This window comes from Rhinoderma darwinii, chromosome 3, assembly GCF_050947455.1.
Source record: "Rhinoderma darwinii isolate aRhiDar2 chromosome 3, aRhiDar2.hap1, whole genome shotgun sequence".
Taxonomy (NCBI): Eukaryota; Metazoa; Chordata; class Amphibia; order Anura; family Rhinodermatidae; genus Rhinoderma; species Rhinoderma darwinii.
The window spans coordinates 44,073,023-44,217,201 of record NC_134689.1 but is presented as its reverse complement, the minus strand read 5'-3'; the positions used below and the strand labels follow the sequence as shown (position 1 = coordinate 44,217,201).

The 144,179-nt window shown below is 40.9% G+C and overlaps 1 protein-coding gene across 4 annotated transcripts; it reads right to left on the bottom strand.

Annotated features, from left to right (window-relative positions):
* Positions 1 to 40,585: 40,585 nt before the first annotated feature.
* On the bottom strand, positions 40,586 to 107,143 carry MACROH2A1 (macroH2A.1 histone). 4 transcript variants are annotated; one of them, XM_075856314.1, is made up of 10 exons: positions 106,923 to 107,143; positions 99,806 to 99,849; positions 98,346 to 98,533; positions 96,981 to 97,087; positions 93,401 to 93,598; positions 91,950 to 92,060; positions 83,968 to 84,058; positions 64,863 to 64,952; positions 55,715 to 55,889; positions 40,586 to 44,007 (listed from the first exon to the last, which is right to left on the bottom strand). In XM_075856314.1, exons 2-10 carry the CDS (start codon positions 99,844 to 99,846, stop codon positions 43,842 to 43,844), a joined length of 1,167 nt encoding a protein of 388 aa, XP_075712429.1. In that variant the 5' UTR covers positions 99,847 to 99,849; positions 106,923 to 107,143; the 3' UTR covers positions 40,586 to 43,841. The 4 variants fall into 4 exon arrangements, with proteins under 4 accessions (XP_075712429.1, XP_075712428.1, XP_075712430.1 ...); XM_075856313.1 differs by lacking the exon at positions 83,968 to 84,058 and adding an exon at positions 89,444 to 89,543 and having other exon boundaries at positions 106,923 to 107,140; XM_075856315.1 differs by lacking the exons at positions 83,968 to 84,058; positions 99,806 to 99,849 and adding an exon at positions 89,444 to 89,543 and having other exon boundaries at positions 106,923 to 107,139.
* Between the last annotated feature and the right edge of the window lie 37,036 nt (positions 107,144 to 144,179).

Below are 144,179 nucleotides of genomic sequence, written 5' to 3'. Positions count from 1 at the left end.
TGCATGAATCACGGACAGCACACGGATACATCCGTGTGCTGTCCGTAATTTTCGCGCACCCATTGACTTCAATGGGTGCGTGATGCGCAAAAACGCACACGTATAGGACATGCAGTGAGTTTCATGCAGCGGACACACGCTGCGTGAAAAACACTGAATGTCTGAATGGCCCCATTGAATTGCATTGGTCCGTGTGACGTAGACATAAAAGACAGGAGTGCATTTTTTTTGTATTTATTTATACTTTTCCCTCCTTTTGAATCCTCCGGCTCTAACTAAAAAAAACACAAAAAATATAAAAAAGTGGGGCAACAAGGTTGAAGCCCAGATATACAATAGTCATATACTCAATACTCAAACTGACATCTCTTCAATATTGAACGTCCAGCTCTACTATAACCTCTGTGCTCAGAACACAGTTACTACCAAAAAGCCATTTATCTATTTAGTGGACACAAAGACAGGAGACCCACCTACACAAGAACACACAAGCACTGGAGTACTGAACAATGGATCAAACACAAGAGTGCTAATCTGTAGAATAGCTGAATTCATAATTTATTCAGATTCTAAAGTTACTTACTATGAAGGCTGAATTGTATAGAATTCACACTTATTATAATAATTGCATTGCATGTCGCTAGAAATGTCCTATTGACAAGTCTGTAAATAATATTTGTATAAACATCACATTCTAATGTCAGAACCACATAATTATAAAGAGATAGGTGGCGCTACATGGTTACTAGGAGGAGGACGTTTCATATCCTTCCATGGTGGAAAGGAATCTGCTCCTTACTCTTCAAAAAAAGGTTCTGCAGAAGCTTATGTGTGCATTATAGGGGACAAGTACCCTCAGAGTTCTATAAATGAACTGCTTGGTGACTACTAATATTCTTCTATTATAATGTATAGTAATATTTATGTATCCTTTTTACTTCTTACTTGCTTCTAGCCCTAACCCTTATTTCTAAACTCTGCTGCAATTTGTTGCAGGACTCTGTTTATATATATAAAATAGCCACTAATTAATTTAACTGTCTACCATATGTCAGTGTTGCAGGGCTATAAACTTACCAATTGTAACTTTTTAGGACACATTTACATCAGTTTTACAGCTGTGAAACATTGATATATCTGCTCCAACTAGTACTCCTGTAAAATATGGAACTACAGAATAACATCCCTTAAATGATTAGTAATAATGGGCTAAAAAGTTTTACACTTAATCCTGATGAATATGTTTCTTAGCTTTACATTGTCATACGTTAAGATTTCATGTTACAATGTTTTTTAGTGACATCATTTTCATTTCCCTTATTCTCAAATATATCATCAAAAAAATGAACCTAATTGCTGAATTTTTAAAAAGTTATACATTAGCTCCCTCTTCTGTAGAAAGACATGCAACTGAATTGACACAAGCACTCCTTATTATCCTGAGTAAAGAATACATAGTATATTAGGTATTTAGGATTTCCATATAGATAAAATAATGTACACAAGTATCGTCTAAAATGACTATAAATATTTTATAATTTCATGTGTAAATGCCTAATTCTGTATTAAGTAGTTTCATTCAGCAGACATATAAAAATATTATTCTAGATAAAAAAATTAGATTTTTCAGAAAACACACATCTTCTTAAAGGTACAGTATAGTGTATGCAATTGTCACATAGGGTTCGTGGACCCACTGGGCCAAACCGCCTTGGCGGTATGGCAGCTGGCCAAGAGGGCACAGGTCTGAGTCTATAGTTCATATAGGGTACTTGTGGCAGCTCGGACAGTAGCAAGGCAGGCTTGGCAGGAACTAGGCAGCAGGTAGATGTCAGGTGTGGAGAAGCAGGAGAGGTGTGGTATACAGTACAGCACGGCAACAGCTCAGCACGGCACTAGAACAGGATACAGGTTACAGGATACAGGAACAGGGAACACTGGGAGCAGGAAACACTAGGGGACCATTTGCAAGACAGACTTGGAATACGACAACAATGCGCAGGCATGGGAGGATGGGGCTGGGAACTACTTATAGCCCAGGGTGCTCTGGAAGCAATTAGCTCAATCTCCAACATGCGTGCACTCTGGTTTCTTAGTCTGGACTGAGCTCGTGAGCGCACCCTGGTGGTCACTGTGGAGCAGGATGGCCGTATGTGCAGACATCGCATGAGAGAAGGGCGTCGACTGGATGGAAGGAGTTCGTGGTCAGCGACCACGGACGTTACAGCAATATATTGTTTACAGATGCACACTTTGTTGCTTTTGGACACACCTCCCTTTAACAACATATTAATTAAGTATAGTATTGAAAGTAACATTTATTAATTTTTCTTATGTTAGAAGAGATCCTTTAAGAGTTATTATGATGCATGAAAGGCACAAAATGTCACCCTTGTAGGAAATCGTACCACCTGCACTACTGACTATAACAAGTTGTGGGCAAAATGATTCACTTGTTAGCAATGCCACGTTTGGATGTATATGTATTCAAGGAAAGATGTTATTTCCTCAGCAGCTTATCTTGCTTTTGGGAAGAGCTCTACCCTAGGTGCTCATGTGACTCTTCCATTTTCCTAGTACTGCAGTCAGTACTGACTATGGTGTGCATCAAGGGGTTGGATACCCCTTTGACGTCACTGAGGAAACTCCCTGTGACAACATCATCATGAGGGATATTCCTGAATATCATATACATTTTAATATATTGTAATATGTAATATATTTATCTTATTAATTCTGTGCTGTTCCTGTAAAGTCGATACCTGCATGTCTCTAGTCCCTCCTCCTTCTGGGCCTCAACATGCTGACAAAATCACGTGACTTGACATCTCATGGATGTCACATTATTGCATATAGATGAAAAATAGAAAGCACTGGAGACATGCAGATACAGAGGACACGTGAATACCACAGAATTACTAGTGTACGTTTACTACAATTTGCTTTATTTTTCAGTTTTAGCCATTTTGTAATTTTTGTGCTCTTAGTGTAAATAATAAATTAGTGCTTAATAGAACACTAAATGGGAAAAATATCCAAAAAGCTAAAAAATAATCTCAGCAATTGCTACCTTAAAGGGGTTTTCCAACAGCCCCTTTTTAACTTTCATGACCTGTCAATCAGATGGGTTATAAAAGTAAGTTAGATGCGAGTTAAAACTTCTGCGACCACTACCATTGCCTACAATAATGAGGGATTCATAATGCCTGTTCTTGGCCGGAGAGTAGGACAATAATGCACTTTCCATTTCCATAAAGATGAATGGGGGAGTTGTAGGCAGCCGAGTGAGTGCTGCCACAAAAGGGCCTAATTTAAACATTCTTTTGGTATGTATCCTTTTCTTTTGGAAAACTCCAAAACTTACTGAACTTTCAGTTACATACATGCCTCAAAGGGGCGAAGTACCTACATAGGGGTGGAATAGAGGAATGGGTTAGAACAGTTAATAGGAATAAGAAAAGTGATACAGATGAACATATAAAGTTCAAAGGAAAAAGGTTTTTGACAATAATTAAAGATATTTATCTTTCACAACTGATGCAGGACCCAACAAGAGGGGGGACCCTTCTAGAGCAATTTTAACCAATAGGCAGGACAGGATATCAAACGTACAGGTTGGGGGTCACCTAGGCAATAGTGACCACAACATAATAAGTTTTGATTTAGCCTTCAATAAGATGTTTAGTAGAGGAACTACAAAAACACTAAACCTCAGAAAAGCCAATTTTCATCAGCAAACGGATGACATTAATGGCAATGTCCTAAAAAATAAAAGTACACAAACTAAATGATACATTTTTAAAAGCCTCTTAAATATGTCCTGTGAAATATATACCTTACGGGAATAAACAAGCTAGAAATAGAATGAAACAGATGTGATTACATAAAACAGTATGGGGGCAATAAATGATAAAAAGAAAGCGTTTAAACTAATAAAGCAAGACAGTAATGACGAGGCAATAAATAATTATAAAGAAAAAATTAGTTGTGTAAAAGACAAATAAAGGGAGCAAAGATTGAAACAGAGAGACTCGTTGCCAAAAAAAGATCTAATAACCCAAAAATATTTTTTAAATACATTAATAATAAGAAACTGAAAACTGAAAGTGTTGCCCCTCTCAGAGATAATCTGGGTATAATGGTGGAGGAGGATGAGCAAAAGTCCAATCTATTAATCGCCTTTTTCTCTACTGTATTTACACAGGAAAATCCAACGTCAGACGACATAATTAGGGATAAAGTAAATTCTCCATTAAATGTCACCTACTTAACCCCTTCGCGCTCAGCGGCGTAATATTCCGTCGCGCTAACCAATACGTTCGCGCTCAGTGACGGAATATTACGTCGCAGGGAAAATGCATCGCCATTTTCCACCTGCGCGTGCACGAACTGTGACAGCTGCTGTTTCCGATAGCAGGCTATCACAGCTCAATACGGCGGGACCTGTCGCGATGGTCCCGCCTCCACGATCGCCACTATTGGTCAGTTAGTGAGTAACTGTCCAATAGTGGCGATCGCTCTCTTCACTTCTTCTCCCTGACCTCACATCCTGCCGCACACGCCCTGAACGCCTCTGTTGGAGATAGCGAGGCGTTCAGAGCGGTTGTGAGAAGAGGAAGAGAAGAAAAAGAGTGAAAAAAAGTGAAGAAAAAGTTAAAAAACAACTTTTTTCTGCTTCCCACCTCCCCAATCCACTACCCAGTCCTGTACCCTTCCTCTTTGTGTTCCCCCCACATTTTTGGTCAGTGATCTCCTATTACTGACCTCCTATCACTGACCACTTCTTAGTCTTCAGGACCAATTTCTTGGTCCCTGGGTATTATTTTTTTCTTTTTTTTTCTTTATAAAACATATAAAACAAAAAAATATATAAATTAAAAAAAAAAAAAAAATTTGGACAATTTAACTGGTTAGTTTAGTATTAGGGTTAATTAGTGTCAGGGAACCGTCAAAAAGCGTAGTTAGGTATAGCTTCAGGGAATTTAAGGTCAGGAATCCGTCACCGTAGTTAGATCTAGCGTTAGGGGTCCATCACCGTAGTTAGGTTTAGCGTCAGGGAAGCTCGGAATAATCTAGATAGGTTTAGTGTCAGGCACCCGTCACCGTAGTTAGGTTTAGTGTTAGGGAAGCTCGGTATAATCTAGTTAGGTTTAGTGTCAGGGAATAGTCGCCGTAGTTAGATTTAGACTCAGGGAAGTTCAAATAAAATCTAGTTAGGTTTAGTGTTATGAACCCTCGCCCTAGTTAGGTTTAGTCTCAAGGAAGCCCACTCATTCTATAAAAACATCAATATTTTTGGCTGGTTTGGGTAGCAGCCTATTGCTCCTAGTTAGGGAAGCAATCAAACATTTCCCAACGGACATTTAGTGCCGAAGAGGCATATTCATTTCTTGCCTCCGACACAGAGTCGTCGGATGGTGAGACTCTGTTTTACTTATCCACCTCCTCATCCAGTGATGAAGAAGAGGAACCCCCTAGGAGACGCCCCAGGACCACCACTGCAGTTGAAGCCCCCGAGCAAAATTACCCCGCCGCAGTTCAAGCCCTCGAGCGAAGTGACCACATTTGGACCCCCACACCAGACATTTATGAGCCCCAAATCCCTGGCAGCTCAGGGATAAAATGTAATATGGCAGGGCTCAGTGAAATGGACTTTTTCAAGTTCTTCTTCACTGATGACTTTATAGATATTATGGTCTCCCAGACGAATTTATATGCCCAACAGTATATTACTAAGAACCCCACATCATTTTATGCCCAATCCCACAGGTGGACCCCTGTAGATGCAGCAGAGTTGGGCAAGTTCTGGGGACTTCACTTGAACATGGGGCTTCTGAAAAAGCCATCCATTAGGACCTACTGGAGCACGGACATCTTAAACCACACCCCGATGTACCGTATGGCCATGTCCAGGATGCGTTATGAGGCAATACTTCGCTTCTTACATTATACGGATAATGAGCAGTGCCCACCCCGAGATGACCCCAGTTTTGACCGTTTGTACAAACTGAGACCCCTATTAGACCATTTCAGTGCCCGATTTTCCCAAGCATACACCCCCGAGAAGTGTATTTCTATTGATGAATCCATGGTACATTTTAAAGGGAGGCTTCAAATCCGCCAGTACGTGCCGAGTAAGAGGGCAAGGTATGGCGTGAAACTGTATAAGCTGTGCGAGAGTGCATCAGGGTATACCTACAAATTTAGGATATATGAAGGGAAGGACAGCAGTATTCGGCCCCCAGAATGCCCCCACCCCCCTTACTGGGAATTAATGCAAAAATTGTGTGGGATTTGGTGCACCCACTGCTGGACCAGGGTTACCACCTCTACCTGGATCATTTTTATACCAGCGTCCCACTCTTCAAGTGCCTCGCTTCCAGAAGTACTGTGGCATGCGGCACTGCTAGAAAAAATCTGAGAGGCCTCCCTAAGACTCTGCTTGGGCAAACACTCAGAAGGGGTGAGAGCAGGGCACATTCTAGCAGCAACATATTGTGTGTCAAGTACAAGGACAAGAGAGATGTCGTTGTATTGACAACAATACATGGCCACACCAGTACCCATGTACCTGTACGAGGTACCAGTACAGAGACCCCCAAACCAGGCTGCATCCTGGACTACAATAGGTACATGGGAGGGGTGGACTTGTCAGATCAAGTCCTGAAGCCCTATAGCGCCATGCGGAAATCGAGGGTGTGGTATAAGAAGCTGGCCGTGCACATCATACAGATGGCATTGTACAATGCGTACGTGCTACATCGATGTGCTGGCCAGAGAGGAACTTTCCTGGAATTTCAAGAGGTAGTTATCAAGAACCTACTCTTTAGGGACCAAGAAGAGGGAGCACCCAGTACTTCTGGAAGCGAGGCCACACGCATCGTACCAGGGCAACACTTTCCAGGAGAAGTTCCCCAAACTGGCAAGAAGGGAAAAAGTCAAAAGAGGTGCAAAGTCTGCTCAAAGAGGGGGATAAGGAGGGAAACAATATACCAATGTGACACGTGTCCCGAAAAACCAGGGCTCTGTATGAAAGATTGTTTTCGAATTTATCATACATCCCTTAATTTTTAATTTACCCTGATACACTCTGCACAGCATATCCCCCTCATCTTTCCCTTCTGAGCCCTGCCGTGTGCCCAGGCAGCTGATAACAGCCACATGTAGGGTATTGCCGTACCCGGGAGAACCCACATTACAGCTTATGGGGTGTATATCTCCGATGGCGCATGCTGGGCACACTATATCGGACACTAACATGCCATATATATATATATATATATATATATATATATATATATATATAATATTGCAAATCTCACTCTGCACCATCTGCTGCGCATTATCTTTTACACAGTACCTGTGGAGTCAAAATGCTCACTACACCTCTAGATGAATGTCTTAAGGGGTGTAGTTTTTAAAATGGGGTCACTTCTCAGGGGTTTCAACTCTACTGGTACCTCAGGGGCTTCTGCATACATGACTTAGTACCAGCAAAGCTCCAGTAGACCAAATGGTGGTCCTTTCCTTCTGAGCCCTGCCGTGTGCCCAGGCAGCTAATAACAGCCACATGTAGGGTATTGCCGTACCCGGGAAAACCCACATTACAGCTTATGGGGTGTATATCTCCGGTGGCGCATGCTGGGCACACTATATCGGACACTGACATGCCATATATATATAGAAAATTGCAAATCTCACTCTGCACCATCTGTTGCGCATTATCTTTTACACAGTGCCTGTGGGGTCAAAATGCTTACTACACCTCTAGATGAATGTCTTAAGGGGTGTAGTTTTTAAAATGGGGTCACTTCTCAGGGGTTTCAACTCTACTGGTACCTCAGGGGCTTCTGCATACATGACTTAGCACCAGAAAAGCTCCAGTAGGCCAAATGGTGGTCCTTTCCTTCTGAGCCCTCCCATGGGCCCAAACTGCAGTTTATCACCACAAATGGGGTATTGCTGCACTGAAGAGAAATTGGGCAACAAAATGGGGTATTTTGTTCCCTGTGAAAATAAGAAATTTTTATCAAAAATGACATCTTATTGGAAAAAAATGTCATTTTTTTAATTTCACAGCCCAATTCAAATAGGTGCTGTGAAAAAACTGTGTGGTCAAAATGATAGCAAAAACCATAAATGAATTCCTTGAGGGGTGTAGTTTCCAAAATATGGTCACTTCTGGTGGGTTTCCATTGCTTTGATACCTCTGGGGCTCTGCAAATGCGACATGGCACCCGAAAACCAATCCAGCAAAATCTGGACTCCAACAAACACATAGCGCTCCTTTCCTTCTGAGCCCTCCCATGGGCCCAAACGGCAGTTTATCACCACAAATGGGGTATTGCCGCACTAAGGACAAATTGGGCAACAAAATGGGGTATTTTGTTCCCTGTGTAAATAAGAAATTTTGATCAAAAATGACATCTTATTGGAAAAAATTTCATTTTTTTTAATTTCACAGCCCAATTCAAATAGGTGCTGTGAAAAAACTGTGCCGTGAAAATGATAACAACAACCATAAATTAATTACTTGAGGGGTGTAGTTTCCAAAATGGGGTCACTTCTGGTGGGTTTCCATTGCTTTGATACCTCAACACCTCTTCAAACCTGGCATGCTGCCTAAAATATATTCTAATAAAAAAGAGGCCTCAAAATGCACTAGGTGCTTCTTTGCTTCTAGGGCTTGTGTTTTAGTCCACGAGAACACCAGAGCCACATGTGGGACATTTCTAAAAACTGCAGAATCTGGACAATACATATTTAGTAGTATTTCTCTGGTAAAACCTTCTGTGTTACAGAAAAAAATGGAATAAAATTGAAATTCAGCGAGAAAAATGAAATGTGCAAATTTCACCTCCACTTTGCTTTAATTCCTGTGAAACGCCTGAAGGGTTAAAAAAACGTTCTAAATGCTGTTTTGAATACTTTGAGGGGACTAGTTTTTAAAATGGGGGGTTTTATGGGGGTTTCTAATACATAGGCCCCTCAAAGCCACTTCAGAACTGAACAGGTAACTTAAAAAAAAGGCTTTTGAAATTTTCTTAAAAATATGAGAAATTGCTGTTTATGGTCTAAGCCTTGTAACGTCCAAGAAAAATAAAAGAATGTTCAAAAATTGATGCCAATCTAAAGTAGACATATGGGAAATGTGAACTGGTAACTATTTTGGGTGGTATAACCGTCTGTTTTACAAGCAGATGCATTTAAATTCTGAAAAATGCAATTTTTTCAAAATTTTCTCTAAATTTTGCAATTTTTCACTAATAAACACTGAATATATCGACCAAATTTTACCACGAACATGAAGCCCAATGTGTCACGAGAAAATAATCTCAGAATCGCTTGGATAGGTTTAAGCATTCCGACGTTATTACCACATAAAGTGAAATATGTCAGATTTGAAAAATGGGCTCTGAGCTTTAAGGCTAAAACTAGGCTGCGTCCTTAAGGGGTTAACCCAGCAAGAAGTGCAGCACCGACTTAAAACCACTATTGTGGAGAAATCATTAGGACCGGATGAGGTTACGCAGGACTTAAGTACTGTGATAAAGACCCTTATTTCTAATATTTAAGGATTCTATCATGACTGGGTCTATTCCACAGGATTGGCACATAGCAAATGTGGTGTCAATATTCAAAAGGGGTCAAAAAGTGAGACCAGAAACTATAGACCTGTAAGCTTAATCTCCATTGTGGGGAAAATATTTGAGAGTGAAGTTGCATATGACCGAGAGCCACTCAGGCCGTTTTCACGGCATCCTAGTGGCACCCGTTAGTTTTCACGGACCCATTCACTTTAGCGGGTGAATCAGGTCTGTGAAAACGAACCCGACTTTCCGATCTGTGGAGAGATAGGACATACTGCCTTCATAATCGGCACATGCGCAGTAAATCCTTGACGTTTCACCGGTCTAATCGCCAGTACTGCGCATGCACCGATGACGTCAATGCCGAGGTCCATCTCTTCTGGGTGTAATCTGATGTCATTGGTGCATGTGCAGTACACCCTTAATGTTTCACCAGTCTAATGCGCCGATTGTGAAGCGCATTAGATTGTCTAGAACTTACTTCCTCATTGAAGCTGATCAGATTACTTTGACAGGACCAATGCCTCATAAACCCATGCTGATATGGCGCTATATGGAGCTATAGGTTTATTTTCATCAAGAAACTCCAAGATAGCATGTCTTAGAAAACCTTCAAATATTTTATCCACAATGGAGGTTAAACTTACAGGCCATTTTCGGACTCACTTTTTGACTAATTTTTTAATATTGGCACCACATTTGCTATGCACCAGCTGTCATGTCCATGGCTGCGTGCGTCAGGCTCACTCACCTCCTGATGACCGCAGCCATGCGAGCGCTGGCCCAAGTCTCTTGCTCAGGAGATGCCAGCGCTCACTTCCGCTTACCTCGGCGGGTCCCGTAGGGTGCGCGCGCTTGTGCCCGCTAATAAAGGGGCAGCGCGCGCACCTGACAATGTCAAAATTAGCCCATGAGTACCCTGGGCTATAAGAAGGGCTCAGCTCCTACCTCCCATGCCTGAGCGTTTTTGTCGTACCCAAAGTTTGTCTAAGCAAATGGTCTCCTAGTGTTCCCCAGTTCCCAGTGTTCCCCGTTCCTGTACCTGTATCCTGTATCCCGTGCTATCCTGGTTAAATGCCGTGCTGAACTGAAGTCGTGCTGTGCTGTATACCACGCCTGTCCTGCTACACCACGCCTGATGTCTGCCTGCTGCCTAGTCACAGCCGAGCCTGTCTCGCTACTGTCCGAGCTGCCACAGGTACACTATATGAACTATAGACTGTGACTTGCGTCCTGTAGGCCAGCTGCCATACCGTCAAGGCGGTACGGCCCAGTGGGTCCACGTACCCAACGGGACACCAGTCCTGTGGAACCAGGCCCGGCCTTAGGATAGATGTATCCCTGTGTAAAATTTTCTTTCGGCGCCCCACCCCATAATAAAAAAATACCCCGACAAAGTATATTGCCCCACACACCGTATAATGCCCTTTTAATGCCCCCAACAAAGTATAATGTCCGTACAAAGTATGAATAATGCCCATAAATGTTATGTGTCGGGCTAGGGAGCGCCATCATGCTGCGCGCCCTGTAGCAGTCTCTACAGGGCCCATGGCGTTGCTGGATGCTTCAGAAACACAAGCGGAGGGGAGCCAGTTCCCTCTACCTCTTGCTGGGATGATGCGCCCTGTGCGATCGTACAGGTCGCATACCCCAAAGGCCGGCCCTGCGTGGTACAGACACAATCCTCAAATATGAGAAATAATGGTCTACCACTGTACTTATTTCCCTTGGAACAAAGGGATGTATGTCATTTGCACCCAGTGATTTGTCTATTTTAATGTTATTAAGGCGGCGCTGCACTTCTTCCTCTGTTAGATAGGTGACATTTAGTGAAGAATTTACTTTTTTACCTTGCATTTCATTTTCCTACAGTGGGGAAGAAAATCTTCAATAAGGTTTCTTAATCCTCATCACCCTCCACAAATTCTCACTATTTACTTTTTAAAGGGACAACACTTTAAGTTTTAACCTTTTTACTGGTTATATAATTGAAGAACATTTTAGAGTTAGCTTTACTTTTTATGTGTCTCTTTCTCTCCATCTTTGCTGTCCTTATCTGTTTTTTTACATAATCAGTTTGTTTTTTTATAAATCCTCAACAAATCTTCTAACATTCTGCATCTAGTATTTGTAACCCGGTTCACATGCAGCAATAAAAAAATCAACAGGAAAAAAAAGGTGCAAGAATATGTAGCATGCTACTTATACTCATGAATTAAACAAAGAAAAATCAGCAGATTAGCGCCAAAGAATCCTCTAGTAAATACGTGTTGGATGACACCTGACCATAACCCAAGACTCCAAGGCCTCAATGGGATACCTTGTAAATTCTATATCTATTATGTATAGGAACATAGCACCCGTGTTTCTTCTTCTTGTCCTATGACGGATCTCATTACTGTACAGTAATCGGATTAATTTAAATAAATGACTGTCCTCTTTCTGTAGATTTTTTCCTAAATTCTTGAATGCATTTAAATTTTTACGTGATTTGTTTTTGTCAAGTGAATGGGGCTGTGTTACAGTTCCATGAATAGTGAGTGGCTGAGAACGTCAGTGTGCAGGAAAACAATGTGAAGGAGCAACAACTGAGACACCTTCATTCTGAGGATCAGTGGAGGTCTTGGTCGTCGAACCCCATCAATTAGAAAGTTATGGCGTATCCTAGCTATATGCCATCACTTACTATGATGGGAAAACCCCTTTAAGGGCTGGTATGACAGTGCTACCTTTTGATGGGTTGCCCTTGCAGATTTTCTAGTTGTTTGATCATTCAGAGATTCAATTACAATGTAATGAATTGAACTTCATGTGGCAAAACACTTTAAAATGTATGGTCATTTTGTGAATGAGGGTTTTCCGGGACTATGATATTGCATAGCCCTTGAATATCAGATCAGTGGGGTCAAACTCCCGTCACACCCACTGGTCATCTGATTGACAGGACTGCAGCACTCCAGTTAGCACTGCATTTCTTTTATTATTTAGTTGATACAGCGGCGTGCACTTTGTAGTGGCTGTGCCTGGTACTGCAGTTCCCTACAGCTTAGTCCCATTGAAGTGAATGGGACTGAGCTTTAATACCAGGCATAGTTACCACCGACACTGTGGCAGGTGAATAATTAAGGGACACCCTCAATCAGCTGATGGGTGGGGGTGCTGGAAGTCGGACTCCCACCGATCTGATATTGAAGACCTATCCTAAGGATAGGCTATTAATAGAAAAGTTCTGAAAAGACCCTTTAAGCTCGATTCACAATGGCAGTAAGGATTTCTTGTCTCGATGATCTGATTTACATGTAACCCACCAGATTTCCATTAATTTTTCTAAGTAAGATAGTATAACAGATGACACTATCTACCCATCCAAAGCAACATAAAGGAAGGAAACCTAACCAATACCAACTGATGCCAAAAATCACATTGAATTGAACGGGGATGCCAAATTTCTCTACATTTTGGCTGAACACCATGCCTCCACCATCCACAGGTTATATTGGATTGGAAAAACGAAAATAATTTCCTTATGTTCTAAATAAGAATTTTGTTATCCATTTATTTGTTTAAATATACCCTCATATTTCAATATGAGCTAGTTTTGTAAGTGGGTTTGAGTCCTCTTTTTATGTAATACATGCATATTCCTTGCAGTGAGAGTAGTAATACAAGTGCATTTGTTTTAAATATTATGCAGTTGTAACTTTCTATCTATCTATCTATCTATCTATCTATCTATCTATCTATCTATCTATCTATCTATCTATCTATCTATCTATCTATCTATCTATCATCTATCTATCTATCTATCTATCTATCTATCTATCTATCTATCTATCTATCTATCTATCTATCTATCTATCTATCTATCTCATATGTATTTATCTATCTTTCTTTTTTTTAGCATGTAAATAAATAAAAATATAATTCCATAAAACATCTCAACACAGTAAATGTCTGCCTTACACAGTTTCTTTTACAATCCTGCTGTGCCCTATAAGGGAGCAAGGGAGAGAGATACAGAAATGAAAGTGTAACTACTACAACACCTAATGAGAAGCTGCAGGCCATTCAATTATCCTAAGCAGTCGGTCTTTTTGCTATTTGATTGACAGCTAATTATTGTGGTGCCATTTTTTTGGCTGTGGGATTTAATCTCCCAGATGGAAAGTAAATCAGTTGGTCCTTGCATCACAGCTGAGGTATAGTTTGGCTCAGATTTAATTTATTCTTTTAAGCCAAAAGCGTCTTGTAATTTTAAGGTACAAAAAATACCATTTTCTGACTTTAAGCGCAGAAGTGAAAAAAATCACTAGTCAGACTTACAGGTTTTATGATTTTCTGGGGAATATTGACACAATTTGATATGCAACTCTCTCAAGTAATGTCATATGTGGATGATTCCCATTTTGAGATGTAATGGTGGCATTTTGACATGGTAGCTTTTTGTAATGCTTAAACATGAGGTTGGAAAAGCATTAAGTTGGATTGTAGAGAGGAACGAGACAAATCTCTGAACAACACAGCGCAGGGAGGAATAAGTCACAATTTTAAATTTTGAAGGATTTTCACAACATGTCAGTTCCCAAGTAGGTTTTACACCAGGGATATAACAACAATCCTTTTACTTACCTGTACCACTGAGATCTATCAATTATCCTCGTATCTAAGTTCCTTGGCCAATTTAGGTATTATCCAACCATGTACAAAATGTTACATGCATAACCAAGTGATATCCCATTCTAACTATATTCTCTGTAGCAGAAAGTCTTATAACAAGAGAAGAATGAAAGTGTTTAGTGGCTAAAACTTTGTAATACCCATCATGTAAGTTGTCGGAGAAGACAACACATTTATGAAAACAGTACATATCTTTTTAGATAGTGTATAATGCTTTTCACACATGAGTGCATCCAAAATATTAAACTTTTATCATTCATGATAAGCTCGTTGAAAGGGCATAATATTGTAAAAAGTCTACTATATTTAGCTGAGTTATGTAAAATTGGTTTATAAAAACATTGTAATAAAGTACCGATACAGGTTATTAAATAATGGAAAGTAAGATATTAGAACACATTTACAGTAGATTGGTCTATCTATATAGTGCCAATATAGAGGTGAACTACAAGATACAACTGTGCCCATTAAGCTGCCACCCCCACAATGGCAATTTAGAAGCAGTAAAACAGATTGCCATATATGCCTCTTACCTATTAAAACCCTATAAACAAATCAGGATATCTGAATATAAGAAACTATTCCCTACAATCCTGACTCCAGCAACCAACAGCAACGTAAAGGTACAAAACTGGTAGCTAACCGGTATCTCTGACAGAGTAACATAGTCAATAAAGTTGAAAAAAGACACAGGTCCATCAAATTCAACCTATAATCCTACAGTGTTGGTCCATAGGAATACAGTGTCCTCTGCATGCCATATGTGCACAGGGTTCCAAAAAAAGAAAAAATATCTCCAGAAAAGATCTATCTACTGACACAGCACAATGGGTACAGTGCCACCCCCCATAATGTATGAATAATTACTATCGAAAACCAGGGATAAGGCCCCATGAACACGGCCGTGCCCGTAATCACAGACCACGATTGCCGCTGATGGCCACCCGGAAATGTATGGGAGCACGGCCCGTAAAATGCAAAAGAGCGGACATGTTCCATAATTTTCTGAACATTTCTACGTCACGGACACCCATCCGTAGCAATACGGAAAGGCGTCGGCGGCAAATAGAACTTAATGGGTGGGTAATTGCGGACCGTATTACAGTCCGCGATTACGGACAATTTTTATGGTCGTGTGCATGGGGCCTTGAGTAAAGGAGGGAAAATAGCAGATAGGCACTTGGCAGAAATATGATAAAAAGTAATTAATATTTTATTTAACAAAATAGTTAATAATAATTTTACCTGGTGAGTCTGCACATAGAAACACGAATACAAAAATAAAGTATACTAGAAAGTCATCCTATATATTTTTCATAATTGTCAGGTCATATGAATAGTGTGAATAAATAAAAAACAATCAATTCATATTAATAAATATCTACGGCTTAAACAGTGCTATAGTCCATGGATAAGAAAATCACCGACAAGCCGGTTGCCGCTAAAAGTTCATGTAGGTGGTGAGCGTAGAAAACATTTCATATATTTTAGAAGGCAAAACGCCAATATTGCACAGTACCGAACAGTAGAGAGTGATGCTCACGTGATGCTCAAGAGTATAGTCAAAAGGCAATAAAATGGGATTGAGTATAGAGTATTGGCTTTACTTATAACGCGTGGGTACTATACCAGTACAGGCAAGGCAATGGTACATGCAGCGGCCCACCAATGCAGGAATACCTGGTAGAGATCCAATTAAAGTATGTGGCATAGAAATGTCCTGACTTTGCCTTTTTTTCATACCTTTTTATAATTTTACTGACCGTGCGTCTATCTGCTATTTTCTCTCCTTACCTATCCCTGGTTTTCCCTAGTTATGATTCGTACACAAGGTTCCCCAGAATAAAGAGATTTAGGGTGTCCTCTCATTTAATTGGAGAAACCTGGTGAGCGGTTCTCTTTAAAGAGGCTCTGTCACCAGATTTTGCAACCCCTATCTGCTATTGCATCAGATAGGAGCTGCAATGTAGATTACAGTAACGGTTTTATTTTTAAATAATGAGCATTTTTGGCCAAGTTATGACCATTTTTGTATTTATGCAAATGAGGCTTGCAAAAGTCCAAGTGGGCGTGTTTACAGTAAAAGTCCAACTGGGCGTGTATTATGTGTGTTACATCGGGGCGTTTTTACTACTTTTACTAGCTGGGCGTTCTGACGAGAAGTATCATCCACTTCTCTTCAGAACGCCCAGCTTCTGGCAGTGCAGACACACAGCGTGTTCTCGAGAGATCACGCTGTGACATCACTCACTTCCTGCCCCAGGTCCTGCATCGTGTCGGACGAGCGAGGACACATGTGTGTCTGCACTGCCAGAAGCTGGGCGTTCTGAAGAGAAGTGGATGATACTTCTCGTCAGAACGCCCAGCTAGTAAAAGTAGTAAAAACGCCCCGATGTACGCACATAATACACGCCCAGTTGGACTTTTACTTTAAACACGCCCACTTGGACTTTTGCAAGCCTCATTTGCATAAATACAAAAATGGTCATAACTTGGCCAAAAATGCTCGTTTTTTAAAAATAAAAACGTTACTGTAATCTACATTGCAGCGCCTATCTGCTGCAATAGCAGATAGGGGTTGCAAAATCTGGTGACAGAGCCTCTTTAACACCTTCCCACCCTATGCAGTAAAGTTACGGTGCTGGCGGCTAGTACTTAATGCGAAGACCCGTAAATATATGAAGGTGCAGGCTCAGCTCCTGACAACATGCTGCAACAGTCAGGATCGGAGCTCCATGGCAAATTATCTCATGCATTATGTCATTGTGATGCAATCTTGCATGATATTGCACTGCAAGATTGATTGTGACAAGCAGACTGAGATGTTATGCCATACTGCATCGCAGAAAATCACATGCACTTTTCCATGCAATTTTCTGAGATTTATGGGTGGAGTCTTCTTTAAGAAGGTGATAAACATAAAAATTGCATTGTGGTATTATGTAAAACTACAATATAACAAACTCTATGGGCCAAAAATTTCATGTTGGATATTTAGAGTTGGACATATCGCGGTCATATGACATTGCATGTACACATGTGATCTCATGTATCCCCATAGGGATACATTAGACACAATATAACACTCTGATCCAATGCTATTGCATTTGTGCGATAATCATATGCATCCAGATACTATGTTCTTATAATTATTTTTTCATCCAAATTTTTTTCAACTTCTTACGTTTTTAAGTTTACTACTTATTTGCCACCAGATGGAGTTCACTGCAAATAGATTTATACAGTTTTCATTTAACCCAATTTAAAAATCAATTAATAACCAATCACAACAAAGTGGATGGGATTATGTGGTTAAAAGCTGTATAATACCTTAATATATAATTTAAACAACAATAATTTTACAATATTTCTTACTATATGCAATGTCAATAATGCAGTAATAAATAATGTCTTTGATTCATGCATTTAGGAACTCGAGTGTCAAATAAAGCAATTCAAAATGCTTTATGTTTTAGAAGCTTACAGGATGGTCACCCCGTTAAACATCCTATACCATGTATAAAGAAACATCACCATTGTTAATTTGAGATGATACAGCAAAGACATTTTTAAATTAGAAAGGATTAGAAACAGGTATCTGTTATTTCTAAGACATTACAACTTGTACATTCCACCTATTGTAGTTTGCAAGCAGTGCATGTCATTAAATATACATGTATATATGTGTTGCAGTTAATATATTGTTGTACATAATGGCCTGTTTTATTAGACAATGATTCAAAATTTTGAGAGAAAACTTGTATGTCCACATTTAAAGGTATCATTATGTTATAGCCAAGCGGTCTACCTTGGCAAAGTGTCTCTAAAAAAGCAAGGGGACTAGGGTGGTCCTGCTCTGGGAGCCCTTTGAGAGACACATTTGTAACCTATTTCGATTATGTTGGAAAACTGAGGATCTTGGTGCAAAATGGAACTACTGTATATTCATGCATAATATTACAAATTTATTTATATTCTTTATTAAATGGAGCTAAGAATACTACAAAAAAATATTTTTGTTTTGGTAGATTTTATTTTCACTAATTAATCTGGGGTTTTTTCCGCAAGCGATAGCTGCTGCTTTATTTAAAATTCACAAGGGATAACCACATGGTACAGTAATACCGTATTGTTTGGCCTATAAGACGCAGTTTTAATCTTAGAATCTGAGATGAAATGTTCTGCTGCATCTTATCTTCTGAAGGCAAACAGATGCCAGTGAGTGAAGAAGCCGACTGAGCTCCGAGATTCAAAGGTCCTTGCAGTGCAGTGTAATGGAAGCTGCATGTCCTGTGCTGTGTATAAAAAAATCTGTGTTATCTGCTAATTAACAGTCACATATTACACACAGACTAATATCAAATCTGACTGTTCAGTGAGCAGATAACACAGACATTAGTACACACAGCACATTCAATCTGTACAGGTCCTGATCTTCAAGGACCTTCTAGCCGCTCTATGTACAGAGCGGCAAGAAGAGCAGATTCAACACCATTAACCCCTGCCTCTCCACATCTCTGATGTCAGGTGATTTCAGTGGAGGGTGAGAGCACTATAGCTGCCAATATATTTTATTTCTGTGTCTGATATTGTTATGGGGCACTGACTGGCATTCTTATGGGGCACTGACTGGCATTGTTATGGGGCACTGGCTGGCATTGTTATGGGGCACTGTGGTTGGCATTGTCATGGGGCACTGTGGCTGGCATTGTTATGGGGCACTGTGGCTGGCATTGTATTGGGGCACTGTGGTACCCTATTGTCTCAATATTACCAAGGAAATGCACAGTTAAAGGCAAAGCCTCTTTTTTTCCTCCTCTTTTATGCTACAATTCATGGGTGTGTCTTATGGTCCCTTATGGTCCACTGCGTCCTATAGTTCGAAAAATACTGTATTTTCATGTGCATGATCTTCTGAAGTAAAACAATTCCTCCTAGATCTGACCATTTCACCAAGTGGAATACTCTTGAGTGTATGAGCAGAATGGTATGAAGTATCATGTAATATTGTGTTGCTCACAGTGATTTTACAATGGCTAATAGTATCTATCATATCGTTAGTCCTATCTCCTCTGTTTTCCTAGATATAACTTTTTACTCTCAGTAGGATAAAAAGACATTGTAAGGCATCTGCATCAGGGTCCCATTCCGACGTTCCAGCTGAGGTTTCCGTTTCCATTACCATTGATTTCAATGGTGACAGATCCGATGCCAATGGTTTCCGTTTGTTTCTGTTGTGCAAGAGTTCCGTTGTTTTGGCGGAATCAATAGCGTAATCGACTGAGGTGAGAGAGAGAGAGCCCCCTCCCTCTAAAAAATTCTGAAGTGCCGACGTGAAAGAAGAACTACCCCGAACAGCCGACGTAGAAAGACTATACAGCGGTCATTAAGGGGTTAAAGGGGTTTTCCAGGTATTTAACATTTTTGTACTTATACTCTATGTCTAAATTAAATAAACATCCTAATATAAATTGTGTGAAAAATCGGTACACATTTTTTCCTATTTCCCCTACCTCTGGCTGGCCGGATGTTCTGCTTTTCATTCATGTGTTTTTTTACTTCAACACATGCTCCTGCACAAGCGTTATTATGCAGACAGACCTGTGTCAATACCTCAATGAGTATAGACACAGGTCTGTCATTGAAGCATAAGAAAAGTATAAACGGCACAGGCATTGAGGAGGCTGTGGACAAATAGGAGGCCTCAAACCTGGGTCTATGTCAGAAGTCCCGGGTTTGAGACATCCTATTGGTCCACAGCCTCCTCAATGCCCGCCCCATTCATTCTCTGCTTATGTTTCAATGTCGGCACCATTTAGTCCGCCTTCATGCTTATTCCTCCGTGCTCATGCGCTGCTAGGATAGAGGGAGGAATAGGCAGTTTTTCTTATTCTGTTTACAGGTTTAAACAGAACTGGTTTTGTAGTCTTGAAAGTCTTTCAAATATTTGGTTTGTTTTGTATCCGTAATAATGGTTTACAATTTGACTACATTTTCCTTTAACTTTGCGTCATGTTTAATAAACGGTTGCAAGTTAACAAATGTTGATAATCTTGCACTTGCTTAATATGTGGACGTATGTCTGCTATAGCTTTTTCCGCAAAGGATACTCTAAAGGCACTGTACACTTTTGAAGCCAAACTTATTATTTTTTTAATAAATCAATATGTTAGCTGCACTGACAACAGAGTACTAGAGAGACTCTGGTAGTAGGCCGGCACATGAACAATACTAAACACTGTTTGCCAGAGGCAAGGAAAACCCTAGTTGCCAACTACCTAAACAGAAAAGTTGCCATTTAAAATATAACTTTTATTAATTCAGTTTAGAACAAAGTCGAAAAACCACACATTGCAAATTAAAATGATCAATGCTGTCTGATAGTGTGTGATCTATAAGGCAGAATGCCTAGATGTGCTGTATTAATGATAGGTAAGTATTACCTGGTGTATAAGCCAGCGGATGCACTACGCTGTGTTTACAATGTCTAGTATTATAAGAGCTGTCAGCGGTGCATTGTACTAAAAACTGTCAGCCCTCTGACATGTTTTCGCTACAATTGCAGCGTCTTTAGGGGTTTATTGGGGCTTATGACGGCGTGCTCAAAACGCACTTCTTTTATAACCTCTGAGTGACGTATCGATAGGTGCGTCCCCGTATGGAGCCAATAGGAATGTGTACAGGGGATTGAGCCCCTGTGTAGTAAGATGGACATGTAAATTGACCAATCAAGAGACTCCAAGTCCGTATAATCAAAAGGCTCCAGGTGCGCATGTGCACAAAAACAGAGACGTGCACGGCGTCTAAGTGCAAAGATCTATGTAGGACACTTAGAAAAAACTGTAACTGGTGCACTGCGCATGCTCTTTGATTCAGTCTCCACAGACTCACGGCTCAATAATCGTACAGGTTATGCAAGATAGGTAGAGATCAAAGTGTCAAAATTTATCAAATGCGCATGCCAGGATACTTAGAAACCCCTGTAAGTAGAGTCGTTGGATCCAACGGGCTTCCTCCTATAAGAGTTTTTTGTCCAAATTACCAGCTCTTGGGTCCCATTTCAATTGGGTAATACACCAGAATTGAAGAGTGCTGATGTTACCATCATGTACAGATCTAATATGCCTTGACAAAGGTGAATCTTCTTTTTTGTTTATAGTGCTCAAGTGCTTCAAAATTCTCCTTCTCTATTGTTAAACAGTCTTGCCCACATAAAATTTATGGCATGGGCATCTTGCTATATATATATATATATGACTCCACTACTCTGACAATTAATAGACTGACTAATATCATAGGATTTTCCATCTAGAGGGTTGCAAAAATCCTTGGTGGTAGGCATAAAGGGACAAACATCTAATGTATGGGTGAGACCATTGTACTTAGATTGAAGCCAAGGACTTTGTGAAACGGATTGAGTAAAATAGTGACTACGTACTAGAAATTCGTGAAGGTTTTTACCCCTACGATACGTGATGCTTGGAGTGGTAGAATTAGCAACACTAAGATCTGGGTCAGCCTGAAGAATGGGCCAATATTTCCATAAAATATTAGTGATCTGAGAGGAACAAACGTCAAAAGTCCCTATACATCTGATGTTAGAAGAAGACTTAATGGATTTTTTACTTTGACTATAGAGAAGATCTTTTCTATCTCTCGCCCTGGCTCTATGTAGACTTTTTAGCGTAGCCACGTGCTAGAAAATTGTGATATAGGCTGTCACATTCTCATCGGAGCAATTCTATCTAGCCCTTAGGTATTGCCCTATCAGGATACCCTTTTTCAAAGGAAGTGGATGGAAGCTCTCCCAATGTAAAAAAAACTATTTGTAGATGTAGCTTTACGAAATATGTTGGTATAGACACTGCCACCAGGGTCCAGAAAGTTCCGGAGGTCAAGAAAACTGATTTGCTTCTCGTGTATCTCGTGGGTAAATTTCATTTCAATAGCGTTATTGTTTAGTATAGTAATAAATTCAGAGAAGAGTGTTTTGTCCCCATCCCAAAAAATAAGAATGTCATCGATGTACCTACCCCAAAAAAAAAATGTGGCAAGTGTAAAAAAGTAAATCCTCACTGAAAACAAAAGTGTCCTCCCACCAATCTAAAAATAAATTAGCATAAGTGGGTGCACATACAGTACCCATGTTTTAATTGTTGATAGAATTTCCATCAGAAATAAAATAATTGTGTGTTAACAGAAATTGCAAAAGTGATAACACAGGTTGTGTTATGAAACTGAATACCCTTAGTGCGCAAAAAATGTTGAGGCCGAGATCAGGCTGAATATTTGTGTATAGTGATTCAACATCGATACTTCCTATCATTGTGGTGAAAGTGACAGTAGTCTCCTGGTGACAGTGTCCTTGGTGTCCCGTAGGAAAGATGGCAGAGCTGTAACGAAAGACGAAAGTATTTCATCAACATACATGCTACTGCCCTCTGTAAAGTTGTTATTACCAGAAATTATAGGCCTGCCAGGTAGAGGGCGAGAGACCTTATGGATTTTGGGCAATGCATAAAAAGTCGCCAAAGTAGGACTAGGATTGAACATCCGTTTAAACTCATCCTGCTGCACTGACGTCTCTGGTTAAAGCTTTTCTATTGCATCTCTAACACAGGATTCAGCTAATAACGATCACATTTAAGATTCTAAAATATTAAATTTTCATGATTTATTTTAGAAAAATTGTACATAGCTTTTAAGTCGCACTCTAAGTTTCCTAAGAAAGATGTTTTTCCTATTGTGACAGATGTATTTTTAGGTTCATGATGTCTTGTGTGTCCGTAACTGAAGTATTGAAAATCATGGCCAATTTATGTAGATATTCTCGACAGTCTTGAACAGGTTTAAGGGTGCTGGCACACACTAAAGATTTTGTTGCACAAAAGTTGTGTAGGTAATAGGGTTGTCACGATACCAGAATTTGGACTCCGATACTGATACTTTGTGTAGTATTGCGTTTTTTTATACCAAAACCATACTTTACCAACAGTAATAAAAAAAAAAAAATACGTTCTTCCATTTTCTGATGTGAGGCACGTGGTGTGATTTTTGAATGTGCCTCACATTAATAGTAATTAACCCCATCATGTTTCTCAGTCAAGGTGTAAGGTACATGATGGGGTTAATTACTATTGATGTGAGGCATATGGAGGTTAAATTCATCACACCTGATGCCTCACATTAGTAAGTGAAAGAAAGTAGTTTTTATTGTATTTTTTTTACAGCGTACACATTATAAATGACAATATAAAATTGTTGTGCAGGTTATTACGGCCGCGCCAATACCAAATGTGTATATTTTATGTATTGAGACTTTTTTTTTATGTTTATTGTAAAAAATGTGTATGTGTATTTTTTTTAATTTAACATTACTAAGTTTTTACTTTTTTATTTTTTTTACTTTAATGTACTGGCATATATCTATATTCCACTACATTAGCCTGTGTACGGATAGGAGACAGGCAGTTGTTAGGACATACCTAAGTATGCCCTAACAGGAAATATGGTAAGACAGCCCTGGGGTCCTTCAATGGACCCTGGGCTATCTGCTCGTATATGGTATGTCTCTCAATCGGGATTCCCTGTGACGCGATCCAAGGGGCATCCCCCCTTCTCATTAATCCCTTGAATTATGTGGTCAGCTTTGATCGCAGCATTCAGGGGAATAGCGGCGGAGATGAGAGCAGGGCTGCAGCTGTTACCCTGTTCCTGACAACAAGTGCGCGTGCGGTCAGCATGAGGTGATGCGGCCGGCGTTGCAATAATGAGTGGCAGGCACTGAAGACGGTGCGCCCGCCTTGTTCTGTCTTCTGTGCCGCCGCTCATTAGTGAACGCTGGTCGCATCACCTCATGCTGACCGCGTGCACTTGTCAGGACTCAGGAGCTGGGCAATGACTGTATTGCACATGTATCACATAGCCACAGCCCCGCTCTCATACATTCATTTGTTACAATGCTAAGATGTGCGGCCGCACATAACGGTATCGAACCGTGTGAGGGTTCACAGTATCGAAACAGTATTGAAGTTTCGATGCATCATGCATCCCTAGTAGGTAACTCTAATAAATTTCTCCTGTGCAACACAGATAACTTCATATGCCTTTCCTATGGTGATCCCCATAAACGCCCATCTAATCTTAGCGCTTAATAGTTTTTGCCACTAAACTAGAAGACCATTTTAATTATTTGGACTCATGCACGATAAACTAGGGGCGTCATATGGTTGTCAAGGCAACAGTACCATACAGCGTGCAGGATCGTCTCTCCACGGGTGAGTATAACTGAACTGGCACTTAAACAACAAACAGCATGTTGAATACACAAACTAAAATACATACCCCTATCTACTGAACAAATCAGTATTTCTGTGTTAGTAGTTTTGTTATGTGGTCATTGAACAATAAGCACTATATGCGGACACTGTTTTTACACATTGCGGGTAAATTATTAACTTTTCTGATAATGAGAAGTCACAAATTGCACAAAAGTCAACATTTTTGGGACGATTTAGATTTTTGTGCCATTTCCACGGCTCATGGTACTTTTCTAAAAATTGGTCGGAGCTTAGCAGAGCGGGTGGGACGACCCACGGTCTCACACATTTACTAAAAGCTAAAGCTAAGCGGAAACTAAGAGCTGGTGTAGTTTTCACTCTGTGGTGCAGACAGAAGCGTGTGCCTTTTAACAAATTTGTTTCATCTTACTCCTGCGGGCTTTAAAGGCTATATACACCTTTAAAGAGAAATATATATTTTTTAATTATTTAATGTTTGACTTTTATGAAAAATTATTTTTACTTTTTTCGATACAGCTTTTATGTATCCTTTATACAAAGAAGCTGTATCGTTCTGTCAAAGCCATGGTCCACACAGCTCCAGCGACAGAAAAATAGAATTATGGGTCTCAGAATATGGCAACAGAGAATATATATATATATATATATATATATATATATATATTTTATTAACAAAGTGTTTTTATTTTGTAAAAGTAGTAAAACATAAAAAAACTATATAAATTTGGTATCACCATATTCGTATTGAGCTGTAGAAAAAGTTAACATGTTATTTTTACAGCAGGGGGAATTCTTTAAACCTTTAACGCCCAGTGACGTACTATTCCATCAAGGTAACCATCCCGTTCGCGCTCCATGACAGAATAGTGCGTCACGGGAGGAACGGCCATTTCGTCCGTCTTCCCGACACATACGGGAGCTGTGACAGCTGCTGTCTTGTACAGCGGTTGCTGCAGCTCCCATAGCGGGGACCGATCGCTGTGTCCCCACTGATTAATTCCTTAAAAGCCGCGTTCAATAGTGAACACGGCTTTTTAGGGGTTAAACCACCATCGACGGCCCACTACATGATAGCGGGCAGCGATAGTTGCGATCACCACCGGACGCCTAACAATGGCGTCCGGCTATGCCATCTACGGAAGCCTAGTGGGTCCTGACAAATTCAGGACCCACTATGCTTGCTGTCAGTGAGTAGCTGACAGCTCTAATACACTGCACTACGCATGTAGTGCAGTGTATTAGAATAGCGATCAGGGCCTCCTGCCCTCAAGTCTCCTAGTAGGACAAAGTAATAAAGTAAAAAAAAAGTTGTGTAAAAATAAGAAAATAAAAGTTTTGAAAAGTAATAAAAGTAAAAACTTTTTCCCTTATCAGTCCTTTATTATTAATAAAAATAAATAAACAAATAAACTATACATAATTGGTATTGCCGCGTCCGTAACGGCCTGAACTACAAAATTATTTTATTATTTATACCGCGCGGTGAATGATATAAAAGAAAATAATAATAAACCGTCCCAGAATCACAATTGTTTGGTCACTTCACCTCCCAAAAAATGGAATAAAAAGAGATCAAAAAGTCGCATGTATCTAAAAATGGTACTGATCGAAACTACAGTTCGTTATGCAAAAAATAAGTCCTCGCACGGCTTTCTTGATGAAAAAAAAAAAGTTATGGCTCTTAGAATAAGATAACACAAAAAGTAAATGATTTTTTACAAAAAGTATTTTATTGTGCAAGCGCCATAAGACATACAAAAAACCTATAAACATCTGGTATCGCCGTAATCGTATCGCCAGGCAGAATAAAGTGAATATGTCATTTATAGCGGACGGTGAACGCTGTAAAAAAATAGAATAAAAAAACAATAGTAGAATTGCTGTTTTTTAGTTACCACGCCTCGTAAAAATAGAATAAAAACTGATCAAAAAGTTGCATGCACCCCATGAAAACTACAATGGATTCCTCAGGGGGTTTAGTTTCCAAAATAGTGTCACTTTTAAGGGGTTTCCACTGTATTGGCACCACAAGACCTCTTCAAACCGGACATGGTGCTTAATAAAAAGGAGGCTCCTTTGCTTCGGAGGCTGGTGCTTCAGTCCATTACTGCACTAGGGCCACATGTGGGATATTTCTCAAAATGGCAGAATCTGGGCAATAAATATTGAGTTGCGTTTCTCTAGTAAAACCTTCTGTTTTACAGAAAAAAATTGAATAAAAAGGATTTTGTGACAAAAAAAAACAAATATGTAAATTTCACCTCTACTTTGCTCTAAATTCCTGTGAAACACCTAAAGGGTTAATAAACTTTCTGAATGCTGTTGTGCATACTTTGAGGAGTCTAATTTCTAAAATGGGGTGCTTGATAGGGACTAAACTGAAACCTAAAAAAAAAAAAAAAAAAAAAAAAAAAAAGAGGCAATACTTCGCTTCTTACATTATACGGATAATGAGCAGTGCCCACCCCCCGAGATTACCCCAGTTTTGACCGTTTGTATAAACGGAGACCCCTATTAGACAGTTTCAGTGCCCGGTTTTCCAAAGCATACACCCCCGAGAATTGAATTTGTATTGATGAGTCCTTGGTACATTTTAAAGGGAGGCTTCAATTCCGCCAGTACCTGCCGAGTAAGAGGGCAAGGTATGGCGTGTATAAGCTGTGCGAGAGTGCATCAGGGTATACTTACAAATTTAGGATATATGAAGGGAAGGACACCAGTATTCAGCCCCCAGAATGCCCCCCTCAAACTGGGAGTTATGCAAAAATTGTGTGGGATTTGGGCAATGGCGGATCATCATATGGGCGTTTCGGGCGGTCGCCCGGGGCCCGAGGCACTCAGGGGGCCCATTGCTTCCCGAACTGCACATAATCGTAAAAACTATGCAGCGCTAACTGTCACTGCAGAGAGAAGGTGCAGGCAGAACAATTCGGGGCGGGCTTAGCCTGGATAGTGAACGTTACCTCTACATAAATGTGCTCCGAATTGAAGGCTAAAGGACCTTTGATGACGTCGTGCCCATGTGACCCCCGCCCACCAATCAGGTCCGTCTATCACAGTGAAGGAGCAGAATATCTGCAGGGAAGAAGGCCCGCCCACCAGTCAAGTTTTTACACAGCGCTCCAGGCTGGTGAGTGCTTTTCCAAACCATCCCTTCATCACTCACTCACTCACTCACTCACTCACTCACTCACTCACTCACTCACTCACTCACTCACTCCCTCCCTCACTCCCTCCCTCCATCTGTTCTTCCCTCCCTTCATTCTTCCATAACTCACTCCCTCCCTTCATCACTGCTGTGTGTGATGCTATCTACAGGGGCTGTGTGTGTGTGATGCTATATACAGGGGCTGTGTGTGTGATGCTATATACAGGGGCTGTGTGTGTGATGCTATATACAGGGGCTGTGTGTGTGTGATGCTATATACAGGGGCTGTGTGTGTGATGCTATATACAGGGGCTATGTGTGTGATGCTATATACAGGGGCTGTGTGTGTGATGCTATATACAGGGGCTGTGTGTGTGATGCTATATACAGGGGCTGTGTGTGTGTGATGCTATATACAGGGGCTGTGTGTGTGATGCTATATACAGGGGCTGTGTGTGTGTGATGCTATCTACAGGGGCTGTGTGTGTGTGATGTTATATACAGGGGCTGTGTGTGTGATGCTATATACAGGGGCTGTGTGTGTGATGCTATATACAGGGGCTGTGTGTGTGATGCTATATACAGGGGCTGTGTGTGTGATGCTATATACAGGGGCTGTGTGTGTGTGTGATGTTATATACAGGGGTTGTGTGTGTGTGTGATGCTATATACAGGGGCTGTGTGTGTGTGTGATGCTATATACAGGGGCTGTGTGTGTGTGATGCTATATACAGGGGCTGTGTGTGTGATGCTATATACAGGGGCTGTGTGTGTGATGCTATATACAGGGGCTGTGTGTGTGATGCTATATACAGGGGCTGTGTGTGTGATGCTATATACAGGGGCTGTGTGTGTGTGATGCTATATACAGGGGCTGTGTGTGTGTGATGCTATATACAGGGGCTGTGTGTGTGATGCTATATACAGGGGCTGTGTGTGTGATGCTATATACAGGGGCTGTGTGTGTGATGCTATATACAGGGGCTGTGTGTGTGATGCTATATACAGGGGCTGTGTGTGTGATGCTATATACAGGGGCTGTGTGTGTGTGATGCTATCTACAGGGGCTGTGTGTGTGTGATGCTATATACAGGGGCTGTGTGTGTGATGCTATATACAGGGGCTGTGTGTGTGATGCTATATACAGGGGCTGTGTGTGTGTGATGCTATATACAGGGGCTGTGTGTGTGTGATGCTATATACAGGGGCTGTGTGTGTGATGCTATATACAGGGGTTGTGTGTGTGATGCTATATACAGGGGCTGTGTGTGTGATGCTATATACAGGGGCTGTGTGTGTGATGCTATATACAGGGGCTGTGTGTGTGTGATGCTATATACAGGGGCTGTGTGTGTGATGCTATATACAGGGGTTGTGTGTGTGATGCTATATACAGGGGCTGTGTGTGTGATGCTATATACAGGGGCTGTGTGTGTGATGCTATATACAGGGGCTGTGTGTGTGTGTGACGCTATATACAGGGGGATGTGTGTGACGCTATATACAGGGGGATGTGTGTGACGCTATATACAGGGGGATGTGTGTGTGACGCTATATACAGGGGGATGTGTGTGTGACGCTATTTACAGGGGCCTTTGTGCACGTGGTGCTTTACTATACAGTGTTTGACACAATTATATTCAGGGGCGCAGTGTTTGGTGCTATTATAGTTAGAGACACAGTCTGTGGCACCATGATCATTTTGTTTTCGTTTATAGGTGTAGAAATGTTGGAAAAGTGAGCAACAGAAGACATCTAAGTGGCAAATTCTGCAGAAATGGGTCATGGCCGGGAGAAGTCGTCATGAAGTCTGGACCGGATGGAGAAGAAAAGAGGAAAAAAGTTACCAGAATCTGAGGAGTCGTCACATGTGAGTCACTAGATTTATAGAGAATCTGTCACCTCTCCTGACATGTTTATTATAGGAAATCCTTGTGTTTCACTAAAAGTCTTTGTGCAGTCCAGGAATGATAGACAAATGCGTGTTACCATTCCCCTTGTTAGGAGGATGTGTCCCTGCACAGTGTGATACTGTCAGCGATGGTTGGAGACTGTCAGTATGTAGGGACACAGCCCTTTGACAAGGCGAATCGTAACACCCATTTGTTAATGCTTGCACAAAAAGTAGTGTTACGGCTCAGCGGGGGAGAAGGGGAGCCCAAGTTTGGGTAACAGCCCAGGGCCCATAGTCTACTTAATCCGCCACTGGATTTGGGGCACCCACTGCTGGACCAGGGTTACCACCTCTACCTGGATAATTTTTATACCAGCGTCCCACTCTTCAAGCGCCTCACTTCCAGAAGTACTGCAGCATGCGGTACTGCTAGAAGAAATGTCAGAGGCCTCCCTAAGACTCTGCTTGGGCAAACACTGAGAAGGGGTGAGCGCAAGGCACATTCTAGCAGCAGCATATTGTGTGTCAAGTACACGGACAAGAGAGATGTCCTTGTATTGACAATACATGGCCACACCAGTACCCATGTACCTGTACGAGGAACAAGTACAGAGACCCCCAAACCAGACTGCATCCTGGACTACAATAGGTACATGGGAGGGGTGGACTTGTCAGTTCAAGTCCTGAAGCTCTACAGCGCCATGCGGTGTGGTATAAGAAGCTGGATGGATAGAGATACATACAGATGGATTTGTACAATGTGTACGCGCTACGTCGATGTACAGGCCAGACGGGAACTTTCCTGGAATTTCAAGAGGTGGTTATCCAGAACCTAATCTTTAGGGACCAATAAGGGGGGCACACAGTACTTTTGGAAGCGAGGCCACACGCATCGTACCAGGGCAACACTTTCCAGTTGAAGTTCCCCAAACTGGCAAGAAGGGAAAAAGTCAAAAGAGGTGCAAAGTCTGCTATAAGAGGGCGATAATGGATGACACAATATATCAATGTGACACGTGTCCCGAATAACCAGAGCTCTATATGAAAGTGTTTTAAAATTTATCATACATCCCTTGATTTTTAATTTACCCCAGTTTTACTTACCCTGATGCACTCCGCACAGCTTATCCCCCTCATCTTTCCCTTCTGAGCCCTGCTGTGTGCCCAGGCAGCTGTTAACATGTTAATAGCCACATTCAGGGTATTGCCATACCCGGGGGAACCCACATTACAGTTTATGGGGTGTATGTCTCCAGTCAAAATGCTCACTACACCTCTAGATGAATGCCTTAAGGGGTGTCGTTTTTAAAATGGGGTCACTTCTCGGGGGTTTGAACTGTACTGGTACCTCAGGGGCTTCTGCATACATGACTTTGCACCAGAAAATCCCCAGTAGGCCAAATGGTAGTCCTTTCCTTCTGAGCCCTCCCATGGGCCCAAACGGCAGTTCATCACCACAAACGGGATATTGCCGCACTCAGGACAAATTGGGCAAGAAAATGGGGTATTTTATTCCTTGTGAAAATAAGAAATTTTGAGCCAAAACGACATCTTATTGGAAAAAATTACATTTTATTTAATTCTCAGCCCAATTCAAATAGATTCTGTGAAAAAACTGTGGGGTCTAAATGGTCACAACACCCATAAATGAATTCCTTGAGGGGTGCAGTTTCCAAAATGGGGTTACTTCTGGTGGGTTTCCATTGCTTTGATACCTCTGGGGCTCTGCAAATGCGACATGGCACCCGAAAACCAATCCAGCAAAATCTGGACTCCAAAGAACACATAGCTCTCCTTTCCTTCTGAGGCCTCCCATGGGCCCAAACGGCAGTTTGTAGCCACAAATGGGGTATTGCCGCACTCAGGACAAATTGGGCAACAAAATGGGGGATTTTATTCCTTGTGAAAATAAGAAATTTTGATGAAAAATTTAATTTTATTGGAAAAAAATTAAATTTTTTTAATTTCACAGCCCAATTCAAATAGGTGCTGTGTAAAAACTGTGGGGTCAAAATGGTAACAACAACCACAAATGAATTCCTTGAGGGGTGTAGTTTCCAAAATGTGGTCACTTTTGGGGGATTCCTACTGTTTTGGTACCTCAACACCTCTTCAAACCTGGCATGCTGCCTAAAATATATTCTAATAAAAAAAGAGTCCCCAAAATGCACTAGGTGCTTCTTTGCTTCTGGGGCTTGTGTTTTATTCCACGAGCGCACTAGAGCCACATGTGGGACATTTCTAAAAATGGCAGAATCTGGACAATACATATATAGTAGTGTTTATCTGGAAAAACCTTCTAAAAAAATTTAATAAAATTGAAATTCAGCAAGAAAAATGAAATTGGCAAATTTCACCTCCACTTTGCTTTAATTCCTGTGAAATGCATAAAGGGTTAAAAAAACTTTCTAAATGCTGTTTTGAATACTTTGAGGGGTCTAGTTTTTAAAATGGGGTGTTTTATGGGGGTTTCTAATACAGTATTCTTATTCATGGCAAAAATACTATTTTGCCATGAATAAGAACACTGCTTGTGTTCGAAACCCGTAGGCTCGGGCAACAGCCCGCATCATAACCACCCTGACACTGCGTCTCTTGTCAATTTTTATATTACACTTGTATCAATAAAAGTGGGAATGGAGTATCCCTTTTATCCTCACACAGCGCTGGATCATTTCTCTCTTTTTTCATGTAGTTTTAGCTTAACATTTTTCATTTTTACAAGGAATACAGATTTGTAAAAATGACATTTTGGCCACCCCGAAATTTGTTACGCAATTTCTCACGAGTAAGGCAATACCCCATATGTGGTCGTAAACTGCTATTTGGACACACAGCAAGGCTCTAAAGGCAAAAGGCACCATTTGGTTTTTGGACTGGAGATTTTACAAGGTTAGTTTTTGGACACAATTTTGCATTGAGCTAAGGTACCAGTACAGTGGAAACCCCCCCCCCCAAAAAAAAAAGTACCCCATATGTGGTCATAAACTGCTGTTTAGGCACACTGCCAGGCTCAGAAGGACCACCATTTGGCTTCTGGAGCACAGATTTTGCTTGGTGGTAGTTTTGTTCGGGGTTTTAATGGTGTTTCAATTTATATTGTGGGGGCATATGTAAGCTGGGCGGAGTGCATCAGGGCATAGTAGGGAGATTGGTGTGGTATGCTTTGAAACAATCCTTTATGCACAGGCCAGGTTTTTGGGGGCAGGTGTCGCATTGATAAATGCTGTCCTTTCTTATACTGTATACATTTTGGAACAAACTCTGCAGTTTTTTTTGGGGTCCTTCCCTTGTTTGCAGTTTGGAGATCTTCGCTAAACAAAGTGTTGCCCTGCTATAATAACGCAGCCCTGCTTCCAGCATAGCATATATGATGACGTTTTGGGGCAGACGAGCTTAGGCCCTCCCTGGTTCCTTAATATTAGGGCCTTGATAATTATCTCTTAAAACTGAAGGAATGTTCCCAACTGACCTGCACATTGGGAGAGCAAGTAAGCCTTATACAATGCCATCTGTGTGAAGTGCCTCTGTAATTAATTCATTCCGTAGCTTCCAGCAGTCATTCTCTCATCTTTGGAGTGAGGTCCTTTTTTCCCCCGGTTACGTTTTACCTGCGTATGATCTGCCTCTTTTCCTTTTCACTATATTAAGTAGCCCTGTGCACAATTTGCCGCAACTCAGGTGTCCGTATCACCGGTTATTCAATAGCTACACACACATTAATTATCTGTTCTTCATGTTATTGTGACTTTGATCGCTATCTTCATCCTGCATTTCCTGTATTTATTTATTGATTTGCATTTATTATGACTGCTTTTATTTTCAAGTGCTATTTTGACGTTAGTTCGTTTGCATCACACTGACCCCACATGATGTCAGAGGTGAGCTTTGACCTGTGTTTGGTGTTTTTTTTTTAAGGGTTTTACAAAACGTTACACTCTATTATAGGTGGTCTTCTTATTGTTGGTCTCCTGGCCTGATGAAGATGCTAGTTCAGCGTTGAAACGCGTAGCCTCAATAAATTAATGACTATTATATGCAACACTTCTACCTCGATTTTATTCCAACTATATCAGCAGCGCCTCTCCAAGGTCCAATTTTTCAACCCAAATATTGCATTATATTCCCGTTCGTTGCTGTTCTCCCAACTTACAGGACACACAAAGTTAAACAGTGCTGACATCTCGGCGTAGGAATGTAGCGATCTCCTGGGATGATAATTCCAGGTCTCTCAGTTCAAGGATTCTGTCCCTCTCAGTTTGCGACTCAGTGGCGGTAACTAGTACGTTGACGAACAGAAGGCATTGCACAATCATCCCACATCACTTGATCCGATTTTTGAGGTTTCATGTGGCTAAAAAACTTTGCATTTAATCTGGCTTTTATGCCCCACCCACATGCCACAGATTGGAGCTCGGTGCTTGAAAACTTGATCATTTGCAGATCTTAGTGGCCTGCTAATTCCTTGATTTGCATAACCTTATGGCTGACCTTCTTGGTATTGCAATTTCAATGTTGAGGAGTGTATAACATGTAGTAAACGGAAACGTAATAATCAAATAACTAAAACAAGCTTATCTGTAGTCTTGAGGAAGGACATGCATTGAATTCAACTAGTGAGAATAAAATTAAATAGAATTCTGCTGAGGAAAAAAAACGGAGATTAATGTACTATGAAAAAGCTAAGATAGCCATTCAGTTAAAAGGACACAGCTCCACAAGATTGCAAGCAAGTTTAATATCTTTCCAGTTAAAAAAAAAAAAAAAGAGCGAATGGGGCAATTCTAATTAAAAGCGGAATGGTTAGTGATAGGAGTAAAATCAGAAGTGAATTTGTCACATTACCAGGAACTGTACACATCTGGAATTAACCCCTAGGCGAACCAGGACGCAATTGTACGTCCATGTGGCCAGTGTCTTAAGGCGCAGGGACGTACAGTTACTGCGTGGTTCCCGGTGCACACTGTCGGCGACAGTGTGCACCGGGAACCGGGAGGCCAGCTGTCCCTGACAGCTGGCACTCCACTGTATGCCGATCAGCGGCTTATTTCCGCTGATTCCGGCAATTAACCCCTTGATTGCGGTGATCGATTGCAATCACCACATTCAGGGGTTTCTAGCTCATCGGCAGACATCACGATGAAATCGCGAGGTATGCAGATGGCTAGCATGGCGATCGGAGGCCAAGTAATGGCCTCCGTGTCTGCCATGTACGGAAGCCTATCAGGACCAGTCTCCTGATAGACTTCCTGTCAGAGTGACAGGACGTCACTGCCGTTCGCGATGCACACTGTCGATGACAGTGTCTGTGACAGTGTCGGCGACAGTGTGCATCGGGAACCGGGAAGTCAGCTGTTCCTGACATCTGACACTCCACTAGTTGCCGATCAGCGGCTCATTGCCGCTAATTTCGGCAATTAACCCGTTACATGCGGGGCTCGATTGCTATCTCCGCATGTACAGGGTTTGTAGCAGATCAGCAGCCACCATGCAATTGTGGGGGCTGCTGATGCTTGTGATGGCACCCGGGGGCCAGACAACGGCCCCCGGGTCTGCCATGTATGCAAGCCTATGAGGACCAGCCTCTGGCTGGTCCTCGTAGACTAACTGTCAGAGTGACTGTGACGTCACACTGACAGTTGGAATACGTTACACTACCAAGGTAGTGTAATGTATTCTAGCAGCGATCAGAGCTGCAGGTAAAAAAAGAAAGTGTAAAAAGTAAATAAAAAATAAAAAAAAGTTAATAAAAATGTTTTACAAAAGTGTAAAAATAAAAGATTTTTTTTCCTATAATACGTCTCTTATTATAGGAAAAAAATGAAATAGTTAAAAAACAGTACACATATTTGGTATCACCGCGTTCGTTACGACCCAATCTATAAAACTACAATGTTATTTTTACCGCACGGTGAACACCGCAAAAAAAACAAACTAAATACAATGCCAGAATCACTATTTTTTGGTCACCACCCCATTCAAAATATAGAATAAAAAGTGATCAAAAAGTCGCATGTACCCGAAAATAGTACCAATAAAAACTACAACCCGTCCCGCAAGAAACAAGTCCTTACACATGCTTTTTTGACGGAAAAATAAAAAAGTTACGCCTCAGAATATGGTGACACAGAAAATAAATTATTTTATAAAGAAGTGTTTTTATTGTGCAAACGCTGCAAAACATAAAAAAAACTATATACATATGGTATCGCTGTAATCGTACTGACCCGCAGAATAAAGTAAAATAGTCAATTATAGCGCATTATGAACGCCTTAAGAAATAAAGAATTTAAAAACGCCAAAATCACTGTTTTTGGCCACCAAAGCTCTAAATAAAATGTAATAAAAAGTGATCAAAAATTTGCATCTACCAAAAAATGGTACCAATAAAAACTACAGCTCGTCCTGCCAAAAATAAGCTCTCACACCGCTCAATTCATGGAAAAATAAAAAAGTTATGGCGTTTGGAAGGCGGGGATTGAAAAACTAAAATGGAATAGCAAAAAAGGATCAGTCCTGCAAAGGTTAATTAATTTCTATTAAAAAAATAAATTATTACCACATGTGGGGTATTGTCATACTCGGGAGAGATTGCGTTACAAATTTGGGGCGACTTTTTCTCCTTTATCCCTTGTGAAAATGAAAAAATTCTACATTTTAGTGGACAAAAATGTTTATATTCATTTTCACGGCCTAATTCGAATAAATTCTGCAAAAGACCTGTGTGGTATAAATGCTTACTAAACCCCTAGAAAAATTCCTTGAGGGGTCTAGTTTCCAAAATGGGGTCACTTTTGGGGGGTTTCCACTATTTTGTTCCCTCCAGGGCGCTGCAATCGCGACATGGCACTAAAAACCAATACAGCAAAATCTGCGCTCCAAAATCCAAATGGCGCTCCCTCCCTTCTGAGCTCTGCTGTGGGTCCAAACAGCAGTTTATTACCACATATGGGGTATTTCCGTAATCGGGAGAAGATGCTTTACAAATTTTGGGGTGAATTTTCTTCTTTATTCCTTGTAAATATTAAAAATGTCTATGTTATTTCAGAAAAAAGCAGATTTTCATTTTCACAGACTAACTCCAATTAATATAGCAAAATACCTGTGGGCTCAAAGTGCTAACTATACCTCTATATAAATTCCTTGAGTGGGTCTAGTTTCCAAAATGGGGTCACTTTTGGGGAGTTTCCACTGTTTTGGCACCACAAGACCTCTTCAAACTCGACATGGTGCCTAAAATATAATCTAAAAATAAGCAGGCCCCAAACTCCACCAGGTGCTCCTTTGCTTCTGAGACAGGTGTTTCGGTCCATTAGGGCACTAAGGCCACATGTGGAATATTCCTAAAAACTGCAGGACCTGGGCAATAAATATTGAGTTGCGTTTCTCTGGTAAAACCTTCTGTGTTGCACAATTTTTTTTATCACAAATGAATTTCGGCAAAAAAAAAAAGAGAAATTTGTACATTTTCCCTCTACTTTGCTTTATTTCCTGTGAAACGCCTAAAGGGTTAAAATACTTTCTGAATGCTGTTTTGAATACTTTGAGGGGTGCAGTTTTTAAAATGGGGTAATTTATTGGGGTATTCTAATATATAAGACCCTCAAAACCACTTCAGAACTGAACTGGCCCCTGTAAAAATAGCCTTTTGAAATTTTCTTGAAAATGTGAGAAATTGCTGCTAAAGTTCTAAGCCTTGTAATATTCTAGAAAAATAAAAGGATGTTCAAAAAACGATGCAAATATAAAGTACACATATGGGAAATGGTAACTAGTGACTATTTTGTGTGGTATTACGATCGGTTTTACAAGCAGATACATTTAAATTTAGAAAAATGCACATTTTTGCAAATTTTCTCTAAATTTTGGTGTTTTTCACAAATAAATATTGAATTTATCAACCAAATTTTTCCACTATCATAAAGTACAATATGTCACGAGAAAACAATCTCAGAATCGCTTGGATAGGTAAAAGCATTCCGGAGTTATTACCACATAAAGTAACACGTCAGATTTGAAAATATCGTCTGTGCCACAAGGCCAAAACAGGCTGCGTCCTAAAGGGGTTAAGGTATGTCAATTGGAAAATACCTGGAAGGGATAGCTCTTCCACATTTACCCAATAGTCAAGACTTTTACTTTGGACAAACTTATGATAGCAGTGAGTAAACTACCTAGAGACAAGGCCACATGCTGTGATGGTCTGCCAGGTGAAATCTATTGAATGTTGTTGAGAGTCTTTATCTTTGAAATGAGCATAGCTTTTTGCCCGCAACAATTTGGTCGTTTAGATCAAGGGCACTACTTAATTCAAACTATTCTGAAGATTCTGGCAAAACTGTTGACATTACAATTGGATAATGTGCTTGATACATTGATCCAGTCTCATCAGACTTGGTTCATAAGGGGGAAAACAACCTCAATAAACATATGTTGACTCTTCCTAAATCTGCCGGGGTTGATGGGCGGTAGAATTAATATGGCAGTAGTCTAGCTTGAAAGGGTCAAAGCTGCTCCTCATCGGTCCCCCAGCGATGAGGAGCATGGGGAACCGAAAGTTGCATGTTCGATCAGCGCTCCATTAATTTCTATGAAGCTGCCGGAGACAGCGGGCACAGAAGTCCCATAGAAATTAATGGAGCACTGGCCGAGCATGCGCTCAATTCTCAAGGAGTACTACGAGGGACTTTCGGTCCCCCGTTCTCATTATCCCCAGCGATTACATATTTATCCCCGATCCTGTGGATAGGGGATACATGTATTTTGTGGGAAAACCCCTTTAAGACACTATGCACTCAGAAGGGAACTCTTGTGGAAGTGGAAAAAACTGGCATAAATCTAGAAAAATTAACAAATGAAAACAAAACAAAAACAAAGAGGGAATGGGTATACCTAACAAAGTTTTATTTTTTTATGCTGCACAATTATCACACTTGGTGAGTGAAAGTGGTTGTATAAAAAGGTATTTAAGGGAAAAAGGAGACCCACTAGTTTAAAATATGATAATAAATGTTATTAGAACAGGAATGTTTGGTACTGCATCTCCTCCTACATGTGCACTATTATGAGAAGTGTGGAATAGATTTAAAAAGATTTTGGGGGTAAGAGGTTATACAAAGTGCACACCAATATGGAAGAATATTAAATATAGATGGGGTGAATTACAAGGATATAAAACATGGGTAGAATATGGGATTACGTACATAAACCAATTAGTTAAGAATGCGAAAATTCAAACATTTGCTGAATTACAGTTGGAACATGGTTTGTCAAATAAGGACTTTATATGTTATGCACAAGTATTTTATGCAATAAAACTACAAATGGGGAGGGAATAGTTTGTGAAGGAGGAAAATGGTATAATAAATTTATTATACTTAAGGTTTAATATCTATACTTTATGGTGCACTTCTCTCAGCATGTGGCAACAAGTCAATAAATTCTAGTTCTGGTTAATCACTGAGGGCCCTGGGGTGATGCATTGAAGATGGTGGTTAAAACCACAAGTAACCAGTCTTATCAGAATCTGTTATTTATTCTACATTTTGCTTACTATACACCGAATATGCTATATAAATTTGGGCTAAGTTCTGATTCAAACTGCCCTAGATGTTAAAACCCAAATGCAGAACTAATCTCCACATGATGTGGCATGTCCTAAGCTACACCGTTATTGGGCTAGATTTATGGAAATGAATAAAATATTTCAGGTTGATATTCCTTTTGATCCAACCAATGTCATATTGGTGTGTAGGATTGATATAAATGGACAAAATATAATAGTTTCATTAAAGGGTTTACAACTGGACAGAAGACCAATAGCTATCAATTGGAAAGCAAATGATCCTCCGTGGGTAGCATCTCTAAAAAAAAAAGAATGAATACACTAGAGAAGGCTGAGAAATCCATGAGACACTAAACTATGGTCAATATGGTACTGTAATTATGGAATAGCTTGATAAGGGAAAGAAACCAAAAAGGGTGGGTATAAAACAAATGTAATTTGTACCCTGCCTTTCCATACATTGAGTGGCTATTGCGGTTTTTATCTTTTATGTGGAATTTGAAATAAAACATTTGTCAGATATTTTAAAGGAGAAGATGTGGGGACTCATTATGCACCTATGTCAATGAGGGAGCCTGGGCCCACTCAGAAGTGATGAGAGCATATGTGACAGCTCCTTCCAGGTGATCTAAAATGACAAACACATTTCCCCCCTAATTAATATAAACAAACAGACTGTCAATCACAACCAATGAAATTATTTAAGCAACAATTTATTTGCCATAAAATAACAAAACATTTCGGAACTGAATCCACTTTTGAAATGGCATAATTTTACACATCAGTGTCACTACATTACAATATCCGGAAAAATGTACAGTTTGCTTTGCATTATAAGTCAATCAAAGCTACATCACTATCAGTATTGCATGTCATTTTCAGATTTTTTTTTATGGGCAAGAAATTGAATTTATTGGTTAGGCAACAGTTGAATATTTATAGAGAATCACTATTACCTTTGTGACAGATTTTGTGGATAACTTTTTGGAAAATGAGGACACAACAAACAAGTACAATAAGACAAACTAAAACACAACCGATAGGGAAGACATCTTTGTTTAGACATCTTCTAACCCCATTAAAGGAGTTATCTCACTAACACAGTCCCTTTCCATTTGCCCTATTAGGGAATAAAGACATCATAGAGGAGGTTGATTATTCCATCTGCCCCTCTACGAGCCAGAGCAAAGAGCTGTTAACAAAGAGTTACCAGGCCTAGACAGCTGATCCTCGGGGGTTTCTGAAGCTGAACCGGCAATGACTAGCTGATCACCAGGCTGTTTTTATTTTTTACAAAAGGGGTTGTCTTCTTGAGTTATTCCCTTAAGAGAATAATTCAGTCATACGTGGCGTACTTGCCTTGTATTTCTACAGCGTATACAATCAATGTCCAATGGGGAAAAATTTCCGCAAATCAGAAAAATCTCTTAATTTCTTGTGCTGTAGAATATTTGTCCCATAGGCTTACATTGTACATTTTTTTTCAGCGTATTTTAAGCTGTGGAATACAAGGCAAATACGAAACATGACTGAACCCTTAATTACCAGGAGAGTAACCTCTTTATGCAACATTGTTGCATTGGGCTAAAAAATAAATAAATAAGAGGGTCCTAAATAATGACATTGGAGTGATTGTAAATATTACTTAAAGCGTAGTTGACATTTTAGGTGACTTTTCAGAATCAGCCGTCGTGTGTGTGTACATGAGGGATAACACTATTATCACCCATTAAGTGACTTGTATTCTGCATTTTTCCCCTCTGCAGGCCCCATCTCTAATTGTCTATTGGTGCTAGGATGTCTCCCATAAACAGTACACACAGAAAATAGAAGATCTGCTGTTCCCTCTTCCCCCTCTCCACAGACTTCTATGGGCAGGAGCTGTAAGCTGATCCCTCAGTGTAGGTGAAAAATCCATCTAATGTCTGCTTCTCTCAAGACTTATTTTAGCAGTGAATTGAGAGTGAGTGGTTAGTGCAGGAGACAGGGGAATGAGAAGTGACTGATAAGTGGAGAAAAAGGCATTTTTTTTCTGTAATGATATTTCCAAAGTATCTTCGCTTGTACTATTGATTTATGCAAAATTTGTTGAAACAGGGACTATAATGTCAAGTTAAAATGTAGCAAATGAACTGCAGGTTTACTTTATTTGACAAATCTGTTTGCTTAGGTAGAAGCTAGCTTTAAAGTGAACAAATGTAGCATTTCCCCATACAATTGTATTGGTTATTTTTTTTTAACCATGTGCTTATTTATACAACTGATCACAAACCATGACAGCCAAGATGAAATGTTCTGTGCTTACGCTTTTTACTGCTTTCAGAGACTGACTAACTTGAATGAGGCAGAGGTGCAATACCAGATGCAGCCCATGGACAAGAGTGGCGCAGATTTATTTTTTCTAATATCAAACAATCTCTTTAAATAATATGTAGTAATTATGCGGGTGTTTCAGTGGATTTAACTTATTTATTCCATAATGAAGTTTTCTAATATACTTTATTTTTCAAGAACTCATGATCGCCAAGAGCTGTTTGTAGTAAATGAATGGGATCCTCCATTGTTTCTTTACTTCTAGAGCATGAAAATTTGTCCTAGTCATGTGATTATCACACAGGTGCATGTCTCGTTACAAGGGTGAGCTCTGATAACTGTACTGTAACAAGCAATGCACCTGTGTGTTCAGGACATGGCCTGAACAGATTGCTATCCTCTAGAAGTAAACAATGAGAGGGCCTCATTCAATGACTACAAGCAAGGATCTTGAAAACCATCAAGAATTGATACAAAGTATATTAGACAACTCTACATATTCAACAAGTTTATAACTATTAATTATACAAAAAATAGGCTTTATTCGCTCAAACCAGAATACCCCTTGTAAGGACAAACTATTGGTAATGTCACTGCAACAAACTGCAAGCAAAACCAGCTGGCAAAATGAGGGTCATTTTCTGTACCCCCTACTGTAATATATTTGGCCATCAATTTCATATTATAAGGGTACTTGTGGACTAGTGTTCTCTTTTTAATAAGATCAAATTTGACTACATGTTCCAACAGTTCGGCTGCAAAAGCTATTTGTGTACCTTTTTATACAGAAACTGTTACCTCTATGCTGCGCAGTCTGAAAAAGTTAAAAAGGTCTCTATCCAATAGGGTTTAATTTACAGCATGCTGGATTTTACTAACAGTATAGCAAGTTCTGTTCCAAACACTATAATTTGAAGAGAGAATAGTTTATGGTGTTTCATTAGTAACTGGTGTATAGCGCAAAGACCTTTAGGCTGGGTTCACACGACCTATTTTCAGGCGTAACCGAGGCGTATTACCCCTCGATTTACGCCTGAAAATACGGCTCCAATACGTCGGCAAACATCTGCCCATTCATTTGAATGGGTTTGCCGACGTACTGTGCCGACGACCTGTAATTTACGCGTCGTCGTTTGACAGCTGTCTTTGGACGTAATTTGAGCCGTTTTTCATTGAATTCAATGAAGAACAGCTCTAAATTACGGCCGTCAATGACGCCTCTCAAAATGCGAGGGCGAGCAATTACGTCTGCAATTACGGAGCTGTTTTCTCCTGAAAACAGCTCCGTAATTTCAGACGTAAATGCATTTTACGTGTGCACATACCCTTAGTTGCATGTACATGTGACGCATTGTACACCACTAGTGTGCAACTTTTGCTAACTAAGGGCGGTTTTAGACAGCCATAATGTGGCTGAATTTTATCATCTGTATTACGCCCCAATGGTGATTTGAAATGGAGTTAGAAGAAATGTGGTAGGTCTTGGCATTGCAGCCTTAAAAAAAAACCTGCTAAAATGCAAACACATTACGGCCATCTGAAACTGACCTTATATGAATCGATAAAAATATAGCACCAAATGAGATCATTTAAAGGCATAATCATAGTGGACTTGTTTACTGTAGATAGTCCATTTCGTTACAACCAGGAAAGAGGAAATAAACTTGACATTTATTTAGCAAATTCATGATATTTTCAGTGCACAAAATATCTATTTTCCTCCATGACAAGTTCACTCATCTGTTTTATTACCTTTTTTTTCTTCAATAACAGATGGCATCATTAACCGCCCGGGTTCTGAAACAGTGCACTAACTTCCTACATTCAGCTTACTTGTGCTTGTAAAATATTCCTAATGAGCTAAAAGTGCAGAATTACAGACAATTCTTCATTCGCTTGAGGTTACTTAGAAATCTGATTCAATCAGGCGACCATAAAATAAGCAGAAAGACAACTTTGTGTTTAAATAAGGGACCAGAAGACATTAGACACAAAAATAGAGCACCACATACTATACAATAAAAGCACCACAACACATTTACAAAATAGTTCTTCTGTGTCGTCCACATACAAAATACAATATACTCCCAACTACGATCTGTATCATTTTATACCTCAGTAAAATAAAACTATAAAAATCTTCTAAATTAACGACAATGAAATATAGTGCATAAAAAAAACTTAATGCCAGCTATCAGTGCCAAAGGAAAACATTTCAGAAAGGTCAAGTGCAATCCTTGCTTTCCCAAATGAGCAGGTTTTTCAAACTGTGGTGCAGTTTTGCAAAAATGGCTCGATGTATTTTTAGTAATAGGAAAGAGTTGGATTGGAGGGGTTTGCTGGATTCAAAGGCTTAGTTAGCATCTAACTTTGCCATTTCCTGTACGTATATGCCTATGCTTTCACTGTCAAAAAGCACAAAATACACAGTCTTGATTGAAGAGGACATTGTAGACACAAAGTAGTTGGAAATCGCTTTCAGGATAAGCTGTGCGGCGGTCTGCTTTGGGAAGCCATTTCTGCAAAATCAAAAGGGTAGGAGATAAATTATCAGTGTTGAACTCAAACAGGATCAATACAAAAATGTAAAAAAAAAAAATATTACATAGGGCTATTGTCTAAGCAATGTAAAAAAAAAATAAAGAAATGAAAAGCAGACTACCCGTTTTATATTTAGGAGAAGCTACTTATTAAATGAAGCTTTAAACATATATTTATGTAAATCATGGACAATGCAAAAAGGTTCTCTGTATATTCCGTGCCAAGAATAATAAAATACTAACAACCCAAAAAAGTCAGCCATTTTTGCAATATTTGAAAATAAGTAAATATTAGATCACATATCTTTTTTTTTTTTTAATCCTAAAAAGTTACTTAAACGATAACTCCGATCTGCAATATACAGAGAAAAAGGAGTAGAGAATACGGGGTCCCAGCCCAACTGGAATTAAGAGTAAGGCATATCACCAGGAAGGGAGGGCAGCATGTAGCACAGGAAACTGTCAGTAACATGGAGTTGACAGCCCCAGGTACACTCATTGTACAGGAGTGGCACAGAAAAATGTATACTATGAGTCTTTATTCACATCACGTTTAAACACTAAAAAAAGGCCCCAAAAAAATCCTCTTACCTCAACATATCCTGAGATGACCAGATTTAAAAATGAAAAACAAAACAAAAACATAAGATGTCTATGCTATGTGTCTGTGTGGCCATCCAGTGGTTGTGATGTGGGTGGCAGCCTGTCAAGGGTTTTGCTAGCATGTCACGATATTGTATTGAAGTGGTTTCATGAGAATTTGGAATTCTCAACCAAATTCAAGCAAAGGTAAGGGTGGACACATCTGTTTTAGGCATGTACACCAGAAAAAGAAAAGTAACAAGACATATTTTGTACAGTACCTATAGGCTTTCTATGGGGCAGAGAAATGCCAAAAGTTTGTTCTTTTAGCATACATCTGGCAGGTTTATACCCGGATAATTTCGTTTTTTTTAACAGTATTGGGAAATGCAGACTTTTCTAGTGACACATACAATTTGCACTATATACATTTGGATCCTTCTAAAAAAAAAAAAAAAAGAGCAAAAGAAAAAACGGCAATTCCCCTTCTCTCAGTTCTAAGAAAAACAAAGTGGGCACTCTATGCCAGAAATTTGTATGAAATTTAGGAACGGTATGGCATTATAATTTGGGCATTGCATGGCACTATTGTTTAAATATGGTATAGCAGGATTATACAAGCACTGTGTTCCATGGTTATTTGAACCCTTTATAGCATTACAATTTACTGCTAACGCTGAATGGCACTCTTATTTGGGCACCATGGCTGAAATATTTTATGGGCACTATAACTTCCATTTTTTTTATGCAGTAGGGCTGGTATACTATGTTCACCCCTACACATACGCCAGGCTTAATTAACTGGCCCTAACAACGAAGTTAAAGGGGTTGTCTCATTGAGACAAAGTAGTTGAAAGCCCTGTACATATGCCCCATGTATATAGGCCCCATGTATAAAAGAAAGCCCTGTCCATATACCCCCTGTTCGTATGACAAATGTATAAAATAAATAGCCTGAATGGCAGCCATGTAATAATACATTTTCAGCGGCCAGACAAGGCTTCTTCTGGCAAAATTAGTACTACTGTGGCTCCATTATGACAATTGTATCTGATAAGACAACCATTTTAAGCACAATGTCCCATGCTTCCCTTAAGTCATGCTCATGGGGGTCTAAAGAGGCAGATTTTTATGTTATGTCCATGGTCCCTTCACTGAGGGTCTGATTTAGCGGATACATTCAGCACTGAAATGGAGGGTACAAGATGTCCACTGGCGGCTTTCTTGAGTACTAGGCAGATACATTTTACAGGCAGGTACTTGGACAGTAATGTGAGAGGACCAGTGAAATAACCCTGCAAATAATAGTTTAGATCAGTTTTTCACGGACATCTACAGTAAACGATTGTTCGTAACAGCACTCAAACTTGAATATCTCATTTTGAATGAAGTTAGGCTATAAAGTGAGTTTGCAAGCAATTATTTTTTCAGCCCAAAAAAAAAATTGATATTTAAGTTTCAACATCCCAAATAGAAAATGATACCTTCATTTAAGTGATCATGAAGAGAATGATAGAAAGTGACAAATGGGCTATTTATGATGGATAAAACTGTAAAAAGAAGGTTCTTAAAGTACAAATGTGGGATTTGTACCAACATTACACATATAAAAATACTGTGCAAAAGTTGTGTTTCATTTCAGCTCTGTGAACATAACTCTTTTTTTCGCTCCTTGAAGTAGAACATGATTTATTTGATCCTTCTGCCCAAAGCATAATCCTATTCTGCAGTTATAAAGAGGAATTAAGCTGTTTCTGTTGCTTTCAGAAGTCGTGTCTGCCTGACAGATGTTTTCAGTTCAGCAGCTGCACCACTAAAAGTACTGTATATTGTTTTCATAATGCAGTTTGACTTCGAGTTCTTTTTATAAATAAGCTTATTTTTTCAAATGTATCTTGGACAACATACCCTATACTGGTGCAGTTCTACTACTCCAGTGGTAAAAACAAAAAATTTCAGACTTTTTATGGTGGCAATTTATGATAGTACAACCAAAAACCCTTAGGGTATGTTCACACGTAGTCAACCAAAACGTCTGAAAATCCAGAGCTGTTTTCAAGGGAAAACAGACCCTGCTTTTCAGACGTTTTTTACCAACTCGCATTTTTACCAACTCATTTTTTTACCAACTCGTTTTTGGAGCTGTTTTCATTGGAGTCTATGAGAAAACAGCTCCAAAAACGTCTGAAAGAAGTGTCCTGCACTTCTTTTGACGAGGCTGTATTTTTACGAGTCGTCGTTTGACAGCTGTCAAACGACGACGCGTAAATAACAGGTCGTCTGCACAGTACGTCGGCAAACCCATTCAAATGAATGGGCAGATGTTTGCCGACGTATTGTAGCCATATTTTCAGACGTAAAACGAGGCATAATACGCCTCGTATACGTCTGAAATTTGGCCGTGTGAACATACCCTTATAGTGCTTAAATCTGCCTGACATGTGGTTAATGGCATAACAGAATTTAGAACTATATATATATAAAAACATTCCTTAGAATATAGATATTTTGGTGACATCTACAGTGTTCCACCATAACATTAAAACCACCTAATAATGTGTAGGTTCCCCACGTGCTGCCAAAACAGCTCTGACTCGACGAGTCACGCACTTCACAAGACCTCTGAAGGTTCCTGTGTATCTGGCACCAAGACGTTAGTAGCAGATCCTTTCTGTCCAATAAGTTGGGAGGTATGGCCATAAGGGCAGTACTTGGTCTGCAACAATGTTTCGGTATGTATCTAGGTAACATCCTCATTAATGCCAGGACTCTAGGTTTCCCAGCAGAACATTGCCCAGAGCATCACACTGCCTCCGCCAGCTTGCCTTCTTCCCATGGTGCATCCTGGTGCCATCTTTTTCCCAGGTAAGCGCCGCGCACGAACCCATCCACATGATGTAAAAGAAAACGTGTTTCATTAGACCAGGTCACCTTTTTACATTGCTACATGGTCCAGTTCTGGTGCGGACATGCCATTGTAGCCACTTTCGGCAGTTGACAGGGGTTAGCATCGGCACGCCGCCTGGTCTGTGGCTACACTGCCCCAAACACTGAAAGCTACAATGCACTGTGAGTTCTAACACCTTTCTATCATGGTCAGCATGACCTTTCTTTTTTAATCAATTTATGCTATGGTAGCTTTTCTGTGGGATCAGTCCAGACAGGCTAGTTCGCCTCAATAAGCTTTGGGTGCTCATGACCCTTTTGCTAGTTCACCGACTGTCCTTCCTTGGGCCACATATGGTAGGTACTAACCACTGCATTCCGGGAAAACCCTAGAAGACCTGCTAATTTGGTGATGCCCTGACCAAGTCTTCTAGCCATCGCAGCCCTTGTCAAAGTCGCTCTACACTGGGCCATTTTTTCTGCTTCCAGCACATCAACTTCAAGAAGGGACTGTTCACTTGCTGCCTAAAAATACATCACCCCTTGACACGTGCCAATGTAAAAAGATAATCAATGTTATTCACTCCACCTGTCAGTGGTTTTATCCCCTAAGGACGCAGCTATTTTTAACCTTGAGGACGCAGCGTTTTTTTTTGTTTTCTCATCATGTGTTCCCGGGGCCACAACTATTTTTAGTTTTTCCATCGGCATAGCTGTATGAGGGCTTGTTTTTTGCGGAACAAGCCATATTTTTTAAAGGGTATGTACACCTTTGAAAGGGATTTTTTTTTTTTAAATCAAAAGGTCAATCAGTGTGTTTGGTGCATTATTAAAAATTATTTTTACTTTTTGAGATACAGCTGCTCTGTATTCTCTATACAGAGCAGCTGTATCGTTCGCGGAGACCTAAATCTGTCAGTCCCGCGGACCTGACCGGATCTGCGTGTCTCTGATCTGTCACATCCAATTTATGACCCGCTTTCATGCTGTAACGTCTATGGCCGGGGGTCGTCGTTTAGACTTGCCCCTTGACGATCCCGGCCATGGACATCTCTCTTCAGGGCATCAGCTCCCTCCAGGGAGACGCCAGCACGGTCTTTCGGGTGCACGGCCATAAAGGGCCAGTACGCGTCCAGCTGTCACCCATCAGTTATCAGCCCAAATGGTTGCTGGACTAGAATAAGGGGCTCTGCCCACTGGTTCTTTGCCTGAGCGTTTTTGTATACCTAAGTTTGTCTTGCAAATGGTCTCCCAGTGTTTTCCAGTTCCCAGTGTTACCCATTCCTGCGGTCTGTACCCTGTATCCTGTGCTATCGTATCTACAAGTGAAAGTCAAGTCGTGCCTCCCGCTGCATCCGCGGTGTCACCTGCTGTGAAAGTCAAGTCGTGCTCCCGCTACTGTCTACATTGCCTCAGGTATCCGTTCTGAACTATAGACATTGTTTTGTACCTTGTTGGCCAGTTGCTACTCCGCTACGCGGTACGGCCCAGTGGGTCCACACCCCGCGCCGTGACACATGCAGAATACACAGCAGCCGTATCTCAAAAAGTAAAAATAATTTTTAATGAAAACTAAACTTAAAGTTGCACCAAACAGACTGATTGACCTTTTTATAAAAATAAAAAAATCACCTTTCAAAGGTTTACATAGCCGTTAATGGTACCGTTGTCGGGTACATTTAATGTATTAGTAATAAAGACACTTCCGTTGTTTCTTGGATTTTATTTTTACGTTGTTTACGGTGCAGTAATACAGACATGTAAAGTTTATTCTGTGGGTTGTTACAATTACAGCGATACTAAATTTATATAGATTTTTTATGTTTTTCTACTTTTTTACATGAAAAATATATTTGAATTTGTTTCGCCACATTCTGAGGGCCATAATTTTTTTTTTCTTATCAGCGGAGATGTATGAGTTGAATTTTTAAATGCCACCATTGTGGGGTACATAGTACTTATTGATTAAAAGGGGTTGTCGGCATAGGACGGTTTTTTATACTAATGACCTATCCACAGGAAAGGTCATCAGTATATAAAATCGGTGGTGGTCTGACACCCGCACCTGGTGTCGATCAGCTGTTCCAGCTGTCTCCAGTTGGAAGCAGATGGCTCGGTATGCTGCAGAGCGGCCGTGCTGCAAAATTGCAACTCAGCAACTATTCACTTGAATAGGAGAACAGCTGCAGAACTGCAGCACGCCCGCTATACTGTGACCGGAGCCAACTGCTTCCGGCACGGACATCTGGTGCCCGGAGGCAGCCGAAACATCTGATCAGTGAGTGGTCCAGGTGTCGGACCTCAACCGATCACATACTGATGACCTATCCTGTGCCCAGACAACCCCTTAAACTTTTATAAAAAACAATTTGTGGGGAGTATTAAAAAAAAAAACCCCAGCAATTCTACCATAGTTTTTTGTGTTTTAAATTTACATCATTCACAGTGCGGCATAAATAACATGTTACCTTTATTCTATGGGTTGGTACCATTAGGGTATGTGCACACGACCTATTTTCAGATGTAATTCAGGCGTTTTACGCCTCGATTTACACCTGAAAAGACGGCTCCAATACGTCTGCAAACATCTCCCCATTGCTTGCAATGGGTCTTACGATGTTCTGTGCAGTCGAGCTGTCATTTTACGGGTCGCTGTCAAAATATGGCGCATAAAATTACGGCCGCGTCAAAGAAGTGCAGGACACTTCTTGGGACGTAATTGGAGCCGTTTTTCATTGACTCCAATGAAAACCAGCTCCAATTACGTCCGTAAAAAACGCCGCGAAAAATACGGGCACTTGTAAAAAAGTCTGAAATTCTGGAGCGGTTTTCTCCTGAAAACAGCTCCGTAATTTCAGACGTATTTGGCGTTGTCGTGTGCACATACCCTTACGGTGATATCAAGAATGTAGTTTTTTTAATGTTTTAATACTTTTGCACAATAACAACACATTTAATGAAAAAAAAAAAAAGGTTTTATCTCACCACATTATAAGAGCCATAACTTTATATTTATGTCAATGTAACCGTATGAGGGATTATTTTTTGTGGGACGAGTCATATTTTTTTTATAGAGCCATTTTGGGGTACATATAATCTATTGATTAACCTTCATAAATTTTTGGGGGATGGGGGAAATGGAAAAAAAGCTAGTCCGCCATTGTTTTTTTGCGTTTTACTTTACGCCATTCATCGAATGGTTTAAATAATGTGTTGATTTTTTTTTATACGGGTCGTTACGATCACAGCAATACCATATATGTGTATTTTATCTTCTTTAACACTTTTGATAAATAAAACCACCTTTTATGGAAAAAATGGTTTTATTTTGTTTTTTACTGTGAACAACGCCCCCTCCTAGTAAACGTTATTAGACTACTATTTTTGACTACTATTTTTCGCACTAGGAAACGTTAAAATGTGATCTAAGGATCCCTTTATTTAATTATTTTGGTATACAAAGTATACCAAAGCATTATTGATTGTCAGCGTAAAACAGGCAATTTAATAGAAATTTAGTCATGGCAACCTGGGGGCCTAACCCCCGGTTGCCATGGCAACCCTTCGGCACCCCTCGATCTGGTCATCGGGCACCGATGGGGGGCAGAGGGGCCCCTACATCTGTAGCCACTTAGATGATGCGGTCGCCGTTAGCCACGGTATCTAAGGGTTAAACGGCTGGGATCAGAGGTATCTCCGATCCCGGCCGTTACAGAGGTATGATGGATATATATATATATATATATATATATATATATATATATATTTATTTATTTATTTATAAACACACACACACACACACACACACACACACACACACAAACGCCTGTCTGAATAGAGCCTATTAGAGAGGAAATTATAATTTGCAGAAATTATGCAGGTCGAAGGAAAATATAAAAAATGTGGAGATTAGACACAATACTTCCGGCTACACTACGTCGGATATACATCTTCAGCTGCCTAAGGGAGCATTGTGATTTTGTAATATTTCTTATACAGATCTGCTGAAAGTCTTACCATATTATTATAGCTGTTTTCTATTGAAATTAATAGAAACCCTAAGTGCAATTTGCATGCATAGCTGCAAGATTGCATGCACACTGTAATATGGGTGTTCTTATCTCAGTGTAGACCAATAAGGTACTGGGCCCTGACTATGAGTAACATGAACGCGAAAGAGATGGAAGATGGAGTAGAGAGCAGAAGTGTAGATGTATAAATACGTTTAATTAACGGGTAACCAAAGACACATTTACATGGCCTCCAAAATGGTTAGAATTTCAAACTATATTCCAAGATTAGGATATGTCCACATAAAGGAAATTTTGTTGAGAAATCGGTCGCGGATTCCGCCGCAAAATTCCGCCCCTCAATTTAATTGAGGGTAGGATGCTTCTGTTCCCCGCTAGCTGATTTCTTCAGCTAGCAGGAAAAAGAAGCGCCATGCTCAATGTTCGGGTGGCTTCTGCTCAAATCTCCTATTGAAGTCAATGGGAGGGAGGAATTTTTCTGCCGACTAAGTGAAAGGAAACACTTATGAGCACATGTTTATTATTATTCAAGTAGGGAGGCCCTATAATAATTTAACTTAAAAGCGCATCTGTCACCTCAATATACTGCTATAGGTGAGGGCACTGTATTGCAGGAACAGATAAGTTCTTCGGTCAGCCAAAATGGCACAATAAAATATTGTGCCCTTTTGACTAACAGAAGCGATCAAAGAATACACTGGACTCATAGTTACCAGTCCGGCGTATTCATGAGCAGAGTGCTCCCCCTACCTTCCCTGGCTCTCGGCAGTGGTTGACTGACTGCTACATTTGCAGATACACAGCAGCCAGCCCTCAATTGCTGTGAGGAGGGTTGGTGGTGCTCTACTCGTGAAAACACCGGACTGGTAACTAGAAGTCCAATTTATTCTTTGTTCGGTCCTATCAGTCAAATGGCACAATATTTTTTTGTGCCATTTTGGCTAATAGGAGAACGGATCTGTCCCTGTTATATGCTGCTCTTACTGGGGAAGCATATTGATGAGATAGAATGTGAGTCTCATAGAGAAACTGTCTTCCGGTCTACACATAAGACGCTGTGTGAATTGGAAAGTCAGTTTACAGGTCACGTGGTTTTAATAATATAGATAAGTATTAACAAGTGATCAATTCTAGGAACAGCTAAGTTTCTTTTGTCAGAAGAATGGAGGTAACATAGACTAGAATACAGTTCAGCGCACTATTTTAATCCAGAACCTGAGAAGGTAAAGAAAGGAAGGGTAAGTCAAAATGAGGTGAGGCATTATAATGGTGGAGATGGAAAGATCGACTCAAATTCTATGCAGTGCAAAGGAGGAGATATGAAACAGACTTACAAAGCTATGGGTTATAGGAAGGATAGGAACTTTATTTCTTTGCTAGCCTTCTACTTCATGACTTTTGCCCAGAGCATGTGACCAGTGTGGCTCCACATAGTCAATATGGCGGAATATTATAAAACCACATGTCACCTCATTCATGTGAGTCTCTATCGGCTTCCCTAAAGCACACTGAACTAATTGTATGTAGGAGTAAGAAAGTATAAGCCTCATTGTCAGTTCTCTTTTTTACAGCTTTCTGTGTGTTGGATTTGCATGGGTTTGAATGCTTTGTTATAGAAGGTAGGACAGCAGAAAAAGAAATACAAAAACTGGAAATCGCCTTGTAAACTGGAAGACATGGACTGCTGGTAATTCAGTACTAGTATTATTACTGGAAGTTGAAGAGTGCTAAAACAAAACTTTTTTATGAGTTATTATTTTAAAAGTCTATATGTCACAATGGTTTTAATAAAATAGAGAACCAAACTGTTTCAAGAAACAATTTCAAGCTAAAAAAAATATATCCAATTCCTACCATAGTTCAGGTGTTCTTATTGATGTATACGGTGTGGAAGGAAAATATTTCTGTGGGAGCCAAGACCAAAAAAATTGACCCTAGGTGCCGAGACCTGAGATGCGCAGGCATCCTAGCGTACTGGAATCAGTAAACATACTTGCCACTGCAAAGGATGCAATAGCTCCAAACAAATTTATTTTTAGTCTTCTCTGCCCAAGTCCCACTCCCTGGGTGAATCAACAGAAGAAACGCGCCAGAAGCACAGGGCCGAATTGGGGTATATTAGGAACAGGTTCCTGCATAGGGCCGCACTTTTCAGGGCGATTACCCTATTTCTCAAGAATTGCAAGACTAGGAAAAAAAGAATAGGGTACATTTTTTTGGTCCTCTTTGCTATCACAGGAGTATTTTTCTTCCACACATTATACATCCATAGTACGCCTGAACTGCATCAGGAACTGGATATTTACTTTTTTGGAGCTTGAAATTGTTTGGTTATTAGAATCATTGTGAAATATGGAATTTTTAAAATAACAACTCATTAAAAATGATGTTTTAGCACTCTGCACCTTGCAGTGATAATACGGACTTATGCAGTGGAGCCTTTTTGCTTGTATTGATGAATCCTTAGGCTGTGTTCACACGGAGTTTTTTTGACACGTTTTTTGACGCGGAAAACGCGTCGGAAAACGCGCCAAAAACGACCCAAAATGACTCCCATTGATTTCAATGGGAGACGGAGGCGTTTTTTTACCGCGAGTAAAAAAAAACGCCTCGCGGCAAAAAGAAGGGACATGACCCTTCTTGATGCGGTTTCCGCGTCCAAATCAATGGGGACACGTCAAAAAACACCTCGAACTAGTGAGGTGTTTTCTGACGAGTATATTGCCGAGTGTTTTGGAGGAGTTTCTTGCAGGAGTCGTCTCCTGCTGCTAGTCCAGCCCAGAAAGGGGCTGTCATTTCCTGTCTGCTCGTGGAGGCTGAAAAACATCGTGGACAGAACTCAGGGATACAGAAAACCGAAGTCCTGCATCCAAATCGAATCCAAGTAAGTGCACTTGCTCCTATGTTCCATACATGCTATACATGTATGGAGACGTGCATTTTTTTTTTTTGCATTTTTTTAAATGTTTTTTTTTTACATTTTTAAATTTTGTTATGCAGTTGTTCATGTATGTCATCTCTTTTTTTTTTTTAACATTTCAGGAACAGACATGACAACAGCAGAGGTGTACCACCGAATGGACATTGATGTTGGGAAATTGATTCAAGAAGTAAGTATACTTTTTTTATTTTTATGTGGGCCTGTTCACATCAGCGTGGTTTCCGCTGAGGGGTTCCGTCGGTGCTTTCAGTCAGGGGAACCCCTCAACAGAAAGGCAAGTGTGAAGTGGTGACAGATCCGTTGCTAATGGTTTCTGTTTGTCCCCGTTGTGCAAAGGGTTCTGTCGTTTCGACGGAACCAATACCGCAGTGTAGGGAATCCCATTAGCAACGGATCCATCAGCATTGAAGTCAATGATGATGCAAACAGAAAACAATGTTTTTTTTAATGTGGGTCTGTTCACATCAGCGTGGTTTCTGCTGAGGGGTTCCGTCAGTGCTTTCAGTCAGGGGAACCCCTCAACGGAAAGGCAAGTGTGAAGTAAGTTCCGTTTGCATCACCATTCATTTCAATGGTGACAGATCCGTTGACAGAAGGATGTCAGGCTGGGTTCACACGACCATGTTACGTCCGTAATGTACGGAACGTATTTCGGCCGGAAGACCCGGACCGAAGACAGTGCAGGGAGCCGGGCTCCTAGCATCATAGTAATGTACGATGCTAGGAGTCCCTGCCTCGCTGCAGGACAACTGTCCCGTACTGTAAACATGATTACAGTACGGGACAGTAGTTCCACGCAGAGGCAGGGACTCCTAGCGTCGTACATCACTATGATGCTAGGAGCCCCGCTCCCTGCACTGTCTTCGGTCCGGGTCTTCCGGCCGAAATACGTTCCGTACATTACGGACGTAACATGGTCGTGTGAACCCAGCCTCATGCATGTGAAAACCTCGGCAAAAACAGCCTGAAAAACCGCCTGGAAAACTGCCTCAAAAACCACGTCAAAAACCACATCAAACATGAAAACCTCCAGGGTCAGTTTTTACAGGAGGAATTTTCCTCCTGCAAAAAACTCCGTGTGAACAGGGCCTTACTATTCACACATACCTACTAATTCAGTACCCAACAAGTAAGCAACGTATTTACAATGCAATTAAATTTTTATGTCGATTATATTTATACACGGTAAAAAGTGAATTTACTCTTACACCATTGGTACTAGCTATAACAGTAAAACATCACTCACCTTCCACTGCCAATTGAAGGGAAGGCAATTGATTTAATTTTTTTCTCATCTGCCAAAGCCAAGCAGTTCTTCACTGTCTTCTCCAGCAGTTCTTCACACTGGTCAGAGCCCCAACTTGGGCTGTTGCAGTGGATTACAAATTTTGCCGGCAATCCATGACCTGAACTTACTGCGGCTGAAAATACACAAGAGACAAGAAATATTAGTGTGAGCAGGATTGTGCCAACTTGATAACGGTCTCCTGCTTGTCCAAAAAGTTTTGTGTCTTATGCAATAGTATTTCTTGACTAGGTAAAAGGGAGGTCTGGTTTAGAAACCCACTTTTAAATACCCCATTAGGGAATTCTGAATTAATAGAAAGTTTCCTTTGTTCAGGACCCTCATCTATTAGCCAAGGTAGAGAGCACCTACAAAGTGCCTCTCTCGCTATCAGAAAGGCATTGTCCAATGCAGAGAACCTCTGTAAGAAATTACATTCTGCAACATAACAAGAGCAAGCAACTCTATCAGCAAAAGTATAAGAAGTGTTAGGTCAAGTAGGACCAGGACTTTAGCATCGTATAGAGCTTTAAAGCGGTTGGCCAGGAAAAAAATATTTTCTAAAAGTGTCCCCCAGCCTTGGTTTGCCTTCCCTAAAACCCCCTACATACTTTCTAATCAGTATTGATCTCAATCGCCAATGCTGCTCTGTTTGTTTACATCCCTTGCTTCTGGTCCTGGCTGTTTCCTGTCTTGTAACCCACCATTCCCATGATCCCTTGCTGCATCTGAGGAGACAGCTTACATCCCTCCTTCCTCCCTCCACAGCATTCCAGCTATTTGCATACTTGCATGCCCATCTGTAGTCTCAGGGTCCTTCCCTGCTCTAATTACAGTTACCCAGCTCCCTGCACTGTCACACACAACCAGTAATTATCACACAGGGGGGATGGGGGTTATGTACAGGGATGTTGAGGGTAATACACAGGGATGATGGGGGTTATATACAGGGATGATGAGGTAATACACAGGGATGATGGGGTAATACACAGGGATGATGAGGTCTGGGGCCATGGGGGGCGGCGTGGGAAATGAGAGGAGAAGGGAAGGCAGTGCGGGAACTCTGAGATAGGAGAAGGGGGCGTATACAAGCAGAGACAACGTTCCGTGTCTCTGCTCAGCCAGTACTTCCTGCTGTGTAGAGACACAGCGCGTCATCAACTATGTTTACAGGTGGCAGGACCAGAGGAGGCGGAGCTCTGAAGAGCTCATGAAACATCCGCCCGGCCCACTGTCTGTAAATGTGGTGTCTTTCTCAGCCGGAGATGCTGTCTGAGTAAAGACACGGAACATCACAGGAAATGAAAAATTTACTCTCGGTGCGGTTACGTGACCGCAGATCAGAACAGAGTAACGCTGCCACAGGTAAGCAGACATTATATTAGAAATGTGCTTAAATATGTCCAATAAAGTTAAAATATAAATAAAATGTATTCCTGGACAACTCCTTTAAGTTCAACACAACTATTAATAGTGTAGCAGCTATTTCACCTACTGAGAGTAACAACCATCCCGCTTTTAATACTGTATCATAACATGAGTAGAATTAAAGGGATAATCCAATTTTTTTATGTTATGGCATAAAGCTAGCAGACACCTTGAAAGGCAGACCTTTCAGACCACCACTAATCACGAGAATGTAGGCACTTAGGTCTATTCTTCTGAATGTGGCTGTGTTGTAGTTTTTTAAACAGTGGGTAGTGGGGAGCGTTGCCGGGCAGAGAAATACTGTGAAGAAGCAGAAGTGATCAATTGCTGCTCCTTGATTCTGAGGATTGATGTAGTTCGTGGGAGTCGGACCCCACTGTTTAGTAAGTGATGGCATATCCTACTTATGTGCCATCCCCTACTATCATGGGAATACCCCTGTAAATTATGTCAACATTTCTTAAACACCTTGAGTATGAAGGTCCTGTAAAAGAATGCCGATCAAAACACAGGAAAGGCGTTAAAGAAGTGAGCAATGACACTCAGGCTTCAAGAGAAATATACAAGTAGCCCGTTTACGTTGTCATCTTTAATTTCCTACACATTATTAGTATAACATAAATTTCATTGGAACCATACTACAACTGAGATTTTAACATTGACGAGAACTATCTTGCTCTGTCTTCAGTCAGAGATAATACATCATCCTAATAAAATATTATCCATGGACTCCCACCGGACTGTATTGCCAACAGTTTGTTACATCAGAAAGTGTCCTCTCCATCTGACCTACATTTATTAAAGCACCTCTAGCTAGTAGGAAGCTTCAGATTTATGGATGTATACCAGATGTTCTCAGAGCTTTTTAGGTAATAAGTTGCCATCAAATCATCTGCTCTTGCAACCAAACCAATATATTTTACCCGGTAAGAGAAATTATCAGTAATGATTGTATGCCTTTGATGCTCCTCCATCTACACAAATCCAGATATATCATGTATGCCCCATTATTCTATGGAAGTCATTTATCCTGTGGTCATATCAACATGTGTGCTCACTGTAGTCTTTCAAAGATCTCAATTATGAAATTTCTTAGCAAACATGGTCATAAAATCTTATCGAAACGGTGATTTTCACAGTTATACTGAACCGCTCGGTGTCATGATACATCTGCAGATTTAAAGTTAAACAATTCAAGACACTGCTGTGCAATAATATTGCAATATGTGCACATAATTGAAAGCCAGTGTTCTTCAGATCAACATCTTTCAGGAGGTGACCAAAAAACCTGCTTTTATTTGGTATGAACACGCTCATTCCTTCTACGTTATTGCTTTTCTTTTTCTGTACAGACATAAAAGAGCCATCATCAAGAACGAAAATTAAAGTGATTGCAGGAAAACCAGGGTCACCTATAAATTTCATAGAGTGAGGGGAGTACCAGGAACAATTGTGCAGTTGGGCGTTGTTCCCTAACATATTGAAGAAGTTGAGCTCTGGACATTTCCAATTTGTTCTAATTTATGTTCCACTGTTTCATTTGGCATATGGAGAATGCTTCATAAATTCAAGAGAAATCTAATAAAACAACCTGACATTCCTGTAATCAGATGGGGAATTATATGCAAAATGTGGCAACTTAAGTGTTTCACCTTAGCACTACAACTTTTCCTCTAGAATTAAAAGTTGTCCATGGTGTGTGTCTGAAGTTTTCTTGTCCTTGAAAGGGCACGCACTTAGGGAACTTTGCAGGTTAACAAAAAGCAGCCAGTGGTTTATAAACTGTGTAAACCATTATCACAATTGTAAATCGAGTGGAAGAGTGCATACAATGGATTGGTTCCATGAAACAGCCCCTTATATAAAACTTTCTCTTTGCTGATTATTCCACCATGTGAAAATGTGTATATATTTTTTGCACATTTTAAGCATTCACTTAAAATGAACCTGGTTACATCCATTTAATCAGCTTTTATATGTGATGTCCTGTTAATAGTCCAAAAATATAATTTATTTCATTTTAACCTGCATTCAAGTCTCACTATATACCAAATTCCGGCTAAAAAATCCCAGAAGCCGTTAGTCTTATAAAATAACATATTGATAATCAACAATTGAAAAAAATACAAAAAGCTAGGTGCAAGTGGCTACTGGCCTCCTAGAATTGTTCAGCCCTGATTTCGCTGGTGTAAGCAAAGTTTCCCTTATCCCATAGGGATTCTATGGAACACTATAACGTTTATTGAATTGATCACTGGTTGTGCTTATACTTTATACTTGTTCTATAGAAAAATAGTCCATAAAGCAGATCTTGGAATCCAGCTACTTGTATCCATGGATTTGAGCATTTCTATGTGAACTATTAAAAAAAACTTACCCACAATGCATGATTGTAAAGCATGATGCGCAGACTTCGGCTACATACACACAGCCGTTTAAATTTTGTGGCCCCTAAACTACGGATCTGTAAAACACAAGCAGCACACGGATGGCATACACATGGTTTTCACGTTGCCAAAGACTTGAATGGGCAAGACCGGCCACAAACATTAACAGGAATAGGACCTGCTTTGAGTTTTGCGGCCCAGTCCCACAGCCCTCACATGGATCCGTGAAAAACAGGGTAGTGTGCATGGGGCTATAGAAATGAATGGGTCAATGTGCTACCAATTAACCCCTTCCCGATATTTTCTGTATGGATACGTCATGGAAAGCTAATGCTTCCCGCATTTTGCCGTATCCATACGCCAAATGCTTGGCACCGGCTCAGAAGCTGAACCGGTGCCATCATCGCTGGATGTCAGCGGTATCTTACAGCTGACATCCGGCTGTAATGGCGGGGACCGAAATTAGCTTTGATCCCCGCCATTAACCCCTTAAATGCAGCGCTCAAACGCGATCGCTGCATTTAAGGCGTTTGCAGGTCATCAGAACCACGGCAATGAAATTGCCGGGGTTCCGGTGGCTGCAATGGCAACCGGAGGCTTAATACTGGCCTCCTGATCTGCCTAGCACGGAAGCCGTTCAGGACCCGCCCGTAATGGCAGGAACCGAAGCTAGCTCCGATCCCTACCATTAACCCCTTAGATGCAGCGATCAAAAACGATCGCTGCATCTTAGTGGTTGCTAGCAGATCGCCTCGCCAGCCCTGACATGCAATCAGGGCTGCCAACTGCTGCTATGGCAACAGGAGACACAATGGCCTCCTGCTCTGCCATTACGGAAGCCAATTAGTCCCCGCCGGGAGGCGAAGCCTAATCGGCTTACTGTCAGCGAATAACTGACAGATCTAATACATTGCACTACGTAAGTAGTGCAATGTATTAGAAAAAAAATAAATTAGACAGTTGGACCTTCAAGTCCCCTAGTGGGACTTGAAAAAGTATAAAAAAAGTGTAAAAAAAAAGTGAAAAAAATAAAAAGTTTGAAAACATAATAAAAGTTTAAAGTAATAAAATAAAATACAATCGCCCTGTTCCCTTATCAAGTCCTTTATTATTGGAAAAAAATAAGAAACCATACGTATTTGGCATCCCCGCGACGGTAACAGCCAGAGCTATAAAAATATTATATTATTTATTGCACGCGGTGAACAGCGTAAAAAAACCCCGTAAAAAACTATACCAGAATTTCTGTTTTTTGGTCACTTTGCCATACACATATTGGAATAAAAAGTGATCAAAGAGTCGCACGTATCCAAAAATGGTACCAATAAAAACTATAGCTCGTCTCGCAAAAAACAAGCCCTCATACAGCTCCGTCGACGAAAAGGTTAAAAAGATATGGTTCTCACAACTTGGCGACAGAAAAAATACATTATTGTTACTAAAGTCATTTTATTGTGCAAAAAGTTGTAAAACATAAAGAAGTGCTATAAATTAGTTATTGCCAGAATCGTACTGGCCCGCAGAATAAAGTTAACACAATTTATAACGCATGGTGAACGCTGTATAAAAAAGCCTAAAAAAAACCATGCCAAAACTGCGTTTTTTTGGGTTACCTGGCCTCCCAAAAAATAGGATAAAAAGTGATCAAAAAGTCACATGTACCCCAAAATGGTACCAATAATAGCTACAGCCCGTCCCGCAAAAAAACAGCCCTCATACCACGTCATCTATGAAAAAATAAAATTAGTTAAGGCTCCAATAAGTCAGGAAATAAAAAATATGCAGTTGTGCAGGTCCGTGGGGAACATTTCTTCTGTTTCAAGAGGCGATTTATCAAGGCACTAAAATTAGGGAACCAGGAAGGGTAGGGCCCAAACATAATCGCCCGTATTATACCAGGACAACACTTACCAGTAAAATTCCCCAAACTGCAAAGGTGCGGAGTGTGGACCAAAAGGGGGATAAGGAAGGACATCATATATCAGTGCGACACTGGCCTGTGTAGAAAGGATTGTTTCACAGCGTAACACACATCTATGGATTATTTTTTTGTTTTTTTACCCCATTATTATACCATCTGACTATGCCCCTGATATGCTCTGCCCAGCTTACATATGCCACCCTATTATAAACGGAAACACCAGCAATACTCAAGCAAAACTACTACCAAGCAAAATCCGCCCTCCAAAAGCCAAATGGTGCTCCCTCCCCTCTGAACCCTACAGCGTGCCCAAACAGCAGTTTCCACATATATGGCATCGCCATACCCGGGAGAACCCTTTTAACACCCTTTTTGGCGTGTGTGTCTCCAGTGGCACAAGCTGGGCACGACATATTTGCGACTGAAATGGCATATCTAGGAAAAGACCTGTGGGGTGAAAATGCTCACTACACCCCTTAATAAATGCCTTGAGGGGTGCAGTTTCCAAAATGGGGTCACTTCTCAGGGGTTTCTTTTATTATTTCACATCAGAGCCTCTGCAATTGTGAACCAATATTTTGTAAATCGCCAAATTAGGCAAAAGATTAGGGTCACATGTAGGGTGTTTCTAAAACCTGGAAACACAGCATAATAATTAGAGAGCTGTATTGTTATGGTGGCACAAGCTGGGCACCACATATTGGCATATCTATGGAAAAAAAATTGCATTTTCACTCTGCAACATCGAGTGCACACTCATTTCTACAAAACACCTGCGGGGTTAACATGCTCACTACACCCCTAGGTGAATGCATTGAGGGGTGTCGTTTCCAAAATGGGATCTCTTCTTGGGAGTTTCCACTTTTTTGGCCCCACAGGCGCCCAGAAACCAATCCAGCAAAATCTGCACTCAAAAAGTAAAATGCCGCTCCTTCCCTTCTGAGCCCTACTGTGTGCCCAAACAGCAGTTTATTACCACATATGGGGTATTGCCGTACTCTGGAGAAATGGCTTTACAAATGTTACAATTCTTTTTTCCTTTATTTTTTGAGAAAATGAAAAATTCTGAGCTAAAGCTTCTTGAAGAAAAAGGATTGTTTTTATTTTCACTGCCCAATTCTAATAAATTCTACGAAACACCTGTGGGCTCAAAATACTCACTTCTTCCCTAGATTAATTCCTCAAGGGGTGTAGTTTCCGAAATGGAGTCACTTTTTGGGCGTTTTCATTGTTTTATCCCCTCAGGTGATTTGCAAATGTGACATGGCCTCCGCAAACCATTCCTGCTAAATGTGATCTCCAAAAGCCAAATAGCGCTCTTTCCCTTCTAAGCCCTGCCGTGTTTCCAATCAGCCATTTATGACCACATGTGGGGCACTGTTTTACTCCAGACAAATTGCTTTACAAATTTTGTGGTGCTTTTTCTCCTTCAGTCCTTGTGGAAATTAGAAAGAAAAAAAAAAAATCGCTAAACCTACATTTTCTTTGAAAAAATTTGGATTTTAATTTTCACGGCCTACTTCCAATAATTTCTGTAAAAAACCTGTGGAGTCAAAATGCTCACTATACCCCTAGATAATTTCCTCAAAGGGTGTAGTTTCCAAAATGGGGTCACTTGTGGGGGGGTTTCCACTGTTTTGTCCCCTCATGGGCTTTGCAAATGTGCCATGGCCTCCGCAAACCATTCCTGCTAAATTTGAGCTCCAAAAGCCAAATGCCGCTCTTTCCATTTTAAGCCCTGCCGTGTGTCCAAACAGCCGTTTATGACCACATGTGGGGTATTGTTTTACTCGTGAGAAATTGCTTTACAAATTTTGTGGTGCTTTTTCTCCTTTAGTCCTTGTGGAAATGAGAAAAAAAAAATTGCTAAACCTACATTTTCTTTGAAAAAAAAAAAAATTTAGATTTTAATTTTCACAGCCTACTTCCAATCATTTCTGTAAAAAACCTGTGTGGTCAAAACGCTCACTATACCCCTAGAAAATTTCCTTGAGGTGTGTAGTTTCCTAAATGGGGCCACTTTTGGGGGATTTCCACTGTTTTGGCACCGCAAGAGCCCTTCAAACCGGACATGCTGCCTAAAATATATTCTAATAAAAATAAGGCCCCAAAATCCACTAGGTGCTACTTTGATTCTGAGGCCTGTGTTTCAGTCCAGTAGCACAATAGGGCCACATGTGGGAAATTTCCTAAAACTGCAGAATCTGGGCAATAAATATTGAGTTGCATTTCTCTGGTAAAACTTTCTGTGTTACACAAAAAAATTGATTAAAAATTAATTTCTGCAAAAACATATGAAATGTGTACATTTCACCTGTACTTTGCTTTAATTCCTGTGAAACGTCTAAAGGTTTAAGAAACCTTCTTAATGCGGTTTTGAATACTTTGAGGGTTGACGTTTTTTTTTAATGGGGTGACTTTTTGGGAGTTTCTAATATATAAGGCCCTAAAAGCCACTTCAAATCTGAACTGGCCCCTGTAAAAATAGCCTTTTGAAATTTTCTTGAAAATGTGAGAAATTGCTGCTAAAGTTCTAAGCCTTGTAACGTCCTAGAAAAATAAAAGTATGTTAAAAAAAAACTATGCCAATCTAAAGTTGACATATGGGGGATGTTAATGATCAAAAATTTTGTGTGGTATAACTTACAAGCAGATACATTTATAAAGAGAAAAATAAAAAAATGTCGCTAAATTTTGGTGTTTTTCACAATTAAATACGGAACGTATCGAGCAAATTTTGCCAGTAATATAAAGTCCAATGTGTCACGAGAAAACAATCTCAGAATCGCTTGGATAGGTCAAAGCATTCCTAAGGTATTACCAAATAAAGTGAAACATGTCAGATTTGAAAAATTAGGCTCTGTCAGGAAGGTCTAAAGGGGCCAAAGAGGGAAGGGGTTAAAAAGACAAATAGCACACTGACAAAAACAATGGTCGTGTGCATATAGCCTTGGGGCAAGATGAAAATTTGTTTATCTTGCCATTATTAAATACATGTTTTCTTTAGCAAAAAAAACTTCCCCCCATAGTTATGTAGGTACATGGTATGAAACATGTCTGCAGCTGATTTAAAGAATAGATTAGAAAATTGGATAAATAACAATCCCTTATTTTAAGGAATATTATTAAAAATGGTGGACAGCAGACTCAAGCTGTTTTACAACAGACTATATGTTGCTGACTTGGTCTACAAGGCAGATCCAAGGGGATTCAAACTTCTGATGGCCCTGTATGTTATTGTGAGAAGACTCCCATGACTACAGGTAAATAATACATTTTATAAACTGTATCAAAGGTGGAGCTTTACTCTAGGTATATAAACATAGATGCTAACTATATAAGCGCTGAGGAGAACATCGTGTAAAGCCATTACCTCCAGCTACATCTAAAGGTCCATTCTTTTTCTTCAGTTCAATGACAGCCTCCATGAACTCTTTGCCTCCTTTCTTCTCTAAGGCACTGCCTAAGTGGAAACAATGTATCAGTTACATATATTATATTACAATCATAAAGCATTTTTACGACACATTCATTTAACCTTGTTTGTCATGTGTGAATTAATATGGAGACAGAACAATACTGACTGGTCATTAAATAACAACAACAATACCCGAGGAAACAGAATTCAGTTCAAAGGTCTTAAGATTGGCAACAGAAAAAAAATTAACAAACTTTACACTGGATTGTTGCTTCACAACACTAAATAATATTATAAATGATAAAACCTTCAATAGAAATGATGTATTGAGAGTCTCATAGACCATCAAGTACCTGAGCCCTACATTCAAGCATCAGTTGGATACTAGACTGCCATCAATGTAATTTACTGATATATCTTAGTAGTATATAAAAATATTATAAAAGCAGAGTCCTTTTAATATCGTCAGGTTTTCAGTTTGAATATTGATATCTCATGTACCTTAAACAGTCCATGTTCATATGAAGTTAGAATCTGTACAACTGCAATGTATCTGCAGTAGACAAGGAAGTATACTTTATATAGAAGATGGGGTAAGTGGTTGTCATGATGCAAACAGTAGCCAAGGAGACCGCCTAAGATTTTTAGGGGTGGGAAATCAAACGCATCCATGTAAAAATGGCTATTTAATCCTTTTTGAAAGTCTTCAAGAGAGCTCATGAGTTCAAGTGGATTCATCAGTTAAACTTAATCCCCAGCAACCTAGAGGTGACAAGCTCCTTTCAGTGTCCCTCCTCCCCCACTTCCTGGCTCTCACACATGCTCAGTACAAGCTACAGTCTCCCTGGCTCTCACACATGCTCCGTACAAGCTGCAGTCTTCCTGGCTCTCACACACGCTCAGTAAAAGCTGCAGTCTTCCTGGCTCTCACACATGCTCAGTAAAAGCTGCAGTCTCCCTGACTTTACAGCTTCTAAGTCTATCTGCTGCTTTCTTTTACTGCAGAGCCAGGGTGACTGCAGCTTATACAGAGCATGTGTGAGAGCCAGTAAGACTGCAGCTTGTACTGACCATGTGTGAGAGCCAGGGAGACTGCAGCTTGTACTGAGCATGTTGATGAGCTAGGAAGACTGCAGCTTATACGGAGCATGTGGGAGATTTCAGCAGTAACAGTGAAGGAGGGACACGGCAGGAGCTTGTCAGCTGTAGGTGGGCGGAGATTGAGTTTACCGCATGAAAACACCAGAACTCACGTGCTCTCTCTGTCTTTAGCTGGGCTCAAAATATGCTCATTATAATATAAGGCCGGAAAACTTTCAAAAATAATTATCCAGCCATTCTGTCAAGGATTTTTAATCAGAAAAAAACTAACCAAGATCTAAAAACAATAAACTTTTCAATAAACTTACTTTAAAGAGAACCAGTCACTAGATTATAAGGCACTAAACCACCAAAATTAAGTTATACTGCTGGGGAATTGCGTCCTAATACATCCCTCTCAAAATTGTCCATTTTAGCATTTTGTCCAAAATGCATTTAGTAATATCGTGCGCTGTATGTAAATTACCAGAGAAGAGTCCTGAGGTGATTCCAGGTGTACTGGCCTTGGCTCATCTAAACACTGAGAATGTGCAGGATGTCGTTGACTTATCTCAATATTCTACATACAGCGCACGCTGTATTATAATTTATTTTTAGACAAAGTGTTAAAAACTGAAAGTTTTCAGAGGGGCATGTTTAGGATGTGATTACCCAACAGTACAGCAACATGCTAGTGGTTAAGTGTCCTAAAACCTAGTGACAGGTTCCCTTTAAGAATTCAAAACCGTTCCTCTTCTGCAGCTGTAAGGCTGAGTTCACACGGGGTGGATAAACTGCGTAAAAGCATGCAGTGTATGCGCCCTGTGCGTCGAAGAGAACTCCGGGTAAAAAAAAAACGCACCAAACTGTGGTGTCGTTTTTCGCTGCGAAAACTGCAGCACTTAGCTGGCCTGTGAGCAGGCTGGCCTCCTAGGCTGACATTGCATGCCAGGAGACCGCTGCAGCCTGTGATTGGCTGCAGCGGTTGTCATATGGGATGAAGCTTCATCCCAGGAGGACGACCCTCTGACGTCATACAGGCCGGCTTCCTGGGTTGATGGTTCATCCCATGTGACCGCCGCTACAGCCTGTGATTGGTTGCAGCGGTCACATGGGAGGAAACATCCCCCCAGGAGGCCGAAATGGAGGAAGAAACACGGACTTCTGGGTAAGTAGGTTTTATTTATTTTTTCTGAGTTGCGTTTTTTGCAGCGGAATCACTGCGAACCTGCTGCAAAAAAACTTAACAACTGCTATTTGTTGTGGGTTTTAGCTCCCCATTGAATCCAATGGAGAAAACCCGCAAAAAATTAGCAGCGTTTACACAAATACAATTGACACGCTGCGGAATGAAATTCTGCACCGCAGGTCAATTTCTGAGCGTTTTTTCCGCTCAGTACTTACGCAGCATGTGGATGAGATTTGTTTTATCTCATCCAATTTGCTGCTACTGTATTTGCTGCTTATTTTCCGCAAAAAATTCAGTTGCGGAAAAACCGCAGTATTTACGCAACGTGTGAATTGACCCTTAAGATTTGTGTTGATACTCCTATGTCACATGAACGGTCCAGTCAGTCAAAGCCCACTGTAGTGACGTCACTATGGTCGACATCATTGCAGCGCCATGATTGGCCAATCCACTTATGCGACAGGTCAGTACGCAACAGTGTAAACAGATGCGACAGGGGACATGAGCAGTGACAGTGGGGGAACTGTGAAGAATTCTAATGGTAAGTATATTAACCCCTTCGCGAAATTTCACGTACAGTTACGTCATGGGAGATGGCCTTTTTGCACATCTCCACGTAACTGTACGTGATGGAGATGAAGCTGGCTCAGGAGCTGAGCCAGCGACATCACCGCCGGGTGACAGCTGTATGTTATAGCTGGCACCCTGAGGTATCGGTCAGGAACGGAGCTAGCCTCCGATCCGACCGATTAACCCCTCACATGCTGTGTTCAATAGAGATCGCAGCATGTGAGGAGTTTATAGCCATCAGCACCCCAGCAACGTGATCGCTGGGTTGCCGGTGGCTGCAAAGGCGATCGGAGGGCTAATACTTACCTCCCGATCAGCCTGTAACGGAATCCTATGTCCCGTCGTCGGCGGGGCCCAGGAGGCTTCCGGTACCATCGGCAAGATGGCGCCGGCTCAGAAGCTGAGCCGGCGTCATCAGCAGTGGGTGTTCGCTGTATGTTACAGCGGACACCCCGATCTATCGCCAGGAACCGGAGCTAGCTCCGATTCCTGGCATTAACCCCTTAAATGCAGCGATTCAATGCAATCGCTGCATCAAAGTGGTTTGTATGCAATCGGCAGCCTTGCCATGCGATGGCAAGGCTGGCGACTGCTACTATGGCAACAGGATGCCTAGGAAGTGCAATGTATTAGAACATCAAACCTGTTGACCTGTTGAGCAGAAGTCTAGACAGAGGGGCCGCTGTGGATTTAGTGTTTTTGGACTTTGCAAAGGCATTTGACACTGTCCCCCATAGATGCCTAATGGGTAAATTAAGGACTATAGGTTTAGAAAATATAGTTTGTAATTGGATTGAGAATTGGCTCAAGGACCGTATCCAGAGAGTTGTGGTCAATGATTCCTTCTCTGAATGGTCACCGGTTATAAGTGGTGTACCCCAGGGTTCAGTGCTGGGACCACTATTATTCAACTTATTTATTAATGATATAGAGGATGGGATTAATAGCACAATTTCTAATTTTGCAGATGACACCAAGCTATGTAATATAGTTCAGACTATGGAAGATGTTCATGAATTACAGGCAGATTTAAACAAACTAAGTGTTTGGGCGTCCACTTGGCAGATGAAGTTTAATGTAGATAAATGTAAAGTTATGCATCTGGGTACCAACAACCTGCATGCATCATATGTCCTAGGGGGAGCTACACTGGCGGATTCACTTGTTGAGAAGGATCTGGGTGTACTTGTAAATCATAAACTCAATAACAGCATGCAGTGTCAATCAGCTGCTTCAAAGGCCAGCAGGATATTGTCGTGTATTAAAAGAGGCATGGACTCGCGGGACAGGGATGTAATATTACCACTTTACAAAGCATTAGTGAGGCCTCATCTAGAATATGCAGTCCAGTTCTGGGCTCCAGTTCATAGAAAGGATGCCCTGGAGTTGGAAAAAATACAAAGAAGAGCAACGAAGCGAATAAGGGGCATGGAGAATTTAAGTTATGAGGAAAGATTGAAAGAATTAAACCTATTTAGCCTTGAAAAAAGACGACTAAGGGGGGACATGATTAACTTATATAAATATATTAATGGCACATACAAAAAATATGGTGAAATCCTGTTCCTTGTAAAACCCCCTCAAAAAACAAGGGGGCACTCCCTCCGTCTGGAGAAAAAAAGGTTCAAGCTGCAGAGGCGACAAGGCTTCTTTACAGTAAGAACGGTGAATTTATGGAATAGTCTACCGCAGGAGCTGGTCACAGCAGGGACAGTAGATGGCTTTAAAAAAGGGTTAGATAATTTCCTAGAACAAAAAAATATTAGCTCCTATGTGTAGAAATTTTTCCTTCCCTTTTCCCTTCCCTTGGTTGAACTTGATGGACATGTGTCTTTTTTCAGCCGTACTAACTATGTAACTATGTAACCTTCAAGTCCCCTAGTGGAACTAAAGAAAAGTGTAAAAAAAAAAGTGTAAAAAAAGTAAAAATAAAAGTTGTAAAAAATACAATAACAGTTTCAAATAATAACACAAAACACAATCACCCTTTTTCCCTTATCAAGTCATTTATTATTGAAAAAAAACGACCTGAACTATAAAAATATTGTGTTATTTATCCCGCGCAATGAACGCGTAAAAAAATAACTAAAAAATACTGACATAATTGCTATTTTTTGGTCACTTTGTCTTCCAAAAATTGAAATAAAAAGTGATCAAAAAGTCGCATGTACCTAAAAATGGTACCTATAAAAACTATAACTCGTCTCGCTAAAAACAAGCCCTCATACAGCTCCGTCGACGAAAAATTTAAAACCGTTATGGCTCTCACAACATGGCGACAGAAAAAATCCATTCTCTTTATTTTATTGTGCAAAAAGTTGTAAAACATAAAAAGTGCTATAAATTAGGTATCACCGGAAATCGGACTGACCCGCAGAATAAAGGTAACATGTAATTTATAATGCATGGTGAACGCTGTATAAAAAGAACTAAAAAAATATGCCAGAATTGCTGTTTTTTGGTCACCTTGCCTCCCAAAAAAAAAAAGGATAAGTGATCAAAAAGTCGCATGTACCCCAAAATGGTACCAATAAAAACTACAGCTCGTTACACAAAAAAAACAGCCCTCATACCACTACGTCTATGAAAAAATAAAATTAGTCAAGGCTCCAATAAGCCAGGAAATAAAAATATGCAGTTGTGCCGGCCCGAGGGGAACGTTTCTTCTGTTTCAAGTGGCGATTTATCAAGGCCCCTAAAATTAGGGAACCAGGAAGGGGAGGGCCAAACATATCTGCTGGAAGTGAGGGCGCCCGTATTATACCAGGACAACACTTTCCCGGCAAAATTCCCCAAACTTCAAAGGTGCCGAGTGTGGACCAAAAGGGGAATAAGTAAAGACCATTTATTAGTGCGACACCGGCCTATGCAGAAAGGATTGTGTCACAGCGTAACACACATCTATGGATTATTTTATTGGTTTTTTTTACCCCATTATTATACCACCTGACTTTGCCCCTTATATACTCCGCCTGCCTTACATGTACCCCCACATTATAAACGGAAACACCAGTAAGACTCCAAACAAAACTACTACAAGCAAAATCCACGCTCCAAAAGCCAAATGGCGCTACCTCCCTTCTGAACGATACAGTGTGCCCAAACAGCAGTTTACTTCCACATATATGGCATCGCCATACCCGGGAGAACCCTTTTAACAATTTTTGGGGTGTGTGTCTCCAGTGGCACAAGCTGGGCGCCACATATTGGCATATCTATTGAAAAACCATTTTCACTCTGCAACATCGAGTGCACACCAATTTCTGCCAATCACGTGTGGGGTTAATATGCTCACTACACCCCTAGGTGATTACCTTGAGGGGTGTAGTTTCCAAAATGGGGTCACTTCTGGGGGGATCCACTGTTTTGGTCCCACAGGGACTTTGCAAATGCGACATAGCGACCAGAAACTAATCCAGCAAAATCTGTACTCCAAAAGCCAAATGGCGCTCCTTCCCTTCTGAGCCCTACTCTGTGCCCAAACAGCAGTTTATGACCACATATGTGGTATTGTCGTACACAGGAGAAGTTGCTTTACAAGTGTTGGGGTGCTTTTTTTCATTTATTTGTTGAGAATATGAAACATTTTCAGCTAAAACTACGTCTTATTGAAGAAAAAGGATTGTTTTTATTTTCACTGCCCAATTCTAATAGAATCTATGAAACACCTGTGGGGTCAAAATGCTCACTACACCCCTAGATGAATTCCTCAAGGGGTGTAGTTTCGTGAATCGAGTCACTTTTGGGGAGTTTCCACTGTACTGGTACCTTAGGAGCTTTGCAAATGTGACATGGTGCATAGAAACCAATCCAGCAAAATCTGTGCTCCAAGAGCCAAACGGCACTCCTTCTCTTCTGATCCTTGCCGTGTGCCCAAACAGCAGTTTATGACCACAAATGGGGTATTGCCGTACTCCAGAGAAGTTGCTTTACAAATGTTGGGGTTCTTTTATTCCTTTATTTGTTGAGAAAATGAAAAATGTTGAGCTAAAGCTACGTCTTATTGGAAAAAAAGGATTTTTTTGTATCTTCACTGCCCAATTCTAATAAAATCTATGAAACCCCTGTGGGTTGAAAATGCTCACTACACCCCTAGATTCTTCAAGGGGTGTAGTTTCCTAAATGGAGTCACTTTTTTGGTGTTTTCACTGTTTTGGTCCCTTAGGGGCTTTGCAAATTCGACGTGGTCTCCGCAAACCATTCCTGCTAAATTTGAGCTCCAAAAGCTAAATGGCGCTCTTTCCCTTCTAAGCTCCGCCGTGTGTCCAAACAGCCGTTTATGACCACATGCGGGGTATTGTTTTACTCGGGAGAAATTGCTTTACAAAAGTAGTGGTGCATTTTCTCCTTTTAGTCCTCGTAGAAATTAGAAAAATTAGCTAAACCTACATTTTCTATGAAAGAATGTAGATTTTCATTTTCACGCCCTACTTCCAATAATTTCTGCTAAAAACCTGCGGGGTCAAAATGCTCACTATACCCCTAGATAATTTCCTCAAGGGGTATAGTTTCAAAAATGGTGTCACTTTTGGGGGATTTCCACTGTTTTGGTGCCGCAAGAGCCTTTCAAACCAGACATGGTGCCTAAAATATTTTCTAATAAAAAGGAGGCCCCAAAATCCTCTAGGTGTTCCTTTGCTTCGGAGGCCGGTGCTTCATTCAATAAGTGCACTAGGGCCATATGTGGGGTATTTCTAAAAACTGCAGAATCTGGGCAATAGATATTGAGTTGCATTTCTCTGGTAAAACTTTCTGTGTTACAAAAAAAATAGATGAAAAATGAATTTCTGCAAAAAAAAAAAAAGAAAATTTGAACATTTCACATCTACTTTGCCTTAATTCCTGTGAAACATCTAAAGGGTTAAGAAACTTTCTAAATGCTATTTTGTATACTTTGAGGGGTGAAGTTTTTAAAATGGGGTGACTTATCGAGGGTTTCTAATATATAAGGCCCTAAAATCCACTTCACAACTGAACTGGTCCCTGTAAAAATAGCCTTTTGAAATTTTCTTGAAAATGTGAGAAATTGCTGCTAAAGTTCTAAGCCTTGTGATGTCATAGAAAAATAAAAGGATGTTCAAAAAACGATGCCAATCTAAAGTAGACATGTGGGTGATGTTAATTAGCAACAATTTTGTGTGGTATTACTATCTGTCTTACAAGCTGATACATATAAATTTAGAGAAATGCTAATTTTTGCAATTTTTCGCAAAATTTTGGTGTTTTTCACAATTAAATACTTAATGTATCAAGCAAATTTTGCCAGTAACATAAAGTCCAATGTGTCACGAGAAAACAATCTCAGAATCGCTTGGCTAGGTAAAAGCATTCCGGAGTTATTACCACATAAAGTGAAACATGTGAGATTTGAAAAAATTGGCTGTGTCCTGAAGGCCAAAATAGGCTGTGTCTTGAAGGGGTTAAGAAGTTTATTTATACATCTTGGGCAATTTTCTTTTTTTTCTTCCTATCCCCAGAAAACTCAGTCTGCAGTTATCTTATACAGGGTAACAAAGTATGAACGCTGCATCTAATATATACACCTTTATACATTTATGTTGCGGATACTATTTACATAGGCCTGTGTTAAAATGCAGCAAGCACTCAGTCCATAGCTACAGGTATGTCCATGCTTGTTGCTCTAAGGATGAACCTGCTAAAATACACTATATGGACAAAAGTATTGGGACACCTACAGGAGAATTTATGACATTCTATTCTAAATCCATAGGCCTTAATATGGAGGTGCTCCCCCCTGCAGCTAAAACAGCTTCCATTCTTCATATCTACGATTTTGGAGTGTGCCTTTGAAGATCATTCCTACATTTAGACACCGATTTTGGACGAGAGGGCCTGGCTTGCAATCCCCGTTCTAGTTTATCCCTAAGATGGGGTTGAGGTCAGGGCTCTGTGTGTGCCAGTCAAGTTCTTCCACATCAAACTCACCCAGCCATGTCTTTATGGACCTTGTGGAACATAAAAGGGTCTTCCCCAAACTGTTTCCACAAAGTTGAATTGTCCAAAATGTTTTGTTATGCTGAAACATTAAGATTTCCCTTCACTGAAACTAAGGGGCCTAGGCCAACTCCTGGAAAAACAGCCCCAGAGAATTATCCCTACTCCTCCAAACTTTACAGTTGGCACAATGTAGTCAGGCAGGTAAAGTTTTTGCGGCATTTGCCAAACCCAAACTCATCCATCAGACTGCCAGATAGAAATCCGTGATTCGTCACTCCACAGAACACGTGGTCCCTGCTCCAAAGTCCATTAGTAGCGTGCTTTACACCACTACATCTGACCAATGACATTGTGCTTGGTAAGGTAAGGCTTGCATGCAGCTGATCGGCCATGGAAATCCATGCTGTGAAGCTTCCTGCATAGTTTTTGTGCTGGTGTTAATGACAGAGGAGGTTTAACTGGTTCCCGACCGCTGGCTGTATTTTTACGGCCAGCGGTCAGGGTCCTTAAAACCCGAGCCATATACTTTTTACGGCCCGGGTTTTAACTTGCTGCCCGCGCGATCGGGCAGCTGAATGTCGGGTCTCCAGCTGTCAGTGACTGCCGGGGACCTTGAGGAGAGGATAGAAGCAGCTTGCGCTGCTTCTGTCTTCTCCGATGTCTTTTTACACAGCGCTCAATGAACACTGTGTATAGGAATAGAGACAGCAGCAGCGGCGCTGTCTCTATTCCTCCCGGTGATCATGTGACTGGTCACATGATCGCCGGGTGCCGTTAGTGACAGACTGCTGCTGGGTCTTACTAGACCCAGCACAGCCCAGTTAGTGACAATCGTCACTATGAGAGGGCTGATTTCCCCTGTAACTGGGGCTGCTGTGCAGCTCCAGTTACAGTGGAAAAACATGGTGTAAAAGAAAGAAAAAAAATATATAAAAGTTCCCCAAAGGTCTTTTTTGACCTTTGAGGGACAGGCCATAGTAATAAAAAAAAATAGTAAAGTCAAGTGCAAAAAAAAATTAAATAATAAAATACACATAAAATACCCAACCCCCAAAAAAAACGTTCCCTCCCGCCAATCATTGTTGTAACGCTAGCGCTGACCCAATTACCCTAATATAGACATGTAATATATTAAAATTTACGGTAAACAATGATGATTACAAATAAAAAGGCTATTTTAGGGTAAAACTATGTTATTACCAAAAAAAAAAAATTGCTGAAACGTAAAAAAGCTTATTTTTTTACTATTATTTTCAAACTTTATGAATAAAAATTCTAAAATAGCAAAAAAGGTTTGTATAAAAACGATAAAAAAATAAACCTGCATTGTCTACGGAAAAAACGTCGCAAAAATCACGTCGTTAGCCCAACAAATAAAAAAGTTATAGCCATTTAACTAACACGTGCTAAAAATGGCTAAACGGTGTCTGGTCCTGAAGGCGCAAAATAGCCCGGTCCTGAACTGGTTAAACTCTGTAGTTATTGAGTCAGCAGGGTATTGGCGACTTTTATGTAATATGTGTCTCAGCACTCGGCGATACCGCTCTATAACTTTACATGGTTTGCCACTTCATGGCCGAGTTGCTGTGATTCCTAAACACATCCAATTTGCAACAATACCACTCACAGTTGATTGTGGAATATCTAAGAGGGACGAAATTTCATAAACTGATTTGTTGCAACAGTGTCATCCTATTACACGACCACCCTGGAATTCAGTGAACGACTCATTCTTTCACAAATGTTTGTAAAGGCGGACTGCATGGCTAGGTGCTGGCTTTCATACAACTGAATTCAATGATTAAGAGGAGTGTCCCAATACTTTTGTTCGTATAGTGTATATATTTCCATGAAAGTAGGTTCATCCTGACAGCTGCTAGCTCGGATGAGGCTACAGGCTTGATCCTGTTACAGACCCGTGGCTCCCATTAAAGAGGCTCTGTCACCACATTGTGCAACCCCTATCTGCTATTGCAGCAGATCGGCGCTGCAATGTAGATTACAGTAACGTTTTTATTTTTAAAAAACGAGCATTTTTGGCCAAGTTATGACCATTTTCGTATTTATGCAAATGAGGCTTGCAAAAGTACAACTGGGCGTGTATTATGTGCGTACATCGGGGCGTGTTTACTACTTTTACTAGCTAGGCTTTCTGATGAGAAGTATCATCCACTTCTCTTCAGAACGCCCAGCTTCTGGCAGTGCAGCACTGTGACGTCACTCACAGGTCCTGCATCGTGTCGGCACCAGAGGCTACACTTGATTCTGCAGCAGCATCAGCGTTTGCAGGTAAGTAGCTACATCGACTTACCTGCAAACGCCGATGCTGCTGCAGAATCATCTGTAGCCTCTGGTGCCGACACGATGCAGGACCTGTGAGTGACGTCACAGTGCTGCACTGCCAGAAGCTGGGCGTTGTGAAGAGAAGTGGATGACACTTCTATACACAACGCCCAGCTAGTAAAAGTAGTGAACACGCCCCGATGTACACACATAATACACGCCCAGTTGTACTTTTACTTTTCAACACGCCCAGTTGTACTTTTGCAAGCCTCATTTGCATAAATACGAAAATGGTCATAACTTGGCCAAAAATGCTCGTTTTTTAAAAATAAAAACGTTACTGTAATCTACATTGCAGCGCCTATCTGCTGCAATAGCAGATAGGGGTTGCAAAATCTGGTGACAGAGCCTCTTTAAATAACTTTTTTATCATAGTAAGTGGATATTTCGATCTACATAAATATAATTATACTTTACTACTTAAAGAGGCTCTGTCACCAGATTTTCAAACCCCTATCTCCTATTGCAGCAGATCGGCGCTGCAATGTAGATTACAGTAACGTTTTTTTTTTAAAAAAACGAGCATTTTTGGCCAAGTTATGACCATTTTTATATTTATGCAAATGAGGCTTTCTAAAGTACAACTGGGCGTGTTTAAAGTTATGTACAAGTGGGCGTGTATTATGTGTGTTACATCTGGGCGTTTTTACTTCTTTTACTAGCTGGGCGTTGTGAATAGAAGTATCATCCACTTCTCTTCGTTACCACCCAGCTTCTGGCAGTGCACAGACACAGCGTTTTCTCGAGAGATCACGCTGTGACGTCACTTCCTGCCCCAGGTCCTGCATCGTGTCGGACGAGCGAGGACACATCGGCACCAGAGGCTACAGTTGATTCTGCAGCAGCATCGGCGTTTGCAGGTAAGTCGATGTAGCTACTTACCTGCAAACGCTGATGCTGCTGCAGAATCAACTGTAGCCTCTGGTGCCGATGTGTCCTCGCTCGTCCGACACGATGCAGGACCTGGGGAAGTGACGTCACAGCGTGATCTCTCGAGAACACGCTGTGTGTCTGTGCACTGCCAGAATCTGGGTGTTAACGAAAAGAAGTGGATGATGCTGATTCGTCAGCATCATACACTTCTAGTCACAACGCCCAGCTAGTAAAAAAAGTAAAAACGCCCAGATGTACACACACAATACACGCCCACTTGGACATAACTTTAAACACGCCCAGTTGTACTTTAGAAAGCCTCATTTGCATAAATATAAAAATGGTCATAACTTGGCCAAAAATGCTCGTTTTAAAAAAAACAAAAAAACTTTACTGTAATCTACATTGCAGCGCCGATCTGCTGCAATACGAGATAGGGGTTTGAAAATCTGGTGACAGAGCCTCTTTAAACACATAGACAACTAGAAAATTATATTCAACACTTGTCTCACTCCACAAATAAAGAAATATGCCACCTTAATGGAAATATTATACTTGTGTCGAGTTATTTTTGGACTGCCCAACCCTTCAATGTTTGTTAATTGGGGTCCATCTGCCGGAAATTGGCATGGAAAAAAGCAAACCCCCCCCCCTATAATCTTGTACCCCTTTGAGCAATCTATCACGGTCGGAGTCAATACTGTAAAACTTCCTCTATCAAATCTCCAACAACCCAGAAATCAAATTAATAAAACTTAGGAGGGTAGCTAAAGCTGAAATAAAAGTTTTATAAAATTAAGGTTGCATTCCTTATTTTTGTAAAGCAATGCAAATAAATACAATATAATAATTACCCTCCTGAGAACTCCCCTCTAATGTGACATGCTCTCTTTAATATATATTGGCATATAATATTACAGTAGGATGCAATCATGTCCTTAGTAGACGAGCTAAATCTTTTTCCCGTTATTGAAATATTTATTTGTCCGAGAATCAAACTACACAGAGGTTGTATTTAGCCTCTTACCTTGGAGACACATACGTCTGTATAGGAACTGTATATACAAAACAGCAGGATGTGTTTTGCTTCAGTTGCTTTAATATTTTATTTCAGATGTATTGGAACAATAGTATAATGGTTGCAAACGTGTACATTTAACCTTTAAAAATCCATTAATTAATTCATCCTGCTCAGATTATGGCAAGTGTAAAATGAGCAGGAGCAGACCCCAATGTGCCGGGCTATTTAGGAATGTTTAGATAAAGAATGAATGGACGTGGTGCTCCTTGGTATTTTATTAGCAGATGATGTGCTGACGTATGTGCCTTATATAACAGCTGCAGGGATTTCCATCATAGTTCAATATACATTCCTCTCTCCTGAGAATACCCATATTATCACACCATTCAAGAAACAGCTCTCAAGGTCACGGTGACATTGAAAGGTAGTATGTATTGGGAAAGGTAGACACCTGCTCTTTTTGAGTTCTCAGCTTTTGCATTCTGAAAGCTACAAGGTGACTTATTTTTAATTAAAGCAGCCGTTATTTTACATTAGCAATCTTAAATAGTGGTAGTGACTAATCAAAAAAAAATCAAAAAAATACCAACGTGAGAATTAATAGGAGTTTCACAATCATTAAGCATAATACATAATAAACTAAATTATTAAAAGGACAGATGTGTATGGAGAAGAAAGACTATATATGAAATTTATTTTTGTTACATTTTGTTACACAGATCGATGGATGAATGCGGACTATACAGTAGTTGTGCTGTTAGCGGTTGTGTGTTTTTACATCTAAGAGGGTTCTGGCAACATGCCCTATTAGGGGAAATTGATTTCATATAGGTTTTTTTTTTCTTGAAACCCCTTTATTAGCCAGAGTAGAAATCTTCAGCAAAGAGTGGCTCTCGCTCTGGAATACTCAGCGCGTCCATGTATTATATGGTTGCCCAATTGCTTGCTCTAATGCCACATTTCTCCTATAGTTTTCCTAGAAGCATAGGAAAGCAAGACCTGTGGTGATAAGTTGATTTCTAGCAAGTCCCCATTTAGAGGAGTAGTCCAGATACGACAAATCCTTTTAAAGGTTTTTTTTTTGTTTTTAGGTAAATAAAGTTTAATTATTGTATAAAAGTTCTGCAAATTTTTAACATACTTTGTATATAAATTGCTCAGGGTTTTCCATATCTCTGCTTGATGTCAGCGTATAAAAAGATTCTTGTTTATATTCACAGGCTACAACGCATGTCCTGATTATGTCACACAGGAGTTCTGCTCTTGAGAGAGTTCTAGCCCACATTCACATATAACACATTTGTACAGTACTATGCAACTGCATGGAGGTTTAGAAACACACATTAACATGCCGCAAAAAAAACAAAAAACTTGGGTGTATTCAGCGTATGGTGCAGATTTTGAAATAATTCTGTATTATGCTGAGGATTCATTGCCATTGTATTGAATTGGGTGAAAGCCGCGTCAAATTCTGTATCTATGTGAATATAACAAGGATATCCATATATTTTTTTTCAATTGGAGTAAGTTGCAGTAGATCGGAGTAGGATTTACATCCTTTTCAATCAATTTCGATTTGTTTTAAAAACATGATTTTTTTTCTCTTTATTACAAAAAACGATGGCGCTAAATATATATATAAATCTTGATGTGAACACAGCCGTACAGTTGTCCTGTGGCATTATCAGGACAGGCTCTCAGCCTCTCAATGTGAATAATGAATATTTTTACATACTGGCAGTAAGCAAAGATCTTGATATGGCAGGGAAGTAGGAATTGAGACACAAAGTACATAAAAAGTTGCTTACATGCATTAAAACTTACTTAAAGAGGCCTATAGAAGGAGATGGGCGCTATAATGTAGGTGACAGTAATGCTTTTTATTTAATAAAACTATCTATTTTTACCACTTTATTAGCGATTTTAGATTTATGCTAATGAGCGTATTTTTACTTTAGACCAAGTGGGCGTTGTACAGAGGAGTGTATGACGCTGACCAATCAGCGTCCTGCACTCCTTTCCATTCATTTACTCAGCGCATAGGGATCCTGCTAGATCCTTATGTTTGACAGCTGTTGCGCGAATCACGCTCGTCCCACGGAAGTGCTTCCGTGTGGCATGCGTGATTTTCACGAACCCATCTACTTCAATGGGTGCGTGATGCGCGAACAACGCACAAATATAGGACATGTCGTGAGTTTTTCGCAGCGGGCTCACGCTGCGTAAAAATCACGCAACTGTCTGCACGGCCCCATAGACTAATATAGGTCCGTGCGACGCGCGTGAAAATCACGCGCGTTGCACGGACATATATCACGTTCGTGTAAATAAGCCCTTACACATTAACAATACTGAAGTGTTTAGACAGTGAATAGACATTCCACGGAATGTCTATTCACAATCTCTGCTCTTCGTTACGGTGTCTGTGGTAGTTACAGCAGAGGAAGCGTGATCTCGCGAGATCTCGTTGAAAATGACAGGTTACAACTAGATCACGCTTCCTCTGCTGTAACTACAACAGACACAGTAACGAAATGCAGAGATTGTGAATAGACATTCCGTGGAATGTTTATTCACTGTCTAAACACTTCAGTATTGTTAATGTGTTAGTAGAAGACATCACATAAGGATCTAGAAGGATCCCTATGCGCTGAGTAAATGAATGGAGAGCAGTGCATGAGGCTGATTGGTCAGCGTCATACACTCCTCTGTACAACGCCCACTTGATCTAAAGTAAAAATACGCCCACTTGGGCATTAAGCAACTCATTAGCATAAATCTAAAATCGCTAATAAAGTGGTGAAAACAGATCTTTTATTAAATAAAAAGCATTACTGTCACCTACATTATAGCGCCGATCTCCTTATATAGGAGATAGGGCACTTATAATGTGGTAACAGAGCCCCTTTAAACTAAACTTAAATTCCTTTAGAAATTTACCCCTAGAAATATTGATTGTAGGGGAGAATATCTCTGTATACATTGAGTTCAATGGAGCTGTAAAAGTTGCGTACACAGATCTGCTGTGTGCATGAGCCCTAAGACAGAACTTTCCATATAGAGGTCAGGGCTACGGTAGGGAACAAGTTAAATTTTCAGAGAAGCTATGAAAGCAAAAACAGTGGAGGTCAAGACGGCACAGTTCAAGCCAAATCCCCATCACCCTAATCAAAAACACGGTGGTACTTTGTGTTGGTAAAAGTTGTGGGAAACGGGAAAACCGTCAAACTGCAATCAAATGCAAATTGTTCATCATCGAGACAATTATAAAAGGAAAATTAACCAATAATTTTTGTGTATATATTTGGGCTCTGCATGCCACCACATTGGATTTGAAATGAAACAACTGAGATGCAATTGAAGTGCAGACTTCCAGGTTTAATTTAAGGGGTTACAAAAAAATATCCTGTGAAACTTTTAGGAATTGCAACCATTTTTGTACAGAGCCTCCTCATTTTAGGGGCTCAAAAGTAATTGGACAGACTAACATTACCATAAATAAAATGTTTTTTTTTTAATACTTTGTAGAGAATCATTTGCCGGCAATGACTGCCTGAAGTCTGGAACCCATGGACATCACCAAACACTGGGTTTCCTCCTTTGTGATGCTTTGCCAGGCCTTTACTGCAGCCGTCTTCAGTTGTTGCTTGTTTGTGGGTCTTTCTGCCTTAAGTTTTGTCTTAAGCAAGTGAAATGCAGCTCGATCGGGTTGAGATCTGGTGATTGACTTGGCCATTGCAGAATATTCCACTTCTTTGCCTTAAAAAAACTCCTGGATTGCTTTCGCAGTATGTTTTGGGTCATTGTCCATCTGTACGGTGAAGCGACGTCCAATCAACCTTGCCGCATTTGGTTGAATCTGAGCAGAAAGTATATCCCTGAACACTTCAGAATTCATCCGGCTGCTTCTGTCCTTAGTCACATCATCAATAAACACTAGTGACCCAGTGCCTTTGGCAGCCATGCATGTCCATGCTATCACACTGCCGCCACCATGTTTTACAGAGGATGTGGTGTGCTTTGGGTTATGAGCCGTTCCAAGCCTTCTCCATGCTTTCTTCCTTCCATCATTCTGGTACAGGTTGATCTTAGTTTCATCTGTTCAAAGAATGCCGTTCCAGAACTGGGCTTGCTTCTTGATATTGTTTGGCAAAGTCTAATCTGGCCTATTTTTGAGACTGATTAATGGTTTGCACCTTGTGATGAACCCTCTGTATTTGCGCTCATGAAGTCTTCTCTTTATGGTAGACTTAGATACTGATACACCTACTTCCAGGAGAATGTTCTTCACTTGTGTAGATGTTGTGAAGGGGTTTTTCTTCATAATGGAAAGGATTCTGCGATCATCCACCACTGTTGTCTTCTGTAGATGTCCAGGCCTTTTGGAGTTCACGAGATCACCAGTGCGCTCTTTTTTTTTCTTCCAAGAATGTACCAATCTGTTGATTTGGCCTCTCCTAACATTTGTGCCATCTCTCTGATGGATTTCTTCATCTTTTTCAGCCTTTCGATGGTCTGTTTCACTTGCATTGAGAACTCCTTTGACCTCATGTTGTGGGTTCACAGCAGCAGCTTCCAAATGTCACACCTGGAATCAGCTACAGACCTTTTACCTGCTTAATTGATGACGGATTAACGAGGGAATAGCCCACGCAGCCCATTAAATAGCTTTTGAGATAATTGTCCAATTACCCTTGGTCCCTTGAAAAAGAGGCAGCTACATATTAAGTAGATGTAATTTCTAAACCCGTCCTCAAATTAGGACGTGAATACCCTCACATTAAAGCGGAGAGTCTGCCCATATTGATTATATAACTGCATATTCATGCATATTGGTAAACAGCTAACAGTAAAAAACCTGTGTCACTGTCCAAATAACTCTGGGCCTAACTGTATGTGTGTATATATATATATATATATATAAAGAAATTGCAACACCAAGAAGGGCAAGCTGTAAGGTTATGCAAATCCAGGAAGCAGCATGTGTCGCTAAGATCTGCGAATGATCAGACTTTCAAGCACCTAGCTCCAATCTGTGGCATGCGGGTGGGGCACAAAAGCCAGATTGAAAGCAAAGATTTTTAGCCACATGAGACCTCAAAAATCAGATCGAGTGGTGTGTAATGCCTCGTGTTCGTCGACGTGCCAGTTATCGCCACTTGTCGCAAACGTAGAGGGACAGAATCCCTGAACTGAGAGACCTTGGTTTACCACTCCGGCAGATCACTACACGCCTAGGCCGAGATGTCAACACTGCTTAACGCTGCGTGTCATGGAGGTTGGGAGAACAATGAACGGGAATTACAGCAAGAGGTGCGCGGAGGCAAACCTCTACACGGACGGATCGTCTGATTGGAAGAATGATGCGTAGTGATCCATTCTGTACTGCAAGTGAAATTGGACTTCACATCCAAAGCCTAGGGCGGCAACCAGTGTCGACACAACAGGACAACACCAGGCCGCATTTTGTTGCTCGTGCTACTGTGAGCAGCCTGCGTGGCCTAAGCGTGCTACCATGGCCTGCAGCGTCTATGGATTTGTCTCCTATCAAGCACACCTGGGACGTCTTGATGATTTGCATGTCCAAGTGCATTCAGTGTGGCATAACATTCCTCAGACAAACATTAATAACCTCATTGATAGCATGCCAAGGCGTGTAAGTGTGTGTATTTCTGTGCGTGGTGCTCATACTCTATACTGAATAAAGCAAGATGTTTGGAGTATTTTGTTTCCATTTTTTTATCATTTGCATATCATTAACTTGTCCATCGATCCTGTCATTTCCACAATTCCAAAACTTTTCCTTCTTGGTGTTGCAATTTCAATGTTGAGGAGTGTATATATATATATATATGTTATAGCCATTTTGTAAACAGAAACAATAGCCCTGCGATCTTTTTAGGTCATATTATGGCAAGTTAATCAATGCAATACAAATTTGGTTATTTTGAAAAATGAGTACGATTTTGCTCCTATGTAACCATGCATACATATATGAAACTCTGCATCACTAAACTTTTCATTACCTACTTCACCACCGGTGTAGATGTCAGAGCCTGTCGGATGAACGACAGCATCACTTTCGAGGGTGGCAATGTCAGCCTTTACAACTTGCAACTATAATAGGCAAACACATGTACGTCAACCATGTGGGGTAAGGAACACAAAAGGACATATAGTATGATTTTACCTCTTGCCTGGTCGTCCTACCTTAAAAGCTCTGGGAAAAAGACAGTCATCCAGTTGTAGTTCAGAAATAAACAGGAGCAGATCTAGGGTCATGGCGGCCATTGAGGTCTCTTATTAATATTCACATTAACATGTACATAGCGGTCTGGATGATTCATGTTTGGATTTTTATTTAGAAGAATAGATACTGATTGGTTCTCAAGAAAGGAAAGCTGGTTGTAGGCGAAGATATTTTAACCACACGTTTTTAACCTTTAGTCTGCTAGAGGGGCAGTCACTGAATAAAAGCAATGTACTGGTCAATGGTACAAAATGTCTTTCTTGAATTACTATTTTATTTAAATGTTTACTATTGTAATTATTTTATCTATATCACCGTACAATGGACATATGCATTTTTCTTAAAGAGGTTGTCCAGTTTCAGCAAATGTTTTTTTTTTGTATAATTAAGTTATACAATTTTCCATTCTACTTTCTCGGTTAATTCCTCACAGTTTTCAAGATCCCTGCTTGTTGTTATTCAGTAGGAACATTCATTGTTCACTTCCAGTGGATAAAATTCTGTCCATGCTCATGTGATAGACAAACAGGTACTGGGGTCGCTAGAAGACAGCTCTGATATACATACTGTAACGATCCCAGCACCTGTGTGATCATCACATGACCATGGACAGAATTGCATCCACTAAGAGTAAACAATGAATGTGCCTACTGAATAACAAGCAGAGATTTAGAAAAATGTGAGGAATGTATACAGAAAGTATATTGGAAAATTGTAAAGCTTTTAATTATACAAAAAATATCCTTTAATTTGCTGAAACCGGACAACTCCTTTATAGAGGACCGGTCATCTCTCCTGACGTGTCTGTTTTAGTAAATACTTGCATTCTCCATAAGAAAAAAAACGCTGAAGAATCTTTTCTTTGAGCTCTACGTTTTGCAATCGTCTGTTATTCCTCCTACAAATGTATGAATAAATTGACAACTCTGTGTTACCATTCCCCTTGTCAAAGTGGCGTGTCCCCGAAAACACTGAAGATCAAGAAATACATTATGAACTAAAAGTACTCTGACACTGTTCATTCAGTGACACTGTTCATTCAGTAATGACCGTTTCAGTATAAGGACAACCCATATTCACAAAAGGATGGTAAAGCCCTGCTGTTAATTATTCATTAATTTCCAAGAACAACAACAGAGGAATGGGTAAATGTAGCATTCTGTGAAAATTTGCTGCAGCATTCTGTGAAAATTTGCTGCAGCATTCTGTGAAAATTTGCTGCAGCATTCTGTGAAAATTTGCTGCAGCATTGTTATTTCTTGGGGAATACAAATATTTACTAATACAGACGAGTTAGGTCAGCCAACTGGTCCTCTTAAATCCATACATATAGGCTATGTTCACACGGAGTATTTTGCCGAATTTCTTGACGCGGAAACCGCGTCGGAAACTCGGCAAAAACGGCCCGAAAATGCCTCCCATTGATTTCAATGGGAGGCGTCGGCGTCTTTTTCCCGCGAGCAGTAAAACTGCCTCGCGGGAAAAAGAAGCGACATGCCCTATCTTCGGGCGCTTCCGCCTCTGACCTCCCATTGACTTCAATGGGAGGCAGAGAAAGCGTATTTCGCAGTGTTTTATGCCCGCGGCGCTCAATGGCCGCGGGCGAAAAACTCCACCAAAATCGGCGTGCAGGGAGAGGAAAATCTGCCTCAAACTTCCAAACGGAATTTTGAGGCAGATATTCCTCCTGCAAAATACTCCGTGTGAACATAGCCTAATAGAGAAACACACTGATTCTGCAGACTACATGAGTAAATAGCTGCACTAGGAATCAATAATACATGTGAGGGCCTCTTATGATTTATCGAATTTCTATGTGCTCGCTCTAGACCTTAGGAAAATATCAGTAAAATGCTTTGATTTTTTCAAAAGGCAGGCAAAAAAATGTAAATCTAATCTCCAAACCACCAAAACCTCATTTATTATAGTTTCCTGTGATTCAGGGCACTCCTGACTGGCTTCCTCTGTAGGGTGACACCCTCAATGGAAGTTTTTCTTTATAAAGCGGACTGGAAAAATCATTAGACCAAGTTATGAGTGTGTCATGCACTGGAGAAAGCAAAAGACCAAGACTGCCGTATCATTGGATTCTTTTTTTTTTCTTCTGGGTAGGGGGGGGAGGGGGGGCGTGACTAAAAAAAAAAAAAGAGATGCTCCTTTGGTATTGTGGACATCTCTGTCTTTTAATGTCTCCTTGGCTGCATGCTGGATCTGGAATTAGTCAGAGCAGATCTTCTAGATGATATTCCAATGAAGATGCAGCCAAGGTGTTTGGGGCCTTCACTTCTGCAGGCCTGTGTTGTATAGACATTGGGCATTTCAGAAAAAGTAAGCATTTGGGAAACATATCTCATTGTAAAATCCAGTACTATTGATTGATGTAATGTTATCTATGTGTGACTGGCCCCTTTAAACAGAGTAATGTAGTTGTAAACTACAATATTAAAAACATTAAACTACAGCCAGCTCCATTACTTTATTAAAAACCAAGAGAAAGAAAGAAATGCGTTATCAGCCCGCAAAAGATATTTCTCAATGTTACTCATAACAAGACAAAAAATGTCCAGACCTGGTCAATAGAGGATTCTGATATTAATGAGGTCATCAAGTTTTCTAAATCACAAACCTTAAATAACATGATAATATTCCTTAAACCTGACCAATAAAGTAGGACATAATGGTTTATCAAGGACTCAGTATTCTCCGAGTTAAAGGGAATGTCTCTTGTATTTAATTTTGGTTTTATTAATTCTATAGAAGAGAAATAATGTATCTGTTATTATTTTCAAATGCTGTAACTATTTAGTTTTTATTTTTAAAAACTTTTCTGGGGGAAGCCATATTAGGCTCTGTTCACATCTGCGTCAGAGGCTCCGTTAGAGAATAGCGCAGCATGCTGCGCTGTTGTGTCTGGTAAAATCGCAGACACCCCGATAGAACCTAATAAAGTCAATGGGCTCTGTTGGCAACCAGCAGTGTCCGTTGCTCAATGGAACCATTCGTACAGTTATTCCCTTGTTCTGCTCTTCTGACGGAGCAGAACAATGGAACAAAACAACGCAAGTGCGAACACAGCCTTAGGACCTGTTCACATCAGCATTGTCTTTCCGTTGAGGGGTTCCGACGGGGGAACCCCTAAAAGGAAAGGCAAACGGAAACCATAGCTTCTGTTTCCATCACCATTGATCTCAATGGTGATGGAAACTTTGCTTATGGTTTCCGTTTGTCACCGTTGTGAAAGGGTTCCGTTTTTCTTAGCGGAGTTAGGGATTTAAAGAAAACCAAAGAGAGAATTCATGGGTTATTACATCAGTAACTATGACAACAGACAACTTGCCCATTTGACTATGGTTTCACACCACTGGAAATAGTGGGAATGGTTATCGGAAAACGTCTTCCTAGATTCTCGTAGCGTCTAATACTACTCTCTGGTAGAAAGAACCAGTGGGCAGACGCATGGAATGTAAATTACACGAGTCTGCCCGCTTGCTCCATAGTGCGACAAGCAAAAGATACAGATTATGGCAATTGTGACAGAATAATTTTCTCTATTAGAACGATACAATACAGCAGATCTCCAGTGTAGTCTACAGTTTAGCTTTAAGGCTACATTCACACAGGGCGGATACACTGCGTAAAAGCACAGAGTGTATGTATCCGCCCTGGGCGCGGTAGGGAATTCCGGCAGAAAAACCGCACCAAATTGTGGTGCAATTTTTTGGCTAGAATGTCCAATGTAGAAAACTGCACGTAAAAAAAAAGTTTCATACTTATGTAGCCATGGTGACGTGTCCTGCAGCCCGGCTTCCAGGATTGACGTTTCATCCCATGTCACTGGCTGCAGCGATTATATAGGCTGGCACGTCATCCCTGGAGGACGGCCTGGACGAATAACAAAATTCTGGGTAAGTATGGGATTAATTTTTTTTCTGGGTTGCGATATTTGCGTTGGAATCGCAGCTTTTCTGCTGCAAAAATCGCAACATCTGCTATTTGTTGCGTATTTTATCTGCAACAAAAAAGCAGCTATTACGCAAGTACAATTGACATGCTACAGATTTAAAAAACGCACCGCATGTTAATTTCTGAGTGTTTTTTTCCGCTCATTTATGCAGCGTGTGGCTGAGATTTGTTCAAGTCTCATCCAATTTGCTGGAAGGAAAAACGTGTGACCTTACCCTAAAAATGCTTCACTAAAGTCATGTCCCATGGCTAGTTGTGTGTGTGTTTTATGCAACAAAACCTAAGGCTATGATCACACATTCAGGATTTAATGAGGATTTAGATGCGGATTTAATGCCTAAATCTTCCCAAATCTGTGTTTTGGGGTTTTTGTAACTCCATTCAAATGCAAATATGAGTTTTGCCAACATGTGTGAACATAGCCTAAACTGGTACCATTAACTGATAAATAAGTTAATATGTTATTACTGTGTAATCTATTACCTATATGGCTGTGCCCCATTATATTTTAATTAGCAGATTACATAAATAAGTAAAAAAATAATTTCCTTTAGCAAAAGGTAACATTGAGAAATTATCTTTTTCGAGTCAGACTGCAAACAATTACGTGAAAAGAGAGAACAAAGTAGCTAATAGTGTGAGATAATTATAGAAAAACATTCCAGAAATTAACTGTAAAATATTATATTCAGATATTTTATTTTGGAACTGCACTATGAGCAATTCCCATCGTAATGATATTTGAAATCGTTCCCTTTAGAAGCTCGAATAATTCTAAAAATAAGCCTGGTCGAATGGCGCTGCCCCACTAACATCACTGGCAGAAACCAGTGCCATTTATGGTAGACTGTACTCTGTGTATAAGCTATTTACAGAGGATGTCCATAGAACAGAATCAGATTCCAGTTCTCATTTTCAATAGGCCATTTTGAAAACTAAACAAAAAATCTGATTGGTTTCTATGAGCAACTCCTTTACTTTTCCATTGCATCTCTTTTGTTGATAAACCTTCCCAAAATTATGTCACGATGATCAGTCCGTTCACAGAACACGGGCTTCCATATTTGGTGCCTTTATTCTACTGACAGCGCTCCACCTTCTAAAAGGAGCGATTATTGGAAATTACTCATAACGTTGTTCCCAAAAGCAATATTTAAAGGGACTTCAAATAGGTACTTCATATTAAGTAAAATAGATCCATTTGAGTTCTCCAAATTTTATTTTCCCAACTTTGGAATCTATAATTATCGCTCAACCATTAGCTATTACAAAACCCATATCCCATTTACCTATATCGTCTTTAAGGTCAATGTCAGCATTGGTAGGGTTGATAACAGCCTCCACCTCAAATCCGGCTAAATTACTGATTTCACTGTGAATAAGGTTCAGCTGCAAAGAAAAGCATGAGCGGGGAAGTAGTAGAGCAGCGGGAGGAGATCAGGATAGTAGCAAAGTAGCAAGCGACAGAGCTAGATGCAGGACCATCAGAATTAAAATGCAAGTACAAATAAAAAACAAGTTATAGAGTGATTGCCGTCATGGTTAGTTTGCGGTCTGTAACTCAACCCATGCCTAATAACATCTCATACATTTGAAGTCAGCCCCATTATCCTCAACAGAATCAGCTTGTGCAATGCATTATTATTAGTGAGGGGTGAAAGGGAAGCTGGATGTCTTGAGTACTGGGTCCCCAAAATCTGTCTAGCTGGAACAAATTGCATCTAGTAGAGTGTGTTGTATATATGCTACTGGTGTTATTACTCTAAAATCTAGAAATGGGTGTCACTAAAATCATTGCATTAGGTAATCTATAGAAATAATGAAATATGTAATATGAAAGGTGAGTCAAAAGGCAGGACAGCCCAACTAACGGTAATACTAAAGCTGGCAATACATTAGTGATTTCTGATCACTAATGTATTGCCGATGTCTGAATGACTTGTTGTTTATGGTTAGTATGTGAAGGTTGTCGATTTGGACAACAACGCAACAACTTAAAATGACAAATCGACGATCGATCTCTGCCTTAAACTGTGGCCTGGTCTTCTTTTGATATGTACAACTTTTGGGTGGAATTTTGTTTAAAAAAAAAATGTCAATGTGTTTTGTGTCTTTAAAGACTTTTCTAATTTAATTACTTTTTACGACACAGCTTCTATACAGCATGTATACATAAAAGCTGTATCATTCTCTCTCAGCCGATTCTCCAGATGAACTGACGGAATCGGCAGAGAGAATGATACAGCTCCAATGTGTACAGGATACATAGAAGCTATCTCGTAAAAGTAAAAAAATAAAAAAAAAATTTGAAAAAAGACATTTAAAACACAAAACACATTGATGTAATAAAAAAATAAATAAAAAAAAATACATCCGAAAGGGACTGCCAGAGTAGGGCTTAGTAGGAAAGCACAGAAAAAAAGAAATACACTGCAATAAAGAAGTATTGCAGTTTATTGATGAGCGATCCATAGATGACATAGTAAAGTCCCATAGGGAAACTAGAAACAAAAGTTTAAAAATGTTTAATAAAAATGTAAACTAGGTTTAATAAAATTATGTAAAAATAAAAGAATAAACATAATTGGTATCGCCGCCTCTGTAAAGTCTGAGGTACTAAAATATTAGTGTTTAATCCGCACAGTGAATGCCGTAAGAAAACAAATTCACAATGCCAAAATTGCTCATTTTTGTTCATCTCACTTTCCCCAAATTTTTTTAATAAAAAGTGTTCAAAAAGTCGTGTATATATATATATATATATATATATATATACCCCATGGTACTAATAATTACTACAACACGCCGCACAAAAAAAACCAAAAAATGCCCTCACACTGCTCTATTGACGGAAAAATAAAAAAGGTTATGGGTCTCAGAATATGGCGACACAAAACAAATGTACTTATTATTTTGCGTCCTCTGGCAGGATTTAATATAAGGACCAAGATGATAGGCCTGGATGCCTTCGGTGGGCGCCCAGGCTGCCATGACAACCATCGGCACCCTGCAATTTAGTCTCTAGGGAGGCGGCGATTGGGTGACAGATCGCTTGTATAATGCTTTGGATTGCATAGCATTCCAAAACATTATGGTCTGTCAGTTTATCACTCGCATGCAATCTATTAGGCCTTGCCCCTGATATGGCCTAATAGGCAAAAACGGATGGCAGACCCCGGTACCATAGTAACCCATTGGTTCCCCTGCAATTGCGTCGCGGGGTGCTGACGAACTGACAGAGGGAGCTTCCTCCCTCTGTCAAACACCTTAGATGCCGTGGTCAATAACCGCGGCACATAAGCGGTTAAGTAGCGGGAATCAGAGTTATCTCTTGCTCCATACTCTCCCCCCACCCCACCCTGATCATAATGTGTACGTCAAATGTCGGGAAGTGGTTAACGGGCTCATGGGCTTTCTGCCCATAAAAGATCACAGGAGTCACAAGAGATTGTGTCACAGGAAATTCCTGTGATGTTTACAAGGGGGCGGTCAGTATTGACCATGGTATAGAAGGAGTTAGCGGACAAACTCCTGGGGATCATAACCCTGATGTTTGACTCACTTTGGATTTATTAATAGGTGTTAACTGATGAAGCAATGTTTTTATATGTATTTTACATTATTATTATTAACATTATTATTATAATTTTCTGCTCAAAACCCATTATATTTTTAAGATAGACTCTTCCAGAGTAGAAATCCCTGTAGTAACTCCCTAAGAGATGACATAGTGATATATAGAACTTTTCTGCTTGTATCTCATCTAGTTTGTATATTTTATTAAATAAAGCATACCTTTTGTCCAAGGAAAAGACTTTTGGTGGAAAGGATTGTGAATCCATCTGCGGGGGTCCCTTCTGTTGTGCTGTCTGCACTTGCTGCTTTGCTTACTTCTCCTTGCTTCTTCTGAACATATAAAATATAAAGTAGCATATTAGCGGCACATTAGGAACACTATCACAGAAGTCCTAAGCCTGAAATTAAGAAGCCGGAAGGAGTGAACACCACCTTGAAAACACACACAGTGCCATAAGGGTTGGTTTATAAAAAAAGATATCCAAAAGCACCAGTAAATCTATCATAACAAAGAGGGAAAAATATGCAATAATTGCAAGCCTGGTAAGGGAAGGCCACCCACCAAAACTCACGTTAAGGGGAAGTATGGAGCAGACTCACGGGCTGAGCTAGCTCCATAGTTAGCAGGGGATGGCTGTGCAATACAGTCAACACCACACTGCAATGGGCGGAATCAAAGATCACTTTGCAACCGCGGCATTTAAATTGTTAGAATAAGGGGGCGGCCCCCTCTGTCATGCCATCGGCCCCCAAGACGCGATTGCTGGGTACCGATGGTCATCATGGCAGCCAGGGGGCTCATGAACGCCCTCAGGTCAGCCATCTTTGTACTCCTTTGAAACCCTGCCTCTGGGAAGACTGTCAGTATAGAAATATACTGCAATACATTAGTATTGCAGAATATCATGCAAGCGATCCAACGATTGCTGGTTCAAGTCCCCTAGGGAGACTAATAAAAAAAAAGTTAAACAAGGTTTTTCTTTTAATAGTCCAAAAAAAAAACCCTTTTCCCATTTTTTCCCTAAAGCAATGTTAAAAAAATAAAAGTAAACATAACTGGTATCGCTGCGTTCGTAAAAGTCCAAACTATCATAATAAAGCATTGTTTAACCTGTTTGGCGAATGCTGTAAAAAAAAAAAAAGATATAAAAAAAACACGCAAATTGCTATTATTTGGTTACCTTCGCTCTCCAAAAAATAGGATAAAATGTACTCAAAAAGTTGCACGTAACCCAAAATGGTATCGGTAAAGACTACAGCTCGACCAGCAAAAAAAGTTATGGCTCTCAGAATACGGCAACACCAAACAATTTTTTTTCTTTAAAAAGTGGTAAAACATAAAAAAAAGCATAAATTTGGTATCGCTGTAATTCTATCAACCCATAGAATAAGGTGAACATGTAGTTTTTAGCACCTGATGGACGCCGTAAAAAGAAAACCCCCCAAAAAATGTCGTCATCGCTGTTTTTTGACCATTTCACCCCACAAATATTTTCTTTTCAGCTCCCCAGTACATTATGCGGTACAGTAAATAGTGCCATGAAAAACTACAACTTGTCCCGCAAAAAACAAGCACTTATACGGCTATATGTCGACGAAAAAAGAAAAACTTTTTTTTTTTTTTTAAAGGCTTTTGGAAGGCGGGGAGGTAAATATGGTAAGTAACGTACCTTGGATTTCCTCACTCCCTTTTTGGCACCTGGCTTCTTTGCCGTTGACTTTTTTGGTGAAGTGGTTTTGGATTTCTTTGCTGGTGGGGGTGTGATGATAGCTTCCAGTTTTCCTTTGGTTCCCCGTTTCTTTGCTAGCAGTTCAGGGTGAATATTTGGTAATACACCACCACTTGCTATTGTGACACCTTTTAGCAACTAAAAACACATTTATATCAAAATTAGCATAAAATCCATCCTTGTTAAGTAAATAAAAAAATATATATATATACATTTGCCTATATTGCCAAAGTTCTATTAGCTTACACATTATTTCACTTGTTACAGAAGATTACGCTGCTCTTACTACTCAAATTAAAGGGAATGTATCACCTATGGCTTCAAAGGAGTACAAAGATGGCAGACCTGGGGGCCTTTATTAGGTCCCTAGGCTGCCATAACAACCACTGTAAACAGCCGATGGTGCCGCAGGGGTGTGCTCGGTGGCGTGTTTGAGGGGGCGCCCCCCTGATTCTAACAATTCCACAGTCGCGTTTGACCACGGCATTTAAGGTGTTAAATGGGCGGAATCAAAGTGATCTTTTATTCCGACCGTTACAGTGAGGTATCGGCTGTATAGCACAGCCATCACCCACTGTGTATGGAGTGAGCTCAGCCCGTGAACCTGCTCCATACTTCCCCATAACATCTGCCGCGTTCCAGTACATGACATGTCGTTAAGGGATTAAAAGTTATGAGCTTTTTTTCTAAATATGCAAATTAGGCTATACATGACAAATGGGCGTCAACACCAGCGATTCTCCTGAGGTGGAGCTACCTCGCAGCCTCTGACACTGTCCTATCAGCATCAAGCTGCTTCACACAGTGTGAGAGAATATGGCTGGAGAGAAGGGGGATCATTTAAAAAAAAGACATATCTTTGGCTCTGGACCACCTAGAACAGTGCTTCAGGTGGCATATGAAAGATGACACGAGGATCACAGTTCCAGGTGTGAAACAACCGGAGATATCACCAGTTTAAAACACAGTCGGGAATGGAAGCTGTATACTATAATATCCTGCTGTGTTGCTGGGCAGGGAAGGGGGAGAAGCTGTATGCTGATTGGACAGCGTCATACAGGAAACATTACAACAGTGAAAAGAAAGAGTCACCTCCTATTTGACAAGTATAGCCAAATTACCATATTTAGAAAAATGCTCATAACTTTGCAAATAATAAGCATTTAAAAAAATAAAAAATAAAAATACACTGTAGTTATCAGCATCACAGCACCTATTATATTAGTTAGGAGATAGGGCATTAATAAACTGGTGACAGATCCTCTTCAAGACAGATTTATTTTGCAGGACAGGAGTTGCTTTTATATTTTGCATTACTTTGCTTTACTATTTTCTATGGACTAACCTTTGGACAAGGGCAGATCAGGAAAACAAGAATTCGGCATCATTGTAGGCGACAGGTGTTTTTAGCATTTTTTTTTATTGCTCCCATTTTGGACTATTCATATTTTTTTATTGAGTGGTGAACAGTGTTGGGTCTTGTGTGCATGTTATTTTTTCTTTCACTTGGTCTAGGCTAGTTTTATATGCAATAGTTCTTTGATCGTTTTAATAAATCTTCCATAATCACAGATGAATATTTACATACAATCATGAGATGTAAAGAATCGTCCTTATGGAGTAAAAATCGAAATATGTAAAACTACCCTTAGGTTTGGTACATATTCGCACTAAAATGGCTCACAGCATTTTAATGCACTGAAACTCAACAACTAGTCTAATTTGTGCATCAGTTATGTCTTTTCTCCCGCAAAGTGGAAAATATTAAAATACTATTTTAACAGAGAAGCAGTAACGTCATTCCAATGTACTTGTATAACGCTGTCCTATTGTGAGCCGAGGCCTTAGAAGCAGCATGCTATGATGCCATCTCTTAGGTTGGTTGAAGGACCAAAACAGTCTTCTATGTAACCCACCAGATTAGGTAACCATATAATCACTTTATTATTAACCAAGCCATAATCCATATAATTATGACACAAGATTGAAAGAAAATTGATCAAAAGTTAATACAGTACAAAGTAAAACAAAAAAAAATGTAAAGAAAATAAAAGCTGAGAAAGCAGATATACTACATGCCTTAGGACCTGTGATCTGTTGTTAAATTATGATATTTCTAGTCCAACAACAATGTTTTAAAGACATTTTTAACTGTTACCTTACATTAAATAATGTCACTAAAAAATTGCAAAATATTTAAGTTTATCACAAATTAACTAAAATATAAATATATTTTGCAAAAAGTGAGTTGATTAATAATACAACAATGCCATCTAGTGGTCAGCAGTAATTTAAAACGTGTAGTAATGCAGTTAAATATTGTAGTTTATGAGATACCCTGAACAAAAAAAGCATACCGTTACTTTAAAGAGTAACTTTTGTAGTCATAGTGATATGTCAGAAGTTTTCATGGGTAGGGCTCCGGGTGCTGAGACATTATATGACAGCAAGCAGATGTCTTGAAAATCATGAGAAATTGGTACAGAAAGAATTGGCTGAAACCTTAAAGAGGCTCTGTCACCAGATTTTGCAACCCCTATCTGCTATTGCAGCAGATAGGCGCTGCAATGTAGATTACAGTAACGTTTTTATTTTTTAAAAACTAGCATTTTTGGCCAAGTTATGACCATTTTTGTAGTTATGCAAATGAGGCTTGCAAAAGTCCAAGTGGGTGTGTTTAAAAGTAAAAGTCCAAGTGGGCGTGTATTATGTGCGTACATCGGGGCGTTTTTAATACTTTTACTAGCTGGGCGCTCTGATGAGAAGTATCATCCACTTCTCTTCACAACGCCCAGCTTCTGGCAGTGCAGATCTGTGACGTCACTCACAGGTCCTGCATCGTGTCGGCACCAGAGGCTACAGTTGATTCTGCAGCAGCATCAGCGTTTGCAGGTAAGTAGCTAAATTGACTTACCTGCTAACGCCGATGCTTCTGCAGAATCAACTGAAGCCTCTGGTGCTGATGTGGCCGACACGATGCAGGACCTGTGAGTGACGTCACAGATCTGCACTGCCAGAAGCTGGGCGTTGTGAAGAGAAGTGGATGATACTTCTATACACAACGCCCAGCTAGTAAAAGTAGTAAACACGCCCAGATGTACGCACATAATACACGCCCACTTGGACTTTTACTTTTAAACACACCCACTTGGACTTTTGCAAGCCTCATTTGCATAACTACAAAAATGGTCATAACTTGGCCAAAAATGCTCGTTTTTTAAAAATAAAAACGTTACTGTAATCTACATTGCAGCGCCGATCTGCTGCAATAGCAGATAGGGGTTGCAGAATCTGGTGACAGAGCCTCTTTAATATTACTTTGAAGAAAGGGAAGCCGTTTCTTCAATGTAATATTAAGGCTTCAGCCAATTCTTTCAATGACAACATTTAGTGAAGCGTAAGTCGCAGTAATTGTGATTGATGCAAAAAAGTTTGGCGGAGTCGCTGGGTCACCCATAACCTTGTCACTGTGTAGCCCCAGCCTTAAACCACAATAAAATTTACCTTGGTAGTTACTCACCTGATTCAATTCTTCATCATTTGCTATTGCAAGAAGAATGTGCCTGGGTGAGATTCTTCCCTTTTTATTATCTCTAGCAGCATTTCCAGCCAATTCCAGTATTTCCGCTGGAAAAAAATAAAAATGGAGTACTGCCAGGGGTCTTGGGAGTTGGCGGGTCTTATATTAAAGGGGATGTCTATTTAGAGATGGTCCCATGTCCTATACCCACTGACTGGCTGCAGTGATCACGCAAGTATGCGGGCATGTCATCACTCCAGCCATGTCAACGAATAGCGTGACGGAGGACCGGAGCGATAACGCTGGAATCAGGTGAGCAAAGACTCTTATTTTTGTCTTTTATTGCATGCTCCTTCCTTGGCCACATATTTGATGAACTCAGAAAGCCCCTATAATCCTTTAGTGAAATCTGACGTATATGTACGGCCGATGTGCGCTACCCCAAGATGGCACAGGGTTAACAGCTGAGCCCGCTCAATACATGGCGGGTTCCGGCTGTTTAAATCAGCTGACACCCGTCTGCAATGGCCGGGATTGGAGATAACTAGATAGAAACCGCGGCTTCTGAGTGGTTAGAGAAGAGGGAGGGGGCTCCCTCTGTCTCCCCCAACGAATTTGCGGGTTGCCGATGGGTTGCCATCACAGCCGGAGGCCTATTGAAAGCCTCCAAGTGTGCCATCAGTGTCCTATTAAGCCTTACCAGTGACAAAGCTTAATGGAAGAGCACAGATAAATGCAATACACTGCAATATAATTTAATACAATAATACAATTTAAGATGTCTTTTTGTACTGTTTGTTCTTCCTTGGCCTGACGAAGACACGTCCTGTGTCGAAACGCGTTGCCTATATCAAATAAATCAAGGAATCTACCATTGATAATCGTTTTCTTACCAGTAGCGCTCTCCTGTAGATCCATACATTTTCTTCCATTTCAATTAATCGAATTGCGGTACTATGTTTCACGTTACCGGCATCTGGATTGGGGAGCTGCAGCTGTTATTAAATCTTTACCTGCTTACATCAGTGTTGTACCTGACTTGTACAACCCGTAAAGGTGAGCGCAATCGCCTCTCCTTACAATTGTTCTACCTTATCCACCAGGTTTATCTTGCACCATGTGGCGCTGTGTACTTTTTTTTTCCCCTTAGGTTTCAAAACATACAGCAAGCAGTGTGTGGAAATCTGTATGGGAGCTGCTAATACATCCACAAGAGAAGGCCATTACTGTCCTACTAAACATCAGAAGCAGTAACAAGGTGGAGCGATTTGAAACACAGAGGCCAGAAATAGACCTGACCACCTTATCTCTTCTATCCTTATACCTGTACCATGTAATACATTACAAAATACAAAGCATGCTCACCAGTCAGATACTCCAGCACAGCGGCCATATAAACCGGTGCTCCAACTCCAATTCTGTATTTAGGATGTCCTTTCTTAATGTAACGCAGCATTCTTCCCACTGGGAATATGACTCCTGCTTTTGCCGACCTTGAGGTCTTAGTGGTCTTCTTTTTTCCACCTCTGCTTGACATCTTGTGTGCTATACAACTGTATCAGGGGTTTAATAATAAATGAAAAAACATTATTATGCATTTAGGCAAACATCATCAACAGAAACCTGGTATTAATGGTGAAAAATACTACCGGAGATTACAAACCGCCACAAGGCCATGATATAGGTTATATTATTTAACATTCCGTTCACCATACCGCAGAGTACATTATGCGTGATATCATATAGCCTCTAAATTGTCATTTTTACAGGATGCAGTCTGGCCTTGTGATGTTGGGGGAGAATGGGGTGTCAGTGCTGTGCGTGGTACACTTAGGATATGTTCCCACACACAGGATACGCTTCAGAATTTCTGCAACAGAAAATCTTCAGCGGAATCTAAAAAAAAACGCAGATAAATCTGTCACAGAAATCCACAGTAAATAGAGCATTGACAGTTATGACAAGGGACTACATCACGTTAGGCTCTGTATACACTGTGTTTAGCATATACATTTGGTGTATTTGCATTCCAAATAAAGGTGTATTCAAGCATAGGCCACAATAACGCCTCTACGGACGTCATTGTCGCCTGTAGAGACTCCTGAACGCTTTAAAAACCAGTCTCGTGTATTCTTACACATAAGACTGAATTCACTTTGGGTGGGAGGACATCGCTGGTGGTCCAGTATGAGAGGTAAAATAAGTACTTAAGAACCGGTTCTTAGGACCTCTTCTTATGTGCTCCTATACACTCTTGTACTATGGGACCGCCGGATGGCTCTCAATGCCATAAGCTTTATTGCCATCATTAGGCCCCGTGCTGGCTCTGGCATGGGCAGCGCTCGATCAGCACACTCCCTGCTGCCGGGAGGACTGAAGTAAAGAGTGGAGCAGAAGCCAGAGCGGGTGGAAAATGAAGGTAAAAACTGCTGCCAGTGAGTAATGAACACCATGGGGGTATTTTATATGTCAGGAAAGTGACTGTGGCCCCCCTAGAGATAATACAATGTGTGGCCCCAGATTGGGACTTGTAGTGTATGAAGGTATTCGTCCCTCTAGTCATAAGGTAATAATTAAGTGCTCCCATGTTATTAGATGTGGGGGCTGCACAGTTACCTTTATTACTGTGCTGCACAGGATGCCACTCTATCCGTCATCTCTTAACACCCCTGTTGTGTATCTTTATGTACAGCGTCTGTTGTAAGCGATGTGGTCAGATTGTTATCTGCCGCAGAATTTCCAGCAGAAGATTATATATATTCAACAAATTCATTATCACTTTAGCCTTATACAGGATGGTGAACCAGCGAGTAAATATTTCTTACTGTATGGAGTACCTCATCCTGGGGACCAGGTACTGCTCCATGCCCTGAAAACATAGAAGAAGTCACAAACCACTTCTGCCAGGAAAAGTGAGCACACCTCACACGATTTTCAGGAAAAGCAGATTTCAGGAATAGGAAAACCTTATCCACAAGTATTGTACTTTACAGTGCCACAACATTTTCGTGCGGAATCCGCAATGCAAATGCACCGCAATTCTGCCCCGTCTGAACGTGGCACCGTTAAAACTATTGTGACATCTGGTAGAGAGAGGATCACCATACTATCCACACTGGGAATGGCACTGCTGCTGGTGGAAAGGGTGCAGGAGAGCCCGGTAGTGACTATTGGGGAAGAGTTAGGGCATCTCCCGTTACTACTTTGGAAAGTAGTGGGGCCCTGCTGTGGCTTCTGGAACAAAAGTAGGGACACTGGTAACCACTGTAAGAGAAAGAAGGGATACTGCAGTAATTATAATGGGCCACCGGCTACTACGTCTACCCACGCAGCTGACATCCCTCTTCTTATTTCACCGGTCTTTCCATAGTGGCACACACACTCTACTACATCTTAGAGGGACCTGCCCATCTCAGCCAGTCATTGGTCAGGATGTGGCTGCTCGTCTGACCTTCGCTGTCAGCGGTTGCTATTGGAAACTACTCCAAGGATGTGCCCATGGAGGACCTTGTACATCTTGTGGCTTCTAGATCCCTCATGATGCTTCTGTTGTTTCATGCAAAAAAAAACTATCCTCAGACATTGGAAGCACCCCAAGGTTCCTACGCTACAAGGCTGGATTGCCATGGTAAACTCTTATCTTCCTTTTTCCAAGCTTACATATGAAACACGAGGGTGCCCGGATAAATTTACAAAGACATGGCACCCATAGATAGTTAACCCACATACCAGTCATTAGTCATAACCTTCCTTTCTGATGACCCCAGGTTTGATTTCTTTGCTACGGGCCTCCGTTGTGTTCCCTGCCTCCCTCAGTCGTCCGCTGGGTTATTATTAGGGACCACACCTTTCATGTACTCTGCATATAACTTTCTGTTTTTCTTTTTTATGTACTGAAAAGCTGTTTGTTTAGTTTTTTTTCGCACTATGCATAAACATATCCTTGTATTTTTTTTATTGCCAGACGTCTTGTAATTTGGCACTTCTGTAATGCCTACTGTGCCTGCTGACTGTATTGTATGCCTACTGTGCCTGCTGACTGTATTGCATGCCTTCCGTGCCTTTACTTTTTTGAGGTCTTAATAAAAGTTACCTTTAAAAAAAAAAAAAGGATGTGCCCATACCTCGTGAAGGGGGATGTGAGGTAAAGATTGCAAAATTCCTTAGATCACCATCCCATTAATTAGCCCTAGCCAAATCTAATAGCGATACAGCGGCTAACGTCCCAAAACATGACCGTGACATAAGGGTGCATTCACACGCTTCAGATTTTCACTGAAAATTCCTCATTAAAAATCTGCAGCACTTTACAGTACAATACATGTGAATACGGGTTTTAAAAAAGTGAGGGCATGTTGCGGATCTTCAAATTTGATGCATGTCAAATCTGCTGTGAATTTGTTGTGGATTTTTACTGAGGATTTGACACTTTGCATCGCATAGGGTAAAATCTGCTTCAAAATCTGCATGTAACACATGCAGATTTAGTAGCAACTTCACTGGAGATTTGAAGCAGATTTGCAGTTAAATCTGTGAAGGATTCATACCCATATTACTAAGGCCGGCTTACACAACCCAGTCAGTGCTGGACATTTTTCTTTTATTCAGATTGGGATCCAAAGGTCAGAGAGAGATTTCCTTTATGCCTCTCATCCCTTTTACAATGAATCTGTCACCATTTAATCAATAGTATCTATAAGGTGTTCATAGTAGTGTAATTCAGTGGGTGCTATAACAAACATAAATCTTGTTCACTACTGTGGTAAATATGGCTTCAAATGAGAAACCATATCAAGAACGCACCCAGTAAACACAACGTTACATGCCACGAACATGTTGTAAAAGGATGACTTCAGTTACTGGGCACTCTGGCACAGGTAGTCAGCACAGTGACCCCTATACACCCATTTATGAGGGGACAGCTTGAACATAGGAGGTAGTCATGTTGTTCCACAGTGACTACCTCCATGTATCCACTGCTCAATTTCCACTGAACCAGTTATTGCCAAATTCCCACCCTCTAGAAGAAAAGCCATACTAGATTAAAGGAGTTGTCCACTACCGGACAACTGATGACCTATACACCGGATAGTTCATCAGTATATCTTCAGTGCGGGTCCGACACCCGGACCCTGAAACGATCAGCTGCTTCGGCTGCCTGCGGGCACCAGATGTCATTGCACAGTATGCAATGTATGGAGCCTGACGCAGTTGGCTCCGTATATTGCATAGCAGCCGTGCTGCTGAACCGCAGCTCTGCTCCTATTTACTTGATTAGGAGCAGGACTGCAGGTCGGCTACTATTCCGTGGCCGGAGCCATCTGTTTCCAGCATGGACAGTGCCCGGAGGCAGCCAGAGAAGGTGATCGGTGTGGGGTCTGGGTGTCGGACGCCCACCAATCAAATACTGATGACCGATCAGGTGGATAGGTCATCAGTTGTCTGGTAGTGGACAACCCCTTTAAAGAGAATTAACAGGAGGAGAGGCACAAGAGTAACATTAGAAGCAACATCATAGGGATACTAAAAGAGTATGTGTACTAGGGGAAACAGCCTAGTACTGGGAAAGGAATCATTATATGGGTTGTCTCATCACAGACAACACCTTTTCATATGGGAGCATATGGGGACAGACACCCATTGAACACAGCTGACCCGTACTGTAATCATGTTTTCAGTACAGGACTGTAGTTCCACGGAGAGGCAGGGACTCCTAGCGTCGTACATAACTATGATGCTAGGAGCCCGGCTCTCTGAAGTGTGTTCGGTCCGGAACTTGCGGCCGAAATATGTTCCGTCCTTTACGGACCGAACATGTTCGTGTGAATCCAGCCTTAGAGGTTGGGGCCTCAAATGGCATATGGACAGCGCTTGTCCATATGAGACAACCACCTATAAATAACTAGATGTACAGGAGTATAAGGGATAAATCTTAGTAGTATTAGAAGAGACATAGTAGTAGTAGTAGTAGTAGTAGTAGAAGAGTCGTAGGAGTTCTAGAAGAGTTCTAGAAGAGTTATAGGAGGAAGAGTGCAATCACAAGTGGTAGATTTTGTTGCAGAAAACTGAAAATCAGTTTCATTGCTCTGAATGTAACTTGCAGAAACCCAAGCACCCACCTGCAGTAATATTCCAATGCAGAGTAAAAGGGTTATCCGGGGACCAAAAATTGCATTGCAATAATATATTTATGTGAAACAAAGTAACTTACTAATGTACTTTAGTTTAAAAGTCTGTATTAAATGGTGCAGTTCAAACCTCGTGAATTGTTCCCGGAAGTCCTGGAGCTTTTCTAATAGTGATGATGCTCCGGCACTGCCTCACGTGACTGGTCTCTTGCTTCATGTGCTGTTCGTGAACATGACCGCAAGGGGCTGTCAGATTACCTATTGCTTGAGCCCCGAGCAGAGCATCAGCTAGCGCTTTGTTCGGGACTCCAGCCCTGCTCCCGACGTCCATATTTAGTTAATTCAGGGGTTTCCTATCACTGGAGTCCCCGAGCAGAGAATCAGCTGATGCTCTGCCTGGGGACTCCACAACGTCTGCCGACGTCAGTGTCACTGTCCATACATCCACATGGACGTCGGCAGAGCAGTACTGGAGACCTCGAGCAGAGCATCAGCTGATGCTCTGCTTGGGAACTCCAGCGATAGGAAACCCCTGAAGTCCCTGACCATATATGAACAGTGACGTGGGCAGAAGTGTTGGTGTACCCAGGCAGAGCATCAGCTGATTCTCTGCTCGGGGACTCCAGCGATAGGAAACCCCTGAATTGACCAAATATGGACGTCGGGAGCAGGGCTGGAGCTCTGCTCGGGGCTCAAGCAATAGGCAATGTAACAGCCCCTTGCGGTCATGTTCACGAACAGCACATGAAGCAAGCCCTCAGTCACGTGGTGCCGTTTCGGAGCGTCACCATTATTACAAAAGCTCCAGGACTTCCGGGAACAATTCATGAGATTTGAACTGCACCATTTAGTACAGAATTTTGAAATAAAGTATATTAGTAAGTTACTTCGTTTCACACAAATATATTATTGCAATGCAATTTTTGTTCCCTGGATAACCCCTTTAACTTAAAGGGGTTGTCCACCTTCTGCCTTCTGACAACTGATGACTTATCCACCGGATAGGTCATCAGTATGTCATCGGCGCGGGTCCGACACCCAGACCCCCGCACCGATAAGCCGTTCCGGTGGCCTGCGGGCACCGGATGTTGTGGCACATAATGTACGGAGCCCAGAGGCAGTTGGCTACGTACATAGCATAGCGGCCGTGCTGCAGAACTGCAGGTCTGCTCCTATTCAGTTGAATAGGAGCAGAGCTGCAGTACTGCAGTTTGGCCGCTATTCCGTGGCCGGAGCTAACTGTTTCCGGCTTGTACGTCCTGTGCACAGAGGCACCGGACCAGCTGATATGTCCACCGGACCAGCTATCCGGTGGATAGGTCATCAGTTGTCAGAAGCTGGAAAACCCGTTTAACTGATTTTCAGATGCAGAAATTCTGCAACAAAATCTGCTGTGTGTGACTTCACCCTGAAGTAGGAGAAGTGTCATGAGAGTAGTAGGATAGGAATCAATCAGGAGCATTGGGAGTGGAATTATAGAAGTACTGGTCACAAAAGCACCAGAAGAAAAATAACTATTTCCTACATTATGGAAACATAATGGGTTATAATAGACAGTTACGGATGGTGCACTCCTTGCGGTGCAGTAAACCTCAGGTGTTTGTTATTTTCCCTATAATCTGCAGTTTCCTTGTAGGAATAAATACCTGCTGCTAAGCTTCAGCCTCATATATACATAAACTGCACCAAAAACTTCTGAGATCGCCTCTTATTGATTTCAATGGGAGGCGGAGGCGTTTTTTCCCACGAGTGGAAAAAAATGATTATGGGAAAAGAAAGCGTCATGTCCTTTTTTCTGGTGTTTATGTCTCTGACCTCCCATTGACATCAATGGGACGGAGAGAAAGCGTTTTCTGCGGCGGTTTTTGACCTGTGGCGCTCAATGGGCGCAGGCAAACAAAAAAAAACGGCAAGCGTTTTGCCGGCAGGTGAAAATCTGCCTCAAAATTCTGAAGGAAAAAAACTCTGTGTGAACAGGGCCTTAAAGGGGTTTTCCCATCGGAGACATTTATGACATATCCACAGGATATGTCAGAAATGTCAGAAAGATGTAGGTCCCACCTCTCGAACCGGCACCTACAGTATCTCTAGAACGGGGGCCCCTAAACCCCGGTCTAGCTTTTTGTGCTCACGCTGCCTTCCAGCCACTTACTGATTACATGGTCGGGAGTTACAGAAACAGCGTAATTCGCTGAGCTACGCTGTTTCCATAACTCCCATAGAACTGAATAATAGTTATGGAAACAGCGTAGCTCGCATGCTACGTTGCTTCCGCAACTGCCATTCACGACTAAGGCAGTTACGGAAACAGCGTAACTCAGCGAGTTATGCTGTTTCCGTAACTCCCAACCATGTAATCAGGAGGCCTGGAGGCAGCATGAGCACAAAAAGCTAGACCGGGGTTTATGGGACTAGTGATCAAAGGATTAAACGTCCGGGATCGGAGATTCCTCCAATCCCAGCTGTTAGTGTAGGAGGTAGGCTGTCATTAAACAGTCGAATACCCACTCCAGGGAATGGTACACCCGTTCAGCATGGATTTTACAGCGATGTAAAAACACAGCGCTGTAGAGTAAGGCCCGTATTGGCGGTCATTAAGGTGTTAAAATATAATTTTTATTTATGTCCATGATTATATATAACATTGCCTAGTAAGGGTATATTCACATGTGCCAGATTTGTTGCAGAAATTTCTGCGACCGAAAAATACATTCCATACATGTGAATGGGGTTGTTTCTGTGGCAGCTACATGGATTTCTGCCAGCACATTCAGATGAATTAGACAAATCTGCAACGTGTGAATAGACTCTTAGGCCTTATTCACACGAACGTGTTAAACGTCCGTGTGACGGCCGCTGAAGCAACGGCCGTCACACAGACCTATATAATTCAATGTGGCCGCACACATGGCCGTTATTTCATCGGACTGTGTGAAGGGTCCGTGAGAAAATAGGACATGCCCAATTTATTCACACTTCACAAATCCCCCATAGACTCTAGTCTATGGGGGACGCGTGACATCACATCCCGCAGTGCAGAGCACGGATGCACCTCGGACGTTAAAAATGGCCGTTTTTCACGTCCGAGATACGCAACGCCCGCGTAATTCTTGCCTTGGGGGAACTGGGTCGCCGGTCGGGCTTCGGATGTGATTGACAGGGTAGAAGATTGGCTCTCTTTGTATTCTTTTTTATTTGGTATTACTATTATTCATTTTTTTATTATAGTTTTTCCCCAAAAAAGGAAAACAAGCCCAACTTTTACAATCAGAACTATGCTGGGTGCATCACGTAGCGCTACATACTGGCGTACTGCTGGATGGTATGCTATATTAATAGATATGTCCAACTCTACAGTACACAGAATGGAGGGAGGAGCCAGTGGCGACAGGGTCAGCCCCCGAGGACCACCAGTTACCCACCGCTAAGTCACATGACGGTTATGGTAGCGATTCATTGTGAAGCTTTAGCCCAAGTGAACAAAAACAGCAGCAAAATAACCCAATATGGTTCTAAGTTCAATAAGACAAACATTTATGGTAAAAAAAAAAAAAAATAACTATATGTTGGATACGGATACATATCTATATGTTAGAAATAAATAAACATTAGACAGCGTATTATAATAATAATAATACAAGTGACAAGTGCAGCAGGTGGAATGACCCCTGATCTCCATAACAATATGCAGTTACCTCAGAGTCCCCTGGAAATGTAAACTTATTCCTCTAGACTTGCACTAGGGGGCGTTACCATGACAACTTGTTTCCGTCTCCCACATGCAGTAAGGCAGCACACCGGACATGTCACTTACTTGCAGCTCTCAGAAATATGTCAACCGCCTGAGCTCTCAATCCCTCAACGAACTGGAAAGACTAGGCAGCGGCTGTCACATACTCCCACAATGCACCGCGGCCCGAGGCGTCACATCCCATCTTGTCCTGTACAGTGAGGCGGCGGCTGACAGGAATGTTCCACGGTGAGGAGCGCTCGGTGTCTCCCTCACTGCTGAGCGGCGGGATGTAACGCGCGTCTCCATTGGTGCTGCTCTGGTCTTCCTTGTTGCTATCTCACGAGGTTCAGTGCTATTGGTCAGCATTACGTCCCTGCCTTGTGTCTACTGTACAGACTCCGCCATACTGTACACATCCTGCTCCTGTCAGGCGCTGTGCACGATGCAGCCGCTTTATAGAATATATTAGGGCATTATGTTATTATCTCAGACTCCTATTAGAATCAGAAGAGATTCCTATGATAAACCTGTATGTGATGAGCTGTTTATGGTAGCCTGTATAATGCACAAGTCCTGTCAGTGGTTACAGAGTACAGGCTGCCATAAACAGCTCCTGCTTCTCTAGTGGCACCTACTTGACATTTGATTTCCCTGCAAACTACAAATTTATCATATTGTATATTTAAGAAATAATGTTATATGAACTGTTAGGTAATCCAAGTAGTATTGCCACATAAATATTATAATATATCCCAAGGGGGTAAGTAAATCCTTATAATATACACCGCAGCTGCTGCAGAACCTCTTCATGAAGCAGAAATCTAGCTTCATGTAAATTTTTGATTGAATAACATAAATCACACCCCATACAGCGTCAGCCACAGTGTGACCCAAAAGGCTAGCAACAATGTCAGCCACGATTAACCTCAAAATGCCACTAAGTGCCAACCACAATGTTCACCAAAAGCCTGTCACAATACCACCAGCACCAACCATAATGCCCCTCCAATACCACCAGCCACGATAAAAAAACAACGTGGTACTTACATGCCACACTTTCCTCCTGGTCCTCCTTTCCTGTAGTAGTTACAGTAACTTTCTCCTGGCAAGGTTGTCTTTGCCAAGAGAGAGATAAGCGGTGCCTACGTAGTGTAGTTCATTTCTGTATAATTAAAGTGAGAACAAAATGGGTAAAGATTGTTGGGCTGTGTTTTGCCGTGTTACTTGTTATATTAACCCCTTCCCGCTATGGCTACTTTTGACCTTCCTGACAGAGCCTCATTTTTCAAATCTGACATGTTTCACTTTATGTGGTAATAACTTCGGAATGCTTTTACCTATCCAAGCGATTCTGAGATTGTTTTCTCGTGAGACATTGGACTATGTTACTGGCAAAATTTGCTCGATACATTCAGTATTTAAAGAGGCTCTGTCACCAGATTTTGAAATCCCTATTTCCTATTGCATGTGATCGGCGCTGCAATGTAGATAACCGTAACGTTTTTTGTTTTTTTTTAAAACGTTCATTTTTGGCCAAGTTATGAGCTATTTTATATATATGCAAATGAGGTTTCTGTGAGATTTGCAGCAAGGGAAACGAAATCTCTCGAGATTTCGTTTCCCGTGCTAGAAATATCAAAGAAAAGATTCAGAAGTGTCAGGATTCTGAATACACATGACGTCCAGGCTGGATTTCATGTGTATTCATTATCAGGACACTGCAGTAACGTTAATCTCTGTGTATGTGGCTGCAGATCCCTGCTGTGTAAATGAATGGAGAGGAGTGTATGACGCTGACTGGTCACTGATTGGTCAGCGTCATACACATAAACACGCCCAGTTAAAAACACAATACACGCCCAGTTGGACATAACGAAAAAAAAACGCCCAGTTGTCCATTTCAAACCTCATTTGCATATATATAAAATAGCTCATAACTTGGCCAAAAATGAACGTTTTAAAACAAACAAACACGTTACTGTTATCTACATTGCAGCGCCGATCACATGCAATAGGAGATAGGGATTTCAGAATCTGGTGACAGAGCCTCTTTAACCCCTTAATGACCAGCCTATTTTGGACCTTAATGACCAAGCTATTTTTTACGTTTTTCAATCGTCGCATTCCAAGAGCTATAACTCTTTCATTTTTGCGTCGACATAGCTGTGTAAGGTCTTGTTTTTTGCGGGACAAGTTGTATTTTTTAATAGCACCATTTTTAGGTACATATTATTTATTGATTAACTTTTATTAACTTTTTTGGGGGGGGAATAGAAAAAAATCTGAAATTTCGCCACTCTTTTTTGCGTCCTAAATCTACGCCGTTTACCGTGTGGTATAAATAACACAATAACTTTATTCAGCAGGTTGTTACGATTGCAACGATACCAAATTTGTATAGTTTTTGTATGTTTTACTACTTTTACACAGTAAAAACGCTTTTTTTTCTAAATTATTTGTTTTTGTGTCTCCATATTTGAAGAGCCGTAACGTTTTTATTTTTTCTCCGATGCGGTTGTGTGAGGGCTTTTTTTTTGCGGGAAGACTTGTAGTTTTTATTGGTACCATTTTGGAGTAGATGCGACTTTTTGATCACTTTTTATCACATTTTTTTAAAGTCAGTATTCACAGAAAACAGCAATTTTTCCATAGTTTTTTATTAATTTTTTTACGGCGTTCACCGTGCGGGTTAAATAATGTAATAGATTTATAGTCGGGGTCGTTACGGACGCGGCGATACCAAATATGTGTAACTTTTTAACTTTATTTTGTTTTTTTAATAGTAAAGCATTGTGTAAGGGGAAAAGCTGGGTTTTTCATTTTTTTTCACATTTTTTTTTAAATAAACTTTTTTTTTACTTTTTTACTAGTTCCATTAGGGGACTATAATATGCGATTCTGCGATCGCATTTATAATACACTGCAATACTTTTGTATTGCAGTGTATTATGCCTGTCCGTTTAAAACGGACAGGCATCTGCTAGGTCATGCCAGAGGCATGACCTAGCAGGCATACACTACAGGCAGACCTGGGGGCCTTTATTAGGCCCCCGGCTGCCATTACAGACACTCGGCGATCGTATCGCCGGGTGTCGGTGGGGGAGAGAGGGAGCTCCCTCCCTCTCTCCAAAACCATTCAGATGCGGTGCTCGATATTGAGCACCGCATCTGAGGGGTTAAACGTGTGAGATCGATACTAATATCGATCTCACACGGCAGAGCAGGGACGCTCCCAGTCCTCAGCTGCCTCTAGCAGCTGAGAGCAGGGAGATTTGACAGCTCCCTTCTCTGTAAACTTATTCCGATGCCGCGACGTAAAAAGTCTATGGCATCGGAATAAGGCCCATTAGTGACCGACGTAGAAACACGATGGGCCGGTCACTAACGGGTTAAATGTGGAAAACACCAAAATTTAGCGAAAAATTTCAAAAATGTGCATTTCTCTCAATTTAAATGTATCTGCTTGTAAGACAGGCAGTTATACCACACAAAATTGTTGCTAATTAACATCCCCCATATGTCTACTTTAGATTGGCATCGTTTTTTGAACATCCTTTTATTTTTCTATGACATCACAAGGCTTTGAACTTTAGCAGCAATTTCTCACATTTTCAAGAAAACTTCAAAAGGTTATTTTTACAGGGGCCAGTTCAGTTGTGAAGTGGCTTTGAGGGCCTTATATATTAGAAACCCCCAAAAAGTCACCTCATTTTAAAAACTCCACCCCACAAAGTATTCAAAACAGCATTTAGAAAGTTTCTTAACCCTTTAGATGTTTCACAGGAATTAAACCAAACTAGAGGTGAAATTTACAAAGCCGACTTCACGACTGGACCGACACACACTCCTGTCTGCACACTAGGACTCCATACCTATTGGACCTTTTTAATTTTGATACCAGTAAACTTGGAACAAGATTCCGTTTTACCCTCCACAACGCTGGATTCAACCCTCTGCCTTTGTCTGTCAATATTTATTGCCCAGATTCTGCAGTTATAGGAAATATCCCACATGTGGCCCTAATGTGCTTATGGACTGAAACACAGGCCTCAGAATTAAAGGAGCACCTAGTGGATCTTGGACATTCCTTTCTATTAGAATATATTTTAGGCAGCATGTCAGCTTTGAAGGGCTATGGTGGTACCAAAAGCAGTGGAAACCCCCCAAAAGTGACCACATTTGGGAAACTACACCCCTCGAGGAATTTATTTAGGGGTATAGTAAGCATTTTAACCGGACAGTTTTTTTGCAGAAATTTTTTGGAAGTAGGCCATGAAAATGAAAATCTACATTCTTTAAAATAAAATGTAGGTTTAGCTTATTTTTTTTAATTTCCAAAAGGACTAAAGAAGAAAAAGCACCACAACGATTGTAGAGCAATTTCTCCAGAGTAAAACAATACCCCACATGTGATAAACAGCTGTTTGGACACACGGCAAGGCTTAGAAGGGAAAGAGCGCCATTTGGCTTTTGGAGCTCAAATTTAGCAGGAATGGTTTTCGGAGGCCATGTCGCATTTGCAAAGCCTCTTAGGGACCAAAACAGTGGAAAACCCCCACAAGTCCCCATTTTGGAAACTGCACCCCTTGAGGAAATTATCTAGGCGTATAGTGAGCATTTTGACGCCGCAGGTTTTTTGCAGAAATTATTGGAAGTAGGCAGTGAAAATGAAAATCTACATTCTTTCAAAGAAAATGTAGGTTTAGCTAATTTTTTCTCATTTCCACAAGGACTAAAGGAGAAAAACCACAGCAGGGCTGAGAAGGGAAAGAGCGCTATTTGGCTTTTGGAGCTCAAATTTAGCAGAAATGGTTTGCGGAGGCCATGTCACATTTGCAAAGCCCCTGAGGGGACAAAACAATGGAAACGTCCAAAAAGTTACCCCATTTTGGAAACTACACCCCTTGGACAATTCATCTACGGGTGTAGTGATCATTTTGACCCCACAAGTGTTTCATATAATTTATTAGAATTGGGCAGTGAAAATAAAAACCATCCTTTTTCTTCAATAAGATGTAGCTTTAGCTCAAAATTTTTCATTTTCTCAACAAATAAAGTAAAAAAAGAACCCCAAAATTTGTAAAGCAACTTCTCCCGAGTACGGCAATACCCCATATGTGGTCATAAACTGCTGTTTGGGCACACGGCAGGGCTCAGAAGAGAAGGAGCGGCATTTGGCTTTTGAAGCACAGATTTTGCTGGATTGGTTTCTTGACACCATGTCATTTTTGCAAAGCCCCTAAGGTACCAGTACAGTGGAAACTACCCAAAAGGGACTCCATTTGTGATACTACACCCCTACTAGATTTTATTTGAATTGGGCAGTGCAGATAAAAATTATTTTTTTTCCCAATAAGACGTAGCTTCAGTGCAAAATTTTTCATTTTCTCAAAAAATAAAGCAGAAAAAGAACCCCAACATTTGTAAAGCAATTTCTCCCAAGTATGGCAATACCCCATATGTGGTTATAAACAAATTTTTGGGCACACGACAGGGCTCAGAAGGGAAGGAGTGCCATTTGGCTTTCGGACTACAGATTTTGCTGGATTGGTTTCTGGTCGCTATGTAGCATTTGCAAAACCCCATGTGGGACCAACACAGTGGAAACCCCCCAAAAGTGACCCCCATTTTGGAAATGGGCTCAGGAGTGAGAGTATCATGCGAAATTGAGGCCTAATTTGGCGATTTACACAGAATTGGTTCACAATTGCAGAGGCACAGATGGGAAATAATAAAAGAAACCCCCCAGAAGTGACCCCATTTTAGAAACTACACCCCTCAAGGCATTTATTAACCCCTTCCCGCTCCTGGACGTACTATTAGGTCATGGCAGCTGTATCGTTCGCGCTCCATGACTTAATAGTACGTCTCGGGAGTAACGGCCGTTTCGGCCGTCCTCCCGACACATACAAGAGATGTGACAGCTGCTGTCTCATACAGCAGTTGTCACAGCTCCTACAGCGGGGACCGATCGCTGCGTCCCCGCTGATTAACCTCTTAAAAGCCGCGTTCTATAGAGATTGCGGCTTTTTAGGGGTTAAGCTGCCACCGCCGGCCTGCTACACGATAGCGGCCGGCGATGGTTACTATGGCAACTGGACACCAAACAATGGCGTCCGGCTATGCCATAGACGGAAGCCTAGTGGGTCCTGACAAAGTCAGGACCCACTATGCTTGCTGTCAGTGAGTAGCTGACAGTTCTAATACACTGCACTACGCATGTAGTGCAGTGTATTAGAATTGCGATCAGGGCCTCCTGCCCTCAAGTCCCCTAGTGAGACAAAGTAATAAAGTAAAAAAAAAGGTGTAAAAATAAGAAAATAAACGTTTTAAAAGTAAAAATCCCACTTTTTACCTTATCAGTCATTTATTATTAATAAAAATATATAAACAAACAAATAAACTATACATAATTGGTATCGCCGTGTCCGCAACGGCCTGAAATACAAAATTATTTCGTTATTTATCCCGCACGGTGAACGCCGTAAAAGAAAATAATAATAAACCGTACCACAATCACAATTGTTTAGTCACTTCACCTCCCAAAAAATGGAATAAAAAGAAATCAAAAAGTCGCATGTACTTAAAAATGGCACTGATCGAAACTACAGTTCGTTACGCAAAAAAATAAGTTCTCACACGGCTTTTATTGATTGAAAAATAAAAAAGTTCTGGCGCTTAGAATAAGGTAACACAAAAAGTGAATGATTTTTTACAAAACTTATTTTATTGTGCAAACGCCATAAGACATAAAAAAAACCTATAAACATCTGGTATCGCCATAATCGTATTGCCCCGCAGAATAAAGTGAATATGTCATTTATAGCGCACGGTGAACGCTGTAAAAAAAAAATAGAATAAAAAAACAATAGTAGAATTGCTGTTTTTTAGTCACCACGCCACCTAAAAATAGAATAAAAACTGATCAAAAAGCCGCATGCACCCCAAGAAAACTACAATGAATTCCTCAAGGGGTCTAGTTTCCAAATTGGGGTCACTTTTGGGGGGTTTCCAATGTTTTTGCACCACAAGACCTCTTCAAACCGGACATGGTGCCTAATAAAAAAGAGGCCTCAAAATCCACTAGGTGCTTCTTTGCTTCGGAGGCCGGTGCTTCAGTCCATTACGTCACTAGGGCCACCTGTGGGATATTTCTCAAAACTGAAGAATCTGGGCAATACGTATTAAGTTGCGTTTCTCTGATAAAACCTTTTGTGTTATAAAAAAAATGGTATAAAGAGGATTTTCTGACAACAAAAAAAAATGTACATTTCACCTCTACTTTGCTCTAAATTTCTGTGAAACACATAAAGGGTTCATAAACTTTCTAAATGCTGTTGTGAATACTTTGAGGGGTCTAGTTTCTAAAATGGGGTGTTTGATAGGGGTTTCTAATATATGGGCCCCTCAAAGCAACTTCAGAACTGAACTGTAACCTAAAAAAATAAATTAGGCAATACTTAGCTTCTTACATTATACTGATAATGAGTCGTGCCCACCCCGAGATGACCCCAGTTTTGACCGTTTGTATAAACTATAGACCCATATTAAAAATACAAAAATATACCTGATGTAAAAATAACACCAAGTAGACAGCAAAAATAAAATATGTAAATCTTTATTATCCCATACGGGAGAAATTACCCACAAAAAACATACATTTAAAATACAAAGAGCTAAAAACACCCCGGATGGGAATGTACACCAAGTCCCATTGAAATGACCATATATTATAACATGATGACAGCATATGATATACTAGTAGAATTACCAGAAGATCCAATATCTAGAATGATCAACTATAAACGGCAAGATATAACTCAATAATTATGCAAAAGTACATCAAAGTCTAAGTAGATACGTCATTTACCTGAAGTGGACATGGTGAAAAGAACACACTCCGATCCGAGGACCACCTCGATGCGCGTTTCACTTCCTTCGTCAGGGTGCTCTGAGTACAATTTCTGTTGATATAGACCCCTATTAGACCGTTTCAGTGCCCGGTTTTCCCAAGCATACAACCCTGAGAAGTGTATTTCTATTGATGAGTCCCTGGTACATTTTAAAGGGAGGGTTCAATTCCGCGAGTACCTGCCGGGTAAGAGGGCAAGGTATGTTGTAAAGATGTATAAGCTGTGCGAGAGTGCATCAGGGTATACCTACAGATTTAGGATATACGAAGGAAAGGCCACCCCCAAACCAGACTGCATCCTGGACTACAATAGGTACATGGGAGGGATGGACTTGTCAGATCAAGTCCTGAAGCCCTACAGCGCCATGCGGTGTGGTATAAGAAGCTGGCCGTGCACATCATACAGATGGCATTGTACAATTCGTACGTGCTACATCGATGTGCAGGCCAGAGGGGAACTTTCCTGGAATTTCAAGAGGTGATTATCAAGAACCTAATCTTTAGGGACCAGTACTTCTGGAAGCGGGGCCACACGCATCGTACCAGGGCGGCAATACTTTCCAGGAGAAGTTCCCCAAACTGGCAAGAAGGGAAAAAGTCAAAAGAGGTGCAAAGTCTGCTATAAGAGGGCGATAAGGGATGACACAATATATCAATGTGACACGTGGCCCGAATAACCAGAGCTCTGTATGAAAGAGTGTTTTAAAATTTATCATACATCCCTTGGTTTATAATTTACTCCAATTTTACTTACCCTGATGCACTCCGCACAGCTTATCCCCCCTCGTCTTTCCCCTCTGGGCCCTGCTGTGTGCCCAGGCAGCTGATAACAGCCACATGTAGGGTATTGCCATACCCGGGAGAACCCACATTACAGTTTATGGGGTGTAGGTCTCCGGTCAAGATGCTCACTACACCTCTAGATGAATGCCTTAAGGGTGTAGTTTTTAAAACGGGGTCACTTCTTGCGGGTTTCAACTGTACTGGTACCTCAGGGGCTTCTGCATACATGACTTCGCACCAGAAAATCCCCAGTAGGCCGAATGGTGGTCCTTTCGTTCTGAGCCCTCCCATGGGCCCAAACGGCAGTTTATCACCACAAATGGGGTATTGCTGCACTCAGGACAAATTGCGCAACAGAATTTTTTTTTAAAATTTGCAGCCCAATTCAAATAAGTTCTGTGAAAAAACTATGGGGTCTAAATGGTCACATTACCCATAAATGAATTCCTTGAGGGGTATAGTTTCCAAAATGGGGTCACTTCTGGTGGGTTTCCATTGCTTTGATACCTCTGGGGCTCTGCAAATGCGACACGGCACCCGAAAACCAAACCAGCAAAATCTGCACTCCAAAGAACACAGCACTCCTTTCCTTCTGAGCCCTCCCATGGGCCCAAACGGCAGTTTATCACCACAAATGGGGTATTGCCGCACTAAGGACAAATTGGGCAACAAAATGAGGTATTTTGTTCCCTGTGAAAATAAGAAATTTTAATCACAAATGACATCTTATTGGAAAAAAATGAAATTTTTTTTCATTTCACAGCCCAAATAGGTGCTGTGAAAAAACTGTGCGGTCAAAATGGTAACAACAACCATAAATGAATTCCTTGAGGGGTGTAGTTTCCAAAATGGGGACACTATTGTGGGATTCCTACTGTTTTGGCACCTCAACACCTTTTCAAACCTGGCATGCTGCCTAAAATATATTCTAATAAAAAAGAGGCCTCAAAATGCACTAGGTGCTTCCTTGCTTCTAGGGCTTGTGTTTTATTCCACCAGCGCAGTAGAGCCACATGTGGGACATTTCTAAAAACTGCAGAATCTGGACAATACATATTTAGTAGTGTTTCTCTGGTAAAACCTTCTGTGTTACAGAAAAAAATATGAATAAAATTGAAATTCAGCAAGAAAAATGAAATTTGCAAATTTCATCTCCACTTTGCTTTAATTCCTGTGAAATGCCTGAAGGGTTAAAAAAAACATTCTAAATGCTGTTTTGAATACATTGAGGGGTCTAGTTTTTAAAATGGGGTGTTTTATCAGGGTTTCTAATACATAGGTCCCTCAAAGCCACTTCAGAACTGAACAGGTACCTTAAAAAAAAGCCTTTTGAAATTTTCTTAAAAATATGAGAAATTGCTGTTTATGTTCTAAGCCTTGTAACGTCCAAGAAAAATAAAAGAATGTTCAAAAAACGATGCCAATCTAAAGTAGACATATGGGAAATGTGAACTAGTAACTATTTTGGGTGATATAACCGTCTGTTTTACAAGCAGATGCATTTAAATTCTGAAAAATGCAATTTTTTCCAAATTTTCTCTAAATTTTGCAATTTTTCACCAATAAACACTGAATATATCGACCAAAATTTACCACGAATATGAAGCCCAATGTGTCACGAGAAAACAATCTCAGAATCGCTTGGATAGGTTTAAGCATTCCGACATTATTACCACATAAAGTGAAATATGTCAGATTTGAAAAATGGGCTCTGAGCCTTAAGGCCAAAACTAGGCTGCGTCCTTAACCCCTTCCCTCTTTAGCCACTTTTGACCTTCCTGACAGAGCCTCATTTTTCAAATCTGACATGTTTCACTTTATGTGGTAATAACGTTGAAATGCTTTCACCTATCCGGGAGATTCTGAGATTGTTTTCTCGTGACACATTGGACTTTAAGATAGTGGTAAAATTTGGTCGATACATTCAGTATTTAATTGTGAAAAACACGAAAATATAGTGAAGAATTGCAAAAATTAGCATTTTTCTCAATTTAAATGTATCTGCTTGTAAGACAGGCAGTTATACCACACAAAATTGTTGCTAATTAACATCCCCCATATGTCTACTTTAGATTGGCATCGTTTTTTTAACATCCTTTTATTTTTCTATGACCTCACAAGGCTTAGAACTTTAGCAGCAATTTCTCACATTTTCAAGAAAATTTCAAAAGGCTATTTTTACAGGGGCCAGTTCAGTTGTGAAGTGGTTTTGAGGGCCTTATATATTAGAAACCCCCAAAAAGTCACCCCATTTTAAAAACTTCACCCCTCAAAGTATTCAAAACAGCATTTAGAAAATGTCTTAACCCTTTACACATTTCACAGGAATTAAAGCAAAGTAGAGGTGACATTTACAAATTTCATATTTTTTTACAGAAATAAATTTTTAATACAATTTTTTTTATAACACAGAAGGTTTTACCAGAGAAATGCAACTCAATATTTGTTGCCCAGTTTCTGCAGTTTTAGGAAATATCCCACATGTGGCCGTAGCGTACTACTGGACTGAAGCACCGGCCTCAGAAGCAAAGGAGCACCTAGTGGATTTTGGGGCCTTATTTTTGTTAGAATATATTTTAGGCACCATGTCCGGTTTGAAGGGCTCTTGCGGTGCCAAAACAGTGAAAATCCCCCAAAAGTGACCCCATCTGGGAAACTAGACACCTCAAGGAAATTATCTAGGGGTGTAGTGAGCATTTTGACCGCACAGGTTTTTTACAGAAATTATTGGAAGTAGGCCGTGAAAATTAAAATCAAAATTTCTTCAAAGAAAATGTAGGTTTAGCGATTTTTTTTCTCATTTCCACAAGGACTAATGGAGAAAAAGCATCACAAAATTTGTAAAGCAATTTCTCCCGAGTAAAACACTACCCCATATGTGGTAATAAATGGATATTTGGACACACGGCAGGGCTTAGAACGGAAAGAGCGCCGTTTGGCTTTTGGAGCTCAAATTTAGCAGGAATGGTTTGAGAGGCCATGTCACATTTACAAAGCCCCTGAGGGGACAAAACAGTGGAAACCCCCCACAAGTGACCCCATTTCAGAAACTACACCCATTGAGGAAATTATATAGGTGTATAGTGAGCGTTTTTAACCCACAGGTTTTTTGCATAAATTATTGAAAGTAGGCTGTGAAAATGATAATCTAAATTTTTTCAAAGAAAATGTAGGTTTAGCGAATTTATTCTCATTTCCACAAGGACTGAAGGAGAAAAAGCACCGTAAAATTTGTAAAGCAATTTCTCCCGAGTAAAACAATACCCCACATGTGGTAATAAACGGCTGTTTGGACACACGGCAGGGCTTAGAAGGGAAAGAGCGCCATTTGGCTTTTGGAGTCCACATTTAGCAGGAATGGTTTGCGGAGGCCATGTCACATTTACGAAGCCCCTGAGGGGACAAAGCAGTGGAAACCACCCACAAGTGACCCCATTTTGGAGACTACACCCATTGAGGAAATTATCTAGGGGTATAGTGAGCGATTTGACCCCACAGTTTTTTTGCAAAAAATATTGGAAGTAGGCCCTGAAAATAATAATCTACATTTTTTCAAAAAAAATCTAGGTTTAGCTAATTTTTTCTCATTTCCAGAAGGACTGAAGGAGAAAAAGCGCCACAAAATTTGTAAAGCAATTTCTCCCGAGTAAAACAATACCCCACATGTGTTAATAAACGGCTGTTTGGACACACGGCAGGGCTTAGAAGGGAAACAGCACTATTTGGCTTTTTGAGATCACATTTAGCAGGAATGGTTTGCGGAGGCCATGTCACATTTGCAAAGCCCCTGAGGGGACAAAACAATGAAAACGCCCAAAAAGGGACTCCATTTAGGAAACTACACCTCTTGAGGAATTCATCTAGAAGTGTAGTAAGCATTTTGACCCCACAGACGTTTCATAGAATTTATTAGAATTAGGCAGTGAAAATAAAAACAGTCCTTTTTCTTCAATAAGACGTAGCTTTAGCGCAAATTTTTTCATTTTCTCAACAAATAAAGGAAAAAAAGAACCCAAAATTTGTAAAGCAATTTCTCCAGAGTACGGCAATACCCCATATGTGGTCATAAACTGCTGTTTGGGCAAACGGCAGGGCTCAGAAGGGAAGGACCGCCATTTGGAGTGCAGATGTTGCTGGATTGGTTTCTGGGCGCCTGTGGGCCCAAAACAGTGGAAACCCCCCAGAAGTGACCCCATTTTGGAAACGACATCCCTCAATGCATTTACCAAGGGGTGTAGTAAGCATTTTAACCCTGCAGATGTTTTGTAGAAATTAGTGTGCACTCGATGTTGCAGAGTGAAAATGGGATTTTCTTCAATAGATATGCCAATATGTGGTGCCCGGCTTGTGCCACCATAACAAGACAGCCCTCTAATTATTATGCGGTGTTTCCCGGTTTTAGAAACACCCTACATGTGGCCCTAATCTTTTGCCTGGACATATGACAGGGCTCAGGAGTGAAGAGTACCATGCGGAGTGGAGGCCTAATTTGGCGATTTACAAAGTATTGGTTCACAACTGCAGAGGCTCAGATGTGAAATAATAAAAAGAAACCCCTGAGAAGTGACCCCATTATGGAAACTGCACCCCTCAAGGCATTTATTGAGAGGTGTAGTGAGCATTTTCACCCCACAGGTCTTTTCCATAAATGAATGCACTGCGGATGGTGCAAATTAAAAATTTATATTTTTCCCTAGATATGCCATTCAGTGGCAAATATGTCATGCCAAGCTTATGACACTGGAGACACACACCCCAAAAATTGTTAAAAGGGTTCTCCCGGGTATGACGATGCCATATATGTTGAAGGAAACTGCTGTTTGGGCACGCTGTAGGGTTCAGAGCCGAGGGAGCACCATTTGGCTTTTGGAGAGCGGATTTTGCTTGGTACTAAATTTGTTTGAGTATTGCTGGTGTTTTATAATGTGGGGGTACATGTAAGCGGGGCGGAGTATATAAGGGGCATAGTCAGGTGGTATGAAAAAAATAAAATAATCCATAGATGTGTGTTACGCTGTGAAGCAATCCTTTCCGCACAGGCCAGTGTCGCACTGATAAATGGTGTAATTACCTATCCCCCTTTTGGGCCACACTCTGCACCTTTGTAGTTTGAGGAATTTTGCTGGGAAGTGTTGTCCTGGTATAATACGGGCACCGTCGCTTCCAGCGGATATGTTTGGGCCCTCCCTTTCCTGGTTCCCTAATTTTAGGTCCTTGATAAATCGCCTCTTCAAACTGAAGAAATGTTCCCCTCGGGCACAACTGCATATTTTTTTATTTCCTGACTTATTGGAGCCATAACTTATTTTATTTTTCATAGACGTAGTGGTATGAGGGCTGGTTTGTTGCGGGATGAGCTGTAGTTATTATTGGTACCATTTTGGGGTACATGTGACTTTTTGATCACCTTTTATCCTATTTTTTGGGATGCCAGGTAAACAAAAAAATGCAATTCTGGCACAGCTTTTTTCGGTTTTTTTATACAGCGTTCGCCATGCGTTATAAATTACATGTTAACTTTATTCTGTGGGTCAGTACGATTCTGGCGATACCTAATTTATAGCACTTTTTTATGTTTTACAACTTTTTTCACAATAAAATTACTTTTGTAAAAAGAATGTATTTTTTTTCTGTCGCCAAATTGTGAGAACCATAACGTTTTAATTTTTTTGTCGACGGATGTGTATGAGGGCTTGTTTTTTGCGGGACGAGCTATAGTTTTTATAGGTACCATTTTTGGATACGTGCGACTTTTTGATCACTTTTTATTCTAATATTTGTAGGGCAAAGTGACTAGAAAACAGAAACTCTGGTAACGTTTTTTACGTGTTTTTTTACGCTGTTCACCGCGTGCAATAAATAATACAATATTTTGATACCTCAGGTCGTTACGGTCGTGGCGATACCAAATACATATGGTTTATTATTATTTTTCATTAATAAAGGACTTGATAAGAGTAAAAGGGGGATTGTGTTTTATTTGATTACTTGAAACTTTTATTGTTTTCAAACTTTTATTTTTTGCACTTTTTTTTACACTTTTTTATACTTTTTTTACACTTTTCTTCAAGTCCCACTAGGGGACTTGAAGGTCCAACGGTCAGATTTTTTTTTTTCTAATACATTGCACTACCTATGTAGTGCAATGTATTAGATCTGTCAGTCATTCACTGACAGCAAGCCGATTAGGCTTCGCCTCCCGGCGGGGCCTAAATCGGCTTCCGTAATGGCAGAGCAGGAGACCATTGTGTCTCCTGTTGCCATAACAGCAGTCGCCAGTCCCGATTGCCTGTCAGGGCTGGCGATCTGCTAGTAACCGCTACGATGCAGCAATCGCTTTCGATTGCTGCATCGAAGGGGTTAATGGCAGGGATCGGAGCTAGCTCCGGTTCCTGCCGTTACAGGTGGATGTCAGCTGTACAGTACAGCTGACATCCACCGCTGATGACGCCGGATCAGCCCCTGACCCGGCGCCATCTTGCCGGCAGCTACGGAAGCCGATCAGGCTCCGCCGCCGGGCGGATCTTGACCGGCTTCGGTGCTAGGCAGACCGGGAGGCCAGTATTAGGCCTCCGGTTGCCATTGCAGCCACCGGAACCCCGGCAATTTCATTGCTGGGGCTCCGATGAGCTGCAAACACCTTAAGTGCAGCGATCGCGTTTGAGCGCTGCACTTAAGGGGTTAATGGCGGGGATTGAAGCTAATTTCGGTCCCCGCCGTTACAGTCGGATGTCAGCTGTAAGATACAGCTGAGATCCGGTGATGATGGCACCGACTCAGTTTCTGAGCCGGTGCCAAACATTTGACGTACATGTACGAGAATTTGCGGGAAGTCAATGCTTTCCATGACGTACATGTACGGCAAATGTCGGGAAGGGGTTAAAGAGGCTCTGTCACCACATTATAAGTGCCCTATCTCCTATATAAGGAGATGGGCGCTGTAATGTAGGTGACAGTAATGCTTTTTATTTAAAACAACGATCTTTTTTCACAACGTTAGGAGGGATTTTGGTTTATGCTAATGAGCTTTCTTAATGCCCAAGTGGGCGTACTTTTACTTTCGACCAAGTGGGCGTTGTACAGAGGAGTGCATGACGCTGACCAATCAGCATCATGCACTCCTCTCCATTCATTTACACTGCACTAGCGATATAGTTATATCACTATGTGCAGCCTCATACACAAGCCCTAACATTACTACAGTGTCCTGATAATGAATACACATGAAATCCAGCCTGGACGTCATGTGTACTCAGAATCCTGACACTTCTGACTCTTTTCTGTGAGATTTACAGCAACGGATACGAAATCTCGTTTACCTCGTAATCTCGCGAGATTTCGTATCCGTTGCTGGAATCTCACAGAAAAGATTCAGAAGTGTCAGGATTCTGAGTACACATGACGTCCAGGCTGGATGGTCATGTATATTCATTATCGGGACACTGTAGTAATGTTAGGGCTTGTGTATGAGGCTGCACATAGTGATATAACTATATCGCTAGTGCAGTGTAAATGTATGGAGAGGAGTGCATGATGCCGATTGGTCAGCGTCATGCATTCCTCTGTACAACACCCACTTGGTCGAAAGTAAAAGTGCGCCCACTTGGGCATTAAGAATGCTCATTAGCATAAACTAAAATCGCTCCTAACGTTGTGAAAAAAGATCGTTTTTTTAAATAAAAAGCATTACTGTCACCTACATTACAGCGCCCATCTCCTTATATAGGAGATAAGGCACTTATGATGTGGTGACAGAGCGTCTTTAAGGGGTGTAGTGAGCATTTTCACCCCACAGGTCTTTTCCATACATGAATGCACTGCGTATGGTGCAAAGTAAAAATTTAAATTTTCCCCAGAATTGCCAATTCAGTGGCAAGTATGTTGTGCCCAGCTTATGCCACTGGAGACACACACCCCAAAAATTGTTAAAAGGGTTCTCCCGGGTATGGCGGTGCCATATATGTGGAAGTAAACTGCTGTTTGGGCACACTGTAGGGCTCAGATGGGTGTGAGCGCCATTTGGCTTTTGGAGCGTGGATTTTGCTTGGTGGTAGTTTTGTTTGGAGTTTTACTGGTGTTTCAGTTTATAATGTGGGGCATATGTAAGCTGGGCAGAGTACATCAGGGGCATATTCAGGGGGTATAATAATGGAGTAAACAATAAAATAATCCATAGATGTGTGTTACGCTGTGAAGCAATCCTTTCTGCACAGGCCGGTGTCGCACTGATAAACGGTGTCTTTACTTATCCCACTTTTGGTCCACACTCCGCACCTTTGCAGTTCGGGGAATTTTGCTAGGAAGTGTTGTCCTGGTATAATACGGGCACCCTCACTTCTAGCAGATATGTTTGGGCCCACCCTTCCTGGTTCCATAATTTTAGGGCCCGATAAATCGCCTCTTGAAACAGATGAAATGTTCCCCTCTGATCTGCACAACTGCATATTTTTATTTCCTGACTTATGGAAGCCTTAACTAATTTTATTTTTTCATTGACATAGTGGTATGAGGGCTGATTTTTTGCGGGACGAGCTGTAGTTATTATTGGTACCATTTTGGGGTACATGCGACTTTTTGATCACTTTTTATCCTATTTTTTGAGAGGCAAGGTGACCAAAAAACTGCAATTCTGCCATCGTTTTTTAGGGGGTTTTTTTATACAGAGTTCACCATGCGTTATAAATGACATGTTAACTTTATTCTGCAGGTCAATAAGATTTCGGCGATACCTAATTTATAGAACTTTTTTATGTTTTACAACTTTTTGCACAATAAAATTACTTTTGTAAAAAGAATGTATTTTTTCTGTCGCCATGTTGTGAGAACCATAACTTTTTAATTTTTTAGTCGACTGAGCTGTATGAGGGTTGTTTTTTGCGAGACGAGCTATGGTTTTTATAGGCACCATTTTTGGATACATGCGGCTTTTTGATCAATTTTTATTTCAATTTTTGTAGGGCAAAGTGACCAAAAAACACATTATTCTTTACGTTTTTTTTTACGCCGTTCACCGCGTGGAATAAATAACATAATATTTTTATCGTTTAGGCCGTTACGGTCGCAGCGATACAAAATATGCATGGTTTATTTATTTTTTTCAATAATAAAGGACTTGATAAGGGAAAAAGGGCGGTTGTGTTTTATTTTATTACTTAAAATATTTGTTATATTTTTGACAACTTTTTTTCACATCTTTTTTCACTTTTTTTTACACTTTACTTTAGTCCCACTAGGGGACTTGAAGGTCCAACTGTCAGATTTTTTTTTCTAATACATTGCACTACCTACGTAGTGCAATGTATTAGATCTGTCAGTCATTCACTGACCGCAAGGCGATTAGGCTTCGCCTCCGAGCGGGGCCTAATCGGCTTCCGTAATGGTCTCCTGGTCCCTGGTCTAGGTCTCCTGGTGTCATAATAGCAGTCGGCAGTCGTGTGATTGCAGGGCACAGCTGCCGATTTGCTTGCAACCACAAAGATGCAGCGATCACATCCAATCGCTGCATCTGAGGGGTTAAAGGCAGGGATCGGAGCTAGCTGTTACAGGTGGATACAGCTGACATCTACCGCTGATGACGCCGGCTCATCTCCTGAGCCGTCGCCATCTTGCCGGCGGCTACGGAAGCCTTTCGGGCCCCGCCTCCGGCCGGGGGCTGGAAGTTTTCCATGCTAGGCACACCGGGAGGCCTATATTAGGCCTCCGGTTGCCATTGCTACCACCGATACCCCCGCAATTTCATTGCTGGGGTGTCGATGAGCTGCAAACACCTTAAATGTAGCGATCGGTTTTGACGGCTGCATTTAAAGGGTTAATGGCGGGGATCGAAGCTAACTTCGGTCCCCGCAGTTACAGCAGGATGTCAGCTGTCAGATACAGCTGACATCCGGGGATGATGGCACCGACTCAGCTTCTGAGTCGGTGCCAAGCATTTGGCATAAGTATACGACATTTTGCGGGAAGCACCGGCTTTCCATGTCGTATAGTTACAACAAATGTCGGGAAGGCGTTAATAACAGGGTTCACCTACTAGTGTGACCCACTACTGCTACCTCCTTTATATCAGCGTCACTAGGGTTATGCATAGCTCCCCTACCTTTTTCCTGTATTACCGTTGGTCTACTTGCTTTGCTACTCAGTAAGGGAATACGATTGTAAGTAAATAAAGGTAATATTTATTATTACACAGTAATCACTCTTACATATAAAATACACCAAACACAGTAAATAGTCACAGTATAGTATCAGTGCATCCCAATACACATAATAACTTAATATGTATTGAATACACTGACCCTACATGTGGTACAGTATAAACAAAGTATTACAAACACTAATCTATAACACCAACCACTTACCTAACATAATTCACGATATAGCATCAGCATACCTCAATACATACAATAACTACACGTGCCACAGTACCAGTACAATATATTACAATACTATACTAAAACCCACCCACTTAACTAACATACAAACAAGTTAGGGGATGTGCACACAACCTCTTTTCAGACGTAATGGAGGCGTTTTACGCCTCGAATTACGCCTGAAAAGAAGGCTCCAATACGTCGGCAAAAATCTGCCCATTACTTGCAATGGGTCTTATGATGTTCTGTGCAGACGAGCTGTCATTTTACGTGTCGCTGTCAAAATACTGCGCGTAAAATGACGGCTTGTCAGAAGAAGTGCAGGACACTTCTTGGGCCATTTTTGGAGCCGTTTTCTCAAAGACTCTATTGAAAACAGCTGTAAAAAACGCAGCGAAAAACGTGAGTTGCTCAAAAAGCGTCTGAAAATCAGGAGCTGTTTTCCATTGAAAAGTAGGAGCAAGAAAAGGATCAGCATGCCTGTTGCCCCCTCTTATATCTTGTCCATGCACATCTGTATGACATCACATGCTCTTGCACGTGCAAGTGGGGGCGGGGCATAGGACTGTTTATGGCTTCCCCCCCATGGAATCTCATTACCAGGCAGGGCAGGCAGTGAGAATGCAATTGATTTGTCCACTGTCTTCTCCCCCCTCCCCCGGAGGGCAGAGATACACAACTATCTCTGGGGGAATATTTGCACTCACATGTACATAGAAAACGACAATGAACACGACAATGAAATTTGTGGAAATGTTTGTCAGTTTGTATTTATCCCCACAACCTCATTCGTTACTGGTAATAGTCGTAGATGGAATGAAGTGTAATTTTGGATTTAGGTTCTCCGGTTATCACTTATCCCCTCAAGGATACCTTCCTGCCAATCTTTAAACTCAAAAGTCCATATAATGAAACTCACAGGACATAGAAACGTAAAGCCCATCGAACAAACCTCAAAGTCCATAGACCGAACCTCAAAGTCCATAAAACTAAGCTTAACCCCTTCGCGCTCAGCGACGTACTATTAGTACGCCGCGGGAGTAACGGCCATTTCGGCCGTCCTCCCGACACATACAGGAGCTGTGACAGCTGCTGTCTCGTACAGCAGCTGCCGCAGCTCCTACAGCGGGGACCGATCGCTGTGTCCCCGCTGATTAACCCCTGAAAAGCCGTGTTCAATAGTGATCACGGCTTTTTAGGGGTTAAGCTACAATCGCTAGCCTGCTACGCAATAGCGGCCGGCGATTGTAACTATGGCAACCGGACACCAAACAATGGCGTGCGGCTCTGCCATCGACGGAAGCCTAGTGGGTCCTGACGAAGTCAGGACCCACTATGCTTGCTGTCAGTGAGTAGCTGACAGCTCTAATACACTGCACTATGCATGTAGTGCAGTGTATTATAATAGCGATCAGAGACTCCTGCCCTCATGTCCCATAGTGGGACAAAGTAATAAAGTAAAAAAGATATGTGTAAAAATAAGAAAATAAAAGTTTTAATAGTCATAAAAGTAAAAATCCCCCCTTTTCCCTTATCAGTCCTTTATTATTAATAAAAATATATAAACAAACAAATAAACGATACATAATTGGTATCGCCGTGTCCGTAACGGCCTGCAATACAAAATGATTTCGTTATTTATCTCGCGCGGTGAACGCCGTAAAAGAAAATAATAATAAACCGTCCCAGAATCACAATTGTTTGGTCACTTCACCTGCCAAAAAATTGAATAAAAAGAGATCAAAAAGTCGTATGTACCTAACAATGGTACTGATGGAAACTACAGTTCGTTACGCAAAAAATAAGTCCTCGCACTGCTTTCTTGATGGAAAAATAAAAACGTTCTGGCTCTTAGAATAAGGTAACACAAAAGTGAATGTTTTTTTACAAAACGTATTTTATTGTGCAAACGCCATAGGACATAAAAAAAAAACTGTAAACATCTGGTATCGCCGTAATCGTATCGCCCCGCAGAATAAATTGAATATGTAATTTTTAGCGCACGGTGCACGCTGTAAAAAAAATAGAATAAAAAATCATTAGTAGAATTGCTGTTTTTTAGTCACCACGCCACTTAAAAATAGAATAAAAACTGATCAAAAAGTCACATGCACCCCATGAAAACTGCAACGAATTCCTCAAGGGGTCTAGTTTCCAAAATGGGGTCACTTTTGGGGGTTTTCCACTGTTTTGGCACCACAAGACCTCTTCAAACCGGACATGGTGCCTAATAAAAAGGAGGCCTCAAAATCCACTAGGTGCTCCTTTGCTTCGGAGGCCGGTGTTTCAGTCCATTACCACACTAGGGCCACATGTGGGATATTTCTCAAAACTGCAGAATCTGGGTAATAAGTATTAAGTTGCGTTTCTCTGATAAAACCTTTTGTGTTATAAAAAAAATGGTATAGAAAGGATTTTCTGACAAAAAAAAAATGTAAATTTCACCTCTACTTTGCTCTAAATTTCTGTGAAACACCTAAAGGGTTCATAAACTTTCTAAATGCTGTTGTGAATACTTTGAGGGGTCTAGTTTCTAAAATGGGGTGTTTGATAGGGGTTTCTAATATATGGGCCCCTCAAAGCAACTTCAGAACTGAACTGTAACCTAAAAAAATTATACTGATAATGGGCCGTGCCCACCCCGAGATGACCCCAGTTTTGACCGTTTCAGTGCCCGGTTTTCCCAAGCATTCACCCCCGAGAAGTGTATTTCTATTGATGAGTCCTTGGTAGATTTTAAAGGGGCTTCAATTCCGCCAGTACCTGCCGGGTAGGAGGGCAAGGTATGGCGTGAAGATGTATAAGCTGCGAGAGTGCATCAGGGTATACCTACAAATTTAGGATATAAAAATGGAAGGACACCAGTATTCAACCCCCATAATGCCCCCCCCCCCCCTTACTGGGAGTTAATGAAAAAATTGTGTGGGATTTGGTGCACCCACTGCTGGATCAGGGTTACAACCTCTACCTGGATCATTTTTATACCAGCGTCCCACTCTTCAACTGCCTCGCTTCCAGTCCTGCGGCATGCGGCACCGCTGGAAGAAATCTGGGAGGCCTCCCTAAGACTCTGCAGGGCAAACAAGAAGGGGGGAGCGCAGGGCACATTCTAGCAGCAACATATTGTGTCTCACGTACAAAGACAAGAGAGATGTCACACCAATACCCATGTACCTGTACGAGGTACCAGTACAGAGACCCCCAAACCAGACTGCATCCTGGACTACAATAGGTACATGGGAGGGGTGGACTTGTCAGATCAAGTCCTGAAGCCCTACAGCGAAATGCGGTGTGGTATAAGAAGCTGGCCATGCACATCATACCGATGGCTTTGTACAATGCGTACGTGCTATGTCGATGTACAGGCCAGAGGGGAACTTTCCTGGAATTTCAAGAGGTGGTTATCAAGAACCTAATCTTTAGGGACCAGGAAGGGGGGGGCACCCAGTACTTCTCGAAGCGGGACCACACGCATCGTAACCAAACCAGCAAAATCAGCACTCCAAAGAACACACAGCGCTCCTTTCATTCTGAGCCCTCCCATGGGCCCAAACGGCAGTTTATCACCACAAATGGGGTATTGCCGCACTAAGGACAAATTGGGCAACAAAATTGGGTATTTTGTTCCCTGTGAAAATAAGTAACTTTGATCACAAATGACATCTTATTGGAAAAAATGTCATTTTTTTTATTTCACAGCCCAATTCAAATAGGTGCTGTGAAAAAACTGTGCGGTCAAAATGGTAACAACAACCATAAATGAATTCCCTGAGTGGTGTAGTTTCCAAAATGGGGTCACTATTCAGGGATTCCTACTGTTTTGCCACCTCAACACCTCTTCAAACCTGGCATGCTGCCTAAAATATATTCTAATAAAAAAAGAGGCCTCAAAATGCACTAGGTGCTTCTTTGCTTCTGGGGCTTGTGTTTTAGTCCACGAGCGCAGTAGAGCCAGAATCTGGACAATACATATTTAGTAGTGTTTCTCTGGTAAAACCTTATGTGTTACAGAAAAAAAATTGAATAAAATTTAAATTCAGCAAGAAAAATGAAATTTGCAAATTTCACCTCCACTTTGCTTTAATTCCTGTGAAATGCCTGAAGGGTTAAAAAACTTTCTAAATGCTGTTTTGAATACTTTGAGGGGTCTAGTTTTTAAAATGGGGTGTTTTATCAGGGTTTCTAATACATAGGCCCCTCAAAGCCACTTCAGAACTCAAGAGGTACCTTAAAAAAAAGGCTTTTGAAATTTCTTAAAAATATGAGAAATTGCTGTTTATGTTCTAAGCCTTGCAACGTCCAAGAAAAATAAAAGAATGTTCAAAAAACGAGGCTAATCTAAAGTAGATATATGGGAAATGTGAACTAGTAACTATTTTGGGTGGTATAACCGTCTGTTTTACAAGCAGATGCATTTAAATTCTGAAAAATTCTATTTTTTCAAAATTTTCTCTAAATTTTGCAATTTTTCACCAATAAACACTGAATATATCGACCAAATTTTACCACGAACATGAAGCCCAATGTGTCACGAGAAAACAATCTCAGAATCGCTTGGATAGGTTTAAGCATTCCGACGTTATTACCACATAAAGCAAAATATGTCAGATTTGAAAAATGGGCTCTGAGCCTTAAGGCCAAAACTAGGCTGCGTCCTTAAGGGTATGTGCACACGTAGTGACCAAAAACGTCTGAAAATACAGAGCTGTTTTCAAGGGAAAACAGCCCCTTCTTTTCAGGTGTTTTTTGAGCAACTCGCGTTTTTCGCTGCATTTTTCGCGGCGTTTTCGCAGCGTTTTTTACGTCCGTTTTTGGAGCTGTTTTCATTGGAGTCTATGCATTCATTGGTGTCCTGCACTTCTTTTGACGAGGCTGTATTTTTACGCGTCGTCGTTTGACAGCTGTCAAACGACGACACGTAAATGACAGGTCGTCTGCACAGTACGTCGGCAAACCCATTCAAATGAATGGGCAGATGTTTGCCGACGTATTGTAGCCTTATTTTCAGACGTAATACGAGGCATAATACGCCTCGTTTACGTCTGAAAATAGGTCGTGTGAACCCAGCCTAAGGGGTTAAAGTCCATAGAAACTCAAAGTCCTAGATCTTCTTCTGTCTTGGATCTTGATCTTTTCTTATGAACCTTTTCCTCTTTAGTGGCGTCAGCAGGTCTTTCCAGCGGCCGATCCCATTTTAGCGTGCCGACCCATGTAAGGCTACTTATTCCCTCACACGGTCAGCCTTGGAATGGTTTAGTCCTGCCTTTCGACAACCTTCCTTCAGCACAGTTCATTAGACGACCCTTGCGGCACCACCTTCAACTGCGTGCGTAGTCAACTTGACTTTTTCCAAATTTCTCCAGCACCTTTGTTCAAGACGAAACACAATCTTGTGGGCCGATACCCATGTCTCTATCATGGCAGTTTAGCAACCCTGAGTAGGAGGCGATGTCTCGGTACCTGATATCTAATTGTGGGATGGAACATACTTCCATTTCCCTTCAAGGGTGTGTGTGTGTACCTTACCTGTCCCTAAGGGTTCCTACACACTACCCAATCATACAAACAAACTGTAAAATAACCAAACATACAAAAAATATTCCCCCCAAACCATAGGTATATGTACATATAGAGGAGATTCATGCTCAAACAGCATCTCTCACTACTCCTCCATAAACACATGAGGTAGACATGTAAATGTGGTGACTACAGGCTGTAAATATGTGCCCACCTACACTTACACACTCACTCTCTTTGGGACAGGCATGTCCTCACTGGGTATGCCTATGTTGCAGACACATATCTACACCTAGAATGTCTATATGTACACCTTGAAAGTTTTTGTACGATACATTGATTCATATTACACTACACAAATATATATATATATATATATATATATATATATATATATATATATATATATATATATATACATATATATATACACTACTGTTCAAAAGTTTGGGGTCACCCAGACAATTTTGTGTTTTCCATGAAAACTCACAGTTATATTTATCAGATGAGTTCAAAATGACCAGAAAATATAGTCAAGACATTGACAAGGTTAGAAATAATGATTTTTATTTGAAATAATAATTTTCTCCTTCAAACTTTGCTTTCGCCAAAGAATGCTCCATTTGCAGCAATTACAGCATTGCAGACCTTTGGCATTCTAGCTGTTAATTTGCTGAGGTAATCGGGAGAAATTTCACCCCATGCTTCCAGAAGCCCCTCCCACAAGTTGGATTGGCTTGATGGGCAAGCTGTCAAGCTGCTCCCACAACAGCTCTATGGGGTTGAGATCTGGTGACTGCGCTGGCCACTCCATTACAGATAGAATACCAGCTGTCTGCTTCTTCCCTAAATAGTTCTTGCATAATTTGGAGGTGTGCTTTGGGTCATTGTCCTGTTGTAGGATGAAATTGGCTCCAATCAAGCGCTGTCCACAGGGTATTGCATGGCGTTGCAAAATGGAGTGATAGCCTTCCTTATTCAAAATCCCTTTTACCTTGTACAAATCTCCCACTTTACCAGCTCCAAAGCAACCCCAGACCATCACATTAGCTCCACCATGCTTGACAGATGGCGTCAGGCACTCTTCTCTGCCAGTTGTGTCTGTAAAGCACAAACCTGCTTCACATTTTTGACACAACACTGGCAGTGAAAATTTGGGGAAACACTCTTCATATCTGAGTTATCAGGCTTCCACTTCTCCTCATCCACACAGATCAGTTTAGCGAGCATCTGGAGACGTTTTGAGGTTTTGTTGAAAAAACTGCTCTTGCTAATGCACATCTTATCATGTGCATAAGCCTCGTCCAGCAGGGTGGACCACAGCATTCCTGCTGACTTATATGTCGTGGGTGGTACTGGGTTAAAAGTGCTGTGTTTATCAAGTTGTTTGAGTGTGGAGCAGTCCATGCTCACTCTGTCAGAAGTCATCTCACTCTGCGTTGTCCTCCTTGTCCCTCTCTGCATGAAAAAGGTCCTTTACTCCGGAATGCCTTTTCATCAACCAGATGGACTTCACCCGAAGGACACCGACGTTGATACTTCCTTGCTTTGCTATCTATCAGAAGTCATCTCAGTCTGCATTGTCCTCCTTGTCCCTTGCTGCATGAAAAAGGTTCTTTATTCTGGAACGCCTTTTCCCGACCAGCTGGGCTTCACCCGAAGGACACCGACGTCGATACTTCCTTGCTTTGCTATCTATCAGAAGTCATCTGAGTCTGCGTTGTCCTCCTTGTCCCTTCCTGCATGAAAAAGGTCCTTTTACTCCGGAACGCTTTTTCCCGACCAGCTGGACTTCATTTGAAGGACACCGATGTCGATACTTCTGAATACTCTTATGCGTTGCTCAATCGCCCAGCGATTCGTCACAGTAGAGCAGCACACCGCAAAGCAAAATAAAAACATTAATACCTTTAGAAAAAAAATAAAAATAGGTTCGCTGTTCTCAATTGTATTCTGTAGTAAGCCTTAAATAAAACTGTGTTACTCATCCAAACTTCAAGGTCTAGGCGCACAGTATACGTCAACTGTCCACTCCTCTCCGCCTATCTTAGTTCTCATTTTAACACAATTTTATTGTACAAAACACAGAAATAAATTGACAACAGTTTGGGCTGGCTCGCCAATGTAAAAGGGGGGTGGGGTAATAGCGGGATTCACCTACTCATGTCACCCACTATTACTATCTACTTTATATCAGGGTCACTAGGGTTATGCCTAGCTCCCCTACCTTTTTCCTGTATTAACGTTGGTCTACTTGCTTTGCTACTCAGTAAGGGAATACGATTGTAAGTAAATAAAGGTAATATTTATTATTACACAGTAATCACTCTTACATAAAAAATACACCAAACACAGTAAATAATCACAGTATAGTATCAGTGCATCCCAATACACAACTTAATATGTATTGAATACACTGACCCTACATATGGTACAGTATAAACAAGGTATTACAAACACTAATCTATACTACTACCCACTTACCTAACATAATTCTCGATATAGCATCAGCATACCTCAATACATATAACTACACGTGCCACAGTACCAGTACAATTTCTTACAATACTATACTAAAACCCACCTACTTAACTAACATACAAACAAGTTACAGTGCACTCACTCATGCTTGCTTCTGTGACCCACCCTCACCTGGCTCTAACTTTCCATATATTGAGTATTCCCAGTTAATGAGCGACGGGCTGGTTCCCGTTGTACCTTCCAAGTTTCAAGCTTGTAGAAGAAGGAAGGGTTAATGTTTAAAATTTAACCTTTAATAATGACCATATAAAAATTGAATATCAATATAATATAGTTATACTGTTGAGTTTCTCAGACATACACAACATACTCTATTCACAGTGATGTATAGAGGGTTCCAGTTTCTTGTATATATAGCAGAATAAGCTTGGATCATGCACGTTTGCACAATGGCATTCTGTCTGTCCCTTAAGCCTCACACTCAATTTTAGGGATAAGTTCCGGAGACAACAGGGTCGTTTTTTCAGAACGGGAGCCCGTTATGTTGTCAACAGTGAGTGCTGAGTGTGAGGCTTAAGGGACAGACAGAATGCCATTGTGCAAACGTGCATGTTCCAAACTTACACTGCTATATATACAAGAAACTGGAACCCTCTATACATCACTGTGAATAGAGTATGTTGTGTATGTCTGAGAAACGCAATAGTATAACTACTATATTGATATTCCATTTTTATATGGACATTATTAAAGGTTAAATTTTAAATATTAACCCTTCCTTCTTCTACAAGCTAACTTTCCATATACACAGAAGGGGTTAAATACCAGGGGAAATCTGGGAAGAAAAAGGATTATTATGGGGTTTATCACAGCATTGATGGGGGTTATATACAGAGATGATGACCCCCATCATTCCTGTATATAACCCCATTATCCCTGTATATAACTTTCCATATACACAGAAGGGGTTAAATACCAGGGGAAATCTGGGAAGAAAAAGGATTACCAGGGAAAGTAGGGTTATTGGGAGAAGGGTAACAGGGGGGAGAGGGAGGGGGAGGATACTTAGCACATCTTAGCACATAAATTCTGGGAAATTATCCAACCCTTTTTTAAAGCCATCTATTGTCCCTGCTGTGACCAGGGATGATTATGTAATACACAGGGGTGATGGGGGGTTATACACAGGGATGATATAACTCCATCATACCTGTATACAACCTGTATGCAACCCCCATCATCCCTGCGTATTACCTCATCATACCTTCATATAACACTGATCATCCCAGTGTATTACCTCATCATCCCTGTGTATTACCTCATCATCCGTGTATATAACCCCATCATCTATGTGTATTACCTCATCATCCCTGTGTATAAGCCCCATCATCCCTGTATATAACCCCCATCATCCCTGTGTATTAATTTATCATCCCTGTATATAACCCGCATCATCCCTGTGTATTACCTCACCATCCCGGTATATAACCGCAATCATCCCTGTGTATTACCCCACTATATAACCCCCATCATCCCTGTGTATTACCTCATCTTCCCTGTATATAACCCCCATCATCCCTGTGTATTAATTTATCATCCCTGCATCATCCCTGTGTATTACCTCATCATTCCTGTATATAACCCCCATCATCCTGTGTATTACCACATTATCCCTGTGTATTACCCCCAACATCCTATACAGTGATGAAGGCGGTTGTACACAGCGATGATGATGGTTATAGACGGGGATGATGGGGTTTATACACAGGTATTATGGGGTTTATCACAGCATTGATGGGGGTTATATACAGAGATGATGACCCCCATCATTCCTGTATATAACCCCATTATCCCTGTATATAACTTTCCATATACACAGAAGGGGTTAAATACCAGGGGAAATCTGGGAAGAAAAAGGATTACCAGGGAAAATAGGGTTATTGGGAGAAGGGTAACAGGGGGGAGAGGGAGGGGGAGGATACTTAGCACATGTGGTCCTTAGCACATGTGGTCCTAGGTTGGTGAGTCAGGAACAGAGAGCTGTTGGTGTCTGGTGAAAGAGGCAGGAGCAAGAGAGGGATCAGCATACCTGTTGCCCCCTCATACCTTGTCCGTGCATATCTGTATGACATCACATGCACGTGCAAGTGGGGGGAAGCCACGGGACTGTTTATGGCTCCTCCCCATGGAATCTCATTACCTGGTGAGGGGGGCAGGCAATGCGAATGCATTTGATGTGTCCACTGTCTTCTCCCCCCTCCCCTGGAGGGCAGAGATACACACCTATCTCTGGGGGAATATTTGCACTCACATGTACATAGAAAACACTTCCCTTTACACATGTAATGGTTTTTATAGCGATACTGAGAAATTTCTTTACTGTTTTTTTTATTAAAATCAGAAACAGTTAAGATATTGGTAATGGCGGTTATAGTTACATAGTTAGTATGGTTTAAAAAAGACGTATGTCCATCAAGTTCAACCAAGGGATGGGGGAAAGGGAACCGATGAAACAAATTCTATACATTGACATAGGAGCTGATATTTTTTAATTCTGGGAAATTATCCAACCCTTTTTTAAAGCCATCTATTGTCCCTGCTGTGACCAGCTCCTGCGGTAGGCTATTCCATAGATTCACAGTTCTCACCGTATAGAAGACTTGTCGCCTCTGCAGATTGAACCTTTTTTTTCCAGACGGAGGGAGTGCCTCCTTGTTTTTTGAGGGGGTTTTACACGGAACAGAATTTCACCATATTTTTTGTATGTGTCATTCATATATAAATACACATTAATCATGTCCCCCCTTAGTCGTCTCTTTTCAAGGCTAAATAGTTTTAATTATTTTAATCTTTTATCATAACTTAGATTTTCCATTCCCCTTATTAGTTTAGTTGCTCTTTGTATTTTTTTCCAACTCAAGGGCATCCTTTCTATGAACTGGAGCCCAGTACTGAACTGCATATTCTAGATGAGGCCGCACTAATGCTTTGTAAAGTGGTAATATTACATCCCTGTCCCGCGAGTCAATGCCACTTTTAATACACGACAATATATGGCTGGCCTTTGAAGCAACTGATTGACATTGCATGCTGTTATTTAGTTTATGATTTACAAGTACACCCAGATCCTTCTCATCAAGTGACTCTCCCAGTGTAGCTCCTCCTAGGACATATGATGTGTGCAGATTGTTGGTACCCAGATGCATAACTTTACATTTGTCTACAATAAACCGCATTTACCAAGTGGATGCCCAAACACTTAGTGCGTCCAAATCAGATTATAACTTATGAACATCTTCCATAGACTGAACTATATATACTACATAGCTTGGTGTCATCTGCAAAACTAGAAACAGTGCTTTTAATCCCATCCTAAATATCATTAATAAATAAGTTGAATAATAGTGGTCCCAGCACTGAACCCTGTGGTACACCACTTATAACCGCGGACCTTTCAGAGTAGAAATCATTGACCACAACTCTCTGGATACGGTCCTTGTGCCAATTTTCAATCCAATTACAAACTATACTTTCTAATACTATGGACCTTAATTTACCCATTAGGTGTCTATAAGGGACAGTGTCAAATGCTTTTGCAAAGTCCAGAAAAAAAAAATATACACAGCGGCCCCTCTGTCTAGGCTTCTGCTCACCTCTTCATAAAAAAAAATCAGGTTGGTTTGACAGCTTCTGTCCTTAATAAAGCTGTGCTGACTGTCACTTATAATACTATTTTTTTTTGTCACATACTCCTGTATATAGTCCCTCAATAGCTCCTCAAACATTTTTCCCACAATGGATGTTAAAGGGGTTGGCCAGAAAAAAAATATTTTCTAAAAAGTGTCCCCCCAGCCTTGGTTTGCCTTCCCTAAACCCCATTACTAACCTTCTAACCAGTTTCTGTTTGATTTAAATCGTCACTGCTGCTCTTTCTGTTTGTTTTTACATCCCTAGCTTCTGGTCCTGGCTGTTTCCTGTCTTGTAACCCACCATACCCATGATCTGTTGCTGCATCTGAGGAGACAGCTTACATCCCCCTTCCTCCACAGCATCTCAGCTATTTGCATACTGACACGCCCCTCTATGTTCACAGGGTCATTCCCTGCTCTAATTATAGTCACCCAGCTCCCTGCACTGTCACCCACCCACCCACTGATAATAACACAGGGATGATTGGCGTTATATACAGGGATGATGGGGGTTATATACAGGGATGATGGGGGTTATATACTGGGATGATGGGGGTTATACACTAGGATGATGGGAGTTATATACAGGGATGTTGAGGGTAATACACAGGGATGTTAGCGTTATACACACACATATGATGGGGTTATTAACAGGGATGATTATGTAATACACAGGGGTGATGGGGGGTTATACACAGGGATGATATAACTCCATCATACCTGTATACAACCTGTATGCAACCCCCATCATCCCTGTGTATTACCTCATCATACCTTCATATAACACTGATCATCCCTGTGTATTACCTCATCATCCCTGTGTATTACCTCATCATCCGTGTATATAACCCCATCATCCATGTGTATTACCTCATCATCCCTGTGTATAAGCCCCATCATCCCTGTATATAACCCCCATCATCCCTGTGTATTAATTTATCATCTCTGTATATAACCCGCATCATCCCTGTGTATTACCTCACCATCCCGGTATATAACCGCAATCATCCCTGTGTATTACCCCATTATATAACCCCCATCATCCCTGTGTATTACCTCATCTTCCCTGTATATAACCCCCATCATCCCTGTGTATTAATTTATCATCCCTGTATATAACCCGCATCATCCCTGTGTATTACCTCATCATTCCTGTATATAACCCCCATCATCCTGTGTATTACCACATTATCCCTGTGTATTACCCCCAACATCCTATACAGGGATGAAGGCGGTTGTACACAGCGATGATGATGGTTATAGACAGGGATGATGGGGTTTATACACAGGTATTATGGGGTTTATCACAGCATTGATGGGGGTTATATACAGAGATGATGACCCCCATCATTCCTGTATATAACCCCATTATCCCTGTATATAACCCGCATCATCCCTGTATTTATATAACCCCCATCATCTCTGCATTTAAATAACCCCTGTAATGACTGTATATACCATTAGGGGGAGCGCTGCGGGGAAGGGGGCCCGCCACAGAGGGGGCACGTGGGGGGCGTGGGCGATGAGAGGAGATGGGCAGGCAGTGGGGCAACTTCGAGAGAGAGGAGGAGGGGGTTCGTACTAGCAGAGACGACATTCCCTGTGTTCTGTGAGAGCAGAGGCACAGTGTGTCATCAACTCGGTTTACAGGCAGTGGGATGGGCGGATGTTTCATGAGCTTTTTTAGAGCTCCGCCTCTGGTTCCACTGTCTGTAAATCTAGTTGATGATGCGCTGTGCTTCAGCTCTGCCGGAAGTGCTGGCTCAGCAAAGACACGTTCCGTCAGAGGAAGTGAAAAATTTACTCTGGGTGCGGTCACGTGACCGCACATTAGAGGTAAGTAACGCCGCAAGATATAAACACATTATATTAGGAAGTAAATTGTACATGTCACATTAAGTTGAAATATAAATAAAATGTATTCTTGGACAACCCCTTTAAGCTTACTGGTCTATAGTAAAGAATTTTTGAAAATAGGCACCACATTTGCCCTAAAGAACCTCTGAATATTATGAAGAGGGGGACAGAAATAACTGAACTAAGTTATTTAAGAACTCTTTATATTATTTAACTTTAACCATATCTACATTCAGTATAATAGTTGATGCATTAACATCACTGGCACCGGCCACATCAGCTGCTCTTTCTTTAGTTGTAGTGTTTAGCTTCAGAGCTAAAGAACCCATTTAGTAACTCTGCCTTCTCCTGTGACCAACTCCCCATTACCACTATTTAGGGTCCTACATGTTCAGACTTTGGCTTTTTTGTATTTATATACTTGATCAATTTTTTGGGATTTGTTTTGCTACCCTTGGCCACCTGCCTTTCATTTTGTATGTTTGCTGATTTTATTACATTTTTACAGATTTTATTAGGCTTTTTATAATTTACAAAGGCTAGAGTTGTATCCTCAGATTTGTACTTTTCAAATGCCCTATTTTGTCATATTTTTCCTTTTTTACATAAGGTGTAAGCCATGTGGAGTTTAAATTTTAGTTGTTTATAATTGTTACCTATAGGAATAAATTTTGCACTATAGTTATATGAAGTGGATTTTAAGATCTCCCATTTATCATTTGTACCATTATTTGACATTGGATGTTCCCATTCTATGTCCTGAATCCTTGGGAAATTGGCTAAAATTACATGCTCTTGTCCTCCCAGCCTGCGTTTGTTTTTTACAGTATAGGTAAAATATAACTATATTGTGATCACTGTTACCGAGTTTTTCACGAACTATGACATTCCCAACAAGCTATGCATTGATTGAAATTACCAGATCCAACAGAGCTTCACCTCTTGTCAGGTCTTGTGCTATAACATTTTCCTGCAACAGGTTGAGGAAAGTTCTCCCGTTCGCAGTTGTTGCTGAACAATGACCCCAATTAATATATGGGTAATTAAAATCTTCCATTATCACTACTGTACCAGCCTGTGCAGCCCGCTTCATCTGTTTAAATATCTGACCTTCCATCTCCTCAGTTATATTGGGGGCTCTATAGATTATACCAAAAGTAATATTTTCAGTGTTTACCTCCCTTTGTAATTCCACCCATAAGGTTTCAACCTCCTCATAATCTTCACCCAATATTGTCTCTTTCACACTCGCCTTCATATCACTTCTCACACACAGACATACATCACCACCTTTCCTATTTGCCCTGCCTTTCCAAAACAGTGTAAAACCCTGTCGATTTACAGCCCAGTCATGAGAGTCTAGCCATGTTTCAGCAACACCAACTATATCTATATGTTCCTCCAGTACCAAGGCCTCCAGCTCCCCCATTTTGCGTGCTAGACTTATGGCCTTTGTGAACATACACGTTAACTTGCCTTGCAATTTTTCATATTCAATATCAGAAATGTAATTATTTGACATTACTTGGGCATTTTTATCTTCAATATATAACAAGAGGATCTCCTTATCCTGTTGCTTAAGCCTATCTCCACAGTCTATTTATCCCCCCACCAATATAGCCTGACCCCTCTCTAACCTAACTACCCCTTTATTTTCTACATTGACATCCCTCCTCAGCCCTAGTTTAAATACTCTGTCACCTCTGCTAGAATTCTCTCCCCCAGTACAGCAGACCCACTTCTATTCAGGTGCAAATCATCTGCATAATACAGTTTGTACCCCAATAAAAAGTCAGCCCCGTGCTCTAGGAACCCAAAGCCTTCTCCTTTACACCAATATTTAAGCCATGCATTTGCGCATGGTACAGGCAGTATTCCAGAGAATACAACCTTGGAGGTCCTTCCCTTCAGCTTGTAGCCTAGTTTTTTTTAAATTATTCATAAGGCTTCTCCACCTACCATGTATTTTGTCATTGGTTTTGTCATTGGTTCCTACATGGACCACGAGAGCCCCTCTCAGTAATTTATCCACCCATTCCACCACATGCCGAACCCTGGCACCATTCAGTTGAGGCGGTCTTGGTGACAAAATATTCTATCCGTCTTCCTGCTTATAGAATCCCCTACAACTGTATTGCCTTACCTTCATTACTATCCTGCTGACTACTAACTGGGCTGTTCTCCCGGCTGTTAGGGAGATCAGTATCCACTAGGGCTGCCATTTCTGAGACTGACACCCTCGCATCATCACTTAACTTGGCAATTTTGCTTGGAATAACAGAAACAGGATTGGCCTTCCTTTTCTTGGGGTTGTTTCTACTGCCCCTAACTACAATAACCCAGCTACTTGCCTGGTCCACTGGCCATTGTCTTCACCCTCCAGATCTACCCCACTAACTGTGTGCTCAGTGAGCAGCATGCTCCGCTCAAGATTGTCTATCGCCCTCAGTGTTGCATTTTGCTCCTCCAGCATGCTCACATCTGCCACAGAAATATTGACCCTGGAACTCCTGCTTCAGTCGTGCATACATATGGCACTCATCCGTTCACTTTGGTACTTCTGCACCGCTTTCCATTATGTCCCAGGGTATGTGCTGGCCTCTTTTTCTCATATATGCATATTAGCTAGAGTTAGGTTTAGTCCCTTGGCCACTTATGCCTTTATCCATTACTAGGGCTTTTCTAGTCTAGCTATTCATCATTGTTCACTAGTTAGGCAGCATTTTGATTATATGTGGGGTCTTGGTTATCCTGTGCCCACGTTTATCTTCTCCCCTGTGGGTTTATTTTAGCGTGTGCTTTAGCCATTTTTGGATGGTTGACTCTGTGTGCTCATGGTCTGTTCCATCTGACCCTGCTGTTTAAACTCTTCCGTGTATGGTTCCTTTTTTATCCTGTATTATGTGATTATGTACTATATTCAATAAAGATTTTTGTACTCTTGTATATTATTGGTATACTACTTTTTGAGGGTCATGTCCCTTTTCTTTGGTTCGCTTTTAGGTTATATGGCAAACAGTGCACTGAAGAAAACCTCCAATTTTGCTATCCATTAGCCCAGTTACAAAAAACAGTGAACAATTGATAAAGAAAAGAAGTGTACTTACAGGGACTTTAAGTCCTTTTTTTGTCTGGTTTATTAACTTCACTTACTACAAAAGCCACTTAGTCCACCAAGGTGGACGTTTTTTAGACTTTTTTTTTTTTTTAAATATCTACATATAGTACTTAGCATTCAAAGACCTATTTTTTAGGAACCATCCTGTGTAACAATGGCTCACTTAAGTTCTAGGGGTGTATAAACATGTGCTGGTTTTGTGATGCTATCATTGCCACCATTTTCTAAAATGTATGGCAAAAAAACGCTGTGGTTATAGCAATATCGCCACAAAAATGCATAACCAAAGATTGTTTTTTTAAATAAATTAAGAACCCAGCACTTATATATGAAATATCAAAATTTGTTGGTTCGATTATGATCTCAAAATAAACAGAAAAAACCCAAAGATGGTCAGCACCTCCCAACAAGGTGAAATAAATGTGCAGGTGCAGTTTGTTGTAAGTGCAATGCAAAGCAAATACCCAACGATACAGCTCTGCGAGCACTAAGATATACGCAGTGAATATATGGGGTTTTTCATATTTTGCAATACCGGTATTGTAACGTCCACGACCACGGACCGTCGTTCCTACTCACCCTCGACGGCCGCGGCCATGGACAGGTGAGTGCTGGCCGCCATCTCCTTCCTAGGAGACGCCAGCACTCACCTCTGCTCTGCAGTGTCCTGTAGTGTGCGCTCGTGCCCGGCCTTAAAGGGCCAGCGCAAGCACATGTAAAATATTTTTAATTAGCTCTTATCACCATGGACTATAAAAAGGGCTCTGCCCTTTCACTCCTTGCCTGAGCGTTGTCATTGTCGACCTATGTTCGTATTGCAAATGGTCCCTTAGTGTTATCCTCCCAGTGTTCCCGTGCCCTGCTACCTGCATCCTGTATCCCGTTCTGTGTTTTGTTCCTGAGCCTTTCTAGTGTTGGAGTCGTGTTGTGCTGCCTGCTGTTATACACCATGTCTGGTGTCATCTGCCACTCCTGGTATTATCCGCCACGCCTAGCGCTACCTGCCACACCTGCTGTTATACACCATGTCTGGTGTCATCTTCCACTCCTGGTATCATCCCTGCCAAAGCCTCTGGACTATCTTAAGAGCGCTTTCACCTCAGCATCTGTTCTCCATCACCCTGATGCTTCCCGGCAGTTCTTTCTTTAAGTGGATGCATCTTCCGTTGGTGCTGGAGCACTACTACGTCAAAGAAACTCTAAGGACAAGATGGTGGCCTGTGGCTTCTTCTCTAAATTCTTCTCTCCGGTAGAATGCAACTATTCCATTGGGGATCGGGAGTTGCTGGCCGTCAAGTTGGCATTAGAGGAATGGATACACTTGCTGGAGGGCGCGGTTCACCCTATTATCATTTATACGGACCACAAGTACCTTACTTACTTATAGTCAGCACAACGACTAAATCCTCACCAAAACAGGTGGTCGTTCTCTGCTTGATTTCAATTCTTGCTCCACTTCCATCCTGCTGATAAGAATGTGAAGGCTGAAGCCCTGTCGCGATCATTTGAAACTAATGACTGAGGAAATTACTCAATATATTATAGATCCATCTAGGATTATTGTCGCTAACCCGTTGCAAATTAGAGACATTCTTCCTGAAAATACTTTTGTCC

What these genes read in the sequence shown, in the direction of transcription:
- MACROH2A1 (XM_075856313.1), bottom strand. Translation starts at nt 99,846, where the DNA reads ATGGAGCAGTACCTGGTCCCCAGGATGAGGTACTCCATACA. An exon ending in AGGATGAGGTACTCCATACA is followed by an intron (nt 98,534 to 99,805) that starts GTAAGAAATATT and finishes CCCCTGATACAG; the next exon opens with TTGTATAGCACACAAGATGT. An exon ending in ATGATGAAGAATTGAATCAG is followed by an intron (nt 93,599 to 96,980) that starts GTGAGTAACTAC and finishes ATGTGTTTTTAG; the next exon opens with TTGCTAAAAGGTGTCACAAT.